Source organism: Pinus tabuliformis, chromosome 4_1, assembly GCF_031772625.1.
Source record: "Pinus tabuliformis cultivar Carrire ecotype Pingquan chromosome 4_1, CPIR1, whole genome shotgun sequence".
Classification (NCBI taxonomy): Eukaryota; Viridiplantae; Streptophyta; class Pinopsida; order Pinales; family Pinaceae; genus Pinus; species Pinus tabuliformis.
Genome location: NC_142303.1, coordinates 341,198,017 through 341,342,195, shown reverse-complemented (window position 1 = coordinate 341,342,195; position 144,179 = coordinate 341,198,017). Strand labels below are relative to the sequence as shown.

Sequence of the window (144,179 nt, the reverse complement as noted above, 5' to 3'; positions counted from 1 at the left end):
CTATATTATATTGTTATTGTATGTAGATGACATGCTTGTCGTAGGTTCTAACATGCAGGAAATAAATGTTCTCAAAAGGAAATTGGAAAACTCATTTGCAATGAAGGATTTGGGTGTTGCAAAACATATCCTTGGTATGAGAATAACTAGAGACAGGAAGAATCACAAATTAACATTGTCTCAAAGTGAGTACATAAAAAAGGTGTTGAAAAGGTTTAATATGTAGAATGAAAAACCAGTTAGTATACCTTTTGCTAGCCATTTCATATTAAGGAAGGAGGCGTGTCCCATGTCTAAAAAAGAAATGGCTCATATGTCTAAAGTTCCATATGCATCGGTAGTTGGAAGCTTAGTGTATGCAATGGTCTGCACAAGGCCTGATATTGCACATGCAGTGGGAGTTGTACGCAGGTTCATGAACAATCCAGGAAAAGAACATTGGATGGAAGTGAAGTGGATTCTCAGGTATTTGAGAGGTACCACAAATCAAGCAATATGTTTTGGTGGTTCAAACATTGCTCTATAGGGATATGTTGATGTACATATGGCAAGTGACAGAAATAATAGGAGGAGCACTACAAGATATGTGTTTACTGTAGGTGGAACAATTGTCAATTGGGTCTCAAAACTACAAAGTGTTGTTTCACTCTCAACAACAGAAGTAGAGTATGTTGCTGCTACATAGGCTAGTAAAGAAATGATTTGGTTACAAAGGTTTCTGGATGAATTGGGTACGAAGCAGGAGTTGGGCAGGTTATACAATGACAAGCAAAGTGTCATACATCTTGCAAAGAAGTCTACATTTCATTCCAAGACTATGCATATATAGTTCAAGTACCATTTTATACGATCAACATTGGAAGATGGATAGTTGAAGTTGGATAAGATACACACTAGCCAGAATCCTGTAAATATGTTAACAAAAGTTGTAACCATGGAGAAACTAAGAATCTGCTCAGTTTCAATTGGTCTTCAAGTATGATGAAGAAGATGAGAAACAACCAGGTCCAAAGTGGAGTCATTGTCTAGCAAATGAAGCAGTGGTGGAGTTGCTATAATTAGTCTCCAAGTGGGAGATTGTTGGGTGAGGAGCCTGATTATCTTCTGTATTCAAAAGTTTCAGCCATATGTATACCCCAGGAAGACTGTACACCCCTCCATGTGGGGGGGACTTGTCCGCCCATGGGGGTTAATCCCCCACAACTGGGGGGCCGAGGGGCCAGTGGTCCCCCAGCGGGGGTTTAGGTGCAGCACCCCCAAAGCTAAAAATAGATGTAAAATTGCCTTGTAAAAGTCTAGTAATTTCTAGTCAATCTGGGTCGTTCATTAGGGGAATGATCTTGTTATGCTCCTATACCAATAGGTGTCATATTTCGTGATTGACTTGATGAGCTCTGTAATATGTTCATACATTTTCTTGTTGCAAAGGTTTTCCATATTTTCTAAAAATCAATAAATTTTAAAAAATGTAAAGAGGGTATACCCTAAAAGAAAAATCAAAGGGTAAAAAGAATAAAATGGTCAAAAAATGAGAAAAATGAACCCCAAACAAAAATAGACTAGGAAAGTGTGCAAGTCTAAATGCCACTACTATTTTAGTTTCTGTAATAAGCAATTGTGTGCAACTTGTTACAGTTATGCCACAATTTATGAAGAGTGAAACTGTTTAAACTCGGCTCATTCATTTTTCAATTTCATGCTGTAGAAATAGAGAATAAATATCTAACCAAACAGTGTAATCTTGGCAGATAAGTAGAGAGGTAGAGTGAATAAAAGGAGCTCAACAATTTAATCTGAGCCCTTGGATGTAATAAGGTTAGATTTACATAGACTTCCATATGTAAAAGAAAAAGTGTGATAAGAGTTTTCCAGTCTAAGTGCACCCAAATAAAGAAGAAAAAATGCCAGGCTAAAGTAGGTAGGGTAGGTAGATGATGTTGCAGAATGATACTTGTGATGAAAAATGCTTCTAAATGTGTTTATATTTACTTTCCTCACCAGTGCAAGGCATACATTACACTTGATGCAGTTCAAGCAAGGCAAGGTTAAATAACTAACTTCCATTCACATTTTTCCCTAAATATTTCACTAATTCCCCCTAAAGTACTAAGGTCTTTGAAAGTCAAAGGGGCTCAGAGCATTTCTCTAACTTCTGGAGGGACTAGACCCTCAACCCAATGATCTAAAAGCCTAAGTACTCAAAAATCATCCATCCATCATTCAATTCATTTCATTAATTTTTCCTAAGTGAGAAACCTATTCTACTTGGGAAATACATAATATCATTTGAAAACCCCTTTAGCCCAAGTTTTAAATGTAAATTCTTAACATTTTAAGCTTGGCACTTATCATTTTATTTCATACTAACTTTAACTATTATTATATAACTCCCAATGAAATGTTAACCCTTCCCGTATTATGTAATAATAAGTAAAACCCCGACATTTTATATAATTCCCACCCCGATGGTATATAACCATTATATAGTTTAAACAAGTATTAATAAACTTATCCAGAGTTTACTAATAACCTACCCTACCACGCAATATGGGATTAATTAACCATTTGGGTTAATTAATAACCGCCCCCCAACCAATAGAATCGCCCCCGATACAACTAAATTATGTTTTATTGTGCGGGGCCCTGCTGCATAACTCCCTGCCATCTCCAAAGCCCATTAGCCATCCAATCATCGCATTCCCATCCGATGGTCAATGGCGATATCGTGACCACCCTTCCTGCCTCACTTTAACTCGTGATCACCTGGTAGTTTTCCACCCGTACCAAAGCCACACATCACCTGTTCCATATGCTCACTCGCCCTCCGTTCAAAATCGCCTAGCCCCAAAAGCGGTGCGACGCTTACCGCTTACCACCCTTCCACATAACGACAACACGTCCCATCACACTGACGTCATCTGCCTAATAAATGCCAAAAAGTCCCACCAAACTGAATTTCATTAAATAAACGATAAAACGTCATTTTCACCATTATCCTCTGCAAACTATGCTCCATGCAAACTAACATTCAGTTGACTGTCCGAGCATTTAGCCTGTCACCCGTCCAAGAAACTCCAACATCATGCTTTGCAGTCCATCATTCAACTTGCAATTACACAATTTACCTACTTAATTCAGGTATTTATCGATTTTGCCCTGCAAACCTGCAATTTCAGTTTTTCACTGAGAATTCTACCAGCAAAAGCCAAAATTCAAGTTAAAAACAGTCTGTGGCCACCATAAAAAGACCCTAAACCTACTGTTTAGTCCATTTTTCCTCAAAAAGCCCGAATTCCAGTTTGAATACACAAGAACCAAATATGGAAACTCCCATAGCCCTGAATGTCATGCCCATGAATGCACCCCATAAAGACTTAGATTATCTACCCCTGGCCGACAAAGATTTCCAAATAAAAGATTTATCTGGTGACAGGAACCATCTTCAGGCCTTCTGCCAAGTCAGAGATAGCTATCTAAACAAGTCTGATATTTTTGGACTGTGGGAATCTAATCTTCCCATGTATTTCCTCCCCTCAGTCCATGTTTTCCCATAAATAATTCATCATTGTTGTGCTAACTATGACCCTGTCCATAGAGCAGTTATGTCCCCATTCCAAATTGTTCTTTTTCCCATAACTACTAAGTCCATTAATGAAATGATACAGTTCCACTCCACTCAGCCCCTTGCTCCTCTTTCCATGGGTTATCTCCTTGAAAAAGCATCTCAATTGCCCACATCAGAGCTAACCTGTATTTCTCAGACCTTCATGCTACCAAAGCACCAGCCTAAAGGCCCACCTCCTTATCTGCAGAATTTTTTCACTGACACTGGTAGACTCATTGTTGAAATGATATCCTTGATCATGGGATTCAATTCAAGTGAATATGTTGATGACATCACCTTAGTTTTACTATCAATCTTTACTCCAGGATAACCCCCTGCTGTCAGATATAACTATGCCACTTTCATTTCCAACAAAATCCATGATCAATTCATAAATTTGGAGAGGGAAGGATTCTTCAAATATACATCTTTTATATACCATATTTTGTTGTATCATTAGCCAGACAACTTTCCTTTCCCCATCAGGAAATTAGACTCAAAAGGAAATCGAAGGTCTGTGATTTTTTGGAGTTCCATCTTTCATAATACCAGTGAGTCCCCTTCTACTTATAATCCATTCATTGACTGGTTTGTACATCCAACAACCACTTTATTGATAGGAGTTTCCCCTCCTAGGATCACTGGTGATATGAAGAAGGTTCTGCAGCTCTCTAAACAGTACAGGATAGGTGACTGGTACCTATATAAAAATCACACAGAAATCAGAATATATGGGTGTGAACTTTGGCCTTTTAAGTTACCTAAATATGTGCCCATGAGATTATTTGCACTAGAATATTTTAGAAAACTTATAAATGCAGACTTAGTCCATTTTTGTAGCACAAAGAAAAAAGCTCAGCTAAGAATCAAGAACCAGTTAGGCTCTTTTTTCATCAATTATAGGGATGCATGGCAAGAAGTTGAAAAGATTTTAGAAGACCACCTTAGATTGAAGAAAATTTTTTGGTGGGTGCCATATGACCCAAATAGTTTCATATGTGATAGAAGGACAAAAAACAGGCTATCAGTTTATATACATCATAGGATCCCAGAAATTGAATAGTTTGCAAATCAGGATGAATGGGTAGAAGGGACCCTAATATAAGAGATACTTGAGCAGGAAAAGATGGAAATTTCTATGAAATATCTTGAGAAATCCATTGACCTAGACTCTTTTGGACATGTATCATTCAAGCTGCCTCAACAATCAGAAATTGGTAGATCTTTTGCCAGAACTTCTCAACAGCCTGCACAAGAAACCAGCATACTAGTTACAGGAACTTCCAAAGGAAAAGAAGTAGAGACCATAGAGCAGCCTACAATGACTGATCAACCTGGAAAGACCAAAGAACATAGTCATGTATAGATTCCTCCCACCCAAACTAAAGCAGCAGAAATTCCATCATTGCAAACTCCTCTAAATGAGGAAAGAAACAAAAAGAGGGACAGAGAAACCGCCACACCTATCAGTGGACCTACAAAACAACTTGGAGCAAAGAGACAAAGATTGAATCCTCTTTCAGGAGAGGAAATCATTGAAGAAACCACAGAAATTCTAAGATCTGAAAGAGCAACTAACCAGTAAACTCCCCCATTGGGAGGAACCTCCCCTAGCTCACAAAGGCAAGAGCTAGAAAGACAGCACAGTGTAGAAGTATCATCCACCAGGCCACAAAGCAAACAAGCCTCAGACATTAAGAAGACATTTACAGAGATAAAAGCCAAGAATGATCCAGTAAGGCTTCAAATTTATAATCAGTATCTGAAGATGGCCCCCTCAAACCAGCAGAGATTGATGTCAGCTTATGATATTAAAGAAGGAAAAATGTTAATGAGTTATTTTAAGCCAAAGGTGCAACAACCTCAGTCAGCAGCAGATTACATCAGAACAAATTTGGAGGTCTTAGCCAAAGATATTCATCCTATGGACCAGATTGAACTTCACAAGCAAACTGGGGAAATGGTCTATTCCACACTGGCTGACAAAGCAATGATGGCCCACAAGCTACAAAATTCCTTGGATAATACAACTGCTCAACTTCACTTGGAAAAAGCCTCTTCCCTAGCCAAGGATAACAGAATCAAATCATTAGAAGAGATCATCATTGGATTGGGACATGATCCCAAAGATGTTAAAGGCATACAGGCTCTGATCAAGAAGAAAGAAGAGGACATTGCTGCCCTGAGGAAATAGTTGAAGCTACCTCCTTCAAGGCATCCTCAGATAGCAGAAGTTATACAACAGAAATCAGAAGAAGATATGATGGACCTGCTCCTAAAACTTAATGAAAGATTGAATTATACAGAGCAGGAACTAGAGAAAGCACTGAAGGAAAAGCAGGAAGAGTCAATCTCTCAACCTCCCAAGGTAATCCCCATAGTCTCAACTGCAGTCCCCTCCACACTTGGAACAACATTAGCTCCAAATGTCCCAGCAGCCACAGCAGAGGTAATCATAGGTACATCAACAGTAGGAACAACATCAGGCAGCAGTGCTAATTTAAGCACAGAAGAATTGATAAAGGCCATGGAAGAACTGAAATTACAAGTTACAGAATTAAAACAAGAAAAAGAACAATTGGCTAATATAGAAAAGAAGTATGATGCCTCAAAAATAAGTGTTGCAGAAAAAACCAAGGAGATTAAAACCTTAGAAAGGAAAGTTAAAACATTAGAACAAGAGCTCACTTTTGACAAGCCCCTGGCAGAGATCAAGAAAATCCTTTGGGCCAACATCATTCAATCTATAAATGATGTGTGGCCATCTATCCAAGTGATTTATGAATAGATTGATTTAGTAAAAGCAGCACATGGAGAAATTCAAAGGACCAGAGCTTTGTTAGGATAGATGCCTGAACAAGCCAACATGCTTATACATCTTTTAAATAACATAACTAAGGAACAATTGGAAGCACTTGGCATCCCAGACAGGATAGACACTATTTTGGAAATCAAAAGGGTGCTAACTAAAAGAACTTTGATGCAGAATCTAGAGAGAAGATGTCAAGATATGCAGGTGGAAATCAATTCTTTTATGGAGAAATTCATAGTTTTACAGAATAAAGGGCTACCAAGTCCTTTGGTCATCAATGACAGGTTAATGAAGCACATTGATTATATAGATAAATTGAATAAGTATGTTGGAGATCAAGCTAGTTAATCAACAAGTGCATCAAGAATAAAAACACTTCCCACAGGCCGAGTTCTCTATGATAGCTTGGAAAACTTATTCTATATTGAACATGAGGTAAAGCACTTGTTTCAACTCCAGCCTAATTTTTTCAGATATACAGAAACTGATGAGACTCTGAGGAAACTTCAGAAACACAGATTTCTAGAGAAAAAATGGTGGGAAAACATTTTGGAAATTTTGTAAATTTACTTCTGGTAAAATGTAAATGTTGGGATTTTACCATAGCAAGATGAACAAAGATGAAGAGGGGTCAAACAGGTCGAAGTGTATCAGAACAGGTGAAAAGTATTGGTCAAAACAAGGCAGCTAGCACAGAGTTACTAAAAAGGACAGTAGCAAGCCAAATAAAAGGGCCTGCCTCTAGCACATTCAGCGAGAAAAGGTACAGCACAACATCAATTCACCTTTCTCCTATCTTCAAGACTAAGTGTCTCTAGTTTTCTGTAGAAATAATTAGTCATCACTAGAATATATCTCACTCTATTATGAGATATTTTTGTAAATATTTATTGTATAAATACCCCCTCAATTGGAGTATTGAGGGTGGATTCTTAGACATTGCTGTAATATTGACTATTTTGGAATAAAGTGTTTTTTGTACGAACTTTGTGGCTTGCTGGATGAAGAATTGGAGCTAAGGAATTTTCTCAGAATTCTTGAATGAAACACTGGATCAATAAGTTCATCTATTCCTTGTGATTTAAAGTTTTCCTTGTTTAAAATATCATATATGTTTTACATCTGAATGATAAACAAAAAAGAATAACTCAGAATTTGCTTAATTGCACTCTGTTTTCAATCATTATTATTCTCAATGTTTTCTTCCAAACTAGTATAAACAGTGAATTCTTGATTGCTCCTTGTTATAGAAATTTTTGGGCACTGCAACCCCAATCAAACATGTCCATAAACCAAGGGCTCCTAAGTCCCTAAAAGTGTTGTTACATACCCTAAAATAACAAGGTCAGCTGATTACATCATCTCCCAGAAGTTCTCCATGAAAAACTGCTCAGAACTGGTCAAAACTGGACCATCTCACCTGCTCCATGGTCAAAGTGCGATGCATCCCACCTAATGCACATGAGAGGTGCAATGCATACTGAAAAGCCCTTCTATGGGGTGTGACAGGCGGGAGTGGACAAATGGCAGAGACAGTTTGCAAGGTGGATGATCATGGAATCTTCCAGAAACTTCTCCTGTGACACTTGCCTCTCTGAATTCGCCCAAGGATGAGTAAGAGATCATCAATCTCCAAGTGGAATCAAGAACTATCAGAGAGAGGACACTAATCAAAATCCCAGAAGCTGACTCACCCCCCTACAAGAGAGAGGACACTAGTCAAAATCCCAGAAGCTGACTCACCCCCGTGCAATCATCTATATACGGATCCCTCATCTCATAGATCTAGAGGCTGGAATTTTGTATCTTGTAAGGAAGTGTTGTTGGTTTCTTGTTGGAATATCACAGTGTTGGGTGCTCTAAGCTTTTCATGAGGTGAAAGAAGGGCATTCATGGTGGAGGATGACGTTGGTTCAGAACAATTGGTTGTAATCCTCTTTGCTATTCTTGATATTAATAAAGCTATTCAAGTTTTCCTCCACATTCTTGTATGTTTGATGATATATGCATTTGTGTGGTCAATATACATCTGGTCCTATATTGTTTATGATTGTAGATCTCTGTTCTTCGATAGTATTATGCTGCTTTGATTCCACAGGCGGTCTTTGAAGCTGGGTAGACGAAGGAGAAGTGGCAAGGATCTGTCAGAAGGGAGAGGAATCAAGCAAGGAACCAAGTGTAAGAATGAGGTTGGTGTCCTTCATTCCACTCTTATCTACTTTTCATAAAGGAAAACGAAAGTAGTCTTAGTTTGTTTGTTTCTAAGATAGCTACCAGTCTTAGTGGGACTAGCAGCTCCGAGTGTATACAAGATTTCCCAATAACAAAATGGTGACTCCGCTGGGGAGAAAATAGATTGTTTGTTTGTCTATATTTGTTTGTATTATAAACTTACAGATGGAGCCTGAAGTCAAGCCAGCTAGCCTTCGAACTGCATTTGCTATGTAAGTGCAAAGTAGATCAATGCTGCTTTAGTCGATCTCCTGGTTTTGTTTATGAACTGAACAATCGATTTGTAAACTTTCTAATTTCCCTAGTGGTGGCTCTGGTAACCTCATTAGATCAGCCTCCCTGATTTCTATTTACTGCACATCACTTGCCTGTCCTAAATCCTTGAACTAAGCTGCAAACTGTGACCCGGAACCCAGTTGAAGTCTCATCCCTGGACCATCACACCTTTTACTCTTGGGAATCTGGATGCATCACACTTCCCATGTGCAGAAGGTGCGCTACATCGCACTTTCCCTGTGTTACAGGTGCGCTGATCAGACAGGACCTTTTCTGCTCTCAGATTTTGGTTTCTGTGTTCATTCTCTTCAGCTCTATTCAGGAGTTTTACTGTCTGTGATCAGTATGCCACTGTGGAAACCCCCTTCCTTTCCATTATTCTGCCTCCGTTGTATGAAGAACTGTGAATTTTTTTATGTATTTTCCGCCATTTTCAGTTCTCTTTTACAAAGTAGTAGCATAGTCGAACTGTCGTCTTTTGATTTGAAAGTGTCGCAAGTGTCGTTTTCAGTCAAAGAAAGGAATTCTATTATTCTTTATGGTCAATTATATAGTTACTCTTGTATTTGATTTGAATTAGTAGTTTTTCAAGTGTCGAAAGCAGTTTTCAATTCAAATTAGTAAAGTGTCGTCATTATCTTCCTTTCGTTTTTGAAGAGAAATTTGTTAGTACTGTTGCTTTGAAAAGATAATTCATATTTGTACTTAGCATTCTTCTTGTCATTCACACATTAAGAAAGCTGAAAACAAATACATGCATGTGCATTTGCATTTAGACTGCTTGTTGGTTTGATTTAGGATAGTGCATCTAGTGTGTGCTCTCTACTCTATGTTGAAAGAATATCGTCTCTCTTTCTTTAGTAGCTAGGATTTTCATTGCAAAAAGAAGATTAAACGATTGTTTATCATCTTAGATTGAATTTTAGGAATTGTACATCTACATCACACGGTGAACCTGAAAGGAAAATTTCTTAAGAAAGATCAACTGTAAAATAAATTTAATGAACCTACAAATGCTTTGGAACCTAACGCACAACATCTAGAAGTCTAGGCTAGAGACATATTCCAGCGTCGTAAAGCCTCGTAACTGTTGCTTTCACTATTGGTTGGGTGATTCCTCCTCTTTGAGACGACAAGTGCCAGTACGAACTTGTGCTCCCACATACCATTGAGTATATATTGGAATACCACAATAGGCTATATCCTTTATCCATAGGAAGCTGTGTCTACCGCCCTATCGATCGCAATGCACTGAACACAGCATTCGGGAAGATTGACTGCCGTACCATAAAAAGTATTCTGCAGTTTTGTGATTGGTTTGGTAATCCCTCTGTCTAGATTTCCAGAGTAGTCTCTTTCATTCCTTTTCAAACTCCTTAAAGGAAAAGGTCCATCTGAGCACTTGTCACTTCAGGCTCATTAAAAATCCAAGGCAACTAGAGTCATCTTTTGTTTTTTATCGACTCTTAAAAATTGAAAAAACAAGTTGTGTCAAAGCGCCTAAAATTGATTTAATTCGAAAACATTTTCCCCTTTATTTTTAGTTGATCGAGTAATCCACAGTCGTGGAAGAAAGTCAATTGAAACCTCATCGTTCGTAGAGACTTATGAGTCAACCTTCTTTGTCCCCAGAATCAAAACTATTCCGGACAAATCGAACTCGTTTAACCGGCTCAAAGTCCCCTGGTGGGGTTGGAACAAGTGTTCCGACAGCCTCGGAGACTCCGGTTACTCCAAACATTTCTAGTACCCCTGCCTTTACAGAAGAAGTTCTGCAACCACAAGAGGACAGTAGAACTGATCCTAGTGTAAGGGTAAACACTTCTATACCTGAACTGGCTCCATCCATAGCTTATTCGGAAGGTGTTGTTCCCCAAACATCAGTTGCTGTAGAATCTATACCTTCGTCGGCACCAGAAATATTTTATGGACCTAACGGTCTACCTCTTCCACCTAGTTTGATTTCTATAGAAGAGATTGTGGAGGATCCACCATTTAGTACTCCATCGCAATTTGGAGTAGGGTTCACTCTATATCCTTCTTCGTCAGAAATTAGTCTACCGATATTGGAAGTTCTTGTAGAATCGCTAGGAAACATTTTGGATAGACTAGATATGTCTGAACAACCTTCGACATCTAGGACTGTGTCATCTGACACAGCAGTGTCAGAGCTTCCTGCTACTACTCCGACAATGTTCTTGAGCGTACCATCTGTCACAACTAGCTCTCAACCATTGGCTGTTTCAACAGTATGTTCTGTTCCCGTTTGTTCATCCAGAATAATATATGGAATCTCTTATGTTGAGTCTCAGCAAATTGATTCTTCGCAATGTCAATTTGGGCAGTCCGTTCCTCAAAAGCAAATAATTCCCTTAAGCACCGGATTACCACCGTATGGAGTGCAATATGCCCTTTCATTGTCCCCTCCAGGAGGTCAAACATACGAGCGTTCGCAACAGAATTCAGGTTATGTTGGAATTACATCCAGTGGTTGGATACCAATACTACCTCAACAACCAAGAGTTGTATACTCAATGCAACAAAGTATGCCTATGTCAAATATTCCCACTCCACCGGCTATTGTAATGGTGTCGCAAGTACAAGCGTTACATATTGTATACCAACCTCAAGTCTCTCAGGTCGCAATCCAACAGCCCCTTGTCCCTGCGACACCACCACAATCATTAGTTAGTGGCTCCTTAACTGGAGTGACCCATGCTCAAACGGGTACCATTACCCCTCATCTCGGTCAAATAGCCAGTATTGGGCAACAGCACACGGTCTCACAACCATGGCTGGTGCAATATCAACGACCACAATTCCAACACGTTTACCAAGGATTTGAGCACCAACTCTTTGCAAGTAATGGGAAGCCGTATATTCAAAATGAAAAACATCAACCATTTCATAATGGTTATGCCCATCAACCTTATCAGAGTTATCAGCATCAAATGCACTATACTGGTATGCAAAGACCCACTGCTTAGGCAATCTGATCTTATCCTGGGTATGCTTCACCAAACCTGAATCAATAGTTGCCCTTTGTGGCAACTTTAGAGTTACCAGATCTAAACCGGCTAACAAACGATCCAATCACTTACGCCCCTTGGTGGCCAACAATTCCTCATAAACTTCCGTCAAATATTCCTAAATCTAATGGAAATCTGGGTGAAGACCCATCAAATCATGTGATGACCTTTCACTTGTGGTGTTCATCTAACACTCTAAATGATGATTCGATGAGGCTTTAACTTTTTAAACGAACGTTAACTGGTCCAGCAGCAAAATGGTATATCGAATTGCCTAGAGCTTCGTTTGATAACTGTAGCACCCTAGCCACAACATTTTTAACCCATTTTCAGTTACCCATAAGGTACAAAACGGGAACAGAGCTTCTACCAATTTCAAGCAAACGATGGCCACTCACATATCCGATCATATTCATGAGTAGCAACATCGTTGTAGAATGGTAAAAACATATGTTTCTGATCAGCTATTGGCTGAATGGTTTATTAAGTCGTTGTTACCTTCTATTACGGAAATTGTGGCAAAGAGAGCAGTCGTCACTGAAGAGCAAGTAATTTCTTATGCGCAATATCTAGACTTGATCTATACTCAGTCTGGAACGCTCTACGATAAAATCCCTAATGCTCCTAGACCGGAATTTTCTGTTCCTCCCTCTCCTAAATCAAACAAAGACTCTCATGCCGGGGACAGTGTGATAGGAACGACCAGCACAAAAACCAGAAAGGCTAAGTCAAAAAAGGCCCGTACGGTTTCAGGTCAAAATGCAAATGAAGAACTTCTCACCTCGGAAGTAAATGTTGTATCGACTGACAAAGGCAAAGAAACCAAGCAACCAGGAGGCAAGAAGAAGAAACAGGAAGAGTCGTACCTTGAAAAATCTTCTGCAAACCCTTCTGGAGAGAGGAAACCAAATCATCCATGCCTAATATGTGATGAGGATAATTGGACAAGAGAGTGTCCATATAAAGCTAAGGTTAGAAAATTCTTCAAGAATTCAAAAACCTTGGCAGTATTGGCTGATCCATTTCCAAATCCAGGAACAAATCTGGTTGCTAGTGACAATGCTTCCCCGTCCCAAGTGCTAATGTTTTCGGTTTCAAAGCAGCAAAATGATCCTTTGATATCAACAAGGAATAAATTTTACGGGAATCCACAGCTGTCGGACAACAAGGCCAATGATCAACCCAGTAGTTTGACAACAACTTCGACCGAAGTTGTGCCACACATCATTCCTGAACTAATGATAAAGCTGCCAAAGGGAGTAGTACATAAATCGACATTTAATCCTCGTGCTAGAGCAGTACAACATTATAATATAGTGGAGGATCTGGCCCAATCGCCATCCGCTATGTCGACACTTGAGGTACTACAAAATTGCCCCTCCCAAAAGCAGGCTTTGTTATCAGCAATAGGTGGGATTGACCCAATGGATTCCAATCTTGTGTCCTTTAATCACAAAGGATATGACCCTCAGTTACCAGCTCAACTAGCTTTCCTCATTCAAGTGAAAGCCCTCAACAAAGCTGTTGATCGAACAATTATTGATGAGGGGTCATCTACATGTATTATGTCGATGAGTTGCTGGAAAAATTTAGGATCTCCACCCTTATCGCGATCTTTGACAACATTAAAAGCATTTGATGGATGAACATACACCCCATACGGGATTTTAAGTAACTTGCAAGTCCAACTGGGGAAAAACAATAGAAATAGATGTTGAAGTAATTGATGGAAACCTCGATTACAACATCCTACTGGGAAGGCCCTGGATATATGTTATGGCAGCCGTTGTGTCAACCTATTTCAGGAAGATTGCATTTCCCTTTCAAGGAGGAATTACGATCGTCGACCAATAAACCTTTCTCCCCAACAGTTCACAAGTTACGGGAAGCATTCCGATGATCCACAGAAGCTCTCAGTCACTTCAAAATATCGGAGTAGGCCTACTAAAAGACCCTACATTGATGGGTACTTTTGCCCTACTGCCTCCAAACAATCTAGCGGAAGTGGCAATGGTGGGAACCTGCAATATGATATCTTCTAGATTCAGAAGATTCATGAACATTTTGTTAGCATGGATCATCGCCCTAATAGAAATATTGTAGCAATCGATTTTCTTGGCCGAGGGGGAAAAATCAAGTCAACACTCATCGAGTGTTTGGATAGATAGGTCTAAGGAATACGGCGCCTCTTCAGATCCTTGGTCACATGTACATTCTACAAACGAAGGAATAATTTAGTCAAAGATGATAGGAGAGGCACCATGGGAAGATCACCACCATTGTTCCCATCTTTCAGATTACCATGAAGATTATTCCAGCAACCTTAATCATCCTTCAGTTTTTGATTTTCTATCAAATACTGTAAATACGGTGGATTTCGAGGACGGTTCCTATCTTGTGTCAACCTCATTAAAAAATGAAACAACTCCCTTTCCAAGTCGAATCTTTCAGAGATCTCGAAGGTAAACCTTCATTCCAACCACCGTGTTTAATGCAATGAAGCTTGGGGGGCATGCACCTCGATTTTCGTTATTATGCTGGGGTCATGCAAACTTATCACGAGAAGTTTTTATTCGAAGTTCAAGCTCGTTAAAAATTAAACCTTAGCAATGAGCAAATGTTTCCCACAGAGTTTAAGCTCATTAAAAAATGAACCAATTTCTGGTAAATAACCATTGTGAATTCATTATCATCAGCTTTTGAGCCCTGGTCATGTTCTCATCATCACCTCCACTCTATTTTAGCCGATCATTCACCTCCATTTGATTGTTTACTCCTTTTTTGGGGAACAGTTGCGAAGAGTGATCCTGTTAGCCATCCTTGTGACACTGCCGTGATTAGAAAATTCCAAACCTTACTTGGAATCAGCTACTACCTGATATTATCACTCGTTCCTCAAAAGACGAGTCTCCTTTAAGCTCTTTTCACTTGACTCATAAAATATGAAAAGATTGCCGACCAATTGGCCTCTCCAGCTCATTAAAGCTACCGGAAGTGCTATCCATCCTCTAGATTTTAATATTTTTGGACCTGAGGGATTATTACACAAAAAGATCAAGCGTTTGTTTTGTTCAGCTCATTAAAATTACCAAAAATTCATCCCTTTCATATTATTTTATACTTTTTCAGACTTAAGGGGTTATATGACGAAAAAAGATTATTGGAGTTTCCTTTACATCCCTTTCAGACTCTCTAAAATTGAAAAGGACTGAGTTATCTTTGTCGTTAAACTCGTTAAAACCAAATAGCGACAAACTTGTCCATTCAGACAAGAACAAGTTTCACTGTCGCTAGGCTCGTTAAAACATAGCGACAGGTTTGCCCGAAGGGAAAATTATAAAAAAAACATATGTTATCCTCCTCAAGCTTGAAAAAAATAAAGAGGTACTGGTCAGCAATGACTGGGAAAAATCGGGAAGAAAACTTGAAGAAACTTTATTGGTAGCAAGTCGCTCTTGAACATGACACTTTCACTTCGCATCCGAGTCGGGTTGGGTTGTTCCATTCACCGTTCATATCACCATTGGTCCATCACACCATCCATATTTGGGGTTAACGCTACCAATCCATGTCAGTGTTGCTGGTATGTTCAAGAGAAGTTGCTCAGAGAATTCACCTGTGTCTCATCCACTGCAATACATTCACACTCCATTCTTTCATGACCGCCACCCTGAACCCTGTATCATCAGATCGTTTTCACCTCCAAAATCATTTACTCCATTCTGTGTCGTAGATGTGGGATTCATTAAGGCCCTCCTATGGCGGGTCGCTTCTTGTCGACATAAGCTCATTATCCAAGAAGTCGACTTAGGAATAACCCTTTTAGTACTTTGAAGCTTGCATGCCTCAATGGCAAGTTTCTCACTTCCGGCAACAGGTTTACATCAATGGACTTCGACCGAAAGATTTTATGTGGAGTTCGATGCCAAGTCCCTTATTCACACCACGCGAATTGTATTGTAGTACCTTGAGGGTCATCATTATTATCAGTGATTTATCCCGCGCTTGTTAATAGCTTGCATCATTGGCTGGTAATCAGGTGATGTCTTTCCATGTTTGACTGCAGAACATCTTTCACATGGATTGACTTGTACTCCGAGTGAAGATTAAACGAGTTTGAAGACCCCAGATCTAGTTTCATCCATCTGGGCTGTGATATATTCAGGAGAATAAAGACATCAAATGTACATTGTTGCTGCACAAATGATCATCAAAATCAAAGGATGATGACTCCATTAGAATCATCAGTCTCCTGCACAGACGGTTGTTTGTCTTATGTACATGAAAATGAATTTATAAAGCTCAGCATGGGAATGTCTGCCTCAGCTAGATCATGAAAAATATTATGAAGATAATTTATTGTATTGTATCTTATTACAGGTCACCTTCCAGCTCGAAAAAACTTCGGATCCTCATGATAAATCATTTCACCCGACATCAAAAGATTAACGCCCTCATGCTTTAGGGGGCAACTGTTATAGACATTTTTGGGCACTGCAACCCCAATCGAACATGTCCATAAACCAAGGGCTCCTAAGTCCCTAAAAGTGTTGTTCCATACCCTAAAATAACAAGGTCGACTGATTACATCATCTCCCAGAAGTTCTCCATGAAAAACTGCTCAAAACTGGTCAAAACTGGACCATCTCACCTGCTCCATGGTCAAAGTGCGATGCATCACACTTAATACACATGAGAGGTGCGATGCATACTGAAAATCCCTTCTATGGGGTGCGATGGGCGAGAGTGGACAAATGGCAGAGACAGTTTGCAAGGTGGATGATCATGGAATCTTCCAGAAACTTCTCCTATGACACTTGCCTCTCTGAATTCGCCCAGGGATGAGTAAGAGATCATCAATCTCCAAGTGGAATCAAGAACTATCAGAGAGAGGACACTAATCAAAATCCTAGAAGCTAACTCACCCCCCTGCAATCATCTATATATGGATCCCTCATCCCAGAGATCCAGAGGCTGGAATTTTGTATCTTGTAAGGAAGTGTTGTTGGTTTCTTGTTGGAATATCATAGTGTCGGGTGATCTAAGCTTTTCATGAGGTGAAAGAATGGCTTTCATGATGGAGGATGATGCTAGGTCAGAACAATTAGTTGTAATCCTCTTTGCTATTCTTGATATTAATAAAGCTATTCAATTTTTCCTCCACATTCTTGTATGTTTGATGATATATGCATTTGTGTGGTCAATATACATCTGGTCCTATATTGTTTATGATTGTAGATCTCTGTTCTTCAATAGTATTATGTTGCTTTGATTCCACAGGTGCTCTTTGAAGCTTGGTAGACGAAGGAGAAGCGACATGGATATGTCAGAAGGGAGAGGAATCGAGCAAGGAACCAAGCGCAAGACTGAGGTTGGTGTCCTTCATTCCACTCTGATCTACTTTTCATAAAGGAAAACGAAAGTAGTCTTAGTTTGTTTGTTTCTAAGATAGCTAACAGTCTTAGTGGGACTAGCAGCTCGAAGTGGACACTAGATTTCCCGATAACAGTCATGTTTCCTAGTTTATTCATCTTAATCATTTAGTAAAGAATTCTTAATTGTTCTTTACTCATGGTTAGTCATATTCTACTCTTTTAAAGTATGTTAAAGGATTCTTATTTTCCCTTTAACCCTTTAAGCCCATACCATCTTTAAGTCTCTAATTGCTCCCTATTTTAATACCTTACTCTATTAAACCATCCTTTCTAAAGAAACCAAGTCCAGTTAAGCCATTTTCTTTGACTCCATCATCCCAATGGACAAAGCTACTCAGTCTAACTACAAGTCAGTTAAGTTCTGTAGGGGTAAATTTTGATGATGAAGTTAGGGCTCTCTTATTTCTGTGCTCATTGCCAGAAAGTTCGAATAGCTTAGTTATGGCCATTAGTAACTCTGTATCTTGATCTAGTACTTTAAAGTTCGATGATGTTGTCAGTGCAATCCTTAGTGAGGAAATAAGATGGAAAATCTCCAGTGAGACATCAAGTAATGGTTTGACTGCAGAGACTAGGGGAAGTAAAATGGAAAGAGGAAAGAGCCTAGGATATCACAGTAAGTCAAGAAAAGGTAGATCCAAGTCCAGATAGGGGATAGTGTGTTGGAAATGTGGGAAGAAAGGACACCTGAAGAAAGACTGTAAGTCTTGGAAGGGAAAAGAAGGAGACGCGCAGCAAGAAACTAATCATGAAGCGAATGTAACAAGTGATGTGTTGCAAGATGCTTTAATTCTTTCATTAGAAAATATTATTGATGCCTCGGTGGTAGATTTAGGGGCCTCATTCCATGCCACACCTGATAAGAAACATTTTCATGATTATGTTCAAGGAGATTTTGCATAGGTTCGATTGGGTGATGATAAACCCTATAAAATTGTTGGAATGGGTACAGTTCTCATAAAACAACAGAATGGAAATCAATGGCTATTGAAGGAGGTAAGGCATGTTCTAGATCTGAAGAAAAATTTGATTTCAACAGGGCAGTTGGGAGGTGAAGGTTGCATAAGTTCTTTCATAGATAAAACTTGGAAGGTCACTAAAGGATCCTTGGTAATAGGAAAAGGAGGAAAGGTTGGTACATTGTATTTATGCAATGGTATTTCTAATTATGTTAATGCTTTAACCTCTACCAGAGAAGATACAACATTGTGGCATCATAGGTTCGGGCATATGAGTTAGAAGGGTATGTAGATTATTCACTCAAGAAATTTGTTCCCAGGTTTGAAGCATGTTGAAATAAAATTCTAAGAAAATTGTGTTTATAGAAAACATAAGAGAGTTAGATTCCTTAGAGTTGGGAAAGAAAGAAGAGCAAAAAATTAGAGCTTGTGCATACAGATGTATGGGGACCTGCTCAGGTATCATCTCTTGGTGGCTCTCATTATTATGTTACTTTTACTGATGATGCAACCAGAAAAACCTGGATTTATTGTATTCGAAATAAATCTAATGTATTTTATACTTTCAAGAAATGCAAAGCTTTGGTTGAAAATGAGACAGGGAAAAGGTTGAAGTGTCTCAAATCAGATAATCGAGGTGAATATTGCAGCAAAGAGTTTGATAGGTATTTTTTAGGGAATGGAATTCGCAGAGAGAAGATAGTTCAAGGAACACCACAAGAAAATGGTGTGTCAGAAAGGATGAACAGGAGAATAATGGAGCGTGCAATGTGCATGAGATTGCATGCAACATTACCTTTACAATTTTGGGTAGATGTTGTCGATACTGTTGTTTATCTAATAAATATTGGGCCTTCAAGTTCCTTGGATGGTGGTATTCTAGAGGAGGCATGGATAGGTAAAAGGGTAAATTATCATTTTTAAAGACTTTTGGTTGTAAAGCCTTTGTCCACATTAACAAAGAAAATAGAACAAAGCTTGAGGCAAAATCAAAGAAATGTACCTTTATTGGATATGGTGTTATTGATTTTGGTTATCGCTTATATGATTATGAAACTCACAAAATCATTAGGAGAAAATATGTAATATTCAATGAAAAGGTCTTGTTTAAGAATCGATTGCGAAAAAGAAACAGGAAAAGGAAAACAAAGAATACACAGTGCTTGACGATATCACAGGAAAAGTGATGGTGCCTGAAACTCATAACGATCAATAGCCAGAACAATAACCAAAACAGCAACATGCACTTCAAACACCTGAAAGTGGTGTCAGAAGATCTAATAGGATAAGTAGACCGCCTGAGTGATACTCTCCTTCATTATATTATGTATTGTTGACTGATTCTGGTGAACCAGAATGTTATGAAGAAGCAGTGCAGGTAGAAACCAGGAAGAAGTGGGAGAAAGCCATGAAAGAAAAGATGGACTCCTTAGCACATAACCAAACTTGGGACTTAGTTAGGTTGCCTGCATGTAGAACCACATTGCAAAATAAATGGGTTTACAAGCTTAAGGAATAAGATGGAGGAAAAAAGAGGTACAAAGCTAGACTTGTGGTCAAGGGGTTTACATAGAAGAAAGGTATTGATTTTGATGAAATATTTTCTCCTGTTGTTAAAATGACTTCATTCAGAACTATTCTAAGTCTAGTAGCAGCCAAAGGTTTACATCTTGAGCAGTTAGATGTAAAGACAACCTTTCTCCATGGGTATTTGGAGGAAGAGATATATATGTAGCAGCCACAAGGATATGAGGTAAAACGGAAGGAGAAACTAGTGTGCAGGTTGAAGAGGAGGTTGTATGGCTTAAAACAGGCTCCAAGGCAGTGGTATCTAAAATTTGACAGATTTATGTTTGAACAAGGTTATACTAGATGTCCCTTTGACCATTGTGTTTATCTCAAAAGGAAAAATGATGGTAGCTATATTATATTGTTACTGTATGTAGATGACATGCTTGTTGCGGGTTCTAACATGCAGGAAATAAATGTGCTCGAAAGGAAATTGGAAAACTCATTTGCAATGAAGGATTTGGGTGCTGCAAAACAAATCCTTGGTATGAGAATAACTAGAGACAGGAAGAATCGTAAATTAACATTGTCTCAAAGTGAGTACATAGAAAAGGTGTTGAAAAGGTTTAATATGAAGAATGCAAAACCAGTAAGTATAGCTTTGGCCAGCCATTTCAAATTAAGTAAGGAGACATGTCCCAAGACTTAGGAAGAAATGGCTCATATGTCTAAAGTTCCAGATCCATCAGTAGTTGGAAGCTTAATGTATGCAATGGTTTGCACAAGGCCTGATATTGATGCAGATATGACAGGTGACAGAGATAACAGGAGGAGAACTATAGGATATTTGTTTACTGTAGGTGGAATAGCTGTCAGTTGGGTCTCAAAACTACAAAGCGTTGTTGCACTCTCAACAACAAAAGCAGAGTATGTTGCTGCTACAGAGGCTGGTAAAGAAATGATTTGGTTAGAAAGGTTTCTAGATGAATTGGGTAAGAAGCAGGAGTTGGGAAGGTTATATAGTGACAACTAGAGTGCCATACATCTTGCAAAGAACTCTACCTTTCATTCCAAGACCAAGCATATACAGCTCAAGTACCATTTCATACGGTCAGCATTTGAAGATGGACAACTGAAGCTGGAAAAGATACACGCAAGCCAGAATCCTGCAAATATGTTAACAAAAGTTGTAGCCAGGGAGAAACTAAGAATCTACTAAGTTTCAATTGGTCATCAAGTATGATGAAGAAGATGAGAAACAGTCAGGTCCTAAGAGGAGTCATTGTCTAGCAAATGAAGCAGCGGTGGAGTTGCTATAATCAGTCTCCAAGTGGGAGATTGTTGGGTGTGGAGCCTGATTATCTTAGGTATTCAAAGGTTTTAGCTGGATGTATACCCCAAGAAGACTGTACACCCCTCCACGTGGATCGGTGTGGGGGGGACATATCCCCCCCACGGGGGTCGAAGGGGGATAATCCCTCATTGCTGGATGATCTAACGGTAGAAGTTATGTTTAGTTTAGGGTTCTTTGCCCTAGAAGGCAACACCTCACTATATATGAGGGAATTGTGTTGCATCTATATATATTTTTATTCTGAGTGAGGAAGAGAGAGGAGATTGAGAGCGAATAGGATGTTACATCGGATCTGCTGTAGGTTGTATCTCTTCAATTTGCTTGATAATATAATAATAGAAGGACTAGTTGTTTCTCCGCGGATGTAGCACAAACTGGGTGAACCGCGTATATCTCTGTCTCTCTTGTTTTATGTGTTTATATTTCTACAATATTTAATGTGTTCCATTGCTTTGTAATATATAATTTTCTAACAATTGGTATCAGAGCCAAAGGTCTATTAGCCTGATAAACTCACAGGATAGAAGGGTTCCTGGTTCGAGTGGGAGCAATGGCGGAAGATGGTAGGTTTAGGGTCGAAAAATTCAATGGCCAAAACTACCAGCTGTGGAAGATGAAGATGGGAGATTATCTATATTGAAGAGATCTGTAACTACCATTGAGTGTAAAGACAGAGAAGTCGACGAGTATGACAAACACAAAATGGGATATTCTTGATAGAAAGGCAGTTGGAAAAATATGGCTGTGCCTAGCGACGTTGGTATTGTTTAATATTTCAAAGGAATCGACAACAGAGGGTTTAATGTTAAGATTGGCCAAACTATATGAAAACCCCTCGGCCTCAAATAAGGTATTTCTTATGAAGCATTTATTTAATATGAAGATGTCAGAATGTGGATCTGTTGCAGACCATTTAAATGATTTTAATACAGTTACAAGTCAATTAAGTTCTGTAGGGGTAAATTTTGATGATGAAGTTAGGGTTCTGTTATTTCTGTGTTGATTGCTAGAAAGTTGGAATGGCTTATTTATGGCCATTAGTAACTCTGTCTCTAGATCTAGTACTTTAATGTTTGATGATGTTGTCAGTGCAATCCTTAGCGAGGAAATGCAATGGAAAAGCTCCGGTGAGACATCAGGTATTGCTTTGACTGCAGAGACTAGGGGAAGAAAAATGGAAAGAGGAAAGAGCCCAGGATATCGCAGTAAGTCAAGAAAAGGAAAATCCAAGTCCAGATAGGGATAGTGTGTTGGAAATGCAGAAAGAAAGGACACCTAAAGAAAGACTGCAAGTCTCGGAAGGGAAAAGAAGGAGACGCGCAGCAAGAAACTAATCATGAAGCGAATGTAACACGTGATGTGTTGCAAGATACTTTGATTCTTTCATTAGAAAATATTATTGATGCCTGGGTGGTAGATTCAGCGGCCTAATTCCATGCCACACCTGATAAGAAACATTTTCATGATTATGTTCAAGGAGATTTTGGATAGGTTCGATTGGGTGATGATAAACCCTATAAAATTGTTGGAACGGGTACAGTTCTCATAAAACAACAGAATGAAAATCAATGGTTATTGAAGGAGGTAAGGCATGTTCCAGATCTGAAGAAAAATTTGATTTCAATAAGGCATTTGGGAGGTGAAGGTTGCGTAAGTTCTTTCATAGATAAAACTTGGAAGGTCACTAAAGGATCCTTGGTAATAGCGAAAGGAGGAAAGGTTGGTAAATTGTATTTATGCAATGGTATTTCTAATTCAGTTAATGCTTTAACCGCTACAAGAGAAGATACGACATTGTGGCATCATAGGTTCAGGCACATGAGTGACAAGGGGATGCAGATTATTCACTAAAGAATTTTTTTGCTAGATTTTAAGCATGTTGATTTAAATTTCTGTGAAAATTCTGTTTATGGAAAACAGAAGAGAGTCAGATTCCTTAGAGTTGGGAAAGAAAAGAAGAGCGAAAAATTAGAGCTTGTGCATACAGATGTATGGGGACCTGCTCAGGTATCATCTCTTGGTGGCTCTCGTTATTATGTTACTTTTATTGATGATGCAACCAGAAAAACCTAGATTTATTGTATTCGAAATAAATATGATGTATTTGATACTTTCAAGAAATGGAAAGCTTTGGTTGAAAATGAGATAGGGAAAAGGTTGAAGTGTCTCTGATTAGATAATGGAGGTGAATATTGCAGCAAAGAGTTTGATAGGTATTGTTCAGAGAAAGGAATTCGTAGAGATAAGATAGTTCCACGAACACCACAAGAAAATGGTGTGTCAGAAAGGATGAACAGGACAATCATGGAGCATGCAAGGTGCATGAGATTGCAGGCAGGATTGCCTTTACAATTTTGGGTAGATGCTATAGATATTGTTGTTTATCTAATAAACAGAGGGCCTTCAAGTTCTTTGGAGGGTGGTATTCTAGAGGAGGCATGGATAGGTAAAAAAGTAAACTACTCATTTTTAAATACTTTTGGTTGTGAAGCCTTTGTCCAGATTAACAAAGAAAATAGAACAATGCTTAAGGCAAAATCAAATAAATTAACCTTTATTGGATATGGTGTTAATGATTTTGGTTATCACTTATATGATTATGAAAATCAAAAAATCATTAGGAGTAGAGATGTAATATTCAATGAAAAGGTCTTGTATAAGAATCAGTTGCAGGAAAAGAAACAGGAAAAAGAAAACAAAGAATACATAGTTCTTGACAATATCATAGGAAAAGTGATGGTGCCTGAAAATCATAATGATCAATAGCCAAAACAACAACCACAACAGCAACAAGCACTTCAAACACCTGAAAGTGGTGTTAGAAAATCTACCAGGATAAGTAGATGCCCTGAATGATACTCTCCTCCATCATATTATGTATTGTTGACTGATTCTGGTGAACCAGAATGTTATGAAGAAGCAGTGCAGGTAGAAACCAGGAAGAAGTGGGAGAAAGCTATGAAAGAAGAGATGTACTCCTTAGCACATAACCAAACTTGGGACTTAGTCGGGTTGCCTGCAGGTAAAACCACATTGCGGAATAAATGGGTTTACAGGCTGAAGGAAGAAGATGGAGGAAAACAAAGGTACAAAGCTAGACTTGTGGTGAAGGGGTTTGCGCTAAAGAAAGGTATTGATTTTGATGAAATATTTTCACCTGTTGTTAAAATGTCTTCAATCAGAACTATTCTGAGTCTAGTAGCAACTGAAGATTTACATCTTGAGCAGTTAGATGTAAAGACAACCTTTCTCCATGAGGATTTGGAGGAAGAGATATATAAGAACCAACCACAAGGATATGAGGTAAAATGGAAGGAGAAACTAGTGTGTAGGTTGAAGAGGAGTTTGTATGGATTAAAACAGGCTCCAAGGCAATGGTCTCTAAAATTTGACAGGTTTATGTCTGAACAAGGTTGTACTATATGTTACTCTGACCATTGTGTTTATCTCAAAAGGAAAAATGATGGTAGCTATATTATATTGTTATTGTATGTAGATGACATGCTTGTTGTAAGTTCTAACATGCAGGAAATAAATGTGCTTAAAAGGAAATTGGAAAACTCATTTGCAATGAAGGATTTGGGTGCTGCAAAACAAATCCTTGGTATGAGAATAAATAGAGACAGGAAGAATCGCAAATTAACATTGTCTCAAAGTGAGTACATAGAAAAGGTGTTGAAAAGGTTTAATATGCAAAATGCAAAACCAGTTACTATACCTTTGGCCAGCCATTTCAAATTAAGTAAGGAGGCGTGTCCCAAGACTCAGGAAGAAATGGCTCATATGTCTAAAGTTCCATATGCATCCTCAGTTGGAAGCTTAATGTATGCAATGGTCTACACAAGGCCTGATAATGCACATGTAGTGGGAGTTGTAAGCAGGTACATGAACAATCCAGGAAAAGAACATTAGATGGTAGTGAAGTGGATTCTCAAGTATTTAAGAGGTACCACAAATCAAGCATTATGCTTTGGTGGTTCAAACATTGCTCTGCAGGGATATCTTGATGCAGATATGGCTGGTGACAGATATAACAGGAGGAGCACTATAGGATATGTGTTTACTATAGGTGGAACAACTGTCAGTTGGGTCTAAAAACGACAAAGTGTTGTTACAGTATCAACAACAGAAGCAGAGTATGTTGCTGCTACAGAGGCTAGTAAAGAAATGATTTGGTTACAAAGGTTTCTGGATGAATTGGGTAAGAAGTAGGAGTTGGGCAGGTTATTCAGTGACAACCATAGTGCCATACATCTTGCAAAGAACTCTGCATTTCATTCCAAGACTAAACATATACAGCTCAAGTACCATTTCATACAGTCAGCGTTGGAAGATGGATCGTTGAAGCTGGAAAAGATACACACTATCCAGAATCCTGCAAATATGTTAACAAAATTTGTAACCAGGGAGAAACTTAGAATCTACTCAGTTTCAATTGGTCCTCAAGTATGATGAAGATGATGATTAACAACCAAGTCCAAAGTGGAGTCATTATCTAGAAAATGAAGTAGCAGTGGAGTTGCTATAATCAGTCTCCAAGTGGGAGATTGTTGGGTGTGGAGCTTGATTATCTTTTGTATTCAAAGGTTTTAGCCGGAAGTATACCCTAGGAACATGGAAAATTTTAGGGGCTAATGTTCGCCCAGTGGGCTAATTTTCCATGATTTTTCCACAAAAAACATTCGCCAATTTCCAATTTTATAAAAGACGATTCGCCCAAATTTTAGAATATAAAATTATTTTACCTTAAAAATCGCCAACATTATAGAGAGACTATATATAAAATAATTATAAATTTGATTAATTTTACAAATATATCAATAAACATTTATAATTTGAATATTATGGATTAGTGAGATTCGCCAATGTTTTAAACTTCAAGAAAATTTTCCATCCTTAAAATTTTCCTTGCCTAGGAAGACTGTACACCCCTCCACGCAGGGGGTTCTGAGGGGACTTGCCCCCCCTGCGGGGGTCTGAGGGGGCTAATCCCCCCTAGCTATGGGGCCCAGGCACTAGCAGGGGTTCGGGAGCAGCGCCCCTGCAGCTAAAATAGATGTAAATTTGCCTTGTAAAAGTCTAGTAATTTCTAGTCAATCTGGGCCGTACATTAGGCGGACGATCTGATGGTAGAAGTTATGTTTAGTTTAGGGTTTTTTCCCCAGAAGCCAACCCCTCACTATATATTAGGGAATTGTATTGCGTCTATATATATCTGTATTCTTAGTGAGGAAGAGAGAGGAGATTGAGAGTAAAGAGGGTGATACAATGGATATGTTGTAGGTTGTATCTCTTTAGTTTGCTGGATAATATATTAAAAGAAGGACTGGCTGTTTCTCCATGGATGTAGCCCAAACTAGGTGAACCACGTATATTTGTGTGTCTCTTATTTTATGTATTTTCTTTGTTTATGTTTCTGGAATATTTATTGTGTTCCATTGCTCTGTAATATATAATTTTCTAACAAATAGTATCAGAGCCGAAGGTCTATTTGGCTGATAAAATCACAGGAGAGAAGGGTTCCTGGTTCGAGTGGGAGAAATGGCAGAGGATAGTAGGTTTAGGGTCGAAAAATTCAATGGCCAAAACTACCAGCTGTGGAAGACGCAGATGTAAGATTATCATTATCAGAGAGATCTGTAACTACCATTGAGTGGAAAGACAAAGAAGCTGACAAGTATGACAGACACAAAATGGGATATTCTCGATAGAAAGGCACTTGGAACAATACGGAAGTGCCTAGCGGCATCGGTAGCATTTAATATTTCAAAGGAAAAGACAATAGAGGGTTTAATGTCGGCATTGGCCAAACTATATGAAAAGCCCTCAGCCTCAAATTATTTAATCTCAAGATGTTAGAAGGTGGATCTGTTGTAGACCATTTAAATGATTTTAATATAGTTACAAGTGAGTTAAGTATTGTAGGGGTAAATTTTGATGATGAAGTTAGGGCTTTGTTATTTCTGTGCTCATTGCCAGAAAGTTGGAATGGCTTAGTTATGGCCATTAGTAACTCTGTCCCTGGATCTTATACTTTAAAGTTTGATAATGTTGTCGGTGCAATCCTTTGTGAGGAAATGCGACGAAAAAGCTCCAGTGAGACATCAGGTAATGCTTTGACTACAGAGACTAGGGGAAGAAAAATGGAAAGAGGAAAGAGCCCAGGATATCGCAGTGAGTCAAGAAAAGGTAGATCCAAGTCCAGATAGAGGATAGTGTGCTGGAAATGTGGGAAGAAAGGACACCTGAAGAAAGACTGCAAGTCTTGGAAGGGAAAAGAAGGAGACATGTAGCAGGAAACTAATCATGAACAAAATGTAATAGGTGATGTATTGGAAGATGGTTTGATTCTTTCATTAGAAAATATTATTGATGCTTGGGTGGTAGATTCAGGGGCCTCATTCCATGCCACACTTGATAAGAAACATTTTCACGATTATGTTGGAGGAGATTTTGGACAGGCTCGATTGGGTGATGATAAACCCTATAAAATCGTTGGAATGGGTACAGTTCTCATAAAACAACAGAATGGAAATCAATGGCTATTGAAGGAGGTAAGGCATGTTACAGATCTGAAGAGAAATCTGATTTCAACAGGGAAGTTGGGAGGTGAAGGTTGCGTAAGTTCTTTCATAGATAAGACCTGGAAGGTAACTAAACGATCCTTGGTAATAGTTGAAGGAGGAAAGGTTGTTACATTGTATTTATGCAATGGTATTTCTAATTATGTTAATGCTTTAACCTCTACAGGAGAAGATATGGCATTGTGGCATAATAGGCTCAGGCACATGAGTGAGAAGGGGATGTAGATTATTCACTCAAGAAATTTGTTGCTAGGTTTGAAGCATGTTGATTTAAAATTCTGGGAAAATTGTGTTTATGGAAAATAGAAGAGAGTCAGATTCCTTAGAGTTGGGAAAGAAAAGAAGAGCAAAAAATTAGAGCTTGTGCATACAGATGTATGGGGACCTACTCAGGTATCATCTCTTGGTGGATCTCGTTATTATGTTACTTTTATTGATGATGCAACCAGAAAAAACCGGATTTATTGTATTTGAAATAAACCTGATGTATTTGATACTTTCAAGGAATGGAAAGCTTTGGTTGAAAATGAGACAGGGAAAAGGTTGAAGTGTCTCAAATTAGATAATGGAGGTGAATATTGCAGCAAAGAGTTTGATAGGTATTGTTTAGAGAATGGAATTCGCAGAGACAAGAAAGTTCCAGGAACACCACAAGAAAATGGTGTGTCGGAAAGGATGAACATGACAACCATGGAGTGTGCAAGGTGCATGAGATTTCCTGAAGGATTGCCTTTAAAATCTTGGGCACATGTTGTAGATACTATTGTTTATCTAATAAATAGAGGGCCTTCAAGTTCCTTGGATGGTGTTATTCCAAAGGAGGCATTGATAGGTAAAAAGGTAAACTACTCATTTTTAAAGACTCCTAGTTGTGAAGCCTTTGTCCACATTAACAAAGCAAATAGAAAAATGCTTGAGGCAAAATCAAAGAAATCTACCTTTATTGGATATGGTGTTAATTATTTTGGTTATCGCTTATATGATTATGAAAATCACAAAATCATTAGGAGCAGAGATGTAATATTCAATGAAAAGGTGTTGTATAAGAATCAGTTGTAGGAAAAGAAACATGGAAAAGAAAACAAAGAATACACAATGCTTGACGATATCACAGGAAAAGTGATGGTGCCTGAAGATCATAATGATCATCAACCAAAACAACAACCATGACAGCAACAAGCACTTCAAACAATTGAAAGTGGTGTTAGAAGATCTACCAAGATAAGTAGACCCCTTGAACGATACTCTCCTTTATTATATTAAGTATTATTGACCGATTATGGTGAACCAGAATGTTATGAAGAAGCAGTACAAGTAGAAACTAGGAAGAAGTGGGTGAAAGCCATGAAGGAAGAGACGGACTCCTTAGCACATAACCAAACTTGGGACTTAGGTAGGTTTCCTGCAGGTAAAACCACATTGCAGAATAAATGGGTTTACAGGCTAAATGAAGAAGATGGAGGAAAACAGAGGTACAAAGCTAGACTTGTGGTGAAGGGGTTTGCACAGAAGAAAGATATTGATTTTGATGATATATTTTCTTCTGTTGTTAAAATGACTTCAATCAGAACTATTCTAAGTCTAGTAGCAGCTGAAGATTTACATCTTGAGAAGTTAGATGTAAAGACAACCTTTCTCCATGGGGATTTGGAGGAAGAGATATATATGCAGCAGCCACAAGTATATGAGGTAAAAGAGAAGGAGAAACTAGTGTGCATGGTGAAGAGGAGCTTGTATGGCTTAAAATAGGCTCCAAGATAGTGGTATCTAAAATTTGACAGGTTTATGTTTGAACAAGGTTATACTAGATGTCACTATGACCATTGTGTTTGTCTCAAAAGGAAAAATGGTTGTAGCTATATTATATTGTTATTGTATGTAGATGACATGCTTATTGCAGGTTCTAAAATGCAGTAAATAAATGTGCTCAAAATGAAATTGGCAAACTCATTTGCAATGAAGGATTTGGGTGTTGCAAAACAAATCCTTGGTATGAGAATAACTAAAGATTGGAAGAATCGCAAATTAACATTGTAGCAAAATGAGTACATGGAAAAGGTGTTGAAAAGGTTTAATATGCAGAGTGCAAACTAGTTAGTATACCTTTGGCCATCCATTCCAAATTAAGTAAGTAGGCGTGTCCCAAGACTCAGGAAGAAATGGCTCATATGTCTAAAGTTCCATATGCATCAGCAGTTGGAATCTTAATGTATGCAATGGTTTGCACAAGGCCTGATATTGCACATGCAGTGGGAGTTGTAAGCAGGTACATGAACAATCCAGGAAAAGAACATTGGATGGTAGTGAAGTGGATTCCCAAGTATTTGAGAAGTAGCACAAATCAAGCATTATGCTTTGGTGGTTCAAACATTGCTCTACAGGGATATGTTGATGCAGATATGGCAGGTGACAGAGATAACAAGAGGATCACTACAGGATATGTGTTTACTGTAGGTGGAACAACTATCAGTTGGTTCTCAAAACTACAAAGTGTTGTTGCACTCTCAACAACAAATGTAGAGTGTGTTGCTGCTATAGATTCTAGTAAAGAAATGATTTGGTTACAAAGGTTTCTGGATGAATTGGGTAAGAAGCAGTTGGTTGGCAATTTATACAGTGACAACCAGAGTGCCATACATCTTGCAAAGAGCACTGTATTTCATTATAAGACTAAGCATATACAGCTCAAGTACCATTTCATACGGTCAGTGTTGGAAGATGGACAGTTGAAGCTGGAAAAGATACACACTAGCCAGAATCCAGTAGATATGTTAACAAAAGTTGTAACTAGGGAGAAACTGAGAATCTGCTTAGTTTCAATTGGTCTTCAAGTATGATGAAGAAGATGAGAAACAACCAGGTATAAAGTGGAGTCATTGTCTAGCAAATGAAGTAGCAGTGGAGTTGCTATAATCAGTCTCCAAGTGGAAGATTGTTGAGTGTGGAGCCTAATTATCGTTTGTATTCAAAGGTTTCAGCCAGATGTATACCTCAGGATGACTATACACCACTCTATGCGGGGGGGACTTGTCCCCCACGTGGGGGTCTAGGGGGTGGGGTAATCCCCCACGGCTAGGGGGCCCGGTGGCCAACGGGGCTTCGGGGGCAGCGCCCTCGAAGCTAAAAATATATGCAAAATTGACTTGTAAAAGTCTATTAATTTCTAGTCAATCTGGGTTGTTCATTAGGTGGATGATCTAACGGTAGAAGTTATGTTTAATTTAGGGTTTTTTTCCCTAGAAGGCAACCACTCATTATATATGAGGGAATTGTATTGTGTCTGTATATATCTTTATTCTGAGTGAGGAAGAGAGAGGAGATTGAGAGCGAAGAGGGTGTTACAATAGATCTGTTGTAGGTTGTACCTCTTCATTTTGCTAGATAATATAATAAAAGAAGGACTGGCTGTTTCTCCGTGGATGTAGCCTAAACTGGGTGAACCATGTATATCTGTTTCTCTCTTGTTTTATGTGTTTTTTGTGTTTATATCTTTTCAATATTTAATGTGTTCCATTGCTCTGTAATATATAATTTTCTAACAAGCAGATGGTGCGGGACTGATATTATGTGTTGCTTCAAGGACAATTTCCTTGGCATACAAATCCTCTTAGTGACTTGCGGTCCATGGTTTTCTCTCACTGCTTGGGCATTTGGGGTTGTCTTTGGATTTCAAATTTATTTCCAATCTGGTGTTGGATGTATTTCCCCCCTAACGAAAGAAGAAAGTACCAAGTATAATACACAACATGACCTTTAAAACATTAACTCTCATTCAAGGGTTGAAAAAGAAATATCACAAACAAATGTATTTGGATTGTGTTAGAACATTCTCTAACCTTCCAAGCTCTAGTTTTTGTTGAATAAGTAACATGTCCTTCATTGAGGCAAATTAGAATCTAAAAGAACTATGGAGTAAAAGAGTTGGAATCTATTCATAGTTGAGAAAACTAATATCCTTTTGTCCTCAGTACTAAGTAAAAGACATTATATGATCACTAAAGCATACACTATATAATTTAGTGGTTGAACCATAAATACCACTAAAAATTGTACCTAGTCTTTGTTGGAATATTTATCATCTTCTCAACTCCATTTTTGGTTAAATGTGGAAGATATCCTCCATCAAGGGAAACTAGAAGTTGAAATAATTATGAAGTAAAATATTAGAGTCCATTCATAGTTGATAAAACTAAGTTCTTTTGATTATTTGACATCTCATTTGTTTAAATTTTGGTTGTATCCCACTTAACTTGAGATGAAATTTCAGTTTCTAATACTCTAATTATAATTGATATTTTTCATCATTGGGGTCTACTGGTACATTGGAACAATTTAAGGCAAAATTTTTCACATTTCTACTAGGTTTTTAAATTTATTTTCCACTACGATTACCAATTTGGCTTACACTATTTGTACTTTAACAAAATCATGTCAATTGGCAGCTAAATTTTTATCTTTACAATATTTAACAGCTGAGTAGGTGCATGGAAAACTTACATGTGCCTATAGCTATGCATGTTAAGGAAATATGAAATCATTTAGCATGTAAGAAAATGAGTTAATTACCTTATGTGGGGTTTCTTGGTAAGGAATTCTTATCATTATTGGACATTTCAAGGCAAAAGTTCACTGAAGAATTGGCAAACATAGGAATGTTAGTATGAATTTTGAATTAAAGTATCCCAACTTCTAACTAAAGAGGGTATATTAGGAACAAACTATAAATGTAATTTTCTTTTAGACATGTGTGCCAAGGTTGAAGTATTTTGGTTTTATTAGTCTATTTGGTTTATAAATACATTACTTGGTTCCAATTTTTTTTTTACTATTTTTTTGTGTGGCTTGCTGCTTGAGTTTTCCTCTAATAAAATATTTTCCTTGAAGCCATGCTTTGGAATGTATGATTTTGGAGGCCTTGTTAATGCTTCCATGCATCAGAGAGGGTATGTCACAACATTTATAATTGTTGTAATTGACAATTTTTCTGTATGAATTTATGAAGATTATCTATCGACTCAAGATTTGAGTTGCAATATTGTTTCATTCTTATCAAGAAATTGTTTGTCAAGCTGGTTATGGAATCATTGATGAAAAAAATGTCAAATAATGTTGTTATGTTGAAACTGGAAAAGGACATGTTTGTACAAAAATCCAAAGAGAATCGGGTCTCGAGGGTGTCAATTTTTCATCTCTCATTCTACTTGTGAAAATTCTTAAACTCTAAAGGAACCCCTACTACAACAAATCTAAATCTACTTCACCTACTTGATTTTTAACATACATTAACCAAGTTATTCTTGTGAACAGTGAAGCAAATTACTTATGCAACCTACACTAATTAAATATTTGATGTCATGACATAGAAAACAAAGAAAACAACAAGATACATAGGACACACTTATTTTTGGACACAATAGTCCCCGGAAAAACCCAATGCCAATAAACTAGTGCAAGAATTTGAGGGTTTACTATTATGCAGGAGAAACATCTGAATATAAATCTAGGATGCTCATCTAGAAATCCTTTACAAAGAAAATACTAGCGGAAAATCTGAGTGAGTTTTACCTCACTTCACCTGGCAGAATTTTGGTTGATCTGGCACAAGAATGGCTAACCTTAGCTATTTCTGCATTGGCTCGGTGTCAACCCTACATCAACTTCTTTTCCATCTACGTTAGCTCTCTTAGTTGTTCTGGTAGTTCTCGGTAGTTTCGAAAGTTCTCGAGATTTTCGGTTGTTCTGACAGTTCCAGATTCTGCATGACAAGCAACTTTTCTTCTTTGTGGTGGTGCTTCTTCCTCTGCGTCAAGACTGTGTGGGCCCAGACTAGCCTAGCGTCAACTCTCCCAGCTACTTTGCTTCCTCCAGAAGCTCTCTCCACCTCTCTGTCAGTATTATCTAGAAAGTCCTTCTCCTGGATTCTTTCTACCCCTCTGCTGAAAGATCTCCCTAACCTATTTTCCTCTTGAGAACTTCTCACCTCAGAAAATCGAGTTCTTCAATCTCTTTGTGTGTGTTCCCAAATGAACCCCAAGCCTCTGTTTTATACTTTTCCTGTTGAGTCTTCAATTGCTGAGATTAAGTATCTTAATTAACAGCTAAGATTAAAAAATCACTTGATCCGCCTTCTAGATCATTCTCACCCATTTTTTGATTAATACATATTAATATTTTAATTTCTCTAAGTTTGTACTTAGGAATCCCATTAAAAATATTAATTATTTTAATAAAATACAATCTGGGTAGAATTTCACCAAATGCTTTCTAGGTTCTTTATAACTCATGTGTCTTAGCCTCTCCAACAAAAACTAACGCTCCCTCTTAGCAAGAAAAGGGCTCTAGCAACAATGTACACCTGCATGCTTCTATGTTTCTAAAGAACCCCCTTTCTGCACTATCGCTACCACCAACACTATGATGATACCCGAGAGAGTCAGATTCCTTAGAGTTGGGAAAGAAAAGAAGAGCGAAAAATTAGAGCTTGTGCATACAGATGTATGGGGACCTGCTCGGGTATCATCTCTTGGTGGCTCTCATTATTATGTTACTTTTATTGATGATGCAACCAAAAAAACCTGGATTTATTCTATTCGAAATAAATATGATGTATTTGATACTTTCAAGAAATGGAAAGCTTTGGTTGAAAATGAGACAGGGAAAAGGTTGAAGTGTCTCATATCAGATAATGGAGTTGAATATTGCAGCAAATAGTTTTATAGGTACTGTTCAGAGAATGGAATTTGTAGAGAGAAGATAGTTCCAGGAACACCACAAGAAAATGGTGTGTCAGAAAGGATGAACAGGACAATCATGGAGCGTGCAAGGTGCATGAGGTTGCATGCAGGATTGCCTTTACTATTTTGGGTAGATGCTGTAGATACTACTATTTATCTAATAAACAGAGGGCCTTCAAATTCATTGGATGGTGGTATTCAAGAGGAGGCATGGATAGGTAAAAAGGTAAACTAATCATTTTTAAAGACTTTTGGTTGTGAAGCCTTTGTCTACATTAACAAAGGAAATAGAACAAAGCTTGAGACAAAATCAAAGAAATGTACTTTTATTGGATATGGTGTTAATGATTTTGGTTATCGCTTATATGATTATGAAAATCACAAAATCATTAGGAGCAGAGATGTAATATTCAATGAAAAGGTCTTGTATAAGAATCGGTTGCAGGAAAAGAAACAGGAAAGAGAAAACAAAGAATACATAGTGCTTGACGATATCACACGAAAAGTGATGGTGCCAGAAAATCATAATGATCAATAGCCAAAACAACAACCATAATAGCAACAAGCACTTCAAACACCTTAAGGTGGTGTTTGAAGATCTACTAGGATAAGTAGACCCCCTGAATGATAATCTCCTTCATTATATTATGTATTATTGACTGATTCTGGTGAAGCAAAATGTTATGAAGAAGCAGCGCAGGTAGAAATCAGGAAGAAGTGGGAGAAAGCTATGAAAGAAGAGATGGACTCCTTAGCACATAACCCAACTTGGGACTTAGTCAGGTTGCCTAGAGGTAAAAACACATTGCAGAATAAATGGGTTTACGGGCTTAAGGAATAAGATGGATGAAAACAGAGCTACAAAGCTAGACTTTTGGTGAAGGGGTTTGCACAGAGGAAAGGTATTGATTTTGATGAAATATTTTCTCCTATTTTTAAAATGACTTCATTCACAACTATTCTAAGTCTAGTAGTAGCTGAATATTTACATCTTGAGCAGTTAGATGTAAAGACAACCTCTCTACATGGGGATTTGGAGGAAGAGATATATATGCAACAGCCACAAGGATATGAGGTAAAAGGGATGGAGAAACTAGTGTGCAAGTTGGAGAGGAGCTTGTATCGCTTAAGATAGGCTCCAAGACAGTGGTATCTAAAATTTGACATATTTATGTCTGAACAAGGTTATACTAGATGTCACTTTGACCATTGTGTTTATCTCAAAAGGAAAAATGATGGCAGCTATATTATATTGTTATTGTATGTAGGTGACATGCTTGTTGCAGGTTCTAACATGTAGGAAATAAATGTGCTCAAAGGGAAATTGGCAAACTCATTTGCAATGAAGGATTTGGGTGCTGCAAAACAAATCCTTGGTATGAGAATAACTAGAGACAAGAAGAATCACAAATTAACATTGTCTCAATGTGACTACGTAGAAAAGGTGTTGAAAAGGTTTAATATGCAAAATGCAAAACCAGTTAGTATACCTTTTGCTAGCCATTTCAAATTAAGTAAGGAAGTGTGTCCCAAGACTCAGGAAGAAATGCTTCATATGTCTAAAGTTCCATATGCATTAGTAGTTGGAAGGTGAATGTATGCAATGGCCTGCACAAGGCCTGATATTGCACATGCAGTGGGAGTTGTAAGCAGGTACATGAAAAATCTAGGAAAAGAACATTGGATGGCAGTGAAGTGGATTCTCAGGTATTTGAGACGTACCACAAATCAAGCATTATGCTTTGATGGTTCAAAAATTGCTCTACATGGATATGTTGATGTAGATATGGTAGGTGACAGAGATAATAGGAGGATAACTACAGGATATGTGTATACTATAGGTGGAATAGCTGTCAGTTGGGTCTCAAAACTACAAAGTGTTGTTGCACTCTGAACAACAGAAGTAGAGTATGTTGCTGCTACAGAGGCTAGTAAAGGAATGATTTGATTACAAAGGTTTCTAGATGAATTGGGTAAGAAGCAGGAGTTGGGCAGGTTATACAGTGACAACCAAAGTGCCATATATCTTGCAAACAAAAAGTTGTAACTAGGGAGAAACTGAGAATTTGCTTAGTTTAAATTGGTCTTCAAGTATGATGAAGAAGATGAGAAACAGCCAGGTCCAAAGTGGAGACATTGTCTAGCAAATGAAGCAGCAGTGGAGTTGCTATAATGAGTCTCCAAGTGGGAGATTGTTGGGTGAGGAGCCTGATTATCTTTTGTATTCAAAAGCTTCAACTAGATGTATACCCCAGGAAGACTGTACACCCCTCCACATGACGGGGTGGGGGGGAACTTGTCGCCCCATGAAGGTCCGAGGGGTCTAATCCCCCACGGCTGGGGGGCTTGGGGACCAGTGGTCCCCCGGTGGGGGTTCGGGGGAAACACCCCCGAAGCTAAAAATAGATGTAAAATTTCCTTGTAAAAGTCTAGTAGTTTCTAGTCAATATGGGCCATTCATTAGGCGAATGATCTAACGGTAGAAGTTACATTTAGTTTAGGGTTATTTGCCCTAGAAGGCAACCCCTCGATATATATGAGGGAATTGTATTGCATCTATATATATATCTATATTCTGAGTGAGGAAGAGAGAGGAGATTAAGAGCGAATACGGTGTTACAGCGGATCTGCTGTAGGTTGTATCTCATTAGTTTGCTAGATAATATAATAAAAGAAGGACTGGCTATTTCTCCATGGATGTAGCCCAAACTGGGTGAACCACGTATATCTATGTCTCTTTTGTTTTATACGTTTTCTGTGCTTATATTTCTAAAATATTTAATGTTTTCCATTGCTCTATAATATATAATTTTCTAACAAATGGTATCAAAGCCGAAGGTCTATTTGGCTGATAAACGCGTAGGAGAGAAGGGTTCCTGGTTCGAGTGGGAGCAATGGCGGAAGATGGTAGGTTTAGGGTCGAAAAATTCAATGGCCAAAACTACCAGCTGTGGAAGATGCAGATGGAAGATTATCTATATCAGGGAGATCTGTAACTACCATTGAGTGGAAAAACAAAGAAGATGACGAGTATGACAGACACAAAATGGGATATTCTCAACAGAAAGACACCTAGGACAATAAGTCTATGCCTAGCAGCATCGGTAGCGTTTAATATTTCAAAGGAAACGACAACAGAGGGTTTAATGTTGGCATTGGCCAAACTATATGAAAAACCCTCAGCCTCAAATAAGGTATTTCTTATGAGGTGTTTATTTAATATGAAGATGTCAGAAGGTGGATCTGTTGCAGACCATTTAAATTATTTTTATACAGCTACAAGTCAGTTAAGTTCTGTAGGGGTAAATTTTGATGATGAAGTTAGGGCTCTGTTATTTCTGTGCTCATTGCCAGAAAGTTGGAATTGCTTAGTTATGGCCATTAGTAACTCTGTCTCTTGATCTAGTACTTTAAAGTTTGATGATGTTGTTAGTGCAATCCTTAGCAAGGAAATGCGATGGAAAAGCTCTGGTGAGACATCAGGTAATGCTTTGACTACAGAGACTAGGGGAAGAAAAATGGAAAGAGGAAAGAGCCTAGGATATCACAGTAAGTCAAGAAAAGGTATATCCAAGTCTAGATAGGGGATAGTGTGTTGGGAATGCTGGAAGAAAGGACACCTGAAGAAAGACTGTAAGTCTTGGAAGGGGAAAGAAGGAGACATGTAGCAAGAAACTAATCATGAAGCGAATGTAACAGGTGATGTGTTGCAAGATGCTTTGATTCTTTCATTAGAAAATATTATTGATGCCTGGGTGGTAGATTCAGGGGCCTCATTCCATGCTACATTTGATAATAAACATTTTCATGATTATGTTCAAGGAGATTTTGGACGGGTTCGATTGGGTGATTATAGAACCTGTAAAATCGTTGGAATGGGTACAGTTCTCATAAAACAATAGAATGGAAATCAATGGCTATTGAAGGAGGTAAGGCATGTTCCAAATATAAAGAAAAATTTGATTTCAACAGGGCAGTTGGGAGGTGAAGGTTGCGTAAGTTCTTTCACAGATAAAACCTGGAAGGTCACTAAAGGATCCTTGGTAATAGAAAAAGGAGGAAAGGTTGGTACATTGTATTTATGCAATGGTATTTCTAATTATGTTAATGTTTTAAACTCTACAGGAGAAGATATGGCATCATGGCATCATGGGCTCGTTCATATGAGTGAGAAGGGTATGCAGATTATTCACTCAAGAAATTTTCTGCCCAGGTTTGAAGCATGTTGAAATAAACCGAACTTCTTAGGTCTCTATTCTGGATGCAAAAACCAGCGGTGTGCCTCATCATGTGCTTCTTTCTTGCAATGAGTGCATGAAGGTTTATCCTTCTTTACAGTGTTTTCCTTCCTCTCCTTCCATTTCAGTTTCTTCTTTTCCTTGATTTTGCTTACAGAATACTTAGATGATCCCCCAACCTCTGGCTTTACATTCTTACCTCTAGCTTCTAGATGTGTTGCCTAAACTGATACATCATCTAAGCTAGTGGGATTAAACATGAGAATAGTATGCTTTAAATAGCTATGAACACCACCTATATACTTCAATAAAGTGTCAGGTGAATCTAATGATATACGTAGAGTTAAAGCTCTCTTTTTGAATTCCTGAGTATAACTTTGTACACTTTGACCCTTCAACTGACGAAGTGTTAGGGTCCAACCCTAACCCCCTTATTTATGTAATAGGATTGAATCATAGTTATAGTTAAGTAAAGAGTCAATAAAGCCTATATTAATAATTGTAAGTGGTTGACTCGCATTTAAAGAAGGAACAACAGTTAGTTGCAAATGGGCCATGGTAATAGATAGATGGTATTAATAAGAACCATGGTATTGACCCATGGTATTGCATGTATGAGTCCTATATAAATGATAGAGACTACCCTCGAGGAGCATCGTGTCTTATTTTTTAATTGAGCCTAGCTCTATTAGAGGTTGCCCCCTCGAAGAGGAAAGTGAACATTGCTTTCCTTTCTGAATAATAAAATACTTGCTGTTATTTCTTATTGTTTTGTGTTCTGGGTATATTTCTTTGCATATTTGGTATTTTGGTATCTTCTTTCAGGTCAATAGCATAACAAGTGGTATCAGAGAACTTTACAGGGCCGACGGGATCTCCATTTTTAGCAAAAAAAAAAAAATTCTAGAGACGTGTTTCAGCGTCTTTAAACCACGGGATCTGTCATTGAGTGCATAAACCTGTGGATTTGGGGAGGCATGCATGCAGGAAATACAAGATATGGTCACACTTGTTAGACTCCCTTGTAACCCCTGTGGGTACCCCTTCGAGTAGTAGCACATTAGACAAAACCGCGCACAGACTGTCTTCCAAGTACCCTTTTGGTATATTGGAAGCCCCTTATGCTCTCTTAAAACCTCACCATAGATAAACCGTCGGTCGTCTTACTGCTATAGTACACCAAGAATAGCACTCGGCGAGATTACTCGTGCATACGATAGGGTAGTCAGGTTGTATGGCTAAGGGTACGGTTGATCCTCCTTGGTTAGTGCCCTGAAAGATTGGGCCAAGTACTACTGTAAAACCCTTATGCATATTGCGATCTATAGCACCTCACACTCCTTGAGACCATAGTTCCCATGTCTCTCTCTGGATCATACATCATCTTTTCCAGATCTGATCTAGTAGGTGGGGTTCTGTCGCAGTAGCAACAATCAGATCTGTCATTCAGATCTATCATATCCGCCAATCACATCTATCAGATCGCTAATCAAATCTATCAAATCCGCCATCCAGATATAGCAGTTTGGGTTCTATAACAGTTGCAACAGTTAGATCCACCATTTAGATCTAGTAGCAGGAGTTCGATCATTGCCACATCCCTCTCATACTCTGCATTTGAGGGTTCGTCAGCAGATTTGACTATTTGTGTGGGCTCCTATACCTGGGTGTGTTTCTCGCAGGACATTGGGAAACATTGACTTTTCTGGGATTCGGCTACTATAGTATTCCTAAGCAAGGAGTAAAACTCATTTCGTAGTTGAAAAAAAAAAGTCTGAGACCCTCCCGGGACGCTTATAGGAGACTTAGCCCATCAGAATTAGGACGACGAGCTAAGAAAGGTGCTACCATTCAATTGTTAGCATCAAAAATTTTAGGTGATCCCAAATTTTAAGTGCACTGGATCGGTGCATGGTACAAACTAGAGCTCAAGCTATGGCCAATGAGAAGATCGACAGCCTTGAAACAAAGTTGGTCTTAGTATTGTCATCACTCAAGAACTTAGCTAACACACTCACAAAGGGCAAGTCGGAGGAACGAGTGGAGGCATATGTTTTCCATGAAAACATGGAGGGTGAGTCTAGCCATTCTATTCATCTCTTTGGCAACCACCAACAGTCCCAGACGCGACCACCCAAGCTGGACATGTATAAGTTTGATGGCTCTCATTCGGATACATGGCTAGCACAAATGGAGTAATATTTCACACTGAATCACATCAGAGATGATGCAACTCAGCTTAGTGTGGTTAGCATGTACTTAGACAATGAAAGATGGCAATGGTGGCAGTGGCATCAACATTGCTATGGAAGGCCCGTGACTTAGTAGTCATTCACAAAAGCTCTTACGGATCGCTTTGACCATGAATCTAACTTTTTGGGTCGTCTCACTAAGCTCCGACAAACAAGAACAATGAATGAATATATTACAACCTTTGAAGCCTTAGCTTTCCGCACAAGAGGTCTTCAAGATTAGTTCTACATGGAATTTTTTGTCAGTGGTCTTAAAGAAGCCATGCAAGCCCACGTCTGACTGCAACACCCTACCTCATGGCTGCATGCATGCACGACAGCTCATGAAGTAGAATGGGCATTAGTAGCCTAGTCCAATCGCCCAAATTTCATAGCCAAGGGTCACCCCACCCAGGCTCAAAGCACTACCCAAACACTCAAGGTTAAAAAGGTGTCACCAGCAGAAATGGCGGAAAGAAGAAAGCAAGGATTGTGTTACTAATGTGATGAGAAATACTCCCCCGGGCATAAAAGCAAGGAGCCCAAATTCTTTCAAATTGATGCTACTGATCACAGTTCATCGGAGGAAGCCCCACCACTTGAGGAACCAGAGAAGGAAGATGAGGACAACTAGCCGGACAATGTACCTAAAGAACCAGTTATCTCGCTTCATGCTTTGGCAGGGATTTCTTCTCCCCAAACTCTCAAAATCAGAAGATTTATTAAGCATCACCCGGTAGTAGTCTTGATTTATAGTGGCAGTACGCATAACTTTATCCATCAAAGAGTTGTGGAAGCAGTGCATTGTTTTGTCCGAGCAGTCTCTAACTTCCAGGTCCAAATTGCTGATGGGGGGACAATGAAATGTGAGGGCCACTGTGAAAATGTCGAACTTCAAATGGGGGATTATCAATTAAAGACCCACACGTTTTCCATACACATGGGAGGGTGTGACATTGTCTTGGGTGCTAAATGGCTTCGCACACTTGACCCAATCACAATGGATTTCCAAGAGTTCTATATGAGCTTTAAGCAGAACAACCACACACATACCCTCGATGGACTCCAGGTGGGTGATCCCTCTAACATCAACTCACATAGGATGGAAAAATTGTTAAAAAGGGTCACGATGGAGTTATAGCCCAATTTAATGCCATCCAGGCCTTCGAACCCACTTCTCTTCATATTCATCCTAAGATGCAACAGATCTTAAACAACCATCTGCCAGTCTTTGACAAGCCTCATGAGCTTCCATCCTCGGGAGGGGAACATGATCATAGCATTACTTTGGTCCCAGGGGCCAAACTACCAAATGTGCGCCCATATAGATATCTGTTCTCCCAAAAGAATGAAATTGAAGAAATCATCAAGGAACTCTTGGAAGCAGGCATCATTCGTCCTAGCATTAGTCCTTATTCATCGCCTGTGGTCATGGTGCTCAAAAAAGATGGAGAATGGCGTATGTGTCCAGACTTCAGGGCCCTCAACAAATTGACGGTCAAAGACAAATTTCCCATCCCAATTGTTGATGATTTGCTGGATGAACTAAATGGGGCTCAATTCTTTACTAAGCTCAACCTTCGCTTGGGCTATCCTCAAATTCGCATGAAAGAAGTAGACATTCCAAAGACTGCTTTCCGAACTCATGAAGGCCATTATGAGTTCCTGGTCATGCCATTTGGTCTTTGTAATGCCCCATCCACTTTTCAGAGCCTTATGAACCACCTGCTCAAACCATATCTCAGAAAATTTCTCCTTGCTTTCTTTGATGACATCCTCATCTATAGCTGCACCTGGGCCACACATCTTCAGCATGTACATCTGCTCTTGCAACTGCTTCGAAAGCATAAATTATTTTTCAAGATGTCCAAGTGCTCTTTTGGCATGGAAGAAGTTGAGTATCTAGGCCACATTGTGGGGCGTAACGGTGTCAGGGTGGACCCCAAAAAGATCTAGGCAATGCAAAATTAGCCTCAACCAAAGACCTTGAAGAGCTTGAGAGGATTTTTGGGTCTTTCGGGCTACTATCACAAATTTGTCTGCAATTATGGTCACATTGCTAGACCCCTCACTCACCTCCTCAAGAAAAATTCATTTCTCTGGAATGATGAAGCACAACAGGCATTTATATCTCTCAAACATGCCATGTGTTCCACCCCTGTATTACCACTACCTGACTTCACCAAATCTTTTGTGATTGAATGTGATGCTTCAGGTATGGGTATTGACGCGGTCTTAATGCAAGAAGGTCGACCCTTGGCCTTCACTAGCCAACAACTAAGTGGGACAAATCTGGGACAATCTACCTATGAGAAGGAGATGATGGCCATCTTACATGCAGTAGATACCTCGCGGCCATACTTATTGGGGCGGCGTTTCCAAAACCGCACATATCATCAAAGCCTTAAATATTTTTTGGAACAAGGCCTATCCTCGCCACAACAAAATAAATGGCTCGCCAAAATACTGGGATATGATTATAAGATCATTTACAAAAAAGGGCGCAAAAATGTAGTAGCAGATGCGTTATCACACCAATTTGAGGAGGAAAGCACCCTACTCGCAATCTCTCTTCCCATTCCAGAATGGATTGAAGAGGCTCGCAAGGAATGGTTTTCACATCCCTTGCTCTCCCAACTCATTAATCAATTGCAGGTGGATCCAAATTCCACAGCAGGCTACTCTTGGCAGGATGAGATTCTTCACTACAAGGACAGAGTCGTGATATCACCAACATCCACCCTCAAAAGCCGCATTTTGGCGGAGTTGCACTCATCTCCCACTGCAGGCCATTCAGGCTTTCAAAAGACTTATGCTCGCACTCGACATTCATTCTTTTTTATAGGCATGAAAAAGGACATTCTTACTTTTGTAGCTGAGTGTGACGTATGTCAGCACCACAAAGGAGAAACAGTCAAATCCCCTGGCACATTACAACCATTGCCCATCCTGGCCTCAATCTGGATGGAGGTTTCTATGGATTTCATTATGGGTCTTCCAAAGTCGGGAAACAAGTCAGTCATCATGGTGGCGTTGGATAGACTTTCTAAGTATGCTCATTTTTGTGCACTACCCCACCCTTTTACACCGACTTTGGTCACTCAATATTTCATGGACCAGATCTTCAAATTGCATGGCATGCCCACTTCCATTGTGTTTGATTGTGACCCGATCTTCACCAATAACTTTTGGCAAGAACTCTTCAGGCTATAAGGTACCCAACTACAACTGATTACTTCATATCATCCCCAAAGTAATGGTCAAACTGAAGCAGTCAACAAATGTTTGGAGACCTGCCTTAGGTGTTTCACTTCAGAAAAGCGAAATCTATGGGTACAGTGGTTATGTTAGGCCCCTATACTACTAGTGTAACCCCTTATTGTTATTAGTATAACCCACTTATTATATTGATGTACCCATGTAGTGCCCATATTGTTACTATTGTGCCCCATAGAAGCCCACTATTGTTATTATTGTGCCCTTACATTATTATTGTTATGTCGGCTCTGATTATGTTATGACCCCTTAGACTCCTATATATAGAAAGGAGGTCTTTTCATTTGTATCATCCAAGAATTGTTCATTTATGTAATGTAAAGGAGGTTTCCCCCTCGAAGAGGCTGAATTCTAAGGCGTTGATCTATCTTTTCTATCTTTTCTTTAGCTGGTTTCATAACATTTGGTATCAGAGCTTTGGATTCTAGGGTTTCGCTGCTCCAAACAGGTCATCGTGGAATTTTCACTATAGCATTTTTTCTGTGACGTTTCAAAAGTCGCAAAAAAAACCCATTTGATAAGAAATCGCGCTAAACCTTGGGTCCGAATTTCAATTCTTTTCATGCAATATTTGCGGAGATATGATCTGAGGAATTTGGTCTTTTTGCAGACTCCTGAATTACATTCCAAACAGGTGACCTGGGGAAAATCGTCATAACTTTCTTTCTGAGCATCGGATTGAAATTTCGCTAGAAGGTACAGAAATAGGACGGACTGTAGTTTCCTTTTATATATTTTTCAAAGTCAAAGCTTGAAACAGTGACACGTGGCACTTCATACAAGTTCGCTCTACGGAACTAGTCTACAATCAGGTCACTGCAGGAGATTGTGCATAAATCTTTCTTGGAGAATCCAATTTGGATCAGACTAGTGGCATTGGAAAGAGGACATGGAAGGCTAATACAAGTTGCAATTTCAGAACTTAAAGATCCAAAAGTACAGAGTTACAGTCGTTTCAAGGTCGAGCTCCTAAAATCAAGAAAAAGCAAGATGAGGAAGTTTGATGGCAAGGATCCGGTAAATTGGATACTTCAGATGGAGCAATATTTTGATCTACATGGTGTACAACTGTTACAAAAGGTATGCATTGCATCCTCATATTTAGAACCAGATCATTTTTTATGGTACAAAGGGCTTTGTTCTCATAAACAACTTGTTACGTGGTCAATTTTCACGGAGGAAATGATAGCACATTATGAGGATACAAAGAGCAACACCACAACAATTGGAAAGAGTAAAAGGGCCTTGTGACATAGTGGAAAGCAAAATTATGGAAACCAGGAAGTGTACCCCTCACAACTATAAATATGGAAGTGTTGTTTCTCCTAGCCTTCCACAACCTACAAGGGTTACACCACAACAATTGGAAGAAAAAAGAGAAAAAGGGATTTGTTACAATTGTGATAGCAAATGCACTAAAGGTCATAAGTGTGCTGAGAAGAAATTATTTTACATAGAATATGAAGAGGAGGAAGAAAAGGATCAAGAAACATCAAAAGAAGAAGATATATGCCAGGACCCCACCCCAGAGAAAGAAGAAATGAATCAGACTACATCTTGTAAAGCATTGCCAACAATTACCACTCCTCAAACTCTCAAGATAGAAGGACATATCAAGAAGAAAAAGGTGCAAGAAGTGAAAGATCACATTGAGAAAGAATAAATGAATCCAACCATATCTTGTAATTCATTGTTTGAAATTACCACTCCTCAAACTATCAAGATAGAAGGACGTATCAAGAAGAAAAATGTTCAAGAAGTGAAAGATCACATCGAGCATCAAGAAATGAATCCGACCATATCTTGTAAAGGATTGGAAGAAATTACCACTCCTCAAACTCTAGAGATAGAAGGACATATCAAGAAGAAAAAGGTTCAAGCAGTGAAAGATCACATCGAGCATCAACAACCAGTTCTCCAACTTTTAAAGGATAATGCCACTTCGGTGCAAAATCAAACGAAACAATAGGGAGATCAACATCGTAGTGAAAAATGTTTTGATGTAGGTGATTGGGTATTTTTACTACTACATCTCAAGCAAGCTATTTATGAGAAGGAAATGTTGGCAATACTACATGCACTTAAAAAATGGCGACCTTACCGAATGGGAAGACTCTTCAAGGATGAGGATGTGGAAGCATTGTTTTGTGCTATTTATATTATCCAACCAGATTGGATAAACGAAGCAAGGGATGAATGGAAGAAGGACGAAGAAGTATGGACACTTATTGAAAAGTTGCAAAAGATCCCAATTCAAACAATATTGCCAGAAATTGAAGAAGAAGGAAAAATCATATTGGAACCTGGAGCAGTCACAGAAACAAGAACCCGACAGCTACGAAATCGATCAATTTCAGAGTATCTCATCAAGTGGAAGAACTTACCCGCTGAATATTCCACATGGGAGGACAAGAATTTTATACAGAAGCATCAAGAACTACTCAATCATTGAGGACAACGCTTTTTGAAGGAGAGGGGCATGTTAGGCCCCTATAATACTAGTGTAACCCCTTATTGTTATTAGTATAACCCACTTATTATATTGATGTACCCATGTAGTGCCCATATTGTTACTATTGTGCCCCATAGAAGCCCACTATTGTTATTATTGTGCCCTTACATTATTATTGTTATGTCGGCTCTGATTATGTTATGACCCCTTAAACTCCTATATATAGAAAGAAGGTCTTTTCATTTGTATCATCCAAGAATTGTTCATTTATGTAATGTAAAGGAGGTTTCCCCCTCAAAGAGGCTGAATTCTAAGGCGTTGATCTATCTTTTCTATCTTTTCTTGAGCTGGTTTCATAACAGGTTACCTCTAGCTGAATGGTGGTATAACACCAACTATCATGCCACCACAAAAATGACTCCATATGAATCAGTTTATGGTCAATTCCCTCCTTCACCTAATTCTTATATCAAGGGATGCTCGAAGGTACAAGTAGTGGATCAACTCCTACAGAACCGAATAACCATGTTGACCCAACTCAGAGAGAATCTCCATCAAGCTCAAAACCGCATGAAGCAACAGGCAGATCAACATCGTATAGAATGCCAATTTCGAGAAGGGGATCAGGTATTTTTGAGGCTGCAACCATATAAGAAAACATCACTCAAAGACAAGGGTTGTTAGAAATTATCTCCGAAATTCTACGGACCGTATCAAGTACTTCAACACATTAGAGAAGTTGCCTACAAGATAGCTTTTCCACCCACTGCAAAAATCCATCCAGTATTCCATGTCTCATGCCTCAAGAAAGTGATTGGGAACCATTGCAGAATTCAAACCAGTCTACTTGAATTGGATGAAGAAGGGTCAATCTGGCTCCAATCTGAACAGGTTCTTGATACACGAGAATGTCACTTGTGCGACCGCACGATCAAGGAAGTCCTCGTCAAGTGGAAAGACACATCTCCGGAAGATGCGACCTGGGAACCAATGACTATCCTTCAGTAGTTTCCGCAGCTTCAGTCTTAAGGACAAGGCTATTCTTATAGGGGAGGGCATGTTAGGGTCCAACCCTAACCCCCTTATTTATGTAATAGGATCGAGTCATAGTTATAGTTAAGTAAGGAGTCAATAAAGCCCATATTAATAATTGTAAGTGGTTGACCCGCATTTAAAGAAGGGACCACAGTTAGTTGCAAATGGGCCATGGTATTAGATAGATCATATTAATAAGAACCATGGTATCGACCCATGGTATTGCATGTATGAATCCTATATAAAGGATAGAAACTCCCCTTGAGGAGCATCATGTCTTATTTTGTAATTAAGCATAGCTCTATTGGAGGTTGCCCCCTCGAACAGGCAAGTGAACACTACTTTCCTTTCTGAATAATAAAATACTTGCTGTTATTTCTTATTGTTCTGTGTTTTGGGTATATTTCTTCGCATATTTGGTATTCTGGTATTTTCTTGTAGGTCAAGAGAATAACATGAAGAGTTTGCCAACTTATCATTTCCTACTACATGTAAGCTAAAGGATAGAATTGCTTTTTGATAGCAGCAACAAATTCATTCTGGGTAGAAATGATTTTACCATGTTTTTGCATATCAGCTTATGTCTTGCCTTCCTACCATACTAGTGCAGTTCCTCCAAGTCGAAGGCTAGCCAGCTAAATCTTCTTCCTTTCTGAATCAACATTTTGTACCCTACAATATACATCAATTTGTCTTATCCAATTATCTAGCTTTTCTGCATTGAGTTCTCCATCATAAATTGGCAAATCAAACTTCACATCTAGTTTGATTAAGGAATTTTTCTTCTTCTTCTTAGAAGAGCTAGAAGATGATGAGGATGATGAAGGTGATGATGGAGGAGATGGTGGAGGAGTCATTCCTCCTTTTCCTTTGCCTTATGGAGAGGCAACTAGAAAAGGTTTCTCTGCTCCTTTGTCTGGTTTGGGTGTTGAAGTGCTTTCACCTCGACCCTACTTAAACTCCAGATACATCTCTTCCACCATAGCTCGGATTGTCATAAAACTTTCTATAAATTGATATTTTGATCCCAATGGATCTTCTTCTGTCATTATCCTCTAAGAATAGACTCTTAAAATCTTTGGATTAGCCTCAACAATTTCTCCTTCTCCTAGTCTGAGCTTTAAACTAGTTAGCATTCAAAATCTAGCACAAGCTTGTCTAACCTTAACAAAACCAAATTCTCTAATACCACTTGATCCGAAAATGAGATCTTAAATCAATATTAAGGTATTACAGACTCGTGTAGGAATGCCTATATTATTTAGTTCAACGGATCGAAAAGATTGCGAATAATAAAGATAATGAATAGTTATAAAACATAATAAACACACACACCAACACAGAAAAATAATCGAGTTCACCAGACTTCCTAGCTAGGTCTCCTGGTCCAGCTTTCAGTGTGGACCTCTCTATTATGTCTTTAAGAGTAGAATATTACAAGTGTGAGCTCGAATAGAGTCTCAACACAAAAGTGACAAAACAATAGGGATTCACTCGAAATCCTCGAATCTAAAAGAGTGCAGAGACTCTCCCTCTTGCTCTTTGTCTTTTGCTTTCTCTTGCTCTCTTCTCTGTCCCCTTTGTCTTCCATAGAGTTTCTTTTAAGCCTCTCATCTCTATCCGTTCATCTACATTCTTGGGCTTTTTGGTTCCCGACTGCTGTCTATTCAACTCCCTGTCGAGCGTTAAACAATCATTGTAAAATGCTTAAGGTATGGTGGCCACCTGTTTTCAAACGAAAAGACTGGCGCGGTGAAAAATCCCAAAGAATTGCTTCTTTGTTTACATAGAGAAATACACAGGAAAAACTCTAAACTGAGGAATCAAACGGTTGATATGCATCGTCCATTATTGGTCCTTTGGCATCCCACACCGTAGATCTATTCTCATCCGAAGGTTCACATCCATCCCGATCATCCAACCTGCTCGTGCATTTTTCACCGTTGATCTGTGACCATTTGATCTAACGGTCGATGTTCATTTCAGATGATTTACTTACACGTAGATCACCCACCCAAAAAAGCGGTTTTCTCTCTCCTTACTGCATGCTACGTGTCAGTTAGTGTATGGGATCGGGCAGAGCCCATCCAATACCACTTACCGCCTGAAGCCTGCCCGAAATATCATTTACCACGGAACCCAAATAACATAAAGTTGCATTCATAAATTCTGTCGGGTCCATGTTTTGTCACTGTAGCGCCATATGTCATGTCTCCTTTGTATTTCAGTTTTATAACGGAAATACACCAATACACAGAAAAAGCCTAACAAAACACTTTTATCTTGGAACTCAAATTTTATAGATCCACATTTATAAACCCTTTCAGGTCTGCCTTGATCACTATCGCAAATCGCATGGGCTATGGGTCTTCGCCCCTTTGTATTGTTGCGATGCAATATTATGATGCGATATATTGTAATCACATATCGCATGGTCTTCGGGCCTTTGGTAAGTCCTTCCCTTGGAAACCTGCAATGCGATGGTGTAATCGCAGCCGTTGATCTACGCGCTCGATCAACGGTTCACGTTATGTCACCAATCATTGTCGCATTTCCACTTTATCTATCCCTGATACACGCTTCCGATGTGATATTGCTGAACCCTCCGATGAGATCCGCCAATTTGATCTGGACCGTTGATCGGTCTGATCCAACAGCTCTAATTCAATGATACTTCAACCTTCGCTTTACTCTGTTTTCTGCCATTCTTCATGGTTTTTCTTCTGCGATAGTGTTTTCCGATAGTATTAAAGACTTAGACTTAGAGGTTTTAGGATCCATTTTGGATCATTAATAAACCCAAAAAATTAATATTATAAACCCAAGGGATCAATACTAAAAACCCAATCGATTATAATCCCAAGCGAATAATATACACAAGGTATTAATACTAAAAGCCAAGGGATTATAGACCTAAGGGATCAATTCTAACACCCCAAGGTATTATAAACCAATGGGAATACTATTCAACCAAAGATATTAATATTATAAATGCAAGGTATATAAACCCTAAGATAAATATTATAAACCGTAGGCAATTTTTTCGCCCCCACTCCAGCCAAAAAGCAAGCCTGGACATGAAAGGGAGGGGTATATCTAGATATCCGTCTTTGACTGGTTGTGATTCACTTTATCCCCTACTCGATGCCAACTTAGATCCTCGAGGTGCTGAGAGACAAGAAAGAGGACTTGCCGGGAGTCATTGACGAGATACCCAGATGCTCCTCTAGACTTCTTAGCTTAGATGGGGGTTGACTACTATTTCAGGGCTCTCCAGCCTCTACTAGCATGGTTGACCATGGTTCATTTTTATATTTACCACCGCTCAATAACCGTCTATATGACCATATAGACAAGTGATCTTCAAAATTATTAATGGTCCAGTGACAATATTTGATAAGATATCTATTTGGTTTCAAATTAAACAAGATTTTTGAAACCGAAGTCCAAAGGGGATATACGAAGAGATATAACAATGCTCACAATTTCCTCAATTTGATTTTGATAACAAGATACATATATAAACATAGATTTAATTTTGTTCATGTAAAATTTAGCATTTAATTTAGATAGTTAATTTACCATCTCATTTTTCTAAAGGTTTCATCTATTGACTTGAATAAGGAAACTTTTTCTCTTTTCTTACCAAAATTGTATTTCTTTCTTTTTAATCTACACTATTTACATTGTTTAGTCTTTGGTTTATTTACTTTGTTTTCCAGTACAAACAGCTTATAATTTCCACATCCATGTGGTATTCTTGAGGAAATGTGTTGCTTACGTCTTAACCTATAATTTTCATATTTGGATTATTTCTACACTCCTAATAGTCATATACATCATATTAGTAAGCTCTACAGATATGTTTAATTTCAATAGTGTACTTTTGTGTTTATGTTAGAAAAATCGAAAGAGATTGAGAGAACGATTACACATAAAACAAATCACATTTTATTTATTTATTTATAACATCAATTATATATATATATAAACTAGATCATGATTTTTATAAATAATGATTTTAATGAGTAACTTAGAAATTAGTAGTTTTGAGATTGATTTTTAAAACTTTTAAGAAATCACAATGACAACTCACAACAATACATAAAAGTATTACTTCCAACTATACACAGAATACCAGAGATACCATTCATATTTATGAATTTGAAAAATGTATTGGTTATCGTGAAAACTCACAACAACACATAAAAGCATTACTTCCAACTGTACACAGAAAATACCATTCATACTTATGACTTTGAAAAGTGTATTGGTTATCGTGCTGGCCTACTGTTCCTGTTATATTGACTCATGATCACGAAGTTGTCACATTCATGAAAACTGTTGTTGCAGACCTCAAAGCCTTAGCCATGATGTTAATTTTCTACAAGAATTGTCTTTGTGCTGAAATTTTTTGAATCCGTCTGGCCATGTGATGGCATCTATTATAGCATATGTATAGATTTATGGGCCACTGACAAGTCTGCTGAAGGGAAAGGAATAGTGATCGAACAAAATTAAATTATTTTATGTTTTGCTAAAAACTAATTTAATGTATTGAGTTGATTCATTCAATTTAATAGAGTATATCATAGAATTACTTAACGATCCCTACTCTTCAATGCAATGTCACTCACTTTGTTGCAGTTCGCAATCATTTTTGTGTTCCCAACACTTATTCAATGGCTATCATCTCGTTTTCTCCTCATGGAATTATATGTTCATTTTGATGCCTTCTTCCTTCCCTTCCTAGATACCTCTTCTTCCTTATCATTACTCTCGGCTTTGCCTCTCTATTTCCCTGCTCCTTAAGCTTTGACGCACAATATCAGTATTCTCAAAATACCACTAAATGTGTAAACATGAATACATGGTATCCTTTTGATGTAGGAAATCATAGATGCAGCGACCCTAGGTTCTAGATCAATTGCGTGATGAACGTAACCTTCGTTTTTCATGATTGATGACCGGAATTACACAATATTATGGATTTTCCCTCCTACTACATTAATTATTACCAGAGGTCAGGAATGTCATTTTTTGGAGAATCATAGCATTAATAATCCTTTCTTGTAGTGGCTTGTTTTGAGGCCAAATTGAGGAAAAAACCTCTAGGAAGCTAGAAAAGGACCCCTACTAGTCTCCCCAACCTTCTAACCATTCACCATCATCCCTAAGCCACCTGCCACATCACCAAAAGAGATTAGCTTTCACACTTTCACATAAAAAGAGACAAAAAGAAAAACAGATTTATTTTAGTCATTTACATGCACATCAATAGAATGTTTGATTCTTTCAATTGCATGCTTAGGAGAGTAGGATTGCATACATGTTAAATTAGCATTATTTTGAATCATAACCTCTTAGCAGTTAGTTAGAAATGGTGTGTTTTAGCATCTGATTTCAGTATTTTTCTTTACAGCAGTAGACAAGCTTTCTCTTAGAGTAGATTTCTCTTTCCCTCATTAGTAATCAAGCTTCTTCTGAATCCATAGAAGTCTGGCTTGAAAAACCCTAGTGGTCTATCGCCAGCTGAGCAGTGAAAAAGAGCAGACCCATCACATTTACTTGTGTATACATCACTGTCACCTCCAAGTTTGTATGAACCCCGGGTTGATAAAGTAAATTTGGTATCCCTAGGAGTTGTAGCATTCTTGCTGCAATACTGATCCTCATCACCTGGTGGGAGAAAATATTTTGGTTCAATGGTGCAGATATCGTGAGTTTGTGTGCTGCTAGGAATAAATGGTTTTTTGGGTAGAAAAAGTGAACGATGGTGCATGGCATCCCAAGAATTTTCATGTTCTATCATGGCTTCTATAATATCTTCATCTAAGTGAAAAATATTATCTAATGTTGACTTGGGTTGTGTCAAGTCTAGAGGGTGGAGTTCAGGCCTAGCTTCCCTTATCGACAAGTAAGAATATGATTCGGTGGTTGGTGTCGTAGAACCTAGCGAAGTTGAGAAAGTGAAGATGGGATGGGTCTTCACTGTTAGTGATGTTACCACTGTGAGGTGGATTTTGCAGTCTCAAGACCAAAAAATGATGAACATACAACTTTATCCAAGTCAAACACCATTAGGTGAGAATCGGCTTGGTTGATTGCGCCTAAAGTGGAAAGTGGGGATTTCCATTAGGTTGGGCATGTTTGCAGGACTTCTAATGCTAACATAGCTGATGACGATTGTGCTAACTCATCAAATATGTTGTAGCTATGTGTAGATTTCGAGTTATTTCCTGGGCACTGTAAAGGTCCTTTAACAATTTTAGGCATAGACTCTACAGAAGGTTGAGTGATGGTCAATCACCTTGTAGGTATTTCCATAGCTGAGGTGGACGAATTGGACTCTGGGGGAGATTCATAACTTTGATTCCTTGTTTGCAAGAGGATATATTCCTCTATCATGAAAATATCGTGATTAGGTGCATTATGGAGGTTCCCTCCAGATGGATGAGTTTGGGAAGTTTGTTGTTGGGTATTAACGACTCCTTGATGGGGGAAAGGATCCAACATCACTGTCACTTGTTGACCGCCTTTCCCCCTACTATCTTCTATCCTTTTTAAGTCATGAAGTTGAGGACAGTGGTGGTATAATGACCATACTCTCCACAGATAATGCATGTATGATTAATCTGCAGACTAGTGTTCTTGCACTGTTTCTATGCACTATTGATGTTTGTACCCTAGTTTTGGTTCTGGTTAGGGTTATCCCTTCTTGATGCCCTTCGGGGTTGTTGTTGATTACTGCCCCCCCCTCCACTCGAGTTATACCTCTAGATTTATTTTTTACTTTCTCTTAGAAATGTTGGAAGGATTAACTAAATTCATTTGTTCCTTCAGTTGTTGTTGTGAAGCGAGAGAAGGTTGCACCAGATTCACCGTGCATTATTCTTTGTTGGTGGGATGTTTTGTTGTTGTGGTGGGAAAGGAGAGTATTGGTTTCCTTGTCCCTGGTTAACGTACTGACTCAAGGGAGCAGACGACTTGCCCATACTCCAAGAGGAGTATTGGTTTCCCAGAGAGGGAATATACGAGCTTCCTTGTGTGGGCTAGCATTGGTTAACCATGTGGACTATATTCTGCATAGGTGCGGGTTGACAAGGGAAAATTTTAAGGATGGAAAATTATCTTAAATTTTAGAAACCTTGGCAAATATTACTAGTCACTAATATGCAAATGGTAAAATATTTTGAGATATATGAGTAAAAATATTCAAATTTTTAATGATTTTTATATAGTGTATAAAATTTTTGCAATCTTTAAGGTTAAAAAAATTTATAATCTAAAATTTGGGCGAATCATTTTTAGAAAGAATGGAAATTGGTGAATCTTTTTTTTTAAATATGGAAAATTAGCCCACCTACGAATATTAGCCCATAAAATTTTCCATGGGGTTGACCATTATAGTACCTTGAATGTTGTAATGGTTGTGTGTTATGGGTAGCATCATATGCTTGGCCATTGAATGAATACCCAAGGTTTTGGTAGTTTTTGCTGTGGTGATTTTGGGATAGGCACCCAATTAATCCATCAACACTACTATATGTGCCCGGAATCTCTTTATAAGTTTGCAGATGTGGCACATCTGGAATCACATGATAAATGTACCCAGACTGGGTATAGATAAGCGCCAATTTCTAGGCTTTACTAATGGCTTCTTCCTTACTTTTCGGGGATGAATTTTCCACTTCCTTATAAATTTATGAAATGAGGGATATCAGGAATATGTCCAGGAGGACTTTATCTTGAAACTATGTTTTTCACAGGCTACGACATTTTCGCCATTCATGGAGATGGTCCGAGATGTGAGTAGAGAGTGTTTGTTTGAAATTGGTGAGGAGTTTCAGACCCGAATCATGGAAAACTGGGAGATGGAATAAGGTGAGGAAAGTAGTAGCTAATGTGCTAAAGTTTCCATGCAATGTAGAGGGTTGGTCCATATACCATTTTGCAGTGGGCCCAATTAGGGTGTGTTGAAACAATTGTAATCTGATAGTATCTTTTGTGATACCATTAGATGAACACCACAGGTTAAATGTCATGACATGGTTTCCTGGATTCATCCTATTTTCCCTTGAACCTTGGAATGTCTGAAGGAAGCTTGGTGGGCATAGCTGGCCAATTTTTGCCATGGGCGATCAGGTCATTGGTTAGCTTTCTTAAATCTGGTAGATTTAATAGGCTAAGAATGGGATATTTGAATTACCTTCCATCGTAAAATGATTCTAGCCAAATATATAAAACAAAGTCCTTTGTGGGGATGTCACGGGAGAATTACCTCGATGGGTATCTCATGGATTGTTCAGAGGAGAGGTGTGTGCGTGATCCGGATTTAAACAGGAACGCAACAAATTACAGAGATAACCATATACACAAAGATGCAGCAGAAATAATACTTCATTTCATTAATGGAAAATACTGAAATATGCTTACAAATAGAAATGGAAATAAACTAGCTAGGGCGATGGTAGCTTATCTCTGAGAAGAGATGTGATGGCTACATGCCTCTGAACTGTGTTACAATGAGGCTCGAAGGCCTATTTATTGTTGAGAAACAATGGAAAAACCTTTAACATTCCAAAACCTAACCCTAGGAGATGAAACGCCAAACTGTGGGCCCCGTTTGGGGGTAAGTTGGTACATCAACTTCCCGGGGTCGTAACTTTGGCATATGATCTCCGTTTGATGCGTACAATAGCTCATTAGAAAGATCTATCCGAGCACTCTCATTGTTGGAACGGGCAACACCAGTCCATTCCATGGACTCGTGTTGCCCCCGGATTCCCCAAAAAACGTCGTTTAGGGCCTCAAAACGGCTCCGAAAGTTCAGGACCCGAAAAACTGCTAAAAATAGTAATTTGTGCTACAATTAAGGAAACTGAAAATGCTGAGAAAGACAATGGTGGGGGTCCAGGTGGACTTGGCAGGTGGCCACCAATATCCACCTGGATCATTCCTCCCCCCTTAGGAAGCAATGGTCCCCATTGCGTTGAGCTCCTCCATGAGATGAGGAAACTTCTGCTGAACTTGTTCCCTGGTGAGCCACTTGCCCTGCTGAAGGAGTTGGCCCGCTTTGACAACTCGATACAGTTGGATATTCTGTTGGCGAGTGTTCTTGATCTGTGTGTCCATGATCCGATCAGTTGCAGCTTGTTCCATGCAATCTGGATTTAATTCTGTGGGTTTGAGTTGTTCTGCAATGTCGGATGTGTCTAGCAATGGTGGAAAGTATGGCCGAAGGCGGTCCACATTGAATACTGGGTGCAGGCCAAGGAATGGGGGAATGCTGAGCTCAAATGCATTGTCTCCCATAGCCTTAGTAATGGTGTAAGGACCATATCGGAGTGGTCTCAATTTCCGATAGGCTCCAGTAAGGCGTTCCTTTTGCAAATGCAACCAGACTTTGTCGCCCACCTGAAACTTGTGTGGCACCCGATGTTGATCATGTCGCTGCTTGTACTTGGCATTTGATTTCTCAAGAATGTCATGGACCTGCTGGCGAATATGTTGGATGCGCTCAATGAAGCTGGTGGCCTTATCTGTTTTGGACTGGACATGAGCTGAATTCATGTGAGTAGCTGCAAGTGGCATGGCCACATCAATGGGGCATAGTGGCTGGAATCCCAAACCCACCTGAAAAGGGCTATGGCCAGTGGAGCTGTGAAGAGCTCGGTTTTAGCTGTGCTGAACGTAGGGGAGGCTCTCGTCCCATGTGCGTGGATGCTTTGAGTTATACATGCGCAGAATGTGCACAATCATCCTATTGACAACCTCTGTCTGGCCATCAGTTTGAGGATGGAAGGCTGTGGACTTCGTGAGTTTGGTGTCCAGCATTGACCAGAGACTGGACCAAAAGGTGCTGAGAAACCGACTGTCCCGATCTGAGATGATAGACTGTGGGATCCCAAAGTGCACCCACACTCGTTCAAAGAAGAGTTTAGCAGTGGCTTCTGCTGTGATATTCTTCTTGCAGGCCATCATAATGGCCATCTTTGAGAACCTGTCGACGACCACAAAAACACAGTCATTTCCATGCTTAGTGGAAGGAAGGCCTGACATGTAATCCATGGAGATGGATTCCCAAGGTCGACTAGGGGTAGGCAACGGGGTATAGAGGCCTTGCTTCTTAATGGTCGGTTTGGCAATGGCACAGGCAGTACATGATCGGATGTACTTCCCAACATCCTGTCGAAGATTCGGCCAATAGAAATAGTTTTGCAGTACTGCCACTGTTTTCTCGACCCCGAAATGCCCAGCAGCCCGACTGTAGTGTGCTTCCCAAATCATCTTGGCACGCTCGCTTGAAGGAACACAAAGGTGACCGAGGTGGCATAATAGGGCATCTTGGAGGTGAAAATCTGCAACCTGCCGACCCTCCAAGAGTGTCTGGTATGTGTGGCCGAATTCTGGGTCGCTTTTGTAGAGAAGTGGCCAATCAGAAGTCTCGTGCCCGCAAGAGTTGAGCACGGTGGTTAGCGCCATGATCGGTGGTCGACTGAGGCAATCTGCAACATTATTGGTGCTGCCCTTTTTATACTTGATATTCAAGTGAAACTGTTGCAGGTATGTAGACCACTTCTGATGGCGATCATTCTGCAATTTCCCTTGGGTCTGTATGAACTGCAGAGGTCGGTGGTCTGTGTGGATGACCGTTTCCTTTCCCAAAATGTAATGCTTCCATTGTCGGCAGGCCTGTACAATGGAATACATCTCTTTATCATAAGTGGGGTACTTCCGGACTGTGTCTGAAAGTGTTTCACTGTGATATGCCACTGGATGTCCATGTTGAGTAAGGACTGCCCCAATAGCATAGTCAGAGGCATCTGTCTCGACCTCAAATGGTTGTTGTAAATCTGGTAACGCGAGCACTGGTGCCGTGCAGAGGCGATCCTTCAACTCCCTGAATGCCTTCTGTTGAGATTCAGACCAAAAGAATTTTGCTTTCGCCCCGCCCTTGGTGACTTGACTCAAGGGCCAAGAAATATGAGAAAATCCCAACACAAACCTGCGGTAGAAGTTGGCAAGACCTAGAAAGCTGCGGAGCTCTGTTAGAGTGGTTGGAGAGGGCCAATCCCGAATGACTTGGACCTTGGCTGGATCGACATGCACCCCCTGTTCATCAATGATGTATCCCAGATACTGAACCTCGGTCATGCCAAAAGTGCATTTCTCCAAATTGGCACATAGCTTGTGTTGCCGCAGTGTTTGGAGAACCTGTCGGATGTGGTGGAGGTGCTCTTCCCAACTCTGGCTGAAGATCAGAATGTCATCCAAGTATACTACTACAAAGGAGTTGGTGAATGGCCGCAAGATGTCATCCATTAGCCTCATAAAGGTTGCAGGAGCATTCGTCAATCCGAAAGGCATGACCAACCATTCGAAGAGGCCCTCCTTGGATTTGAAGGCAGTCTTCCACACATCTGAGGGTTCAATTGGTACCTGGTGATATCCTGACTTCAGATCGATCTTGCTGAAATATTTCGCCCCCTTTAGTTGGTCTAGGAGGTCATCAATCCGCGGGATCGGGTACCTATTACGGACAGTGATCTTGTTCAGCGCCCGATAGTCAATACAGAGTCTCCACGTCCCATCCTTCTTCTGTACCAACACTATCGGGCTCCCACAGGGCGAAGAACTCGGACGGATGTGACCTTTCTGCAGGAGCTCCTGAATCTGCCTCTTGATTTCATTGTTCTCCAGAACGGAGCGCCGATAAATTGGTCCATTGGGTAGCGGCGCACCTGGGGTCAGATCGATGGAGTGCTTGACTTGACAGTGCAGAGGAACCCCTGCCGGGGAGGTGAAGATGTCTTCGTACTCCTCCACAATCTTGTCCATCTGTAGCTGCCGTGCAGAGGGACCCCGTTTGGAGGCCGCGGCCACTGTCTTCTTCTTCCCTTGAGGGCGTATCATCAGGAAAACAAATTTCCTGGTTTTGGAAATGATCTTACTGCATTGTTTTGCAGTAATCAAAGAGATGGCGGCAGGTGGTGCTACCTCTGGTATCCTGAACAACTTATTTCCCAATGTAATAATAACAGCACGGGGCCTTGATTCATACACAGCATGTCGCTTCCACAAGTATGGTTGTCCTAGTAATACATCACAAACTTCAAGGGGAGCAATGTCACACAATACCTCATCCGTGAAGGGCTTGATGTTGTATGGAAGGCGACACTGCTGGCTCACGCGAAGATCTCGCCCTTGGTGAAGCCACCCAATGGTGTATGGTTGTGGATGTGCTGTGGTCGGTAAGCCCAACCGCTTCACGACCTCTGCCGAAATGAGGTTCTTTTGACTCCCGCTATCAACAATGAACTGTATCGGGGAGCCCTTTACCCACATCTGGGAGTGGAAGAGACGCTCCTCCTCCTCTGGATCTTCGGGTTCATTTTTCTGGATCTTTGCGGTAGCAACAGTGGCGCTGGGATCCGCATCAATGATCTGCTTCCCTTTTTCATACCCCTTATCGGGTTCTGACTCAGAGTCGGAACATGCATCTGATTCTGAAACCTTTAGCTCAGCCACCAGTGACTGCTTGGCCCGACACTCACTTGTGTTGTGAGTGGAGCTCTTATGGAACTCGCACCATTTTCCAGTGTCCTTTCTCGGCTTCGCGGCGTTGCTCTTTGCTTGCAGCTTCGGCTGGTTGTCTTGGGTTGTCCCGCCTTGGCTTTGTCCTTTGTTCTGTGGTTTAGGGGCACCTTTCCCCTGCTTTGGATTCGCAGATCCAAAGTCTCGCTTCTTTTGTTTAAACTTCTGCTCGACCTTGACGGCATACCAGTATGCTGCACCGAGCGAGGGGATGTTTAGGAACTGTATTTCTTCCTGGATGTACTTGTGCAGGCAGCCACGGTATTTGAGTATCAAATGTTGCTCCGAATCCTTGATACCCAACTTTGTGCGAAGGGTATGGAAAAGATTGGTGAACTCCGACACATCTTGGTCCCTTCCCTGCCGCAGCGTGGTCCACTTTATGTATTCATCCTCATAGCTTCCGACAGGGTAGTACTGCTCCTTGATGGCATCCCGGAACGAATCCCAGGTGGGTGCGGCTGAAAATAGTGAGCCAGTACTTTCATCCTTCTGCTCGCAGTAGGTTTCCCACCAGTCCTTGACGTGGGGGGCTGCTTTGAGAAGAGAAAAAACAATCTTTTCCCGACTCCAAAATTCATGAACAGAAAAATAACCCTCTAGCAGATTTAACCATTTATCTATGGCATCGGCGTCTATCTGACCCTCGAATATGGGGATTTCAAAATTAACTTGTACCTTAAAGGGTGTGGCGTTTCCAGAGGAGCTGTTGGAAGCCGATGCGCCGCTTCTGGGTAGCCGCTGAAGGATCTGCGCAAAGCTGTCCATCATCGCGTTCCGTTGTCACTCGAGCGCTTCTTCGAGCAAGATTTTGATGGGATCTCCTGCCCCCTCGTCTTTCTTCTCGTCCGCCATGGGAGGCCGTCGGGATTTGCGAGGCTGGTCTTGCAAAGGTTCAACCAGTTCAAGCCCTAACTCCTTCTATCCCGACCTTGTTGGGGACATGCAAAGAAAAACAGAGAAAAAGCAGACCGCTCTGATACCACTGATCCAGATTTAAACAGGAACGCAACAAATTACAGAGATAACCATATACACAAAGATGCAGCGGAAATAATACTTCATTTCATTAATGGAAAATACTGAAATATGCTTACAAACAGAAATGGAAATAAACTAGCTAGGGCGATGGTAGCTTATCTCTGAGAAGAGATGTGATGGCTACATGCCTCTGAACTGTGTTACAATGAGGCTCGAAGGCCTATTTATTGTTGAGAAACAATGGAAAAACCTTTAACATTCCAAAACCTAACCCTAGGAGATGAAACGCCAAACTGTGGGCCCCGTTTGGGGGTAAGTTAGTACATCAACTTCCCGGGGTCGTAACTTTGGCATATGATCTCCGTTTGATTCCCCAAAAAACGTCGTTTAGGGCCTCAAAACGGCTCCGGAAGTTCAGGACCCGAAAAACTGCTAAAAATAGTAAGTTGTGCTACAATTAAGGAAACTGAAAATTCTGAGAAAGACAATGGTGGGGGTCCAGGTGGCCACCAATATCCACCTGGATCAGTGCGCTCCCAAAGGGGGTAGTGTGTGGGGATCCTTCTGGAGTGGTGAAGGGTGAACTTTTCCAAGGAAGAGTTCTAAGAAAATATGCACGAATAAAGGAAGACGCAATGATGGTGTTGAGTGACATCCTCTCCCCCTAAATGGTGGGACTCCTGACACACCTCTCAATAATGGAGGGAGGTTTAAAAAATGTCTAGATCGACGGGGAGCCATGGGGTCCCCTATCATGTCGATTTAGAGTGTGCACTACTCTTTTTTGGGTGATGGAAGGAGATAAATATCAATGCAATTGGATCACATACATAAAGCCAAGAGAAAATATAAATGGTTTAGTTTCGTTTAATTTAAACTATGTGATAAAGCAAACAAGAAAAAGGTTTTTGTTTGTTGCATATGATAAAGAGTCCTATGAACACCTAATGATCATGTCTGCTCTCAAAGTAACTGGGCCTTGAAAATATATCCTCTGATGGGTCCTGGGGCAACATCCTGAAGAACTAGCAATCCCTTCCAGCAGCTGAAGAATCAACCAAGGTAATGGTAATGAGGCTTGAGTGCTTCCTGCACCGTCACCTATAGGGAAAAGATGCCCATGTGAGAATTCAAGTCTTATCTTCTTGGTAGTGAGTTACCAGTACCAAGCACTAGATGGGTTAGGTAGCCCCAATAGTACCGCATGCATTGGACCTAAGCTGAACCCCCTCTAAATCGAGTCTCTTACATGCTCATGTATTCTTTTCTGTGGGATGATTAAAGGATTTTAAGCTCCCTAGAAAGTCAAAAGCTATGTTTCAATGGTATAACATAACCATGGCATCTTATGGGATGCCTACCACTAATGGTCCTAATCTAAGCTATCAATTTTGTGGTGGCACCTGTTTGGAAATTTAATTGGTTCAAGTTATGGTTGTTTTTAAGGAGTATTACTTCACTTATGTAATTTTGCAACCCAAAATAGACTAATTACCCAAAGCTCCACAAAATTGGACACTTTCTTGAGTACAAAGCGTTGAAGACTTAGTGGGTGATGCAATTGAACATACAGAGTGTGATAAGATGTGGATATGCGATGATCCTTTTCAATATCCTTCTAATTACGCTAAGTGTTGATTATTCCTTGTGTGGAAAAATAAATATGTTTGTGGATTATGGGCCACTTAATTTTTGCTATTAAACTGTGTGGTGTTTAATGAGGGAGATGGAAATTCAGATGTTTTCGAGAAGGTTTTGATATGCAATCCAAGGTTCATCTAAGAGACATAAGGGAAGAAAAGATTACTTACTTTCTCTAGAAACATTTTCTCCTAGTCACAAAACAAATGCTTTGGTTAGTAGAAAGATTTGTGGATAATGGGCCACTTACTTGCTTCACTAATTAAGCTATGTGATTTTCATAATTTTAAGAAAAATAGTTTAAAAACATATGTGGATTTTGGCCATTTACTTTTCTCCCTAATTAGGCTATGTGGGTATTTTGCAAATACATAAAAAAAATCTAATTGTTTGATGAATTATGGTTCATCAAGCAACCAGGAGTACTAAAATAGAAAATATTGAATACAGAGGTGAAGAAAATTCACTAAAGGTTTCCAATCACCTGAGAAAACTGAACAATACAAGGTTTTTCATGCTCAATGTTTGTTGCACGGTTTTTTCAGACACAAACGTGTGCTCATGGTTTTTGCAAAAAATGACACACTCTCGCATCTGTCAGAGGAAAATGCATGGGGGCGAGAAATAGAAAAAGTAATTTACTTCTGTGGGCTCAGAATAAATCCTCAGGGTTTTTTAAAAATCTAGGGAGGTGAAGAACACATCGTAGGATGGTTGTGTAGAGAGGAGGTCCTTCAAAAAAATATATAGATTAATGAAAAGAGATCAGTATGGTCGCCATTTAGTTTGTAGTGTTTTTGGGTCACAAGGGTACCAAAAGACACCCCCTTAGTACTAGATTGTTCCCTGCAAAGGATCACAATCAAAATTGGTGTTGTTAGTGGTCAAACTTAAATAAACAAAACATTGTAAGTAGTGGAAACAATGTATACATGAACATGAACTAAACAAAGAGGTACATAAACAAAACAATGCTCAAATGGAGAAAAGTGTCGAACAGTAAAAAGGGTCTTTTTCACCTCTATCTACCTCACATTAACTTATCAATCTAGGAACGATTTGTTATCTCAAAGAGTGTACTCAGTTTGAGGCGGTCATTTTTCAGAGTAATGCTAGTAGTATAGTGCTCAGAATACAAGAGTAAACGGATGATGAAAACATGATCTACTTATAGCAAAGAACTTTAAGACTTAAATCATGCATTCAGAAAACTAAGCAAATTATCAGTCAAGGGTACAGTAACAGTAACTCATCACTCTCTAAACCTATGTAACTAAAGATAATCAAGGAATAGATCATCAACCTGGGAACTAGAAAACAAATGTCAACGCTCACTATAGTTTCAGATCGTTCTGCACACCAAAGCAATAATAACGCAAATAACAAGAAATGGAATAGCAACTAGGAAACAAAATAGCAACTAGTTCTTATAAACAGAAAAACCTTAATCTACAGAAATTGGTGCAGCAATCGTATCCTACAGAAATCAAATAGCAATATTTACTCTAATAATAAATCAGACAGCAAACAGAAATAGAATGGCAACTGATTAGCAATGAAATATCGAACAACACTTAGAGCCAAATGTAAATGTAAAATGAACCAAAATAAATTAACACACACGACACACTTTAATGTTGAGAGAAACAGTAATTTGACTTCGATGCCACAAATATCAATCTCAGTTAAAAAGAATAACGATTGTAATTCGTAATGGAAGAGAAATGTCAATTGAACAACAATCGCGATTAAGTGTAAACCATAGATGAATACAGTAATACCAACTTAAGAATGTTACAACACGATTACTCTGTAATTGAACAACAACGCATTATGTAAGGAACATCAATGTTATATCAATGATTAAAGGAATAGCAATGCGTTACAAAGTCAGAATGAATAATACAACTTTCCTGTCAAAGAGAACAACATTACTCAATTGAACATAAATCAAATATAACAGAACGGTGATGTAAAATAACAAAACACATCAGATTACCGAAAAAAGCTGATAATGAAAACCACGCACGAATTAAAGATAATGGTATAGGAGCAAGTGTTCCACCAGGGTCGGGCCCTTAGCCTCCAGGGACACACCTCTTGAGATTATTCCAGGATCAAAGATGGAACAACAACCAGATTTATATTAAAGCATCAGAGCATAGTTACAATGGATCACTTCTCAACGAGAGTCAATGATCAAAGTTTCAAATACAAAGGAAAGTTACATAGAAATAACAGCAGATAGTCCCTCGGGCTAGCAGTGCTGCCCCTTCTTATAACAGCCAAGTGGAGATATCAATGATGCAAAAATAGTTAAGATAGTGATCCCTCAGGACCAAAGGATCCTGAGGGATTCGCCAAACTGTTAATTTCTAGTTATCTATTTATTCTCTTGCACTGATTCGATATCTCCTTTTCCCTTTCCTGGCTGATACGCTCCAATTTGGATCGTCTTGTTTGCATGTGGTTTCCTTCTAGAGGGACAGTAGTTAACTTTGCCCTGTCTTTTCCTTTGGGATGGCAATCTTTTATTTTTTCCTCTTCCTGCATAAGAAAATGGCAATTATTAGTAGTTTTGTGTTGCATATAAATCCCTTAGATTTTTTCATCATTTCTTATTATCTACCTAGTTCATGATGCAAAAAGGTTATGAGTTTTAAAGCAAAGATGACAAAATAAATGATAAAATCGTACCATTTTTTGTACTCCACACACCCCCCTGCATACCCTTTTTCATGCCCTCATGAAAACATTGTAGTTGACATGTAAGGCGGTGAGAGAGTAGGCCAGAGATGGAATCTCATGTGGTGGTCTACAGCCATGATGCCTAACTAGGTGTTCAAAAATATGGCCTGTCTGACCCTCAGGCATCTCATACAGGGCTTGGTATCCACATGCAGGGTGCCAAATAATCAGACTCCAAAACCTGTATCCTAACCAAGATGGCCCTGCCCTCAAGATAAGTTCACCATAGAGGCTCAAGTGATCAGCGGCTAATTTAAAGTTCTCATAATTAAATGGTTCCCTAAGTTGGATATTCGAATTAGAGGTCTGATATCAAAATTTAGTAGCTACAATGGCAAGGTCCTTGATGGTAAAGAAGTATTATATCCCTTTCTGATTGATTGTTGTATGAATGGGTCCTAATGCTTCAATCATGCCTGGAGTCCTCATGAGGTTCCTATGTTTATTCCACAACTGTAATGGATCTCTAGGCTCAGCTCTTACCCATAAGTCTAATCCGTTTTCTTGTCTTTGGAAGGCATTATAGGCTTTAAGCCATTTGATTTGATTAACTCCAAATGAAATAAATGCCTGCAGTTGGATGTCCCCAACGAAAGGGCCAGGGTTCTGCTCTGTCTCTTGATCTAGCACAAGGTTATGCAGATAGAATTCACACAATAATCTTTGGACCTTTATTCCATAGTGCTTACAACAATTTATGAAATCATCAATAGTATTAATTTGTATAGGGGCTCCTGCTTTGACAGCCTTAATTTTCAATTGCAAATATCGTTCCATTAAAAACAAGGCATAATTCTTAGCAGGGGCTCTACATGCTAGGACATCAGTGTACAAAGAGCATAAGGTATCCATCTATCTGATAACTACATCTAATCTATGAGTTACCTTGGTGACTCTTTCTTCTTCCTTTCGCCATCCTTCAAAAGCCTGGCTTTTAGATAAATTGACATTCCTTAGCTGTTGTTGTAATTCTTCATACTTCTCTTGAGAAATTGTTTGTTCTGTAAGTTTTTCTACTGCTTGTTGAGCTTGCATCAAACCCTCTTGTAGGGTTACTGTCCTTGGATCACTATCCCACATGGTAGTGGTAAGTGGAAGATTTACTTGAATCTTCTTATTGCATCGCCTCATGTTTATGGTTCGCATTTCTTCAGAGGGTTGTGCCTCTATTTGAACTTCCTTGTCGTGGGTCGATATATCATCTGTTTGCACTTCAACGTGGGTAATAGCTAAATGCTCTTCCTTTTGGTTTTGAATGGCAGTCTGGACTTGAGTCCTCCTTACCTTTTTCTTAAGGGGTCTCGCCAGAGTGGTTGCATGTCTTACCCCCAAGGTCCTTTTTGCTCTCTTTCCCATTTTCAAAACCTTCATTTGTTGTCAAAGTCATGCTATCACATTCAACAATCTTTGTTTTTCTTTTCGTAATCTTTTAATTTCTTTTGTTTTCTTAGAAGGAACAACTGTCTATTTACTTGGGCCTGGACTGTCATCTTGGCCAATTTCCTGGTTTTCTTCTTGGGGTGCCCCTTCTTTATTCTGACCGGGTTTCTCAGGAGTAAAAACCCTCGCTGGTTCTGTTATTTCCTAGGTGACTTCTTTTTCCACCCCCTCTTCTCCATGAAATTCTTTCGGTGTAGTCTAGCTGGGAACAGATTGTTCTACTTCTGTATCTTCATCACTTTTCTCTCCTATCATACTTTCAGCATGAACAGAATGATTCTCTTCTTTTTATTCCTCATCACATAATTCTTCGGGTGCATTTTTGTCCTGAGCAGAATGCTCTTTTGGTTCTTCTTCAATATGGAGGCCTAGTGGGTTGAGAGATTGGGCATATTCTCCCATATTGGCCAGAATTTGCACCAATTCGTTCTCTTGTAATGGATTTTGCAATGGGATTTCTTCGTGTTGCTCTTTCTCTTCCTCTGCCTGCCCAGGCTGCTCAGTCTCTTCCTCCGTTTCTCCTTCCTCATTTCCTTCCAATTCTTTCTCATTCTCTTCTCCTTCCAATTGCGGGGGTTGCTTATCCCCTGAATCATCTATCTCCACTGGTTGGCTGGTATTCCCTTGGGATTTTTCCAACCTCCCTCTAATCCATGCCAATCTAACTGATTTCCTCTGTTTCAATGGTCTATTCGGTGTACTGGTAGCATGTTTTCGTTTTGGGGCTAGCAGAGTCAGTCCCCCGTCTATCATGGCAATTAGCTCTTCCCAGCTGCTATGTTGCTGAGCAAGATTGTGGCTAACTATCAGTCGTATCAACCCCTGGTGACTTACTAACGATTCTACATGTTGTGATTTTTTCATGCTTCGAGCAACATCATGAAGTAATGAATTTAAAAATGCAGGTAAGTTCACAGAGCATTTCTGTTTTAATACGGCTAAAAGTTTAAGGTGTCGTGGTCTTACCATGTATTTCCTACCTTCACAGGTGATGTAGCTCTGGATGATCTTCGCCAATTCTGCCCACGGCTCCCCTAATGCTGATGGTAGAACTCCATTTCCTCTGACTATCAGGTTCTGGCCTTCATCTTGGAAGATTTTTATGATCTTTTGCAATCTCTCCTTCTTTAGAGTCCACATAGGTCCAGTGGCTGGCAGTCCCAAGACCTCTACAATTATGTCATCGGTGACCTCTATGTGTCTCCCACTTACCGTGGAATGATATTCTTGCAAGTTCAGCAGGAATTCTATTGCTACAGTCTCATTGGATTCTTGTAGCTGATTGAGATAGACTATCCATCCTGCCCTCGTTAAGATTTCCCGTGCAGCATCAGAAACTGTCAATATCTGTGGTTCTGTCCGAATTGATCTGCCTCCCATGGTTTAGCACACTTTAAAAATGCAGAGATGGCAATGGAATAGCAGGTTGTTCAAACTGTTAAAAATACAGAGAAAATAACGAAACAGCAAGCTTGTTGAAATCCTAAGTCACTTACTAATTGCTTCAGAGCATAATATGGAAATAGCTTAGGAACAACAGGTCATGCAAATTGAAAAATGATATACTATTAAGCCTTACTATTCCCAAGTAAAAGTTTCCCGAATAATAGTCTGACACATATATTAGCAAATTATGAGGTCACCTGCTTCCCCCCTGCAATGTGATAGGCCGTCCTCGGCCGTCAAATGAGAGAGCAGTGTGCCGAACTGCCATGGTACAGAGTCATAAAGGAACAGCGTATACCAAAATGCCATGTTTACTAAAGGAATATATTGCCGAAATCGAGGTGTATAATAGGATCACTTTTAACAAATAAGAGAATGTTGTGATATGATGCAAGGCTGGGAGGATAGGACAGCTGACGTGCACAAAACGTCTAATGCGGTCATGATCGACTTTTCCGTCATGATTGGTTATAATAGATTTTCATGTGTTTAATGGTTTGGGGAAGTGATATACATAATCTTATTTGATGTATTACAAAGGTATAAGACAAAGAAGGGTGTTGATGATTGCTATTGGTGTATAAGGAATGTGACTTCAATACCATTAACAGAGCTATGCTACCGACAGGTGTCCATAACATTGACAGAGTTGTTTGTTTCACCCATGGAACCATGATCCTTTGTGTATGCTTAGGAAGTGTTGTGCAATGTCAAAATGGAGGTCATTATGTTGGCTTGGTAACCAATTAAACCATAATTCCATTCACCAGGAAGGAGTGAAAGGTGGGCAGGCTGGCTTATGATGAGACCTCATGTTCCAAGGACTCTTTATTTTTCTGATATGCCTCTTGGATCATATCCCTAGTGTGGTGGCCATAGTGGGAATGCCACTTCACTTTCTTCCTTATGATCATGGTAGGCTGGCTCTTGATGAGACCCCCTATCCTGCATTTGACAAATCATATAAACAAGTCATATAAACATTTTTCTCTTTTTTTTCTTTTATAAAATACTTTCCTATTTATACACAAAGGGTGGTTCAGCACTCCTTAAGAGTAAGAATGGTGGAAGAAGTCTTAACATCTCAATAGAAAAATATACCCTTTGTTCTTATTCCTTAATAGTGATGAAAGAAGATTATGGGAATTCAAAAAAGAACCATCACGATAAAGATAACCAATCATATTAGTATTAGTAGAAAAATGATAGCAAAGTGATGAATAATTGTGTCCTTTCCTCTTTCCTCCTATCAATTCAAAGCAATTTCTTGTAAAAATAGCGATTTTATGTAATTTACTGATTTCAGTGTGTTCTAGTTTTGTATGCATTGCATAAGTGTATAGTTGTGCTCCCATAGACTCAAAACATTAGGAACAGTAGGTGTCTTAGAATTGGAAAGGCAAGGAGAACAAGCATGAATAAAAGGAATACAAGAATGTTGTCATTTCAAAAAGGAAGAGCAAAAAAATACAAGTGTTGTTCCTTTGGAAAAGGAACAACAGAAAATGCAAGTGTCGTTCCTTTGGAAAAGGAACAACAGAAACCAAAAGTGTTGTTCCTTTGGAAAAGGAACAGCAGAAAACGCAAGTGTCGTTCCTTTGGAAAAGGAACAGCAAAATGAAAGTGAAAAAGGAACGGCTAATACAAAAAGTGTTGTTCCTTCAGAAGAGGAACAACAAAATGAAAGTGTTGTTCCTTCGGAAAAGGAACAGCAAAAAACAAAAGTGCACACAAATTTTGTTCCTTCAGAAAAGGAACAGCAAAAATGACAGTGATGTTCCTTCTGAAAAAGGAACAGCAGAAAAATGCAAGTGCTGTTCTTTTGAAAAAAAGGAACAGCAAAATGGTGAAGGTGTTGTTCCTTCTAAAAGGAACAACAAAAACGATAGAATTGTTGATTCTTCGAAAAGGAACAGCAAAGTGCAAATACAAAAAAATATGTACAGAGAATAATTTATGCTAACAAAACAAAGGAATTATGTACAAAATGTAAGAACAGTTGAATCACTTTAATGAACCAGAGGTGAGGAAGATTTCTCTTCCTCCTCCAAAATTTGCATGTCGGAGTCTTCGCGGAGTTGCTAGTAGAAGGATTCCCGAGTAAGTGGTTTACGGTATAGTCGAACTCGGTGGCTGTTTGCCTTGAAGGTATGTCCAGATCTATCAATGGTGATTAGAGTAAGGGTGCCATTATCATGTACCTTCTGGATTTCATATGGCCCCAGCCAACGAGTCTGAAGCTTCCCGGGAAAATCCTGAAACCTGGAATCGTATAAGAGCGCCCAATCTCCTTCGTGGAAGATTTTATTTTTAATGAGAGCGTCATGCCATTTAGCTCGCTGCTGTTGGATTAATGCAGTGTTTGGAAGGGCAGAGAGCCTGTTTTCATCTAACTCATTGAGCTGATGTAATCTATTAATCTGTGCCTCATTCAGATCTAGACTGACTTCTTATGTTGTTCGCAGTGTTTGGATTTCGAATTCTATGGGAAATAAGGGTTCATTTCCAAACACCAATCGGTATGGTGAATAGCTGGTAGTGCTTCTCCATGTTGTTCTGTAGGCCCACAAGGCTTCTGGTAATCTTGCATCCCAATCACGTCTATGTGACGCAATGGTTTTTGTTAAGATTACTTCTATTATTTTGTTGCTGCGTTCTACTTGACCATTTGCCTGTGGGTGGTATGGAGTGGTAATTTCGTGCTGGATATGATAGTTTTTTAGTGTTGCAGCAATCTTGTTACCAGCAAACTGTGGTCCACCATCTATAATTATATCTCTTGGAATCCCATATCGCACAAATATATGGAACATGAATTGTATGATGGAATCCTCTGTAGCACTCGGCAATGCCTCTTCTTCAACCGATTTGGTGACATATTTTGTTGCTACCAAAATGTATGTTCTCTAGTGCGAGGATGGGTTAATTGGACCAACGAATCGAGGGCCCATCGCTCGAATGGTTCAATAACTAGCTGTGGATTCAAGGGCATTTCGTCGGACTGACCAGGGCATCCTGCTCTTTGGCAACTGTCACAAGCTTGAACGAACTTCTTTGCATATTTGAAGATCATGGGCCAATAATACCCTATTTGCAGCACCTTATGTCTAGTTCTCTGATCGGTGAAATTTCCACCACATGGTCCGTCGTGACAAGATTTCAAAATGTCAAAAATTTCATGCTCCCAGACGCATCTCCTGATGTGCATATCTGCCCCTGTATGGAACAGGTAGCCCCCAATCCAAGAAAATCGAGCATTTTGCTAAACAATCTATTTTCATTCATTGGGGTCAGATGTTTCGATAATTTGCCTACTACTAAGTAATTCGCAACATCAGCATACCGGGGTGTTTTAACAGTGACAGCAAACAAATGCTCATCTAGAAATTGATCTTCAACTGTTGCTGCATCCACTGGTTTTGGCACTCACGAGAGAAAGTCAGCTACAGGATTTTCTTTTCCAGGTCGGTCCTTGATTGTGATATCAAATTCCTGCAATAAAATCAGCCATCTAGTTATTCTACCATTTGTGATTGGTTTACTTGCTAAATATTTTATGGCAGAGTGAACTGTATACAAGATAACAGGATATCCAGTAATGTAATGCCTAAACTTATTAATAGCATGTATTACAACTAGAAATTCCTTTTCAGTAATAGTATAATTCAATTCAGTAGGAGATAAATTCTTGCTAATATAATAAATTGCATATGGTTTTTTATCTTCTTCCTACCCAAGGACTGCTCCAATAGTTGTATCTGAAGCATCTGATGAAATTTGAAATGCCAGATCCCAATTTGGACCTCGAAGGACTGGGGCTATTGACACAAGCTTCTTCAGATCCTGGAAAGCACGGTCACATTTTTCTGTCCAAAGAAAGTCAACATTACCTGTCAATGCATATAGAGGTGCAGCAATATGCGAAAAATGTTCTGTAAATCTTCTCTAGTAACCAGAAAATCCAAGAAAACTACGTACCTCTATTCAAGTGGTAGGAGTGGGAATTAGAAAAATTATTTGAATTTTGGTTGGGTCTACCTGTATGCCAGCTGCTGAGATATAATGGCCTAGAATAAGTCCTTCAGTCATCATCATATAGCATTGTTCATGGCTCAAACAAAGCCTGGTGGCAATGCAGCACTATAGGACTTTTTCCAGTGTGTCCAATGTTGGATTAAAATCGTCTCCATATGGTGTAAAATCATCCATGTATACTTTGACCCTTCATTTATTAAATCTAAAAAGATGCTGAGGATAGCCCTTTGAAATGTGGCAGGGGAATTGCATAAGCCAAAAGGTAGAACTCTGTAGGCAAATGTTCCCCAAGGACAAGTAAAAGTGGTTTTGTCTTGGTCTTCAGGGGCAATCTTAATTTGATTGTATCCGTAGAAGCCATCTAAGAAAGAAAAGAATTTCTTTCCTGCCAAAGTGTCTAATACTTGGTCAATGAATGGAAGGGGAAAGTGGTCTTTTGGTGTTGCTTTATTTAGCTCTCTATAATCTACACAAATCCTCCACTTTCCATTCTTCTTTGGTACCACAACAAGTGGAGAGACCCATTTACTATCGGAGATAGGTTAGATGAAGTTCACATCTAAAATTTTTTGAATTTCAGCTTTTACAATGTCTTTTAGATGAGGGTTAAGTCTCCTTTGTGGTTGGCGAATAGGTCTCACATCTTTTTCTATGTAAATGTGGTGTGCACATAACTAGCGATCAATTCCTTTCATATCAGGATAGTCCCATGCAAATGCTTCTTTGTATTTCCTCAGTAGTTGGATAAGATTCTTTTCTTGTTTAGAAGTCAGGTTGGCATTAATGTTTAAAGTTTTTCCTGGCTCAATTTATACAATTTTGCTATTTGAGACAGAGGTAGTAGGTATTATTTGATCATGTGTATCTTTAAGAGGATCTTCTTCTAATTCATTATCAAATGCTACTTTTATCATGTGACAATATATGTGGGATCTGGATTCAACTTGACTAATAAATTTGTTAATGGCATCATCTTCTCTTTGGTCTTTGAAATCAAGGGCCTCTTCTATGGTTAATGGAGATCTAATATTTTCGGTGAGGTATGATACAGGATGTTTGTTAGTTTTTATTATTGTGACGCTTGGCTATGCCGGAGGGTATAAAGCTAGATTCTTGATATTAGCCCCCCTAGTTATGGTCATACTGCCTTGTCGGCAGCCAATATAAGCATCGGCAGTTGCAAACCAAGGTCTACCTAAAATCAATGGATGTCCATCAAGTCGGTTTTTGGGGTTTATTATCAGAAAATCGGCCAAATACTCCCAGGAGTCAATGGATACCATGACATCATGTAGTGTGCCTTTTGGCCTAACCATAGATCAGTCAGCCAGTTCTAGTAAAGTGGAGGTCAGTTCTACTGATGTAATGCCAAGATTTTTGCAAGTGGTGATTGTTAAGATATTAATTGCAGCTCCTAGATCAACTAAGGCATTTGAGAAGGTTTGTCCATTGATTTGTACGGTTACTATTGGATTTCCTGGGTCTTCGTATTTAACGGGTGTTTCTTTTCTTGATAATAAGTCGGATAGAGTGCCAACTACTTGGACTTTTGGGTTATTTGTTATTTTCCTCCTTGGTTTCTTTATACATAGCTCTTTGATAGTCTTTGCATATATTGGGATGTCTTGAATGGCTTGGAGGAGTGGGATTTTTATGTACAGATTTTTTAGTTCTCCCAGAATGTCAAAATTAGGATATTGTATAGGTCGAGATATAATTAATCATTCTAGGAATGGGGGAGAGGATGTGGTTGTTGGATCATGAATTTGTTGTCTGGTCATGTCCTCTTCTTGTAGCGGTTGTTCTATAGGTAACTGATTTTCAACTTGAGCTGTTTTATCTCCCTCTGTTTCAATGATATGCCCAGATCTTAATTGAAGGTCATTACACTCCCTTAGATCGGTTCCTATCTCTGGTGTTTCAATTATTTGAATGGATTGGATCGGTTTGTTATTCGGATTGGGGTTGGGTTGGGTTGGGAGTTGCGGTCTTAAATTAGACTAGGGGTTTTGTTGTAATGCTGGTAGTGTAGGTTGAGGGAGTAGGATGGTTCCTACTGGCTGATTCAGCGGTCTTTGCCAGTTTGTCTGCTAGGCTTGACTCTGTGAAGTAGGAGGGGTCCATTGTGTTGGATATACATTGTTTTGCCAATATGGTGGGGTATAGGGAAAATTTGGCCAATTGGGTTGGCTTGCTTGATTCGGCCATGGAGATGATGAAGGAAATTATTGTTGTGACAAATTCGGGAAGGGAAGTTTATTTTGCAACATTGTATTATATTGTTGAGCATGATATTTTGGAGGTTGAAAAGAAGAAGCTGGGTCTGAGAACATACCTGATTGTCGCAGCTGCCATTGACAACACTGATTGAGTAGATACACCGATTCTGTCTCTTCTTCTGCTTCCTTGTATACTGCTTTCAATCCAGGAAGTGAGGGACAACTCTCTGTAGAGTGGTCTTTTGTAAAAATGGCGCAAACTTGGACTGCATCTAATGGAAACTCCTTATGGCTGTGTTTCTTTCTACATTTGGGATAGAAGATTGCCAAATTCTGTTCTGCCTCTGCTTGCTTTTGTTTAGCCTGCATAATATCAAGTTGTGTTGTCAGTGTCCCTAATATGTCAGTTTTAAAATTTTCTAATAAATTTCCAATTTCTGCACAAGTTACTCCTTCTGCCGAAATTCTATTATCTCTTGCAAACCGATCATGTTCTGCTGGTTTTAGTCTTGTGCTTCCTCTCGAGCTCTTGATACATAGATTAATAATGTCAGCAAAATTTTTCTGATAAATATCTCATTTTCCCATAATATTTAGTGTTTCAATCCATTGTTACTTCATTCCCCTAATTAATGATGTTTTTAATACATTATCAGGTAAGGGTAATGATGCATAAGGAGATCTTTGAAGATTATACTGGAAACGTTCAACGTACTCTTCTAATGTTTCATTTGGTCTAGCTACCATCTGAAATATTTCATCTTTTAACTCTCTAGACCTATAATAACCCTAATATTTTTTTAGAAAAGACTCTTTCATTTGGTCCCAGTTATTTATAACACCACCACCCAATTCCATAAACCATCTTAGAGCAGCCCCTTTTAATGTAGAGGGAAATAATTTCATTTTCTGGGGATCGGTGGTATAGTCATATCCTCTACACAGCACATTGAATTCTAATAAGAATGCATCTGGAATCTTCTGATGTAAGGCCATGGAATGTAGGGATATGCTGGAGAGGAATTGCTTTCATAGGTGCATTAGCTGCAGTATCCACAATGGGGTATTGCAGTGTAGAGGTTTGGGTGCTTGGCTGGTTCTGGGCCATTTGGTCAAATATATGCCAATAACCTTTTGGGATATCTAGGAGGGTATTCCTAGGTTGTCGAGTGGGAATGGCCTTAACAACACTTCCTTTATCTGGGATGATGAGAGTGCCTAATTTCTGGGGGGTTCAAGTTCTTGAGTTTCTTCAACTTCGTTATAAATGATTTTTGTGGCACTTCCCTTATATGGGCTGCTTTGTGGCTGAATTACCCCAAGTGGAGATCCTGGTTCTTTAGTCTCTCCTGTTTCTCCTCTTCCTTCACAGAGGTTGCTAAGGTTCCCTTCTTGCAATGATTTTGGGCTAGAATTTTCAATTTCTTGAAAATATTGCTCTTCGGTTTGACTATGCACCTTATCAAAGGCTACAGATGGTGATCCTGTGGCCTGAAGGGAACTAGTAGGATGTCTAGAAGTAACTTTTCTAGGTCCTACTGAAGGCTGATATTCTGCTTTCTTAAGGATTTCGTCTATAAAGGTCGATCGGCCAAGGGTCACTGGCCCCTTAGCTTTATCAGACTTGGGTAGAGGTTTGGGATTCCTTTCAGACTTTTTCTGCTTAGTCATGCACACAAATCAACTGCTAAGTTCTACCCAAAAAAAACAGCAACAAATCTGTAGGAAAGTGGGCAGGGGAGCAGGGCTATTACATACTCCACACGCAGGTTTTTACCTTCCGTTTTTAAAACCTAATTCTTTCCTAACATGTTATTACACCACTCTGGAAAAGAAACAAATGGCTACACTCTTCCCCGGCAACGACGTCAAAATGTCGAGCAGTAAAAAGGGTTTTTTTCACCTCTATCTACCTCACATTAACTTATCAATCCAGGAACAATTTGTTATATCAAAGAGTGTACTCAGTTTGAGGCGATCATTTTTTAGAGTAATGCTAGTAGCATAGTGCTCAGAATACAAGAGTAAAAGGATGCTGAAAACAAGATCTACTTACAGCAAAGCACTTTAAGACTTAAATCATGCATTCTGAAAACTAAGCAAATTATCAGTCAAGGGTACATTAACAGTAACTCATCCCATTGTAAACTGATGCAACTAAAGATAATCAAGGAACAGATCATCAACCTGCGAACTAGACAACAAATTTCATCGCTCACTACAGTTTTAGATCATTTTGCACACCAAAGCAATGATAATGTGAATAACAGGAAATGGAACAACAACTAGTTCTTATAAACAGAAAAACCTTAATCTACAGAAATAGGTGCGGGAATCATATCCTATAGAAATCAAATAGCAATCTTTACCCTAAGAATAAATTGGACAGCAAACGGAAATAGAATGGCAACTGATTAGCAATGAAATATCAAAGAGCACTTAGAGCCAAATGTAAATGTACAATGAACCAAAATAAATAACACACATGGCACGCTTTAATATTGAGAGAAACAGTAATCTGACTTCGATACCACAAATATCAATCTTAGTTACAAAGAATAACGATTGTAATTCATAATGGAACAGCAATGTCAGTTGAACAACAATCGCGATTAAGTGTAAACCATAGATGAATACAGTAATACCAACTTAAGAATGTTACAACACGGTTACTCTGTAATTGAATAGCAATGGCATTCTGTAAGGAACAACAATGTTATATCAATGATTAAAGGAATAGAAATGCGTTACAAAGTCAGAATGAACAATACAACTTTCCTGTCACAGAGAACAACATTACTCAATTGAACATAAATCAAATATAACAGAACCGTGATGTAAAATAACAAAACACATCAGATTACCGAACAAAGCTAATAATGAAAACCATGCACGAATTAAAGATAATGGTACAAGAGAAAGTTTTCCACCAAGGTCGGGCCCTTAGCCTCCAGGGACACATCGCTTGAGATTATTCCAGGATCAAAGATGGAACAACAACCAAATTTATATTAAAGCATCAAAGCAGAGTTACAGTGGATCACTTCTCAATGAGATTCGATGATCAAAGTTTCAAATACAAAGGAAAGTGACATAGAAAATATCAGCAGATCATCCCTCGGGCTAGCAGTGTTGCCCCTTCTTATAACAGTTGAGCGAAGATATCAATGATGCAAAAATAGTTAAGATAGTGATCCCTCGGGATCAAAGGGTCCTGAGGGATTTGCCAAACTGTTAATTTCCAGTTATCTATTTGTTCTCTTATGCTGATTCGATATCTCCTTTTCCCTTTCCTGGATGATATGCTACAATTTGGATCATCTTGTTTTCATGCGGTTTCCTGCTAGAGGGACAACAGTTAACTTTTCCCTGTATTTTCCTTTGGGACGGAAATCTTTCATTTTTTCCTCTTCCTGCATAAGAAAATGGAAATTATTAGTAGTTTTGTGTTGCATATAAATCCCTTAGATTTTTTCATCATTTCTTATTATCTGCCTAGTTCATGATGCAAAAAGGTTATGAGTTTTAAAGCAAAGATGACAAAATAAACGATAAAATCATACCTTTTTTTGTACTCCACACAAGCACATCAATAATATATGGAAAAATATCCTTTTATTGATTGTTGATGGTAGAGGTTGAATACAATTAAAATCTCAGACACTTGAAGAGAATTCTTTGAGCTATGGGGCTCAAAAATCCTCAGCAAAGGGGTTTCTTTCCTCAATCTCTTTACATGTTTCTCCTCTCTCTCAAATAAGTGTGAAGACTCTCCAAGGGTGGATTCCTCTTCTCTCACTAAGATGTTGGGATTCTTAGAACCAATTCGTCCAACATGCTAGTTCTCTTCACTTCCTTCACTTCAACAATGCAATGGTGGTTTGCTCAAATAACAATTTGGCCAACATAACAATGTCTCATGCTTTGGTTCTCCCATGGCCTATTTATATACAGTTTTTTAATCCTTCTTCCCTCTCATGGTACATGTATGATAAAGACACATGAGTAGGACAAGAGGATTCCATTGAGGGCTTCATATCTCCAAGGTGACTCAAATTCGGTTGTACTGGACCGATCTCATGTTAAAGAGTTGGCCCCAAGTGTGAAAATTTGTCCCGAATCGCTAAGTCATCCTCATTTGCTATTGCATGGCTTTTGGAGGTTATGTCGTGCACACGCATTTATCGAAGAAATATACGTGCAAACTTAATTATTTTTTCTTTATAAACTTTGGACCTTAAGAGAACTTTATTTTTTAAACTTCATAATGTATTTGGCTGGAAAAATGTCCACCTTTGCATTCTGCTAGACACTTTTAATGTATTCTAGATTGTACTAGCATGTGTACAATTTTTCGGTATTAAAAATTCCCAATCCTCAAATGAATCTATTTTTGAAAGTGAAAAAGGCAACAGTTCAAATGCTTCCCCTCCTAGTCATAATAATTTCAATGATTATAAATCAACTCTAATTTCTCAATCCTACAATGATAATGTACCTTCTTGGATTTTTAATCTTGACGATAATAATGATTTTAAATTTGTAATCATTTTTCAAAAGGAAATCCCTATAAACAAACTTCCAATATGTTGTAACATAGATGTATATTACAAATTACCTATCTCTCATTATTTTAAATTTCTTTCTTTCTTCAATTTTATTTTTTATTTTGTGCACATACTATGTTGGCATCTTGAGCAACAAAGTTCCACACTCTCACCAAATGCATTAATTAGTACATGCAATAACCAATTTCGAAATTTCAATCATCTATTTCAATTTCTTCTTAAGTTGAGGTTCTATCTTATGACTGGACACTTGATTTCAGATTTCCAAATGCATTTTACACAAATGATAACACTTGAGAGTACATCTATACATTTTGACCAACCATGCATTCTTTTCAGAAATATTCCTCATTGCTATCCAATCAATTCTTTTGAAAAGAAAATTTATGAATTTTATTTTTCTTTACATTAACAACCTTTCATTTGCAAGATTTAACATTTAATACTGGATTGTTGTTTCCTCTTTCTTTGAATTATTTTTAAACATCTAAATCGCATCCTTATTTTGATGATCCTATAGGCAAATATTTGGAAGAGTTTCAAGGGAAGTATTTTTTAAATATTTTTATTTTTATTTTTTCAATTATAAAAGTACATAGTGTGTTTCAATTTTTTTAATGTTTCAACTATAGTTTTATTTTTGCTGACATTTTTTGTTTGCATGCATGCAGAAATAAAGCTAAGGGTATGGTTACAGTGGAAGTTTGATTTCACCTAGTCTTAATTTACTTTTTAGATTAGGATTAGGGATATATTAGATTTTTTTTGTTAATGTTTTGTAGATTGAATAAAAATATGGTTTTAAACATTCTTAAGAAACACATGGAAGAAGATGAAGATAAACGAGGTAAACTTACTACCAAATCCTTCTAGGTATGCATCATCTAATTATTTTATTTCAGTTTATTCTTATTTTCCATTAGTTGTTTCTTCCTTATGTCTGTTTATCATCTTGAAGATTTCTTTTGGAATAATTTGGAAGATCAATAAAGCAGTTGTGAAAATTTTAATGAGGACAATTTCCAAAACGCATTCAGGGAGATTTTCTTTCTCATTTCCAAATCTTTCATTTATTATGAAAGATTGATATGAATACTTTATATTTTTTTGGAAGACAAACTTATAAAAGGAAATTAACCATGTTTGAATTTTTATAATCAATTTTCTTTCACAACTCCCCATTAGATTAGAAACTTATTTAATGAATCACTAAATTAGTAAGTAAGACAACATTAACATTCTTGGCATTCTTCTTAACAACAAACGTAATTTCTTATGTGAAGATCATTATTTTTACTTTATTAAGTTGAGTATTATTTATATTATGATTTTCTTTGTGTGGTTGATTGTTTTTAGGTTTTTCTAGTTTCTCTTGGCTCTTGACTTTGGGTTAAAATTAATAACATCTCACTTATACCCTTTGAAATCCCTAGAGTGCCAATTTGACCTTTGCCTCAGATTGATTAAGTAATATTATCAAGCCCTTTTAAAGCGTTTTTCTTAACACAACTTTCGCTAATGCTTAGGATCTTTTTACTTTTATCTAATGGAATCCATTAGTAAAAGGAAGAATAAAAGAAAGATCATTAAACTGTTATTTTTAGGCTCATATTGAAGTTCTAACATCATTATATTCTATTAGTATTTGAATTCTCTCTTACCTTAATACACATAAGAAAACTACTTTACAATAAGCCATATCCTAAAACGATACAAAGGTTACAAAATAAACACACTAGTTTAGTAATCTATAACTCTTCCATGTCATCCCCATCTCTTAAGGAGAGGAATTGTCTCCCCATATATTAGCACAAATTATGAGATTATAAATTAAAAGTTGTGTGAAAAACCTAAAAGATAGGGGGTCTCTATAATGAGCCATCCTACCATGATCATGGGCTTTGATTTTTATGACATTATCATATCTCGTCATCAATCCAGGATAATGTCTCACAACACTTCGCTATAAGACAAGAGGTCTCATCACAAGTTGTCTTTTTCATGACTATCAACACTTGTGAATGGAATTTTCATATCTGGTCACCAAGCCAGGAAAATGGTTTTCAGAGTTATTAATGAAATATGTCTTCTCTGAAATACTAAATAGTAGATGGGATACTAACATTCTTTTGGGTTTAAATTTTAACCCTATCGAGGCTATGTATGTCTGTTGGCAGCAGTGGCTCTACCTGTGACAATGAGATTTCATCTTTCTTACTAAACAAAATGCTAAACTTTTGTCCTTTAGTTTATGCTATCATTAATTAATGGTTATTAGAAACATGATCTTACTCTTATGATTTCTACAAGAGATGTTCAAAATTATTAAACTCTATTTTGAGGGATTTCATAGAGTCTAAATCTTAGCATTTTGATTTTATTCAGCCTTGCTCCTTTTCCTTTTAAGATTTCATTAAAAGTAAACCACAGAAAGTTGGTTCTTCCCAATGTGTCTGCATTGTTGTGGTAAAAACACAACCCCCCATTATTCACTTAATTCTCATTATGGTGACCCTTTGATTGAATCTTGGTCATGTAGTTTTATGATTTTCTGAGTTTGGATTGTTTCAATGAGTTTGATTTGTTTTTGTCTTCTTATCAAAACTAGTTTGACCTTATTTTGTTGTTTGGTTTGTAAATGGTGCCTAATTGAAGATTGGATAATTTTCACTGTCTTGGCCTATTAAAATGTATAAATTGTACATTATTTTTGCTTCATAAATTTATTTATTTGAAGATAATTAATTTTCAATTGTAAATATTTTGTAAATATTAATTTATATTTTGTACATAGCCCTCAAGACCAATATTGATATAATTTGCCTTTACGTTAGGCGTTAACCATTAAACAAGTGGTTATAATATATCGGAGATACAAGGACATTGACATCGGAAGAATCCTTTTGAGAATCCCCGATATCAAAGTCCGAACCATATTATGAAGAGGCTTAAAAAAACATTTATCCAAAGTTTTGAACCCATTTAATAAAGTGGTTATAATTCTTTCATTACACATATTGAAATCCATGGATATTGTAATATTAAATATTTCCGATATAAGCCCTTTTAATATGTAAACTTTGTTTCATAAAACCAAAATATCTGACATATCTTTTCACCCACATTCCACGTCATTGTTCTTCTCCTACATATTGGAGGTAATGCATATCGAAGATTCCATTTTGAGACACATTTAAAAAACGTTGATATGGCAGTCCATCGAAATTTTGATAGCAATATAACCTCCAATATCCAAACTTTGATACAACACTCGCTCCAATCTCCAATTGAAATATTCCAATCTGTTAATATTGTGATATTCATATCTGCCTACATCATCGATATTCCAATGCACCTCCCCGTATGACTTCTGATATTTGTCAGGATTCGATATCCGAACCCAATATACTTATTAACGATGGTCTAATTAGAACATCACATCCACCCCTTACATCAAAACTTTTAAATGGTAACAATTGTAAATTTTCGATATCTTAAACATCTAATTTCCGATATTACTCCAGGATCTGATGAGCATATAAACAATGGTTTAATGTTGATGTCGCATCTACTCCTCATCAAGATTTCTTTACAGTGCAAGTTTTATATTATTGCCATTGTTAAAATCTTTGATATCCATTTCTCCGATACCGGTTAACATTTGCCACTTGTCATCTCGAGGAGTCCATTGTTATATTAATTTAAAAGTCATTGATTTTTTATTAGTTTTGGGTGTTAATAGTAGTTGTTTGCATATTATTGTTTCCTCCATTTTATGGCTAACTCTAATTTTGTTATTTTGTTTTGACACAGGCTTTCCAATTAAGGCCAATATTAAAACAAATCTAGTCTATTTCCAATTAAAATTCTCAAGGGAGGCAAAGGGATATTATAATAAAATAAAACTATTGTTTCAGTTTTTCAATGACTACGAATTCTTTGAAATAGAATGGAGACAAGTGGTCTTATTCTTGTCATTGTGGAGGATAAATTGAGAAAAAATTCTTAACTGTACCATTGATATTTTGCTAGACCCCAATCTAAGCAATCCTTTTCTTTTATTGTCTTTGAAATTAACTCGACTGTGGAGATATTTGAGGTTTTGTTTTTCTAAATTATGTACAAATACCCATTTTTGGGCTAAGTAAATGTGTGTCAAATCCAAGAGAAAAGAGGCATAGTAATACTAGAGCTTACAACATGTTTGTATAGAAGTAGTTGAGACTCATTTGCACTATTATAGTGAGATCGGATCTATCCATACAGATAAGGAATCGATTTAGAGACAACAAAGGGCCTTCACTATTGTAATTCCCTGATGTTTTATGTAATTGATTCATTTTTTATTATAAGGTTTATTTATTTAATTAGATGTAGAGCACTATTGCTTGCTCTATTATTGAAAATAAATTCTTTAGATTTCAAATTCATTTCTGGAGTATGAGTATGTACATGGATTTTCAGCACTATTGTTGACTGTTTACTGAAATTCTCATTTAGAATCTAGTCAAGCTATCTTGTTGGGTTAATCAGAAATGAATTTTGTAACTAGAACTTGCATAAGGACAAACCTTTATCTCCATGAGCTACTAGCTATCTAACAGTTTAATCTTATAGATATCCATCTTTCAACATGTCATGTATTTGAACTATTTCAGTATTGTGACATGTTTTTTTTCTCTCATGCATATGTTTATTAGGAATTGGAGTTATTTACAGTTAAGTTTCTAGTAACTACTTATTACGCATTTAGTTGTTCAAAATTATTTTAACAAGGATTAGATCTTATGAACTATGTCCCTCGTCTATTTCCTTTATCTCATTTCAATTCTAGCATGATTCTTTTTTCATCCTTTTAGTTTTCTCTTGATTGACAGAAGGAATATTCCTTCCTTTAATTGAGATAGGTTTAGGATTAGATGCATCTTAGATTACACTTTGCATTTAGTTCTACTTTCTGCATTCTAGAAGTCCCCTCATATAGGGATAGTCTTTGGATTCATTTGGCTAGGCCATAAAGTCATCTTAAGGATCACTTCCTTGCCTGAACAGCAAAAAGAGTTGAATTAATGTCTCTTCTCTATTCGTAGGTGAAAGTCATATTTTAAGCTAGTCGAGATAGAGAGAGGGTAACTAGACCCAATTCAACTAGTCTGAATCACCATTTTAATGGAAAAGGAATTGTTTTAAGTTCCCGACCAGGTGGTCTCCCCTAAAATATTGAAAGTTCATTTTTACCGATCAACATTATGTTTGACTTAGGTATTCCTTTTTCATAAATAGTCTATCTCAGTATGGAAAAGGGTTAAACTTATATTGAGTATACGTCTTTTCATTTACTTTTACGAGTTTGAAAAGACAAGTGTTCATCAATCTTTTCATATTTTGGAAGTCTGAAAAGAGATAAAAGAGGACTCCTCCTAGAGGAACGAGTGGTATAAAAGGTAGAAACTATTTCAGGTGATGATGGAACTACTCAAAACACACAAAGGTCAAGAGGTTGGCTAATAAGACCACTCATCGCAGTGGTTCCTCATGAAAGGGTAAAAACAACCAAGTGAAAGTGTGTGATTGGCCAAGCAAATGGTGATGATGAATGAGAAAAACCAAGGGTCATTTGGCATAAACATTCTGATAAAAATGGAAATCACAAGGAATAAAATGAGAACGGTTTCATTTTTACAAAATCTTGAAACATGGGAAACTATGCTTGAAATTGGTTTCATTTTTATGCAATATTAAAACATGGGAAGCTATGCTTAAGATTGATTTCATTTTTACACAAGCTTAAAACAGAGGAAAAACTATGCTAGAAATAAGTTTGCATGCCCCCAACATAATGACTCAATTTGAGGTACATGCCCCCAAAGCTTCATTTCATGCACCTAAGTAGACTACTAGGTACTAACAGGTGGATGGAATGAAGGTTCAATTACAAGATCAAGTGAAACACTCAACTAGAAATTTACAAGATTTAATCAAAGACACTAATTAGAAGGGTATTTGTTTCATTTTTTAATGAGATTGACGCAGGAAAATAACTATGCTCACATGAACGTATTTCATTTTTTAACGAGGTTGACATAGTAAAATAACTATCCCCATAAGAGCTTGTTTCATTTTTTAACGAGCTTGACACAAGAAAAGGAACTTTTCTCCGACGCCCTGCTTCATTTTTTAAAAAGCTTGACACAAGAGAAGGAACTCTTCTCCAACACCTTGTTTCATTTTTTAAGGAGCTTGACACTAAAAAAGGAACTCTACTCCAATACCTTGTTTCATTTTTTAAGGATCTGGACACAAGAAAAGGAACTCTGCTCTGGCACCTTGTTTCATTTTTTAACGAGATTGACACAAGAAAATGAACCGCGCTCTGAAATTAGATCATTGATTCCAAGATACCATGGCTTCCAAGAGGTTCTCATTAGATGGAAGGACAACGCTCTAGAAGGGATACATATCAAAGGGTCTAAAAGAAATATCAGGCTCAAATGTCCCCAGTAAATGATTCACCATACCACCTACTGGATCTAGGTCAAAAGAAGTTGAGAAAAAAGTGAAAGGCTCATCTTCATCAGTAGGTACATGAATGGGACAAGTTGCCACATAATTAACCTATGGTGGGGGAGATACCACTGGCATATAAGGACCATTTAGGGAATTTGGTTGATTGGGAGTGAAATTAGGAGCAATGAACAAAAGTTGGTCAATAGTCACGATTCTTCCTTCATGCGGGAAACACATCTCATGAAAGAGTGAAGAGACAAGAGATCCGATGAAATAAACATACTCATGCCCAAGGAGGAAACTAAAATACAAAGGGCCTTGGACTACCATCACATAGATATAGAAAGTATTTCCTCCTAAAGTAATAGGAAACTTAGGAAGGATCCCTAACAGTTGATTGGTTCTTTTGTGAAAAGCCAATAGATTATGGGTAATGGGCACAAGCTACAGAGAACCTGAACCTTGATAAGTAGTTTTAGGATAGAATACTAGTAGATGCACCTTCATTTATATTTTCCTAGGTACGACCACATTATAATCCTTTACCATGATTTGGAATGGCATGTAATAAGGAAGATGATATCCTATTAGTCGACTCCCGTAAAAGGAAGTGACCATACTACGTAGAGAGAGTCACATGGGAACGGGAGAACCTCCCCCTAGTGCTATGGGAATGGAGTAACTGCTCTCCAGTGCTATGGCAATGGGAGGATTTCCCCCCTGTGACATGGGAATGGGAGAACTCTCCCCCAGTTTATTGGAACCTAAGGAAACGAGAAGAACCTAAGCGGTATGAAGTTCACTCTCTATGGGAAAGGTACGATCAACTGAAGGTGGAACTGAGTCAACCATTTCTCAACCAATGGTTGGTCGGTAACAGACTCGCGGGATTCATGTTCAAAGAGAGCGAGATTTATTAGATTCAGATTCTGATCAATCAGTTCATCAAGTAGTGGAGCATTAGGAGAAAGCTTCTAGTAACCAACTGGAAGTCGTGGCTAAGAAGTTGTAAGGTTTTCAAAAACTTTTGAGGCTTCATCCATATAAGGAAAAAGGTGAATAGGATGATTTCCTTCAAATAACTTTCAGGGAAATTTGACTTTACCCTTTTTCCCATGGACCTTACTATTGCTAGTTGAGGGTTTTTCACCAACATTATCTCCAAAAGCTAACAACAAATGTCAATGTGAGGTTGTGGAACACACTTCTAATACCTTGGGAATACCAAGAAAATCTCTAAGAAGGTGGTCACCCTTACATAACATTCAAGGTATTTTAACTTTACAGGGCTTATTGCAAGATTTCTACATACAAGTTGCGTTTGTAGAAATTGTTGCTTGGTTGCCCCCTTCTTATTTTAATTCTTATTCTTTGTCCTTTTCTTCTTTTTTCTTATCTTCCTGGTTACTAAAATCAAGACTTTCACTAGGCGAAGAGGAAGAAAGGGATGAAGAAACAATAGGTGAAGAAGGAAAAGGGTCAACTTTAGGATCAACATGAGGTTGATATTGTTTAGGCGGATGAGAACTCGATTGAGAAGCAATTTTGATATTCAGAACCATAGGGGTTGAAAATAACCAAACTGGAAACCCAATGGTAAATCCAAGAAGGGAGAATGTGGCCATATAAGGAGCACCAATATTTCCAAAAGAAGGAAAGGGCTAGGATTCCCGTTAGAGGGGTTTCCTTGATTGGTAGACTCACAAACTATTGCCATTAGTCTCAACCTAAGATCCATTAAGAATTTTTTTCATGGGGAGAATGTTGCTTCATGGTTAATTAGTTGATTTTAGAAATTAAGGACGCAAATAAAATAAAGGGGTAACTAGGCATAAAGTTTTACCAAGAAACTGTGAACTGTAATATACACCTTGGCGAATCAAGGAATTAATGTACGTGCAGGAAATCTCCATGAATGTTGTGTTTGGTGTATCACAGTATATAAGGCGGTTGATCCAGTTACCTATGGATGGATAGAAACCTATAAGGTACTCCCAAAATATACTTGATGGTACATGGGATTGTAGTCTTAGTGTTATCTAATGTGTAACCGTTTGATGAGAGCATTCACATATACTTTACGTGCGTTGAGCGCCACCAATATACCTAAAGGTACATGGAGAATGATCCTATAAACTCACATACATTGGAATGGGATTTCACACCTGAGATGCAACATTGGAAAACAATGATAGCTCCTACATTTAATGACACTAGAACATGTCTCTAGCATAGACCTCTACATGTTGTTATGTTTCAAATGCTCCTTAGGTTAATTGAGATGAATTTTAAAGTTAATCTTGAATTATGTCTCAGTTTCAAGGCTTAGAAATTTGTGTCGCCTAAACACGCCTATGATGCAACTAATATGACAAAAATAACTATTTTCATTTTCGATGAAAGTTATCTAGTGTAGGGAAGAGGTGTAAACAATCATGCAACAATAAAATATGCAACCAACAAGATATTCCTAAATAGATCTTTCGATTTTATTATTCCAATTCAATTCAAAGCATTAAAAGATGCCAAACAATGCAATGTAATCTATTCACGTTTCCCATTAAAACTATGCAAATGTAATCTATGCACAATTTCCTTTCCATCTGTGAAAATGAGAATTCTAACTATGCAAATGTGATCTACGCAAGAGAACTATTCAAAATAAACACAAGAGGATTCCAATGAAATAAAACGTAATGTAGGATTTCATAAACAGAGGACTCAAACTGAAATTGGGTGAAAATTACAAAAATCAAAAGAGATGTCACTCAAAGGAAATTAACACCCATACACAATTTAGTCCCCCCCCCAGCCCCATGATTGAGGGTGGAATTTTTTGCAAAAATGAAAGAAAAAATATGCAATTTCACACTAGGGAATTCAAATTTCACACCCTATATGAAAATGCAAAGATTTTTCTTTTCACCAAACTTAATTTTTGAAATGAAGAAAAATACGATGGAAATGCTCAATTACTGATTCACTTGCACTTTTCAAAATGAGGTCTAAAATAACAATTCATCCAATAGATCAGAAATCAAATGAAATCGGTTTGCAACCGAACAAATGATAAGAACAAAGAAAAATCAAAACCAATTCTTACCATAGGCAAAGAACGCAAATGAAAACCAAATGGAGGCTTCAGAGAGACCACAAGACACCCAAGACTCGGGGAAGTTTAGCTGGAAGTAGGATGACCAAACAAAGGCTCAAGAACCAAGGAAAAAATTCTTTAGGAAGAGGGACCAATGCTGATATAGAAGAGGCACCAGTGCTTTGAAATGTTGTTGCAGAGTGGGCCTAGGTGAGGTGCAACGCTCTGTCAAAGTCATTTGGGGAACATTGGGCCTTGGAAAGAGGATTCTGACACAAAAATTGCAAAAACATATCACTGAAATCACTTCCTGGGTTTGTTCTTGGTTGGATGTGTTAGGATTCCAAGAAACTCTCCTAGGTTGTAGCTTGGAGATGCCTGGTAACATATAAATTCAACTATTGTTGTAGGTTTAATGGAAGGAATGATGGTTTAGTTCAAGCCAAATAACCACTTCTAGTCTGTTTCACTCCAGACATGCGTGAACACACTCAGAATACAAGGCTTTAAACCACCAATTCTCACAATTTTAGATATTAGGTGAATATGGAGAATACTAACCACACCAGTAGATGCACAAGACCATGTGATGGTGGCTGCAACTAGTAAAGAAACCTGTAAATCTAATCTACTAATGCAAAGACAGGATGACATCTCTCCTACATTAGATAGAGAGAAACCTGAGAGACTTATTCAGTGATGCAATCAATACCTTAACATAGAGATAAGATGAAATTTATCTAGTGCTAAAGACCAGGAGCTCAAGAATACAACATATCAGGCACAAGCTTAGAATAAGAAGAAAATGGACAGTGAGTAGTTAACAGCAAAAGAAGCTTGTATTAGCTGAAAATGAAGACAAGACGCTGCAAGTGACAAAATATCTACAGTCTCCAGAAGTTGAACCTTACATCAAATGCCAACACTGATTACATCTTGTTTTTGAGTATTTATAGATTTACATTACAAGGGCACTTGGTCTTTTAGGTATGGAGGGGTCATAATTGACCACCAACCACATTTAACTACCTGATGGAGTCTCTGAACGTGTTTGCTTGCCTCAGTGAGTGAATCTGATCTGTTCAGGTGTTGTGTTGTCCTTTTAGGCAGTTGGAGTGCTCGTACCAGTGGAGTCCATGACTGATAAATTCAATTACAGAGTCGTGCTTGTCCTTTTCTCCCTTGGCCATGCTTTCTGTTTAGTATGGTGGTTGGGAGTCTGACTGTGATTGATGCTGGAAAGCTGGTCATCTCCCTCTTCGGGTAAATAGAATGATTGAGGATGTGGGATGCATGGGCGAGTGGATGATTTGGATGAGCGGGAAGAATGGCCATCGAATCAAGGAAACGGACAGAGGGGACGGCTCAATGGAGGCTATAGGTCGAGGTGAGAGTGAGGTGAGTTGGGGCCGTTAGATCTTTGGTGGGCAGATTAGACGGTCATCAGGTGACAAAGCTACACAGAAGTTTAACGGTCGGAATGGATTGGTCAGGCGATAAGTGGTTTTTATCGCATCGCTTTCAAACGTAAAGTGGTAAAAGCCTGGGACCGCGTGATTCCATTCAGTGATCAACACGTAGTGACAGATGAGAGAGAAAAACTGCTCTCATCGCACACTATTGTTTGATCATATTGATGGTGCGATGAAAGCGAAAACCATCAGATCTTGGCAGAGATGATCTGATGGCGGAGAGTGGCAGAGTGGGCTGCTTTATCAGATGCGACGGGAGCCGTTGGATCGGTTGGGGTGATTAACGGTGGGGATGAGGCGCGATGGGTTTATGAGCATGTGAGGTCATATGGGTGAGGTTATATGGTGGGTTTGGACTTTACACTTGGGGGGCAATCTGTCAGGTTTTAGCAGAAAAATGGAGGAAAGGAGGTGGCAGAGAGAAAGCGGGATAGAAGGAAACAGGAAAATGACCCATAGGGGTCCCCTTTGAAGACACCATCACACAGACCAGAACTCCTTCATGACCTTAGAAAGTCAGCGCTCCATAGCAGAGCTAACACTGGCTCCTTCTGGGGATGAAATCCTCCCTGTGAGGTTTCAAGAACCGTAGATCACTGCCTTTCATACAAAACAAGGTTAGCAAAAATTCCTAGTGTTCCATTGGGCATGGAGTCTAATTAAGCCTACACTAAAACTTGTGAAAAGAACATATTTACAATACTAAGACTTGAAGGCCTTAAACAATATAAATTTTCAAAAACCGCCCATTAACTGGGCCATCAAAAACTGTTTCTCCTTCCATACTTGCAACATGAAATTGGTGTTCCCCTGAACGTGAGCAATGACAAAAGGTCCAGTCCTTAGAGCATCAAACTTCCCATGATTTCCTTTCTTTTCCTTTAGTGCATCCCATTTGAGTACCAAGTCTCCAACTTGAAAATTGTCCATCTTTACCTTTCTGTCAAAGGCTTCCTTGATTCTCTTTTGATGTGTTGCAGACTTGTCAATTAGTTGATCCCTGATCTGATGTACTTCAGCCAAGTCATTAATCCTTCTTGCCATGTCATTTTCCTCATTCTGCTCTTCCTGCAAGAACTTGGCCATAGGGAGGGTCAACTGGATTGGGAATACAGCCTCAGTGCCATATACCAGCTTGAATGGAGAATTCCCTATGGACTTCTTAGTGGCCACCCTATCAGCCCACAATACAGACTTCAGTTTGGAATCCTAGTTCCTTTTGTTGTCTTCCAACAGCTTCTTGATTATCCTTATCAAGCTCTTATTGGATGATTCTGCTAGACCATTACCTTGAGGGTAATATGAGGTGGAATGCACTAGCTTAATGCCCATTGAGTCACACATGTCCACCAACTCTTTTGCCCTGAAGGCTACTGCATTGTCTGTAACCAATTTTTGTGAATAGCCAAACCTAGTGAAAATGTTTTCTGTCAAGAACTTCATGACAACTTGGTGGTCAGCCTTTCTATTAGGGATGGCCTCAATCCATTTAGTGAAGTAATAAGTGGCTACTAAGATCCACTTGTGTTGGCCACTGGAGTGTGGATTAATTTCCCCTATAAAATCCAAACCCCACTGCTAGAAAGGTCCACTAGCATGTATTGGCTTCAAGGGTAAAGACTTCAACTGTTGTTTTCCTTCAAACCTTTGGCACCAGTCACAAGATTTTACAAATGAAAAGACATCAGAAAACAAAGTGGGCCAATAATACCCAGCTATGAGGATTTTTTGGGCTGTGGTTTTCCAATATTGATGTCCTCCACAGATGTTGGAATGAAACTGATGCATGACCTCCAGATTGTTCTTTGTCCAAACATCTTAAAAGGATCCCAGATGGATCCATCCAATACAGCAAATTTTCATGAATACAGAACTTGGCTACCCTAAGCTTAACAGTCCTGGCTTGGCTTGAACTTAGGCCTGGAGGAACTTCTAACTTCAACAAAAATTGAGCTATTGTAGAATACCATTCACAAGAATCTAGATTTTTAGCCAATAGCTGGTCATGTCCTACTGCTGCTTCTTATGTCTGTTCGTCGTCTGAGCTTGTTCTTATCCAATTCATGTCCACCATCCTACAGTTTTCTTCAGCCATCAGCTTGGCAAGGCCCTAACTTCTGACAAGCTTAGTGGGCTTTAACTCTATGTTGAATTCAATAATCTTTGCAATCCATTTATCCCTTCTTCCATCAACATCTGGCTGCGTTAGGACATCCTTTACTGAAGCAGAGGACACATATGCAATTACCTTGAAATGCAGAATGTAGATTCTAAAAGCTTTTAAAGATTTGATAAGAGCATAAGCCTGTTTTTCAATGATATCATACCTTAGTTCAACATCCCTTAATGTTTTGTTGAAGAATTCCATTGGATGCTTTGAACCTTCATCATCTTTCTACAATAAGACCGCTGCAAGGGTGTCACCAGAAGCAAAGGAGAAGATATGAAACTCCTTGCTGTAATTTGGGCTGATCAAGGTGGGAGCTTCCATAATAGCTCTTTTGATGGCTTCAAAAGATATTCTAGCCGCCTCAGTCCATTTGATTTCTAATCCCTCTTTCAGCATGGAGGTGATGTGTTTTACCAATTCTGCAAAATTAGGAATAAACCTCCTTACAAAAATTATTTTTCCTAGAAAGGATTGGATGTCCTTTTTTGATCTTGGAACAGACAAGGTCTGAATTTCTTTCACTATTTCTGGGTCAATCTTGACCCCTGCAATGGAAACGATGTGTCCTAAGAGCTTACCCTCTTCTAAAGCAAACTGTGACTTCTTAGGATTCATTGATATCCCAAACCTTCTGCATTTCAGAAACACTTTCTTCAAATGCTGCAAATGATCTTGGTGGCTGCTGGAGTATACTATTATATCGTCTAGGTAGACATGGACAAACTTATCCTTCTCTCCTACAAATGCTATATCCATAGCTCTCTAAAAGGTATCTTTGGCATTCATAAGTCCAAAGGGAAACTTAGAGTGCATGAATGTGCCCCAAGGAGTGGTGAAGGCAGTCTTTTCTTGATCATCTGTATGTACAGAAACCTGGTTGTATCCTGAAAATCCATCCAGGAAAGACATAACTTTGGCTCCTAAGACTTTCTGTAGCAAATGCTCCATCCTGGGCGGAGGATAGTTGTCTTTCTTAGAGCATTTGTTAAGGTTCCTGAAATCAACGCACAGCTTGATTTCTCCACTTTTCTTCCTCACCCCTACCAAGTTGGCTACCCACTTTTAATATCTCAGAGGGACTATGATTTTGGCAGCCAACAATTTCTTGATTTCCTTTTCAATCAAATGGAGGAACAAAGGATTTATGGGTCTCAGATTCTGCTTGAAAGGGATGGTGTCTTTCTCCAATGGGATCTTATGCTGGATGATCTTTTTATCATAAGTTTTGAGGTCACTATATTCCCAGGCAAAGACATCAACAAATTGCTTCATTAAGGTGCAGTACTCAGAACTTTGGGCGGCAGACAAATGGGTGGACAGATTTATATACCTTGGATGATCTGGACTCCCTATGTTATGCCTATGGAATGCAAACTGATCTTCTTTTTTGGAAATCTTATGAGGCACATCATTATGGTCAAATAGCTTCTCTAGGGGCACTAGCCCTTTAGGTATATGATTGCTAAGCAACTGTACAATGCTATCTTGGCTAGTTCTATTCTTTAGCTGGGGCTGTGGATATTCCTCTAAGGCTTCATTGTCTTGATCAATTTTCATTTCAGAGAATTCATTAATGACTTGCAGAAACCTATTTACTTCATCATCATCTTCAAAGACTTTCCAGTGCTTGACATTATTAGGCAAGGATGGTCTATACTTTATTTGGACTTCATAAGCCAATCTAGGAGGCATGGGAGGGATGAATATGCTAGTAGACACAGCCAGGGAATCAGCAAGCTAATTTTTAACTCTAGGAATATATGAGATACAGAAGCTATCGAAAGATTCTTTGAGTCTCCATACCTCATCTCTGTATGCTTTCAACCTTGGGTGTCTTGCTTGGAATGTTTTGTTCACCTGCTGAATGATGAGATCGGCATCTCCAAAGACCTTTATGTCTCTGATTCCCATGTCTTTGGCAGTGTTTAAGCCCAATATCAAAGCCTCATACTCTGCTATATTGTTGGTGACTTGAAAAGTCATCTTGAAAGACAGATGTGTGCTTTCTTGTTTTGGAGACACTAGCACCACTCCTGCTTCTACAGTTTCCCTTAAATAGGCCCCATCAAAGAACGTATCCCAAACCTGTGTCCCTTCTTCTTCCATGACCTGGCATAATTTTTTCTTGAGCTACACCGAGGCCCTCTGGGATTCTTCAATTTGGAGAATACATGCTCCAAAATCAGTGTCCACAACGTAAATAAGATGATTAGTGGGATTGTTCTCATCACTGATGATGTAAGCCAGCTGGGCTTCCCTGTATAGTCTTATGTTTTCTCCTCTGAAAACTGGGACAGTGGCATAAGATAAGTCATTTTGTAATGTCCCACACAACCTCTTAATCCATCCTTTGGAAAGTAGCATACCAAAATTAGGGGGGGCATCTGCTACCACAATATCCATCATCATGCTTTTCATGGGCAGCTGAATTAGGGTGATAGCTAAGTCTTTGAATAGCCCCAGACATTTTACCTTCCTCGAATCAAAGGAGAACAAGTCATGATATGGTCTGGTAATATCAAGGCCTAACTCTTCCATGACAGCTTTAGGCATCAGATTATGGCTAGCACCTGTGCCCAATAGACAGTTGTGTAGGATTTTCTCATGAATGATCAAGGAGACATACAATGATGGGGAATTTTCATCAACAGGTTCAGTCATTGGGCTAAGCACAGCTGTAGGTTTATCATCTTGTAAATTCACATAGTCGTTGGAGGCTTGTGAGGCTTTTAGCTCAAGGGCATTAAGGATAGGCTTTCTAAAGGCCTCACTCTTTGCAAGTTCTATCAGAGGTATAGATATTTTTAACTTCTAGACTTTTGATTCAAAACTGAAAGGGGAAGGGGGCTTGTTAGGGCCTCTTACCTCTTGAGTCGGTGCTTTTAGGATGATGGGATTGGTTGCTAGTCTTTTCTGTTTGCTGACCTGCTGCTCTATGGGGGCAGCAGCTCTTTGAGCAGGATTCTCTTTGAAATTACTCATTCTTGACCTCAGGTTATATCTTTGCTGGTCTTCGGTCTATAGGACAGCTTCTCTGTCCCACTCTTGACTAGTCTGGTCCCTTAGTAATGACTCTTCATAGGCAACTAATGTCAAAAAGGCAACATTGCCCTTGTCTTGCATGTAGTGAATCTCATCCTCTTCATTCAACTGTTCCTCTTCCATGACTACATTCTAGAAAGGAGTCTTAACCCTTTGTTCCTCACTGGGCTCTTTTCCCCTTAGTATGATCTACAATTGTTCATTTACTTTTCTGAATGGATTTGGATTTCTAGGAGCAAATGTGTTAGGAAGCCTTTCTTTCCCAGAACTCTGCTCAACCTTCATTTTGGATATTGCTATAGCTAATGACTCTATCATCTTAGTCATTTTGTCTATTTTAGGTTCTGAAGACGAAGAAAAAGAGGAAGACTCACCTCTCTACCTCCTCCTATCAGCATGTCCTTTGAGTTTCTCTGCAACCATGATATTGTATTCCACCTCTAAGGCTGCATCTTGCATTTCAACTAGAGTAGCACATCTTCTCTCTCTTAATAGCAGGCAAAAAACAAAATCAAAGGCATTGGAATAGGTGAGTTTGGCAGAGGTGGGGGTAGGCTTCACTTCAGCTGGTACCTTGCTATACATACGATTGAATATTTTATTAAAGTCAGGCAATGACTCCCCATTTTCCCTTTGTAGGTTTCCAAATTCAGTATGGTAGTATAGCAGGTCTTTCTTATCTCCCCAATGCTTTAAAAAAACATCATCTAATGCTTCAATGTCTGCTATGGACCTAGGGGTCAGCTCTCTAAACCACTTTCTAGCCTCTCCATCAAGGCTTTGGACAAATACTCTCATCCACACATCATCTTCGTTGATATCTAGGTTATCAGCATAACTATAAAAAGACTCAAGGTGCTCTTCAACTGTTACTCCCTCGGTACCAGTGAACTTAGGCATGTATTTCTGATATTCTCCTACAGGCATGGCATTCAAAGGAATATGCAGGACCAGGGGTCCATACCTAGTAGCTATGATTATCTCTATTTTTGTAGGTGCTTGTGGGCCTACCATGACTGGGCTAGATGGAAGAGTATTGGTAGTTTGAAAGGTAGCGAGTTGAGAAATGACTGACAGGGCTAAAGGAATATGATGGACTGGAATTGAGGCTTTCTTTGGACTGAGATCCAAAGGGGAACTTATTGAACAAGGAGATTTATGAATCCTGAGAGTATTTCTTCACTGATAATACTAGGCTCTATATTCTCAACATGTGCGTGCTCAACTGCAAGCCTTTCTTTTAGAGATACATAAGATTGTTTAGGCTTACCTGATCCCGATGCTCCTTTCTGTGATTTTTTTCTCTGCTTGACTATCTTCTCAGGGTCAGGCACTGGGTCAGCTGGTGATTTCTGAGGATTTAGCCAAGTATGCCTCACAAACTGAGCCAGAACTGTAATGTGGAGTTGCCAACAGGTTGGTCCTCCAATACAGTCACCAGATAGATGATTACAACCAATAATGTGTCCAGACTTTGTTTATCATCAAAGTTGGATCTGTGTCGTTCTCCCAGGGAAGCTGAGCTTCAATCTCCTCTCCCCAACAATGACGCCAATAATGTTAGGATTCCAAGAAACTCTCTTAGGTTGTAGCTTGGAGATGCCTAGTAACATATAAATTCAACTACTGTTGCAGGTTTAATGGAAGGAATGATGGTTTAGTTCAAGCCAGATAACCACTTCTACTCTGTTTCACTCCAGACATGCGTGAACACCCTCAGACTACAAGGCTTTAGACCACCAATGCTCACAATTTTAGATATTAGGTGAATATGGAGAATACTAACCACACAAGCAGATGCACAAGACCATGTGATGTGCAACTAATAAAGAAACTTGTAAATCTAATCTACTAATGCAAAGACAGGATGATAGCTCTCCTGCATTAGATAGAGAGAAACCTGAGCGACTTATTCAGTGATGCAATCAATACCTTAACAGAAAGATAAGATGACAGTTATCTAGTGCTAAAGACCAGGAGCTCAAGAATACAACATATCAGGCACAAGCTTAGAATAAGAAGAAAATGGACAATGAGAAGTTAACAGCAAAAGAAGCTTGTATTGGTTGAAAATGAAGACAAGACGCTGCAAGTGACAAAATATCTACAGTCTCCAGAGGTTGAACCTTACTTCAAATTACAACCCTGATTACATCTTGTTTCTGAGTATTTATAGATTTACGTTACAAAGACACTTGGCCTTTTAGGTATGGAGGGGTCATAATTGACCACCAACCACATTTAACTGCCTGATGGAGTCTCTGAACGTGTTTGCTTGCCTCAGTGAGTGAATCTGATCTGTTTAGTTGTTGCGTTGTCCTTTTAGGTGGTTGGAGTGCTCGTACCAGTGGAGTCCATGACTGATAAATTCAGTTACAGAGTCGTGCTTGTCCTTTTCTCCCTTGGCCATGCTTTTTGTTAAATATGGTGGTTGGGAGTCTGACTGTGACTAATGCTGGCAAGCTGGTCATCTCCCTCTTCAGGAAAATGAAATGATTGAGGACGTGCGATGCATGGGCGAGTGGATGATTTGGATGAGTGGGAAGAATGGCCATCTGATCGAGGAAAGGGACAGCGGAGATGGCTTGACGGAGGCTATAGGCTGAGGTGAGAGCGGGGTGAGTTGGGGCTGTTAGATCTTTGGTGGGCAGATCAGACAGTCATCGAGCAATGGAGCTGCACAGAAGTTTAACGGGCGGAACGGATTGGTCAAGCGGTAAATGGTTTTTATCGCACCACTTTTGGATGTAAAGTGGTAAAAGCCTGAGACCGCGCGATTCCATTCAGCGATCGACACGTAGCGATGGATGAGAGAGAAAAACCGCTCTCATCGCATGCTATCATTCGATCATATTGATGGCACGAAGAAAGTGAAAACCGTCAGACCTTAGCAGATATGATCTGATAGTAGAGAGTGGTAGAGTGGGTCGCTTTATCAGATGCGATGGGAGTCGTTGGATCAGCTGGGGTGATCAACGGTGGGGATGAGGCACGATGGGTTTATGAGCGTGGGAGGTCATATGGGTGAGGTTCTATGGTGGGTTTGGGCTTCGCACTTGGGGCTAAGGCCAAAGGGCAGAAATCTGACGGGTTTTAGCAGAAAAATGGAGGAAAGGAGTTGGCGGAGAGAAAGCGGGATAGAAGGAAAAGGGAAAATGACCCATGGGGGGGCCCTTTGAAGACACCATCACACAGACCGAAACTCCTTCATGACCTTAGAAAGTCAGCGCTGCATAGCAACGCTAACAGGATGATACAACAAAGGTTTTTCAAGGAGGCAATCAAACATAATGGATAATGAAACCACCAAGGAAATACTTTGATCCCTAGTATGGTCGCCAATTTTTTATATAGGATTTACGATTGTGGACAAAAGTATCTCCCCTAGGTTGGTGGCTAACCTAGAGAAACAGAGAGAAAATGAACTCAATTCTTTTCCTTAATGTAAAGAAATAACGGAGTGATGCCTACCTATAATCCTTCGCACACTTCACTCCTTCTTTAGCATGGAAACTCCAATTTCATCTCCTAATGCCAAAAATAGAACTTGCACATTCAGGTAACACAAGCCAAGAAACTACGAGATCTATGAAGTATCATCTAAGTACTTCATTCAATAGATCAACATGGTATTGAAATAAATGAAATAACAACATCACATATAAGAAAACAATGAATTATTTTCATTAATATAAATGGAAGGAGATTACAATCATAAGTAGGAGTTGATATTGTAGAAGAGATCCTCCAAGTTATTGACTTGTCCTTTCCTTGTCACAATATGCACCTCCAATCACCCTAAATGCATGATATAATAACCACCCACTACAGCAGCATAAGGGCAGAATCGCTCTCTTGAAAATCCAACCCCCAACCACATAGAAGGCTAGGAACATATAGAGAAGTAGGGTAAGTTCGCAGTTCTTATCCAATTACCAATCTAGGATTTGAGATCAACCTTTGATGGAGGGATAGGATCAAAGGGTAATTGGTCAAACTCCAAAGTAGGGTATGATAGGATCTGAATGTTTTATCAAAGGTAAGTAGTTAAAACAACTTCTGAAAACTCCTATAAGGCGAAGCTTTCGGAATCCCGACCATTCTCCCAGATTTCTAGAACCAACACAAGTGAAAAGGGGATAAACCTACAACTGACCAAGATAGGCCACAGTGGAGCAACCTTTAGTTCATCGCACCCCAATAGGCATACAGAGACCGTGGTCCTAAAACTGGCTCACATGATGCAATTTAGTGCTAAAATTATGGGGGATGAAGGGAACATGCTTAGGGCTTTGCGCAAGATGGTGACAAAGGGGAATAGGATGTATTTTTATCCCATTAGGAGGCTCATTGATCAGATGTGACAAAATAGCATATAACACCCCCAACACTCATTAGGGGAATTTTCACGTCTAAAATGGGTATCCTAAGGAAAATAATAAAATATAAGGTTTATGAATTTTTAAAGAAAAGGAAAGAAAACTACTTGTTTAATTGTATTTTCAACTTATCTCCTTATAGGTTTACTCAAATGTCAAGTGTATACACATGTTGGATGAAAAATTCAATTCCACATCCAACAAGCACCCACTCTACATACTTCTCAGTAGACCCACATTGAAAAAAATAGAAAATACATGAAAAAAGTATGTCTTAACACACTTTAGAATCACCAAGCCCAAGCACTCGTGCAAAAGAAAAATCATATAAAGGTCATGAACATAAGTTGAATAATAATTGAACACCATTACAAAGTCAAAGTAGTAGGTTTATTTACCTCAATTAAAGTTAGATATTTTTTATGGACCTCAAAACTAGACCTATGAACCACCTCCCAAATCCTAAACAAAATTTGTTGAAAAGCATGATCTAGATGTGGGAAAAGAAAGAAATGGAGTTTCTCTAGTGGGAAGATGGAATGGCATGCTATTTCAATTGAAACTAGAATAAATTTTCAACTTCTTAACTAAGTATATGTGCCATATCACCAATCCTTCAAATGTCTACAAATCTTACACTAAATAAATAAAAAATTCGATGAAAATCACATCATGAGAGCTATATCGATGTGTTTTGAACCATCGAGTGCGATTCATCGTTAGGAAAAGAGAGAGTATCATATCATGGCACTAGATTAAATAGAGATATCAATGTAGAGACCCTTAAAATTTATAACGGATAAAATAAACAGCTAGTTTTGAAAAAGGATTTTAGAATATTAAAAAAGGACTTAATTCAAATAATTAGATTACGTCAAATATTTATATTCTTAATATTTATTATTATTTCTAATTTTAGATTAAAGTATATACTAAATTAATAAAAATATTTATAAATTAATATTTTCTTAATATATATACACTCTCAAGGGATCATTAAGCCGAAACCCATGGAGAGAAGATGAATATTAGAAATACAATGGAACCATAGAAGTGAAAATCATATCACATCTCTAAATTAGCAACAGTTGGAAAGAAGTTTCCACACTAGTAGACACAAGTGCATTGAAGGATGGGCAATAAGAAATAAAAGGATATTAATCCACTTCATTTATTTATTGTGATCAAGCGACGAATTAAGGTGATAACTCAAACGAAATACTTTCCGAGACAAATCCAAATTTAATATCAAGCAACCCACCACTTGATGACATGTAATAAACTACCCCACCTATCCACTTTAACTCATAAACAATGTCATCTCACCACCAAACCCTCATATCACATGTCAAATTTTAAGTTGAAGTGAATTATAGTTTTTTTAGTATGTGGTATTGATAAACTATTATATTGGCCTATGGTATTGTAGAAAATCCCACTAATATGTTAAGAATTTTCATTGTATAATAAGAGTGAATCTCATAATGTCATCTCACCACCTAACTCTCCTATCACATGTCAAGTTTCAAGTTGAAATAAATTGTGGTTTTTTAAGTATATGGTATCAATAAACCATGATATTGGCCCATGGTATTGTAAGAAATCCTATGAACATGTTAAGAGTTTTCATGACAAAATAATAATGAATCTCTATATTTAAGAACTAGAGTACTCATATAAATCAAATGCCATGTAAATGTCGGCATCAATCCATAATAAACATCACAACACTTACCCCGTGATACATCTCACATTTCCCACATTAAAAAAATAATTTTAAAAATAACTAAATCATAACTTTATTTTAAATTGTTATTATCAATTATAAAAATAATTAATATGAGTTAAACAAAATTCTTAATCATGGATATTCACCCCAAATTTATTATGGAAATTATTAACTTGTAAATAGTTTTTGTTACAATATCATGGCTTATCAATGCCACATACCCAATATGACATGTGTTGATATGACTTTTTCTTGAGATAAATTAATTAAAAGGGCATAACTAACATGGAGATAAATATTAACCCTTGATTGTGAATACTACTATGAATATTTTAAAATATTTATAGAGGTTTGTTACAGGTCATTTTGCCACATCTGCTCAAAGGCCTGGAAATCGAATCAATCAACGTGCTTGAACATTTCTTCATCGTCCCTTCACAATTCCCTAAAAAACACCTGCCCAAAAATTCTGAGTTTCTTGGACAATTTACTCAAAACCAATTTTTTTAGCCCCAATGCACCTTACATGATTATTCACCTGCATTGGGTGCAGATTTCATACCTAAGTATTGATATTAATGAACGCATGTTGCTCCCTTATGCAGGTGTGTTGATTCTAGAAATTCAGGAAAAATAAAAAATAATTCTAAAGCTTCCTCTTCTAGAAGCTTCCAATGTGGTTTTAACTATTCACCATAAATAAATGTCTCAAATTCCTAAATGATCCTAGTCTACTGGTCTTATCTCTTATCCCTTGAGCTCATCCTCCTATCATATGTGGGTCTCAAGCCTAGATTGGTAAATTCTAAACTACCACTCTTACCCTATATATTCACTGCTTCCCTAACATCAAGGTTGGATTTTAGATATCTCTAGGGCCCTCATTTTTCTTCTTTGAGACTAAGGAGTCATCATATTCATGCATTAGGGTTGATTTTGAGGTGTGATTTGTGGCAAGGAAGGACAAGTCAATTTGGGAAGACATCTACAAAGTCAAACTTCTATATATGGTTGTAACTCTCTCCTTTATCTATTAATACAAAAAACATAATGTTTTCCTATACTTGTGTCGTGATATATGCTCATGTATTTCAATGCCATTTGACTCATTGATTAGAGATATTAGATTATTCTATGTGGATGTCCTGGTTCCTTTGCTTGTTTTAGTCGTTTGCAACAGGTTATAATTATAACACTTTGAGCTCACAAGAAAGGGGTAGAGAAAGGATTACTACAGATTCCAAGTAGGCCTCTTCCCCATACTCTAATTTATCTAAGGAAAACTTTTATATTTTTTCCCATGTTTTTTCTAGACTAGGCCATTATATCTACGGAGCTCATTTTGATCCGCAGAAGTGAAATTTCCTCATAAAAAGGTTAAATCTCTACCATCCATGGTGTCGAGCGATAAAAAGGGTCTTTTTCACCTCTAATTATCTTCACATTAATTGTCAACTCAGGGACGACATTTATTTCAAGAGTGTACTCAGTCTGAGGCGGCTATTTATTCAAGAGTAATGTTTTGCAGTATAGTGCTTAAAATCCAAAAGTAAATGAATGCTTGAAATAAAATCTAATTAGAACAGCAAGAAACTCAAATTCTCTATAATTAAATCATTCACTCAAACAACCATCAATCGAAGATACAGTAGCAATAACTCATTCCTCTAGAGATTGATGCAATTGAAATCAAACTGGAACAAGACAATCAATATGGGAACGAGGAAGCAATAACTAATGTTCTTTACAGTTGAGAGTCTTGATTTAAAGCAATTAAAAAGAAATAGAAATTGAACTAAAGTTGTTATTGAAAGTAAACTAGGAAAACTCTTTAAAAGCGAACTCTTGCAATTAACCAGAAATGAACAGCAAAGTAAATGGACAACAAACTGTAATTAAAGGAATTAAACAACGAATCCTATTTAATAAATTTGAACAACAAATTCTAATTAATGGAAATGAATAACAGAAAGCTAAATTAACAGCAATCTGTAATGAACAACAAAGTTATATAGCTATAATGAATAGAAAATTGTTAAATCACTGGAGTGATCAGTGCAACTCTGTAGATGAAATGAACAACACAACAACATGCTTGCCAAAAGAAGTGATCTTTGTTAAGAAATAAATGAACAGCAACGCAATTTAAATACAGTATATAAAATAGATTAATTCATTAAATCTAGCAATACGAAACAGTAAAGTAATATGATTATGATAAATACAAATAAATCAAACCATCACATGGTAAAGATCATGAAATAATGGTACAGGAACAGCAAGTGAATCCACCGGGGTTGGGACCTTAACCACCAGTGATCACTACCGATAGTGCTTCAGAAGATGCGAAGGAATAATAACTCTACTTATATATTAATCACCAAGTCGAACAACATTACAGTGAGTTGTGTCTTCTCAGCAACGAGAGTCTGCAAATAAAATTACAGTTCAGAATAATACTCGTTCCATCTCCCTCTCTCCCTATCCTATCCTATTCCATCATGAGTAATCCATCATCACTCTTAAATCTCTAATTCTGAGTCCTCAATTCCCCATCATTTTTTCATCCCCAACTTTGATCTCTGTTTTCATTTAAATAGAGAGAGATCAGAGAAAAGTTACAACAAAGATAATTACAACATGATTTCTATTACAAAATTGGATTGTTTCCAACCAATTGATCAACAATAAAATATAGCTCCATCTATCTTTCAACAAGAGCAAGGCGAATTTGGCTTTGCAGCTGAGATTTGGAAAACGGTCACACAACAAATCTTAGAAAATCTTGCTCAAAGAACCCTTTGTTTCTCTCAATACAAGTCGAATTTTGGCAAACCATTCTGTTCGAAAGTTAATTTGGTCCATTCTGGACAAAACCCATGTTCCGGATCTTCCAGATCCTTCTTCATTTTCTCAAAATCTCAACCGCAAAACTATCACTTCTTATTCCAGCGAATTTCTAAGTTGGCACTTTTAATGATCAAATCTTCAATCTGAAAATTATCTTGGAGGCTAAAAATGGTGAATAATGTTACAACCAATTTATTAAAACTATCATTGATAAAATCATGCATAATCATCAGTTTATTAGAAATAAAGGAGAATAAATAATATTCATTCATAAGAGCATATATCATTATAAATTGGATTTATATAATAAATTATAATAAATAACATGATAAAGAAGAGTAAAAATGGATAAAATAAGTGTTTAAAAAGTGGTTGTATTCACGGCCCAACACACCCCCACACCGAATATATTGCATGTCCTCATGCAACAAAAAACTGAATATATTGCATGCCCTCATGCAACCCAAAAACAAAACCCATGTGTTAACCAAGCAATAAAAAAAAATTGTTCATCTCAGCTCATGAAATGGTTAGAACAAATGAATTCTTCCTTAAATAATGAATATTCACTTTTAGCAATCTTGATGAAGGCATAACAATGAAGTTGCAGCAAAATATGATATAAGTGACAGCAACCTTCATTAACCATTTTCCAAAAAACTACAAACCAACTTTTGTTGAAATATTGCAAGTAAATTTGTAATATATGAATGTCTCTATGATCCAAAAATCAGACCGTTTTGATGCACGAATCATGAGATATAAACAAAATGGTTGTAGGTGATAGTGCATGATTTCTAAATTACGAAGTAATTTAACTTGAAATTATCTGGGTAGGTGTACTTTAATGATGCATCTATGTTATCCATAAATCACAGAAATTGAGTTCATAATTTTAAAAATATGTGGAAATCAATTTCTACACTGAAATTGTATGCCTTGAGAAAGAAAGTAGAAAACATCCATCATGCGTAGCAATTCCTCCCCCTCATTGAAGAATTAGCATGCCCTCATGCAATGCTAGAAAACAAATTGAGGTGGTGGCTACCAGCTGTGGAATGTTATGCTTGGTGTAAAACAACATGGAATAAGGGAGGTGTTGAGAATGAATAAGAATAGCAATGGATGATAAAGAATATGAATGACATGGTCATAAGAAAGAAATGAATGAAAGCAACACTCCCCCAAACTGAAAGATGATATGTCGCTAAAAAAATGGGAAGTGGTACAGATGTGGACTGAAGGGTGATAAATAATGCTCAAAATGGATTTTTATGAAATTCTCCTAAATTTGTAATAAATCAAAAAATTATGCTATTTTACCTCAAGTTTTACCTCCAAAAAGAAAAATGTGGAATGACATATATGTACTGGCATTTGTTGAAACTAATGTAGGCAGAGTTGCTCGAGCCTCTTCTGTTAGTTGCAATAGTGTGGTCATGCTGTGAATAGAATTCTGCCCATACTTGTTGTTCTCCTGTAAACAAATTACTATTTTGCATACAATGTTCTTGAATCCACAGTTTTAATTTTGAATAGCAACAGATAAGATGCATGCAAAAATTTGAATCATAAAAACTTTTGTATACATGCAATACTAATATTTTGTCAAATCAACAAGTTATGGCAGAGTGCAGTAATCATATCGAATGCTATCCCATAACGCATACATTCCACCTCCAATTGGAAAAGGGATTCCATGACCATAAAGCCTATGAAAGGTGTTATGCTGACGCAAGGCACGGGAATGAACAATACAACAGTAAATGAAGTAGAGTACACATATCAATCATAGGACGGCGAGAGTTATGGTTATAATGAGAGCGGAGTGTGTAAAGATAGTTATGAATAAAAGATAGGATGCTTTGGATTGATGATAAGTTATGCGAAAAAAAAAAGGACAACAATATGTTAAAAAGATGCTTTGCTGACGGTATTCTCGCTGAAAAATGATACGATTGATCATAAAATAATTTCTCATGCATAAAGGTTCAAAACAAGGAAAAGATTAAGGAAATAACTTCTCTGATAAAAAGAAAGAATAATAAAAGGGTATTATAGTAATAATTGACGATAATATATAACTTCAATACCATAAGCAGAGCCTCTGCTGCTAGCAGGCGTCCATAGCCTCGGCAAGGTTGCTTTTTAACCCATATGAGCCAGGATCCTCAATTTAGAAATGGAGAGTTCCAGTGTTGTTCTACAGAAGAGATCAGTGTGCTGGCATGGTAATCAGATAACCACACTGCCATTCACTAGGATGTAGCAAAAGTGATCAGGTCGGCTTGTGATGAGACCTCCTATTCCAAGGATAATTTGGCTATCCAATGGATCATAACCCTGGTGTGGTGGCCATAATGGGAATGTCACTTTGTTACAGTCTTATGAACATGGTAGGCTGGCTCATAATGAGACCCCCTATCCTCCATCTGTGAAAAAAATTTTGTTGTTATTACACATTTTTATGATAAAAAGAGGGAGGCTCAGTACTCTTTAAGAGCAAGGATGGTGGAAGAAGTTGAACATGTCAATAGAAAAAAATATACCCATAATCTCATTTATTACAGACAGAGAATATTATAACCAGGAAGGGTGGAACCAGCATGGTATTAAGATGATCAATAAATATCATGTTCAACAGAAAACAATGCAGTAAAGTAATATATAAATAATTGTGTCCCTTTTGAAAATAAGCTATCATCAAGGAGTTGTCCTATTAAATATCATAACGTGAATCATATTAACTCACTTCAATAGAATCCATAATTCTTGTCTTCATAAAAGTAGTGTACTTCATGCATGAAAGGGAATCAGTAAAATGTGGTTGAGATGAACTATTAATAATCCCACAAGAGAAAGGAAGGGTTACTCTCAAAAATACTCCCAAAGTGTTGTTTCTTTGAAGGAACAGCAAAAACACTCAAAAAAAGTGTTGTTCTTTGTAGGGAACAGCAAAGGAAATGCACACCAAAAAGCAAAATACACACAAAAAAGGTGTTCTTCCCTGTGGGGAACAACGAAAAAATGCATGTGAAAAAGTGTTGTTCCTTAAGAGGAACAAAAAAATGCGAAAATGTTGTTCCTTTGAAAAGGAATAGCAAAAATGTGAAAGTGTTGTTCCTTCGGAAAGGAACAGCAAAAATGTGAAAGTGCAGAAGTGTTGTTCCATTCAGAAAAGAACAGCAAAACGTGAAAGTGCAGAAGTGTTGCTCCATTCGGAAAGGAACAACAAAACGTGAAAGTGCAGAAGTGTTGTTCTTTTGAAAAGGAACAACAAAACGTGAAAATGTAGAAGTGTTGTTCCATTCGGAAAGAAACAGCAAAACGTAAAAGTGCAGAAGTGTTGTTCCTTTTAAAAATGAACAACAAAAACGTGAAAGTGCAAAAGTGTTGTTCCTTTCGGAAATAAACAGCAAAAACGTGAAAGTGCAGAAGTGTTGTTCCATTCAGAAAGGAACAACAAAACGTGAAAGTGCAAAAGTGTTGTTCCTTTCGGAAAAGAACAACAAAAACGTAAAAATGCATAAGTGTTGTTCCTTTAAAAAGGAACAGCAATGTGAAAGTGTAAAAATGTTGTTCATTTAAAAAAGAACAGCAACGTGAAAGTGCAGAAGTGTTGTTCTTTTGAAAAGGAACAGCAAAATGCACAATCATAAAATGCAAGCACGCAAAGAATGAATTAGCTGTTCACTACATTGATGTTGAGGATGGGTTACAATTTGAATGAAGCAACACCTGAAACACAAAATATAAGAGAAATTAGAAAAGAAACAACATTCTATTTGAAAACAAATGTAAATAAATAAATTAAGTTACAACAACGATGATGTAAAAAAAATGATCTCTTTGAAAAACGTTTTGGTAGCAATGACAAGGCATGGGTCTTCAAATGGAAATCAATTCTTCATTTCTTCTGTTATGAATCCGTTGGATAATGAGTTGCATGAAATTCCTTTGTTTCATAAAATTTCTTTCAAAAATCACTCGTCCATAAATTGACCTTTTTTATTTTCCCAAGACCTGCAAAAAATGAGTGTCTACCTGCAATAAAACATTACATCATGGAGAAAGAGAGGTGATCAGGCTTTCCTAATCCAATAATTATGCAAAAAACAACAATTAGTTACTCTGTATAACAAATCCACTGAGAAAATCACAAAGTAAAAGTTATTTGTCATCTGCGGGAGAGCAGTGGTCGACCATACTAACCAGCAGTGTTTTAATCACAACTTCTTTGTTTTTTGTCGAAATTGAATGATTCCAAAGCCAAATGAGAGCTAATTTAAAGTTTTATCTCCAGTAAAAACAGATTTTAAATATTCAATGATATGATATGCCAATTTTAGTTAGAACAACCTGTGTAACAAAGTCATTTTCGATTACCCCACTTAGAACAACAATGAATGTTTTAAACATAGATTCTTCGTTTGATGTCGGATTCAAATGATTCAAATTGGAAATGAAAGTATATTAATTTATTTATTTCCAATAGAAACATGTTTTGAATACAAAAAGAATTGATAGGTCAAATACTTTAAGGAACAGCCGGAAAGACAGAGTTTTAAGAGTGTTGATTTACAATAGACAGTCAATATTTTGATCATAACTTCCCCATATGATATCGAAAATGAGTGATTATAATTGCATTGTAAACTATATTCATAGGGGAATCTACCATAGAAATAGGTTTTAAAATTCATTTATTTAGGTCTCCAAAAACTGACTATCCGAACTCTGTTCCTGAGCTGCTCTCTAGACACCATGTCAATGTTTTAGTTTTAACCTTTTCGTTTCAAATCCAAATTGAGTGATTCAAATTGGTTGAAAAGTAGACATCAAGGGATACTTAGGATAGAAATAGTTTTTAAAAATATTCCCTTTTGGTCCCTTAAAACATGACTGTCCCGACTGTGTTTTCAAAAATTTTATCAAGTCCACAAGCAAAAAAAAAATATGATATTCAAGGATTTTTTCAAATTGGTGATAAAAATGAATATGAGTGTTTATAGAACTATTATTTCCATTCTAGATCATCTACATACACAAATGAAAAAAAAAATTATCACCGATGTTGATTTCCATAGCACGTTGCAACAAAAAACAACTAGTTTTATATTAAAACAAAATGTATTTATTTATGTCTTTATTTATTTTATTTTCTACACTAACATATTATAATTTGAAAAATGAATATGACTCGTATAAGAGTACTTCTAGTGGAACCATTTTCAAAATAAGGCTTCAAGTATGCACATACCCAAATTTGAAAAATGCATGTTAATGAATATTAGGGTATGAGAAGCCAACTTCCCTTGAAAGGATGGTGCCAAAAATTGTTGAAGTATGGAGTGATGTTGCAAACAAATGATGGAGTGAAACCAATCTTCAATATATCATTTACTTTCTTGATTTCCCATAGCCTTCATACCATGAAGTTCTTGAGCTTTTAAAATTGCTTGTTGATGCAAACTAAAAGAAACCTCATTTTTTCCATAACTTCTACAATTTTTGAATTTGAAACATTCTAAATCTCATTGTAAGTTTTCTCTAATGGAACATGTGAGATAGAATGGGTGGGAAGGGTCGGTAAATTTTGTAGTTCAACACTGTAAGCATGTTGTACTATTTTATTATGGTGAGGGTGTGGAATGAGTTGAGCAGGAAATTGTGTACAAAATGGAGCATTTTGATGATGCGGTTGATGGGAAAGCAAGATGTTGTGGAAGAGCTGGTGGAGAATATGGAGAATGTTTTTGTGCTACAAGATGAGGGAGAGTATTCATGCAATCATAAGGTGAACAGTGCCAAACTTGTAAAGAAGATTGGTGGTGGTTATATTATGATTGGCATGGTTGCCCTAACATATTAGTATTCCATAATGGATTATGCAAGTAAGAAAGTGGAGAGGAATTGTTTTGAACCATACCTATATGCCATGATTTCCATGCTTTTGACCTTGTTGCAGCTTCCTCATCTCTTTGATATAATACTTCCATCCTAGATAAGGAAGAACAACTATCTATGGGATGCTCCTTTCGGTCAGGAGGGCAAAACACTTCATCAAATTCTTGATTTTTATGAACCTGCAAAACATCCAATTTTGAACTTAGAGAGCTAGAATAATCAACTATAAAATTTTCAAATAAAACATTGATTTTAGCTCTTATGTCTCCTGTTCTTGTAGCAGATTTGGAAAACAAAGAACAAACATCTCTAAGATTCTTACCAGCCTTGGAGATTCCTCTTGAATACCTTATGCACAATTCACAAACATCATGATATAATAACTGAAAAACATCACCTTTTCCTATTAGATTTAAGAGTTCTAAAAATTCATCTTTCATTCCTTTAAGCAGGAGTGTTTTTAAGATCTCTTTTTCCAAATGCTTATATTTTGATTTTTGAAGGTTGTAATGAAATCGATCTACATAGTCCTCCAAACTTTCATCTTTCCCTTGTATCATATTGAAAATATCTTCATCGGCCTTGCAATAGTCTTGGTACTTTTTCAAGAATATGTTCTTCATGTCCTCCCATGTTCGGATGCAGTTCCCACCTAGGCTCATCAACCATCGAAGAGATGCTCCTTTTAAAGAAAGAGGAAACACTTTCAACCTTTGATCATTAGTACAATAATCATATCCTCTACAAAGTATTTCAAACTGAAATAAAAATGTATCTGGATCTTCATTTGTCAAGCCATGAAAATTTGGTAGAGAAGATGGGGGAATTATGTGCATTTGTGTCACTCCTCTTAGGTCCTTGATAGGAAATTTAAAAGTAGAAATGTGAGTCATTTCTTACCATAATAGAAGATGTTCTTCGTGTGTTTATTTGAGGCTCCTTATTCAAATGTTCCTGTCAATTGGTTAGTGAAATGGGTGGTGCTTACATCCACTTGAGTGAAATCATGAGATTTGTTTTTCAAAATTTCTATTTTTTTTTAATCATTCACACAGAAATTCAAACATTTATTTCTACTCGAAGTTCTTTAATAGATTTGTTGGAAAGCGGGCAGGGGAGCAGGGCTTTTACATGCTCTTGTATGTAGGTTCTTACCTTCTATTTTTAATACCCAATTCTTTCTTAAAAGGCACTCATCAGATGCACACTACTCTTTAGAAATGGCTACACTCTCCCCGGCAATAGCGCCAAAATGTCGAGCGATAAAAAGGGTCTTTTTCACCTCTAATTATCTTCACATTAATTGTCAACCCAGGGACGACTTTTTATTTCAAGAGTGTACTCAACCTAAGGCGGCTATTTATTCAAGAGTAATGTTTTGCAATATAGTGCTTAAAATCCAAAAGTAAATGAATGCTTGAAATAAAATCTAATTAGAACAGCAAGAAACTCAAATTCTCTATAATTAAATCATTCACTCAAACAACAATCAATCGAAGATACAGTAGCAATAACTCATTCCTCTAGAGATTGATGCAATTCAAATTGAACTAGAACAAAAAAATCAATCTGGGAACGAGGAAGAAATAACCAATGTTCTTTACAGTTGAGAGTCTTGCTTTAAAGCAATTAAAAGGAAATAGAAATTGAACTAAAGCTGCTATTGAAAGTAAACTAGAAAAACTATTTAAAAGCAAACTCTTGCAATTAACCATAAATGAACAGCAAAGTAAATGGACAGCAAACCGTAATTAAAGGAATTAAACAACGAATCCTATTTAATAAATCTGAACATCAAATTCTAATTAATGGAAATGAACAACAGCACAGCTAAATTAACAACAATCTGTAATGAACAGCGAATTTATATAGCTATAATGAATAGAAAACTGTTAAATTACTGGAGTGATCAGTGCAGCTCTGTAGATGAAATGAACAGCACAACAACATGCTTGCGAAAATCAGTGATCTCTGTTAAGAAATAAATGAACAGCAACGCAATTTAAATACAGTATATAAAACAGATCAATTCATTAAATCTAGCAATACGAAACAGTGAAGTAATATGATTACAATAAATACAAATAAAAATAAACCATCACACGGTAAATATCATGAAATAATGGTACAGGAACGGCAAGTGAATCCACCGGGGTTGGGCCCTTAACCACCAGTGATCACTGCTGATAATGCTTCAGAAGATGCGAAGGAATAATAACTCTACTTATATATTAATCACCAAGTCGAACAACATTACAGTGAGTTGTGTCTTCTCAGCAGCGAGAGTCTGCAAATAAAATTATAGTTCAGAATAATACTCGTTCCATCTCCCTCTCCCCCTATCCTATCCTATTCCATCATGAGTAATCCATCATCACTCTTGAATCTCTAATTCTGAGTCCTCAATTCCCCATCATTTTTTCATCCCCGTCTCTAATCTTTGTTTTCATTTAAATAGAGAGAGATCAGAGAGAAGTTACAACAAAGATAATTACAACATGATTTCTATTACAAAATTGGATTGTTTCCAACCAATTGATCAACAATAAAATATAGTTCCATCTATCTTTCAATAAAAGCATGGCGAATTTGGCTTTGCAGCTGAGATTTGGAAAACGGCCACACAACAAATCTGAGAAAATCATGCTCAAAGAACCCTGTGTTTCTCTCAATACAAGTCGAATTTTGGCAAACCTTTTTTTCTCAAAATTAATTTAGTCCGTTCTAGACAAAACCCATTTTCCGGATTTTCCAGATTCTTCTTCATTTTCTCAGAATCTCAACCACAAAACTGTCACTTCTTATTCCAACCAATTTCTGAGTTGACACTTTTAATGATCAAATCTTCAATCTGGAAATTATCTTGGAGGCTAAAAATGATGAATAATGTTACAACCAATTTATTAAAACTATCATTGATAAAATCATGCATAATCATCAATTTATTAGAAATAAAGGAGAATAAATAATATTCATTCATAAGAGCATAAATCATTATAAATTGGATTTATATAATAAATTATAATAAATGACATGATAAAGAAGAGTAAAAATGGATAAAATAAGTGTTTAAAAAGTGGTCGTATTCATGGCCCCACACATGGTCCACCTAATAATTACTGATAGTTAAAGTAAAATTTTGGAACACCTATTCTGAAATAAACATGTCTATCCACATAATCAATAATAATAATGATGATACTTAAAATAAAGTTATAATTTAATTAATTTTTATGTTTTTTTTTGGCAATGTAAAATATCATAAAATAATTGTTTTATCATGGATTAATATCTATCTAAATTTATCAAAGATGATATTTCACTTAAAATATTAGTTCAAGTGAATGGATGGAACTCTGCAATGCCTCTCTATTGTGATGACTAGAGTTCGGCCCTAGCTGGCCACTTTCATTCTTTCGTCCTCCTAGGTTGGCTTCCTTCATCAATGGCAGCATCCTCTCCTTCTGCAAGGTCATATATTTAAGCTGTTTTTGATTCCAAGTTTGGATCTTCAATAGATCCCATAGCAATAGGCAATTAGAAAGCGTCCTTTACTTTGAGTAAAGGTATTCTCTCCTTTAAATATGTAGTCAACACTGAATCTTGGTCTCTTCCTCTTGTTCAGGTAGTAGATGAATCCTCTATGATCACAATTTCATTGGGGGCTAAAGCCATCACTGAAGAAATGTGTTTTTTGAAAATAGGTTTAGTTTGCATATTCAATTGCCACTGGCCTTGTTTAATTTATCTTCATCAATGGATCTCATAGAATTGGAAAACCCTTCTTTTTTATGATCTTAATATTTACACTTTAGCTTGTGATTTTTTGTGGTGATTTTTGAAGAGTTGGAAGATAGGGACACTATCTTTAATAGTGGTCCATGGTTTTGGGGAGGTATGGGGATTTTTATGCAGTCATGGTTACCCTCCTTCAATCCTCTTACAACCGCAATTTCTTCTACTATAGCCTGGTTCATTCTCCCAAATATGCCCCTACATCTTTGGAATATCTCTTCGCTTAAGGAAATTGAGAACACAATTGGAGTCATTCATTGTTGAAGCCTAGAAATAAAATATTATCTCAACCCCCCATATGCTTAGATATTTGTAGAGATGGATTTCATTAAGGGTGTTCTAGGAGAAGTGAAATTTACTAGCATAGATTACTTGAGCTTTCAAAACATCAACTACAAGAATATCTCCATTTAGTTTCGATTATGTTATTAGAGAGGGAATATAGTCAACCACTGCCCTAGATCCATGAAAAATGGAAATACACAGACAAACCATAAAAGATGTTAGAGACCCAAATGGTGGGTAGGTGCGTAGAGAGAACACTATACAATTTATAAGGAAGAATATCTCTGAGATAAGGCAAAGGATACATAAGAGACAAAACATGGGCAAGAAGATGCATAAGTCATAAAAATTCCACTGGTCCTAGCTTTGAAAGAGGAACCTACTCAACAGATCTATGGAAATAATGCCTTATCATGTGTTTCCTAGAAAGTAAGACTAAACAAGTAACTTCTTGGGTTGACTAGACGGTGAGGAAGAGTCATTAATGAGGCAAAAGGATGAAGTTGCTAGTAAAATTCTAACCAGACAAGCAACCTGCTAGATTCATTGGAAAACAAGAGATGGAAAAAGTTGGAATAAAGGCAATAAATATCTCAGCAACGAAAAGAGTAATCCAGTCAAAGTCAAAATGACAAATAGTTAAGAATGGGATGCAAATGTATTTGAATCTTCAGAGCATTTTGGACAAGATTTAGGTAGAATGGGAACAAAAAAATTTTATTGTGAATTTCTCCATTGACGATTTGGGCTGCACCTGTACGCTCAATCTCAAATCCTCAAAAAAATTTAGCAACTCTTTTTTAAAATAATTGTCACAATTTTGGGCTAGATCCCAGTTCTTTTAATGTAAACTAAAAAAAATTGTTTCTATTAAAAAAATATCTATCTAAATTTATTAACCATTTTATTTATATAACTAATCTACCCTCTCTTTTTTCCAAAGGTTTCATCTATAGACTTGAATAAGGAAACCTTTTCTCCTATTTTACCAAAATGTTATTTCTTTCCTTCTAATTTACATTGTTTTCACTGTTTACTATTTGGTTTATTTACTTTGTTTTTCAGTACAAACGGCAGCAGATTATTTCTACATCCATGTGGTATGCAACTAGTTTTCAACATTTTGATTATTCACTTGAGGAAACATGCGTATTACGTTTTAACTGAAGACTTTTTATATTCATATTCTACTTATTTCTAACCTTCCAATAGTCATATACATTGCATTAACAAGTTGTATCGATATTTGTAATTTGAATATCCACGTGTGGATGAAATTTCCAGAAATACCATTCTCAAATCCATATTTCTAACTTGAAGGGTGGATTGGTTATTGTGGCAACCTACCATCTCTATTATATTCACTCGAGACTCTCATGATCCTAAAGTTGCCACATTCACGAAAAATGTTGTTGTCAACCTCAAATACTTCTCCATGAATTCATATCTATGACTTGAAGGGTGGATTGGTTATCATGTCATCCTACCATCTCTATTATATTCACTTGTGACTCCATGATCATGAAGTTCCCACATTCACGGAAACAAATATTATCTACACTTCACGTGATATTAATTTTCAATAAGTATTATTAATAACAATTGTCTTTGTGGCGGAAAATTACAAATTCGTCATGTCATGTGATGGCATATCTTACCCTTCCTTTATGGCATCAAATGTTGATTTATGGGCCACGGACATGCCCACGAAACACAAATACTTTGGGGTGTTGTTGACGTGGAAGAGAAATGGCAAGCGATGGAAATAAATTAAATTACTTGATGTTTATGCTAAAAAATAATTTAGAGTATTAACTTTATTCTTTCAATTTAGTAGACGTTCCTAAATTATTTAACAATTAAGCTACGCTTCAATGTCGCTCATTCTATTATAGTTCGGGGATCATTTTTTTCTTCCCAATGCTTATTCGATGCCTATCATCTCGTTTTCTCCTCATGGAATTGTTGGTTCATTTCATCGCCTTCTTCCTTCCCTGCCTCAACACCTCTTCTTCCTCATCGTTACTGTCAGTCATGCTTCTCTATTCCCCTAATCCTTAAGCTCTGATGCCCAATATCAGTACCGCCAAAATAACACTAAAAGTGGAACTATGGAGATACAATATCATTTCGGTGGAGGAAATCATAGACACGCCTCCATAGCTGGAAATCATAGACACGCCTCCATAGCTTCAGATCAGCTATGTATAGAAATCAAGCTTAGTTAACACTATTCGTGGCCATAATTACACAATACTAGCACATATCCCTCCTAAGACATTAGTTATTACCAGAGGTCAGAATTTGTAATTTTTAAATAAGCTCTAATAATCGATACAGTCTTCAAAATTTGTAGGCACCGTTTTCACATTTAAGGCTACAAAGACCTTGACTCTATATGTGTACAAATGTAAGGAACAATGTCACATAGACCTTCTGAAATGTAATGCTACTGTCTATTACTCTTTTTATGAGAATGCTAGTGTCTATTACTCGTGGGAGAGGGAGAATTTTACTTCGGCGTCTCCCATGGGACAAGTACCAGTTTATGGGGCATTAATACAACTACTTGCAGTTCTAAAAAATAAAAGTTGCAGGTCATGTGAAGCAATTCATGGGAGATGTGGTTACAACACTTCAGTTTCAATTGTGGTTGCATTGTTCGTTTGTTATTGAAAGGATGGACCCATACTGACAAATGCCCCTGCCCCCGCCATGGTATTCTTTATTTTAAATTTACCAAAAAAAGTATATTTAAGATGAATTTATCTTTGCAACCCAATAAATGGGGTTGTTATAGGTAATGCTATATGACCCATCTTCTTCCCGGTTATTAGAATATTCAAAAATTAATATCAATAGGTGTACATTTATGAGGAGGAAAGACATATTCACGCAGTTCACAACAATTGGAACAATTAAAAATGGTATGAAGTCTGTCAAGGATAATATTGATAGACATCAACTCAAGGGATTTTATAAAATGAATTGTTCTTGTGGCGAGAGTTACATTGGAGAAACAGGTTGTTCCCTGCAAAAGAGACTAAAAGAATATAGAGAAGATACTAAGAATGGAAGGTCTCACACCTCGGCCCTTGAAGAACATTCCTCAAAAACTAAGCACCATGTTTGTTTAGTGAGCGTATCAATTATCACAAGGGAAGAGAAATATCAAAGGAGGAAGATTAGGGAGTCTCTTGAGAATATAAAGCATCCGCAGAATCTCAATAGTGACAATGGGATCGAGATAAGTCAAAGTTGGCTACCTTTAATAAGGTAGATCAGGACCGCCAATTCTTCTCATGTATAACATCTCAGGTAACTGTTTTCCTCTCCTATCCTTGTAGAACAATTTTTTTTTCAAATAACCATCTAATCTTATATAATAAATAAATTAAATAATTATTATTATTATTCTTAATAATTATTTATTATTATTATTATTATTATTATTATTATTAATTTTTAATATAGTAGCACAATCTCAATTGATTTTTGTTATTCACTTATAAGGGGTTTGCCGATAATTGCATTGATAGATCAATCTCTTCATTCCATGATAGGTTGCTTCATCGGAGGAGTTGAGCTTATAGCGGGAATGTCCTTAGTCTATTATTTGAAGAGTAGAAAGCCTCCTCCTAATCGCCTTCTTCCTAGAAATTTGAGTGAGCTCGAAACGGGAAATTTACCAAGATTTTCTTACGAAGAACTTCGTCAGACTACAAATTGCTTCCACAAGGAAAATGAACTTTGTGTTGGAGGGTTCAGGTCGGTTTATCTCGGTAAACTTTGTGGCAGAAGACTTGTGGCCGTAAAGAGACTTTATAACTCTCTGAGACTCGAGTAGTTAATCCACAAGGTGACTATATTTTTGACCTTAAACCATCCACACGTTGTTCGTCTTTATGGCTACACTCCTCTAGATAGTCCAGAGCTCCTGCTCGTATACAAATTTATTCCAAATGGCACCCTATTTGATCATCTTCATGACAATCACAAAAAACCCAAGGGATTTCAATGGAATAATCGCTTGAAGTTTGCTACTCAAACTGTTGAGACCTTGGCTTTCCTTCACGCCCTTGATCCACCTATATTACAAAGAGATGTAAGAACCTCGAATATTCTCTTGGACGAGAATTCAGATATCAAATTGTGTGATTTTGGGCTTTGTAAGATTGTGCCTATAGATGACTCACATGTCACTACGATCCCATAATGCACACTAGGGTATGTTGACCCAGAGTACTATCAGTGCTATAAGCTGACAGAGAAATCCGATGTCTACAGTTTCGAGGTTGTTTTGTTGGATATTATCTCCGTCAAACAAGTGATGGACATAAATCACAACAAAGGGAAAATAAACCATGCTAACTTGGCAATAAATAAGATTCAAGACGTGGGCCTTGCATGACCTAGTCATTCCGTAGCTTGAAATTGAAGTAAATCAAGAGGTGAAAACAATGGTGAGCACAGTTTGCAGAAGTGGCCTTCAGATACATGGTGTCAAATAGGGATGACTGATCGTATATTGAGGAAGTTGTTGCTCAGCTTGAGGAAATCAGGCATTCTTGTGGTACTTAACTCATCAACATTGATTGGAATCCTTTTCAAACATGAAAGAGCCAAACACATAACCATTGCTTCCCATGTTTGTGCAAGAAACGTTAGTGAGGACATGCTCCACTCGTAGCATCAATGAAAAAATTTCTTAGTAGAGTTTAATCTAAATTCAAGCATACGGATATAACTCTTGGATTTAATACTGTTAAGAAATGTAAACTATGGAGCAGAGGATTTGATAAAAAATGAAGAATGAGGAGCAGAGAATTGTACTTCTTAATTATATGAATCAGTTAAATAAGATTACATTGGAAACATCAGTAATAAGTGACTGGAGTGATACTCAACTTAACTGGACTAACTAAAATTGAATTAGGACACTTCGATGGATGGTTTTGATACCTAGCAGGTGGTTGGAATTAGATTCTCCAACGCTCCCCCTTAATTACAACCACATAAAAATTTAATTAAGATGCATGTTGGTTTGTCTTAGCTAGGCTTACAATTTAAAAAATTGACAACTACATTTACTTTTTCTTCTCTTTTTCGAGATCCTATAGCTTCTAATTTTCTTCTGGTTGTATCTTTCAAACCTTAGTTTCTTCATTTTTGGTGCAGGTTTTCTATTGTTCTAGGTTGTTTAAGCATGTCCTAGACTTCTTCAAAAAATGACTTGTATGTGGGTTGTTGCCACATATTATCTTTTGATCATCAATCTGTTGCAACATAAGGTAAGAATAAAATTTATCTCTTCAAAACTCCAATACTTGAAAATTTCATTGATGTGTTCATCATACATGCTGCCTTCAACATTCATTTCTGCAACTTCTATGCAAACTTCATTAAGACATCGTGTTGCAAGCCACGTTTCAAGGAAACTTAATTCTTCTCCATAGTCATTATGTTTACCTGCACATTGAAAATTAATGGTAAGTGTAAAAACATGCGCATAACCACATTGTTTATATTCCTTCTACTCTGCAATGATTGCTTTCTCTTGTTGCGCTTCCTTCTATGCCTTTGCTTATGTCTTTGTTTCTTCAACTTATTTACTAACGTGTGATACTGCAAACAAGTTGTCTTCCACTTGGTTTTCATAAGAAAGTGGGTTTCCTTCACTAAATATCATCATGTCAATATCATGTTTATGTTGCACCATGTGCAACCATTGATCATTAGTCAACAAGTCTTCATCAAATTTTACATCAGCAATATTAATTGTTGGATTCACCATAGCATTGACTGCTCCAATGGTTGTTTCACTGTCATCAACAAGCTCTCTTGCTGGATTTACCAAATTGTCATCAACAAACTCTATTGTTGGATTCACCAAATTGTCATCAGCAAGCTCTATTGTTGGAATCACAAAATTTCCATCCACTTGTGGTTGTGCACAATGGGGTTCACAAGCATCTATGTGCTCCTTCTTTGCTTCTTCTGCAAATTCTTCACTCATCATCCACTTGTGGCTGAGCACAGTGGGATTCACCAAATTCTTCATTTTCAACTAGATTACTCCCCCTTACACAAAAACTCCTCTTAAGGGTATCCTAAGCTTCCTTAGCTATCTTTGCTTCATACATTCAAGTTGTTGTTTCGACTTTCTTAGCCTCTTAGATTTTCCCATTTGTTGAGTGTTGACTCCCTACAACTCAACAATCAAAACAAAATGTAGACATCGCAACTAACTGCAATAAAAATGTCATTATTGACTTTCACAAAAATTAACACAATGCCCAAAAACAATTGAAACAATGCAACATCCTCTTCTTTAAAAAGAAAACTTAAATAAACCTTTATTTCCGTCACAAACTCCTTCTCTTAAAAATATTACATTTTAACACCAACCATTTATGTTTCTTTAAAAAACAAATCCTTATATTCCTTTGTACCTCTCGAAAACATCATGAATGAAGACTTTTTTTAAAAAACAATTATATGAACATTTTTAAACAATATGATGCTCTTTTAAAGAATTACATCCACTTCCTTTATATAAAAATAAAAATAAAATGGCCCTTCACAATTACATAAGCCCTCTTTAAAAAACTATTTTTTTCAAACTCACTCATATCTCATATGCACTTCAAAAAAAACTATTAAATAATAATTTGCACTCTTTAAAATGTCTCTTTATGAAACGTACAAAGTCCAATTCGTTTAAGCCTTTTTAACAAGACACTCCCTTCAAAAAAAAATGAAAAGAACTTTTTTAAATTACATTCGGGACTCCTAGAATTAAAAAAAAATACGATGAACCTTTGTTTTTTTTAACCGAAACTATTTTTTTAAAGTAACTCATATCTCATATGCACTTCAAAGAAACTATTAAATAATAATTGGGACTCTTTAAAACGTTTCCTTATGAAAGGTACAAACTCCAATTCGTCTAAGCCTTTTTAGCAAGGTGCTCCTCCCTCAAAAAAAAACAAACCAATTTTAAATTACATTCGGGACTCAAAATCAAACAAATACGATGAACCGAACCTTGGTTGTTTGACCGAGGCTTCGTCGTTTGTGCAGCTCCGATGAGTTTTTATGTGCAATTTTGCGCATTCTTTCCATTGACGGGGGCGTCAATCTTAAAAATTTGACATTGTGTTTCTTGTGTAGTCCTTTTTGGCTGAGATATGAAAGTGACACATTTATCTTTTTTTTTTTTTTCAAAAGGTGGAAAAACCTATCAAACTCAGTTTGTCAAACCAACAGTGAGGACAGCCATCTCTGGCTGCTATCCGCGAATGTTAGTTGACACATCACTGTTATCAAGGAAAACCACGCCACCTGAAATAACCCGCTGGTGGTCCGTAAGGGAGCAGGCTTTCACTCCTGCCAGATGCCTCTGGGTCTTGGGCCGTTAACCTGTTTCCTTACGTCCGAGGAAGACGAGCTCTTAGCCAAGCAGAAGCAGTTTTAGGGCATACTTATCTCTCTAGAGAGATGTGTAATTAAAGTATTTCTGTTTTTTTATTCGAAATTCAAAATTTAAGTTTTTTTTCGCATTCTCTCCGGTTTCTCATGACCTAATTTTCCTTTTTTGAGAGCCAAAAAAAATTGAAGTGTTTCTCTTTTTAGAGTTTTATTTGACCCACTGCTCTCATACCATGTCAAAGAATGAGAAATGTGGACTAGAGATTTTGCACTTCTCAATATTACGAATCACTTAAGTAAGATTACATTGGAAACATCGTTAATAAATGACTTAAGTGAAACTCAATTTAAATTGGACTAACTGAAACTAAACTAGGACACTTGAATGCATGGTTTTGACACCTAGCAAGTCGTTGGAATTAGATTCTCCAACAAATACTCCATTTAATTATGACTCGTTTTGTATTTGTAATGTTTTATCACATTTAGATTTTCTTTGAAATGTTTTCATTAAAACAATGAAAAATGAAATAGCTTAACTTTTTCAAGAGAGTTTTTTATACTTGCACAAGGCATGATATACAGTTTTTTATTTTGCTCAAAAAAATCTTTGACTTTCAATTATTTTTGAAATTTTTAAATAGATTCTCAAAAGCTTATAAAAATTTTAAGAAAAATAAATTTAAATTGAATATTTTGAACATTAAAAATATTAATAATAATAATTTTTTAAAATATAGTTTGTTTTTTTAATTGGTTGGTGGCTAGTTTTATATGGTTTTAAATTGAATCATGAAATATGAAAATTATATTAAAATATAAAAAAATCTAAAAAATGTTTTTATTGGCTAAGTGTCATAAGTTTCCAAAACATAATGCCATGTGATAGTTCCCACCATAATCACAAGTTTTTTTTGTTTGCTTTTTCTATTTTATTTTATTTTCTTCTCATTTTAAATTTGAATTCATTTCTTTTCACCATATTTCAAAATAGGTTAAAAGTCTCATATATTAAAATACTAAAATTATAAGCTTCTATAGAACTATGCAAATATTTAAATAGACAAGCCGCTATACTTTAGCAGTAACTATATAGATAACTTATACTATCAATAATTTAAGTTGTCAATTATTTTTATCTTTTTACACAAGAAGTAAATACTAAATAACAATAATACATATTAGATTTTTTTAATATTTTAGTTATTTTAACATTACTATACCATAAACTAAATATATTACAATAAACCACTAAAATATATGGTAATAAACCACTAATATGTACGTTAGGTGAATTTTGTTTTATTTTTACTTATGTATATAATTTTATTTAATATTTTTTTAAATATAATTTTTCATTTACAAAATTTTAAGATAATAAAAAAATACTTAATAATTTGAAATTGCCCCTAATTGTCACTTTCAACAAAGTTATGTTAAATATATGAACCGTTGACCCATTACATAGGACTTTGATGACAGCTCCGGCCGTGTACTTCTCAAATTTGAGAGACAAATTGGTTCAGAGGAATCCATTTACTCATCTCATACGTGTAAAACCAATACAGAACTTAAATTCATGGTTAACAGTTAAAAATAAAATAAATAAATAAATCAAAAATCAAAATATTTTTAAAAATTAACAATTAAAAATACGAAATACTTAAATTAATCGAAAAAGTAATGGAAAACATTTAGATTAAATAGATTAGGGATAAAGCTGGAGAAATCAAAATTCCTGACAAAACATAAAATTGCCTAATTTGTTTTAAAAAATGAGAATGTACTTTATATTTTTCGAAACACATAGGTCATTGTTTTCAACATTATCTTTGCATGTATTAGAAATCATAAAGGTTAAATAGAAAATATCTAATATATGAGTAAAAGTAGGATTTTTCAAGATTAATAGGCTCTCTAATTATTTTATATTTTAAATTAAAATTTATCAAAAACAATTGTTTGTTTTTTATTTTTATTTAATTAATATAAAATTAAGCAAGCAGCTAAAACAAAATTTCACAAATATTGCTTTCTAGACTTGCCTTTGCCTTAAAATTCTTTAGATTTAAGATATTTGTTATTGAAATCAAAAGAATTAAACAAGCAATCAATGAATTTATGGATCTTGATGTTGTAGAGGGTGAGGAATTTTATTCCTCGAAGATCATCATTATATAAAGCTTATGGAAGGAATCCAAGGAGGATGGAAAAATATGCATAACGAATGGGATTGAAACTAGTATTTATAGCAAATGAAAAAGAAATTAATGCTTTAAAAGTGTTTGATGATTTTTAAGGATGTCATTAAATGAATAGAAGATGAAAAAAATGTCACAATAATTTTTTAATTTTTTCCTTGTCAGAGATTAAAGTTTTTAGAGTATTTTTCAATGTAACATTGAGAAAAATATGAAATATGAAAGCCAATAATTTATCTAAAGCTAAAATTGTGTTGCAACAAATTAAGTGGATGATAACAGAAAAAAAGGAATAGGAACATTTTGGAATATTATAACCCTTATTTAATTGAAGTAAAGTGGATGATAACAGAAAAAAAGGAATAGGAACATTTTGGAATATTATAACCCTTGTTTAATTGAAGTAATAGTTAGAGAAAAAAAATGCTTTTATATAATGTTTCTCTCATTTCTAATTAATTTTTACTCTTAAGCAATTTTGATCATGTTATTCATTTTATTTTTAGATATTAAGATCATATATTCAATATGAAAAATATATCTATTTATAAATGTATAAGGTCTAATATTAGCACAACCACATTAATAAATGTGGTTGATATACATCGATAGGTGTATATTAACAATATTAATAATAATAATAATATTGTTTATAATAATAATAAACATAGACTATAAAGTTATAATGTGATTTCTACCAAAAAAGAAAATCAATATACAAAATAATAATAATAATAATACGCCTAGCACAACCACATTAGTAAATGTGGTTGAAATACATCGAAGACATATATCCATCACATGCACAACCACAATAATGAATGTGGATGATATAGGCGGAAGGCCTATAATCATGATTATTATGATTAATATTATTAATTAATATTAGTATTGTTATTAATTAAATATATTATTTAATAAATAACTAATAGTGCTATTAATATTTTTAGTATTGTTTATAATTATTAATTAATATTGTTATTTATATTAATATTATTAATAATAATTAATAATGCTATTAAATTTAATTAATAAATTTAATAGCATTATTAATTAATAAATATTAATAATAATTCATTCATTCATTTTATTCCCTTCGTTATTAATTAATTCATGGTTGAATATTAATTCAATTAATTATTAATTAAATTGAGTTAAATTAATTATTAAATGAAATGAAATTATTTGTTTATTTATTATTAATTCATTACTCATTATTTATAATTCATTATTAATTATTTATAATTCATGATTAATTATTAATATAAATATTGTTAATATTATTAGTATTATTGTTATTGTTAATATTGAAACTTATGATTAATATTAAACGCTCAGGATTTATACTAAACACAAGGGATTTATATTAAACTATAGGATTAAACCCAATAGACAAATATTATAAATCCTCAAATAAACATGGTTTACCACAGTGAATTTTTAGATTGACACAATCTATGTCACATTGCAACATTGGTCTATGGTTGCCCGTGATTGATTTTCATAATGAGACAACATCTGTCACAATGCGATGTTGGACAATGGTTTGCCATGGTTGACCATGGTCAATTTTCATATTGACACAATCATTGTCACAATGTGACATTAGACCATGGTTGACCATGGATGACCATGGTTGTCACAATGTGACATGGGAACAAGAGACAATCTTTGTCAAAATGTGACAATGGTTGACCATGATTGATTTTTAGATTGAAAAAATCTTTGTCACAATAAGATGTGGGAACATGGTTGACCATGGTCAATTTTCATATTGACACAATCATTGTCACAATGTGACATTAGACCATGGTTGACCATGGATGACCATGGTTGTCATAATGTGACATTTGAACAAGAGACAATCTTTGTCATAATGTGACCATGGTTGAACATGATTGATTTCCAAATTGAGAAAATCTTTGTCACATGTGATGTTGGAACATGGTTGACCATGGTTCATTTTCATATTGAGACAATCATTGCCACAATGTGATATTGGTTGATTTTCATATTGAGAAAATCTTTGTCATAATGTGACATCGGACCATGGTTGGCCATGATTATAAACCCAATGGATTTATATTAAAACCAAACATTAATATTATAAACCCTAGGAATAATATTATGCCCTAGGAATATTAACCCTTAGATTAATAAACCTAGGGGATTAATACTAAAAACCCAATGGATTAATACTAAAAACTCAAGGGAATAATTTTAAACCCTAGGGATAAATATTATAGAACTAAGAAATAAAAACACTATGATAAATATTATAAACCCAAAAAAAAACATGATTGACCATGGTTTACCATCGTGGATTTTCATGCTAAGACAATCTTTGTCATAACTCGATGTTGGACCATGGTTGATTTTCATATTGAGAAAGTATTTAGCACAATGTGACAATGGACCATTGTTGGAGATGGTTGACCATGATTGTAAACCCAAGGGATTTATATTAAACCCTAGGATTAATATTACAAACCAAATGAATAATATTATACCCTAGGAATATGAAACCTTAGATCAATAAACCCAAGGGATCAATCTTATAACCCCGAGGTATTATAAATCAAAGATAATAATATTAAACCCAAGGGATCAATATTATAAGTGCAAGGTATATAAACCCTAAGAAAAATATTATAAACCTAAAATAAAAATGGTTGATCGTGGTTGACCATGGTTCATTTTCATATTGTCACAAAGAGAAATTGGACCATGGTTGACCATGGTTGGACATGATTTATTTTCATATCGAGACAATATTTGTCACAACGCCACATTGGACCATGGTTGATTTCCATATTGAGAAAATCTTTATCACAATGTGACGTTAGACCATAGTTGACCATGATTATAAACCCAAAGGATTTATACTAAACCCAAGAATTTATATTTCAAACCCTATTGTTGAAAATAGCAATGAGAAATGCTAAAAATAGCATTGCTATAAATAGCATTTCAGGATATACTCCAACTCTGATGGAAATAGCAAAAACTAGAAATGCTCAAAATAACATTGCTATAAATAACATTTCGGGATAGATTCCAATTTTAATTAGTCCTTGAATTAAAATTCGAATTTGGTCTCACCAACTGTTTGAAAAATAATTAATTAATTCATCTTGAGTTAATTAGTTGGAGAAATTCAAACATGAAGTCTTTGTGAAGACGTGCAACAATTATCCCTTTGATTGAGGAAGTTATCCCTTAATTAAGGAGATAAGGATGAGTTGTATTTGAGTTTTAATTAGTTAGCTCAGTTAACTGAGTTAAGTCTAGTTAAATTAGTTCCAAACAGTTGGAGGAACTAATTGTGAGTTCAGTCAGTTAATGCATGCATGCATGCAACTAGTGTTCTCCAAATAACTAAATATTCTCTCATAAATAACTCATGCATGTCAGTTCAGATAGAGACCCAGTTTAGATTAAAGGAAGGGACAATGTACTATCAGTTGGAGGAATTTTCCTATAAAGGAAACTCATCCATGCAGAAGGAATTATCTCCTTCGGGATTGTGCAGTTATTTCTGAGTTTGGTGAGTTGTGTGAGAGGTGAATTCACACAGGTGGCACCCAGAGGACCCAGGAGAAACTGCACAAGGAAATAGGAGGCTTGTAGGACTGAATGAAAGCACGGGTGTTGTATATTCTGTCTATGAGAAGCAGTGAGGGATTGTACTGAGAGCTGGATAGCTTGAGAGCTAAAGCTTTGTGTAATCCTAAGATATTTCCACTTATATGATAATACATAGATCGGGGTTTTTAGCTGAGGCTTTCCCCAAAGTATTCTTCTGTGTTTCATGTGTATGATTTCTTATTCTCTGTTATATGTGTTCTATTTGATCTTGCTCAAAATCAATTAAGCTTCCGCAAGTTTGTTTGTAGAAGTAGATTAAGTATACTGCTTTAGTTACATTACATTATCAGTTTAATCTACAGGAAAATTTCTACATGGTATCAAAGCTAGCTAATTTACAGTGAAATTTCTACATGGTATGCGAGGTTTTGTAGAAGAAGTTCTACAAGTTTCTCGGAGCAGTGAACAATATACGAAGAAGAGAATTCGAAGTTAAAAAAAAAAAAAATGGGCCATGAGTTTTCAGAGCAGATCTAAAAATTTTTGTGCAAAATTTTTAGAAACAAATAGCAGATTCGGATTTCTTGCGGAAGAATACCCAAATGCAAAAAAAAAATCAGCTGAATCAAAGTTCGGATGAGAGAGATATTGCTGATTTAAAATCAACTCTTTTTCCAAAAAAATTCGTGACAACGCGAAAGATGAAACAGATTGGTGTGCTAGCCAAGAACCTGTATGCACTTGAGGTACAAGATGCATGCTAAGCCTTGAGGAGCAAGACAAAGGTTAGATACTTGGTGGTTGAGAGGGAGAGTAAATTACATCTCAACATGCAACGCCAGAAGAAGTCTCAAACAATTATGGAGGAGCCACAATTGGTGAAGCAGCTTCACGAGGTTGTGGAGCAGCCACAACTAGAGAAGCTGAGAGGAGTCTGAGTGGAGTCATCCACTCATGAAGAGACCTCCAATAGGGGGGAATTTAGAGCCATGTGGGCAGAGAGATCACATGCAGCCATACCTCCAGGTGTGAGGTGGGGTGATGTGAAGTGATAGTCCCAAGAAGGTTGAAATAGGGGCGGGATCCTTGAGGTACCCAGCCTCTTTGATTAGACCTTGCTACGGGAGCCCCAACGAGGAGTAGCAGGACTGGCTAAGTGGGTAGAGATAGATGTGGATGGAGCGGAAGAGGAAGCTTTAACATCAGAGGGTGATTCTAGCCCAACAGGGAGGTCAGTTGAGAGATCAATTACTTACTTCTCAGTAACTGAGTTGCATTATAGCAGTGGGAAGAACGATGCAACATGATGAGAGGAGGTGCAATGCAGATGCAGTGCTGGGAGATAGGACCAGCAGCAACACATATGTAGCAGGAGGAATCAATGTGATTGATGCAGTCAGAGATCAAAGTGATAGAGGCTAGAGCAGTCAGATACTGAAGGGCACAGAGGTGCAGAGTTTTCAGTCGACAGAGGCAATAGCAGTCAGAGACTTTGATGACATAGGCATCATTCTGATTCAGGTTGGCTATTTTTTGTGTTCCTAGAGTTGCTAGAGCAACAACACTTGAGAGAAGTGTTGCACGCAGAACATTCCAAAGGTTCAGGATCAGGTTCAAGTTGAATGCCTTTCATGCTAAGAGGGAGCGTTGAAAATATCAACAAGAAATTATAAGAATAGAAATGCTAAAAATAGAATTGCTATAAATAGCATTTCAGGATATACTCCAACTTTGTTGGAAATAACAAAAATAGAAATGCTGAAAATAAAATTGCTATAAATAGAATTTCAGGATAGATTCCAATTTTAATTAGTCCCTGAATTAAAATTGAGAATTAAAATTCGAATTTGGTCTCAGCATCTGTTTGAAAAAAAATTAATTAATTCATCTTGAGTTAATTAGTTGGAAAAATTCAAACATGAAGCCTTTGTGAAGACATGCAATAGTTATCACTTTGATTGAGGAAGTTATCCCTTAATTAAGGAGATAAGGATGAGTTGTATTTGAGTTGTAATTAGTTAGCTCAATTAACTTAGTTAAGTCCAGTTAAATTAGTTCCAAACAGTTGGAGGAACTAATTGTGAGTTTAGTCGGTTAATGCATGCATGCATGCAACTAGTGTTCTCTAGATAACTGAATATTCTCTCATAAATAACTCATGCATGTCAGTTCAGACAAAGACCTAATTGAGATTAAAGGAAGGGACAGTGTACTATCAGTTGGAGGAATTTTCCTATAAAGGAAACTCATCCGTGTCGAAGGAATTATCTCCTTCAGGATTACACAATTATTTCTAAGTTTGGTGAGTTGTGTGAGAGGTGAATTCACACAGGTGGCAACAAGAGGACCCAGGAGAAACTGCGCAAGGAAATAGGAGGCTTGGAGGACTGAAGGAAGGCACAGGTGTTGTCTATTATGTCTATGAGCAGCAATGAGGGATTGTACTGAGAGCTGGATAGCTTGAAAGCTAAAGCTTTGTGTAATCCTAAGACATTTCTACTTGTATGATAATACAGAGATCAGGGTTTTTAGCTGAGGCTTTCCCCAGAGTATTCTTATGTGTTTCATGCAAATGGTTTCTTCTTCTTTGTTATATGTGTTCTATTTGATCTTGCTCAAAATTGATTAAGCTTCCGCAAGTTTGTTTGTAGAAGTAGATTAAGTATATTGCTTTAGTTACATTCCATTATCAGTTTAATCTATAGGAGAATTTCTACATGGTATCAGAGCTAGTTGATCTACGGTGAAATTTCTACACCTATAAATAATATTACACCCTAGGAAAATAAACTCTTAAATTAATAAACCCAATGGATAAATATTATAAATCCAAGGTAATAATAAACCCAAGGGGTCAATACTAAAATTCCAAATCGGTTATAAACCCCAAGGGATTAATACTAAAAACCCAAATATTATAGACCCAAGGGAATAATAAACCTAAGGGATCAACTCTAAAACCCTCAGGTGCTATAAACCAAAGGGAATAATATTAAACCCAAGAGATTAATATTATAAATGCAAGGTATATAAACCCTAAGATAAATATTATAAACTCTAAAATAAACATGATTGATCATGGTTGACCATGGTTCATTTTCAAATTGAGACAATATTTGTCACAAAGCGACGTTGGACCATGGTTGAGCATGATTTATTTTCATAAGGGGATAATATTTGACACATCGCGACGTTGAACCATGGTTGATTTTCATATTGAGAAAATATTTATCACAATGTGACATTAGATCATGGTTGACCATGATTATAAACCCAAGAAATTTATATTAAACCTAAGGATTCATATTTAAAACCCTATGAATAATATTACACCATAGGAGAATGAACTCTTAAATTCATAAACCCAACGGAATAATATTACAAACCCAAGGGATTATAAACCCAAGGGAGTAATATTAAACCCAAGGGAGTAATATTAAACCCAAGGGATTAATATTATAAACCCTATGTATATAAACCCTAATATAAATAATATAAACCCTAAAGTAAACATGGTTGGTCATGCTTTACCATGGTTTATTTTCATATTGACACAATCTTTGTCACAATGCAACATTGAACTATGGTTGACGATGATTTATTTTCACAACGAGACAACATTTGTGATAATGTGATGTTGGACCATGGTTATCACAATGTGGCATTGGACCAAGAGACAATCTTTGTTAGAATGTGACCATAGTTATTGACCATGGTTGACCATGATTGAACATGGTTGATTTCCATATTGAGACAATATTTGTCACAATGCAACATTGGAAGATGGTTGATCATGGTTGATTTTCATATTGACAGAATCATTGTCACAATGCGACATTGGTTGATTTTCATATTGAGAAAACCTTTGTCACAATGTGATGTCGGACCATGGTTGACCATGATTATAAACTCTGTGGATTTATATTAAACCCAAACATTAATATTATGAACCCTATGAATAATATTATACCCTAGGAATATGAATCCTTAGATTAATAAACACAAGGGAACAATAACCAAGGGATTAATAATAAAAACCAAAGGGATTATAAACCTAGGGGAATAATATTAAACCCAAGGGATAAATATTATAAAGCCAAGGTATAAAAACCATATGATAAATATTATAAAACCTAAAATAAACATGGTTTACCATGTTTTACCATCGTTTGTTTTCATATTGAGACAATATTTGTCATAATGCGACATTGGACCATGGTTGCCCATGGTTGATTTTCATATTGAGACAATCTTTGGCACAATCTGACATTGGACCATCGTTGGCAATGGTTGACCATGATTGTAAAACCAAGGAAATTATATTAGACTGTAGGATTAATATTATAAACCCTACGAATAATATTTTACCCTAGGAATATGAAACTTTAGATTAATAAACCCAAGGGATCAATTCTATAACCCCAAGGTATTATAAACCAAATGGAATAATATTAAACCTAAGAGATTAATATTATAAGCACAAGGTATATAAACCTTAAGATAAATATTATAAACCCTAAAATAAACATGATTAACTGTGGTTGACCATGGTTCATTTTCATATTGAGACAATATTTGTCACAGAATGACATTGGACCATGGTTGAGCATGGTTGATTTTCATATCGAGACAATCTTTGTCACATCGCGATGTTGTACCATAGTCGATTTCCAAATTGAGAAAATCATTGTCACAATGTGACAGAGGACCATGGTTGACCATGATTATAAAACCAAAGGATTTATATTAAACCCAAGGATTCATATTTTAAACCCCATAAATAATATTACACCCTAGGAAAATGAACCCTTAAATTAATAAACCCAACAGATTAATATTATAAACATAAGGGAACAACAAACCCAAGAGATCAATACTAAAAGCCCAAGAAATTATAAACCCAATGGAAAAATAAACATAAGGGATTAATACTAAAAACCAAAAGGATCAATTCTAAAACCCCGAGGTATTGTAAACAAAGGGAATAATATTAAACCCAAGAGATTAATATTATAAATGCAAGGTATATAAACCCTAAGATAAATATTATAAACCCTAAAATAAACATGGTTGATCATGGTTGACCATGGTTCATTTTCATATTGACCATTGCTCAATAACCATCTATATAACTATGTAGACAACCAATCTTCAAATTTATTAATGATCCAATGACAATCTTTAATAATATATCTATTTGGTTTCAAATTAAAACCAAGATATTTGAAACCTAAGCCCAAAGGGGATATACGAGAAATATACCTATGCTAGCAAATTCCTCAGTATGATTTTGATAACAAGATACATATAAACATAGATTTGATTTTGTTAATGTATAACTTAGCATTTAATTTAGATAGCTAATCTATCATCTCATTTTTCTAAAGGTTTCATCTGGTGACTTGAATAAGGAAGGCTTTTCTCCCTTTTTACACAAAATCTTATTTCTTTCTTTTTAATCTGCATTATTTATGTTGTTTAGTCTTTGGTTTATTAACATTGTTTTTCAGTACAAACACCATAAAATGTCCTCATCCATGTGATGTGATCGAGGAAATGTGTTGCTTACGTATTAACTAAGAATTTTCGTATTTGGCTTATTTCTACACTCCCAATAATCATATACATCGTATTAGTAAGCTCTATGGATTTTTATAATTTGAATAGTGTACTTTTGTGTGCATGTTAAAAAAATTGGAAGAGATTGGGAGAGCGATTACACACATAACAAATCACACTTGTCTATTTATTGATCACATAAGGTAACAAATCACACTTGTCTATTTATTGATCACATAAGGTAATTACTTATATAAGAATTAGATCACTTCTTTCCACAAATTATGTCTCAGACATGATCTGACTCTAACTCATAACTTAGGAATCAACAATTTTTACACTGATGCTTTGGAACTCACAACAACACATCGAAGCATTACTTCCAACACCCTCCCTTAATGTTTACACAGAAAACATTGAAAACACATATTATAACAAGAAGGATAATCTTTGTCTAAGTAGTCTTCATGAGCACTCACATCCACTCTTGAATCTCGCAAATATCGCTCTTTTCACCACCACATCTTCGAGTTGTCACTTGACCTCCATTTAAAATGTAACTGCCTCTGACCATAGTTGATGAGCTTTGCAAGATCAGCGATATTGACACCTCGGCTTGTCAGGGATTCGGTGATAAGAATTGTCAAGTAATGAAACATCTTATAGACCAACCACCCACTGTCAGATATTTCTCTTTCGGCTATCGATACTGAATGTTTCAAAAATTGGTCAAACAACTTGACTTTACCAACTATTTTTATAACCAATAAAATCACGCAATAATTGATGTTTTAAACATCACAGCGTCAACTTTAAAAACCCCAACCATTTTTATAACCAGCACAAACACCAACATGATCTCTCACTTTTTTTAAATAATAAAATAAATCTCAAACCAACATTAAAATAACCTTTAAATTATAAAGTTAAAAATAAATAATTTGGCTGATTTACAACTCATGTTGTGCTCCCTTCTCCTTGAATTCCTCTCACACTAATTCCAAGGGGCATTCTAACTCAGTGGGGTCTCAAAACGCTGACTATTTGTTGGCATGTGATACCCTCCAACTGTGCACGCCTCCTTCACCATGTGCAGAAGGATCAGAGGGGCTACAAGATAAAGACGAAGACATTGATCACATGTTGGTCGATTTCCGGTTGCAAGGAGGATGTCATAATACTCTGGATAGCAACGTTTCAACATGTCTTTCAGGCCCTCTGTGTTGTTTATCCACGCTAGCCCCTTCTCCGTATACACTTCTTTCTTGAAATCATTGGTGAAAAAGCGATCTGTCTCCAATTGACGTGATGCCATGAGCGAAAAAATAAAAAAGGTTGTCTCGTTGATTCCAAAACCTTTACTTTTCTTCGTTGTCATCTCTTGCAGATTTTAGATCGGAAATTTGGTTCTTCTCCCAAGCTACGACAACTTGACTCAACTAGTAGGACTCCTTAATTTCATTCAAACGTCGATTTAACTCACAACCTGTCCATCTCCGCATATCAATGGTGGATCTTAGACAGGCTTGGATATGTGCAGTCACCAGATAACCAATTCAGATAACCAATTAATCCAAGACAAATTGTTTTCCTTTGCCACAGCTGCGGCACCAGCGAATTGATACTATGGCATGCCATGATGGATATCTAGAGAGAGATTTTTCGGCGAAAATCACATGGAAAATCATTTATTGACCCGTTTCGAACCAACAAAATAGATATCCTCAACCAATTCCATGACTCACTCCTCAAGCAAAGCTAATTTACCCAAACTTTTTCAAACGACAAAAATGGAAAGTTGTCTCTCACGCGCTCACCACCGGCTAACAGCCACATGTAGACCTAATTGCAGATCTTAATTAAAGCAACGTTGGCTGTGAAGATTCCAGCGGCAGCATCATGCCGTTTCTCATAAAACATGATCCGTGCACCCCACAACGACTTTAAAACAAACAATTCTCACAAAACAAGATTGCAGGAACTTTAACAATCTAGATACCATGTTAGAAAAATGGGAAGAGATAGAGAGATTATACACCCAACAAATCACATTCTTTTTCTTTTATTTACTGATAACATAAGACATTACATATATGAGAATATTAGATCATGATTTGATAAATTATGATTCTAACTAATAATTTAGAAATCAATATTTTCTAAATTGATATTTAGAAATTTATAATAACAACTCACAATAACACATAGAAACATTACTTCCAACCGTACATAAAATACCACATGAAAACATTACTTAACCATATGAAAACATTACTTCCAGACCATACCTAAAATGACAGAGAAACCATCCATACTTATGACTCGTAGGGTGTATTGGTTATCGTGTCAGCCTAGTATTGCTGTTATGTTGACTCCATGATCACGAAGTTGTCACATTCACGGAAACTGCTGTTGCAGACCTCAAAGCAACATCAGGCTTCAAAGCCTAAGCCGTGATGTTAATTTTTTACAAATATTATCAACCAGAATTGTCTTCGCGCTAAAATTTTCCGAATCCGTCCGCCCGTGTGATGCCATCCCTTACGGCATATGTATTGATTTATGGACCACTGACAAGTCCGCTAAAGGGAAAGGAACAGCGATCGAACAAAATTAAATTATTTGATGTTTTGCCAAAAAATAATTTAAAGTATTGACTTGAGAAGTTCAATTTAATAGAGTATATCATTGAATTATTTAACGATGCACTCTTCAATGTCACTCACTCTGTTGCAGTTCGCGATCATTTTTTTCGACCCAACGCTTATTCGATGCCTATCGTCTCGTTTTCTCCTCATGGAATTATCTCTTCATTTCGACGCCTTCTTCCTTCCCTGCCTCAATACCTCTTCTTCCTTACTCTCGGCTCTGCCTCTCTATTACCCTGTTCCTTAACCTTTGACGCGCAATATCAGTATTGTCAAAATAACACTAAATGTGGACCTATGGAGATACAGTATCCTTTCGGTGTAGGAAATCGTGGATGCGGCGACCCTAGCTTCCAGATCAACTGTGTGCAGAACTCAACTTCTGTTATCCCGATTCGTGGCCGGAATTACACAGTACTAACAGCGCTTCTCCCTGCTACTACACTAGTTATTACCAGAGGTCAGGATTGTCAGTTTTTGGAGAATCATGGGATTAATAATTCTATAGAGTCTTCAGAATTTGCAGACTCAGTCTTCACATTAGAGGGTGCAGCGAACCTGACTCTATACGTCTACAAATGTAAGGAACAGGATCAACTACATCTCCCGAAATGCAATGCTACTGTCTATTACTCTTTGTACGAAAAGAGCAATTTGACTTCGAGGTGTCCTGTGGAACCTCTACCAGTTTATGTGGTATTAATACAAACAGCTTCAAATCCCAAAGATGTTAAGAGGTGTAGCTCCTGTGAAGCAAGTGATGGAATATGCGGTTACAACCCTTCGGTTTCAACTGCGCCTCCTCCGTTCGTTTGCTATCGCAAGGATGGACCCCGTACCGACAAATGCCCCGGCCATGGTATGTTTTATCTTAAATTTCAGCGAAACCACTTGGAACCGCTAGTTTAGTTAAGGTGTTATGAATTTAATGTTTGGGACCAAAGAAATAGGGTTGTTATAGGTAACAATATATGGCTCATCTTCATTCCCGTCATTTTGAAGATTTCAACGTTAAAATCAATAGGTATACATTCTGAACTCAAAGCAATCTTATTAGATGTAGATTTGAATCCTTCCCTTTATTCCTGATACACGTTACGGTTGCATTACAGGTACTCGAAACAAAGTCATTATAATAATAGGTGAATCTAGTATTTCTTCCACTTCTGTTTCTCCGTTCTATGTTTCCTCTTCCGTTTCTCCGGTTTCTGTTATTCTCTTCGGTGTTTGCCGTATTAATAGATCAATCTCTGCATTCAACCGCAGGTTGCTTCATAGGAGTTGCGCTTACAGCGGGACTGTTTTTGGCGTATTATCTGAAGAATAGGAAACCTCCTCCTGACGGCGTTCTTCCTACACATTTGAGTGAGCTCGAAATGGAAAATTTACAAATATTCTCTTACGAAGAGCTTCGTCAGACTACAAATTGCTTCCACAAGGAGAACGAACTTGGCGTTGGAGGGTTCGGGGCAGTCTATCTGGGTAAACTTTGGGGCGGAAGACTTGTGGCCGTAAAGAGACTTTATCTGGACAACTCTAGGAGACTGGAGCAGTTCATCCACGAGGTGAAGATATTTTCGACCTTGAACCATCCACATGTTGTTCGTCTTTATGGCTGCACTCCTCTAGACAGTCCAGAGCTGCTGCTCGTATACGAATTTATCCCAAATGGCACCCTGGCCGATCATCTTCATGGCGATCGCAGAAATCCCGAGGGATTGCCATGGAATACTCGCTTGAAGATTGCTACTCAGACTGCCGAGACGTTGGCTTTCCTTCACGCCCTTGATCCGCCTATATTACACAGAGATGTAAAAACCTCTAATATTCTCTTGGACGAGAATTCAGATATCAAATTGTGTGATTTTGGGCTTTGCAGGGTTGTGCCTGTAGATGCCTCACATGTCACTACGATCCCACAAGGCACACCAGGGTATGTTGACCCAGAGTACTATCAGTGCTATCAGCTGACCGAGAAATCCGATGTCTACAGCTTCGGGGTCGTTTTGCTGGAGATTATCTCTGCCAAACAAGCCATGGACATAAATCGGAACAGAGGGGAAATCAACCTTGCTAACTTGGCGATAACGAAGATTCAAGAGGGAGCCTTGCATGAACTAGTCGATCCGCAGCTGGATATTGAAGTAAATCAAGAGGTGAAAATAATGGTAAGCGCGGTTGCAGAACTGGCCTTCAGATGCGTGGCGTCAGAGAGGGATGACCGGCCGGATATGGAGGAAGTTGTTGCTCAGCTTGAGAAAATCAGGCATTCTTGTGGTAATTAACTCGTCAACATCGGTTGGAATCCTTTTCGAACAATGAAAGAGCCAAACACAGCGCCATCGCTTCCCATCTCTGTCCAAGGCTGCACAAGTTACCGAGGACAAGCTCCACTCCAAACAGCAGTGCGATAATTTCTCAGTAAAGTTTAATCTGCAATTTTCTCTTCGCATAAAATTTAAGCATATGGATATAACTGCCAGAGTTAATACTCCATTTTATTATGACTCGTTTTGTATTTCGTAAATGTTTTATGGTTTTTCGTTATGTCAAATTGAAAGAAAAAAACATGAATTTAGATTTTCTTTGAAATGTTTTCTTTTAAACAACGAAAAATTAAATAGCTTTTTATAAGTGTTTTTTTTGTCACTGCGCTCGCGCAGTGACATACAGTATCCATGCCGAGCTATTAGTCACTGACGTACATAAAATTTAACAATTTTTTTACAGGTTTATAAGGTTGTTAAAAATATTTAGATGGGTTTGTTTAGTTTAGTATTTTTAAGATTTGGTATGAATTTATTGAAATTACAAATTTGATTAGTATTTTTATATAAAAATGCTTTAGGGAGTTAGTTTTCAGGATGTTGAATCCATATATACAGTCAAAAAAATCTCACCAAAAACAATTCTATAAATTTTTGGTGTTCCAATGTGATGACTTATGTTGCGGCCCCACATAAGGCTCCATTATGTGAAATAAATATCTTCAAATACTTGTGCTGCCATAAAATTGAAACAATAACAAACCACCATACTATTCATCAATAAATAAATAAAATATACTTGTTTCGATTCAACTGTAAACATATACTACCCAGCATATTTATAAATCAATAATATTATAAATAAACTTCCCAAAAATAATATAAAAATATTTTCCATTCAATCATAACATAATAAATAGAAAAATAAATAAAAATATTTACCATTCAATCATAACATAATAAATAGAAAAATAAATAATGTATACATGATTATAAATCAATACTACCCATATGCATCAACATCACCCGGTATATATCTTCAATTTTCTTTCCACCTGGTCTCCTTAGTTTTCTTTATAGTGAATGACATTAAGGCTATAATGAACCATATATTCTCCTTAGTTTTCTTTATAGTGATTGACATTAAGGCTATAATGAATAACCAACATTGTGATAGAAAATTTTAATGGTACTTATGTTTATTTTTATTTTTTAATTACATTGTTGGTACTCATTCTACCTTTATTTTGTTCTTCCCAAAAAACTATTTTGATAATTCAATCTTGGAATATTTTAAGGTTATCTACAACGAAAATTTTTAAAAATTATAAAGACTATTCACAATATTTTTTTAAAGATAATATTGAATTAATTGGGAATGTATTTAAGGAAATTTGAAGTCTAATTTTGTTGATTATTTTCTATTTTTATATTCTCCAACTTATTATAATTATCAGATATCTATTTGTTTAGAAATTACAAGTCATTATTATAATTATGGGAATCATTGTTATTTTTTTTATCTAGATTTAAATTCAAATTAGTAACATAATAGATTATAATGCCTTGATAAATATTGTTGCAATAACTTCATGTTTATGAATATTGTTGTGTTGTCTTAGAGCCTCATATACATTTAAATAAATATACCTATTTATTGGCATGGTATCAACAACTTTACTCTTGCTTTCATATACATTTAAAAAAATAGACTTGTGCATTGGCTTAGTATCAACAACCTCACACTTACCTCTCACGATTTAGAAAGAATTTTATTTCTTTCTTGGAAAAATAAATAAATTATAATAAATATATATGTGTGTGTTTTTTAAAAATATTAATATAAAATTTTAGGCATGGTCACAAAATCAAATATTTTCATGAACATCTCTATCCAAAAAATATAATTTATGGATACATCTAAGGCATACCCAATCTTACTTAAATACATAAATCATATTTATAGAGTATATCCCTAGATTTATGAAATTATATATTTTGTAATACTAAGCTAAAGTTACAGATCTAAGCTAAAGTATATAAAAGGATTTAAAATTTTGTAATCTATTAATAATAATAATTAAATATATAAAAATTTGTGGTGATTATTGTAAATAATTTTAAATGTTTTTAATTGAATCTAAGTTAAAAAAAAAATAACAAAAAAAAAATAAAAATAAAATTCTTAAAGATGTAAATTTCAAAACAAGAGCGAAAAGAAGTGGCATTGCCACCCTGACAAAAATATATCATTTTTTACTTAGAAAAAGAATGGCCTTGAAAAAGAAAATATTTAATTACATATTTTTAAAATTTAAAAATAATTTTTTATTTTTTAAAATATATATATTTTTAAGTGGCTGATGCCTATTTTATGTGATTTTAAATTGAATTATGAGATATTAAAAAAAAAAAAAAAATGTGATAACTTTGCGATTTAATACCATGTGATAGATCCTTGCCATTTTTTGCAAAATTAGCATTTTCAAGTAAGAAAAAATTACAATGTAATATCATGTGATAGATCCCTGCCTTTTTTCGAAAAATTAACAATTTCAAGTAAGAAAAAACAATTAAAGATTTTCATTATTCATAAATCTTTTTGATTATTTTTTCTATTCTTCTCATTTTAAATTTTTTAATTTAAAAAAAAAAAAAAAAATCTTAATTACCAGGTGCAAGCCTCGGAAGTGATGATTGAGGCTATGTGATTCATTTCACTAGTTTCAATCCCACTTCTTCACCCCTGTGAGCATCACCTGATGCAATGAATGCTAAGTGAACTATTCAAAATCATGAGAAATTAGTCGGTTACAACTAACTCTCATGGAAATGGTCATATGTGAATGACTTACTTAACGCAGTTGAATCCCAAAATAATATCTAATATAATGCACTGTGTAAACCCCCTAATACTTAAATTCAAAAAGAGTGAAGGGATCTCTACTTAAATGGTTCATGAGGCAAAATACTTGCTAAGGTTTTGCAAATGGGGTAGCAAGCTAAGTGGGCTTGATTGTGGGGAAAACTCCACAGTTAAGCGCGCTTGAGCCAAAGGCAATCTGGGATAGGTGACCTCCCGGGAAGTCCTGGTTACCAGGTGCAAGCCCCGGAAGTGAGGATTGAGGCTATGTGATTCATTTCACTAGTTTCAATCCCACTTCTTCGCTCCTGTGAGCATCACCCAATGCAATGAGTGCTAAGTGAACTATTCAAAAATCATGAGAAATTAGTCAGTTACGACTACCTCTCATGGAAATGGTCATACATGAATGACTTACTTAATGCATTTGAATACCAAAATGATATCTAATATAATGCACCTCGTAAACCCCCTAATACTTAAATTGAAAAAGAGTGAAGGGATCTCTACTTGAATGGTTCATGAGGCACAATACTTGCTAAGGTTTTGCAAATGGGGTAGCAAGCTAAGTGGGCTAGATTGTGGGGAAAACTACACACTTAAGCGCGCTTGAGTTAGAGGTGATCTGGGATGGGTGACCTCTCGAGAAGTACTAGATACTGGGTGTAAGCCCCGGAAGTGGTCCTGGTTACCGGGTGCAAGCCCAGAAGTGATGATTGAGGTTATGTGATTCATTTCACTAGTTTCAATCCCACTTCTTCACCCTTGTGAGCATCACCCAACACAATGAGTGCTAAGTGAACTATTCAAAAATCATGAGAAATTAGTCAATTACGACTACCTCTCATGGAAATGATCATACCCGATGCAATGAGTGCTAAGTGAAATATTCAAAAATCATGAGAAATTAATCAGTTACGACTACCTCTCATGAAAATAGTCATACGTGAATGACTTACTTAACGCAATTGAATCCCAAAATAATATCTAATATAATACACTCTGTAAACCCCTAATACTTAAAATCTTAATTACATTTTTTTTCACCATATATTCTTTCATATTAAAATGTTAATAATTATAAATTTTTTATATTTCTATAATTTTAATAAAATCAATTTCTTTCCTTTATTAATTTAAAATATATATATATATATAGACCGACAAGCCCAACTAATATGAAACTTTTTTATTATTAATTAATTTCTACATTATTATTAAACCACTGTTTTGTTTTCCGTCTGATGTAAATTTTATAACTTCTAGCATTGTTATCGAATAGAGAGGATATATGGTAATAAACCACTCTTCTATGTGAATTTTGTTTTATTTTGAATTATCAGTATAATTTTATAACATTTTTTTAAATATAATTTTTTTTTCAAAATTTAAAGATAATAAAAAAATACTTAATAATTTAAAATTACCCGTCATAATCAATTTCGACCATTTGGAATTTATTTACGCATCTAATACGTGTAAAACCCATTCAGAACTTAAATTACATAATTAAGGGTCAAAATTTAAATTTAATTTAAAAAAATATCATCAAAATATTTTACAAATACAAATAAAATATTTAAAATATTTAAATTAAATATAAATAAATAAATACAAAACATTTAGATTAAATAGATTATGAATAAAGCTAGAAAAATTAAAATTACTAAGAAAACATAAAGTTACCTCGTTTGTTTTGAAAAATGAGAGTGCACTTCATTAGAAAGTATGAAGTTTGTATATGCCATATGTAATATATAAGTAAGAGAAATTATGAAGTTTGGATAGGGAATAATGGGAGTGCACTCCATTAGCAATTATGAAGTTTGAATAGGCCATATGTAATGTATAAGTAAGAGAAATTACGATGTTTGAATAGGCAATATGTAATATATAAGTAAGAGTAGGATTTTTTAGGATTTATATAATGTGGTTGTTTAATTATTTTTTTTAGAATTTTTTCTTTAAAATTTACAAAACAATTTTAATTGTTTTTTAAATTAATAAAAGATTAAACAATCCGCCCACGGGGCTTTGGATTGACGGTGAATGGGTGCGCTGTTAAGGCACTCCTTGCGATAGGTCACTGGTTCAAATCCCCCGTGGGTGCGTAGGTTAGTCTTAACAAAAAAAAGAAAAAAAAAGAAAGATTAAACAATCCATTAAAACCAAATTTCACAAATATCACTTTACGCACTTGCTTTTTCCTTAAAAAAAATTTTAACATATCTGTTAACGAAATCAAAAGCATTATACAATCATTGAATTTATGGATCTCCTTTCCATTGTTTCTATTTTCAGAAACATCTTTGAATTAAGCAAGGACATATTGTAAAGTAAAGCATGATTATGAACATTTTTAATGATGGGTTTGTTGACATAAGATATGGGTGTTATTTTTTTTAAGGAGGTTCAAAGATGTTAGGTTTATTAATATTTTTGGATTTTTAATTTTTATTTCAGGAAGAGAATTGAATTTCCTTAGGTTTTATAATTCAACTATATTTTATATAGTCTAGAAAGTTTACTGGACAATTTCATTTATAAATTAGTTGTAGAAAGTTTATTAGACAGCTTCATTTATAAATTAGTTGAAGGTGTGTTCATTTATATAGAGTCTTTTTAATTAAAACTAGAACGAAGAAATTTGTGGGTTGTAAACCAATCTTTATTATTTGAGTGAATGTTATAAGATTCTATGGCATTTCCACAATGAGTTAGTTTTGGGGGTAAATTTGATCGTTTTCTTGATACTTTGAAGGCGGTTCCTATAAGGAATAACGTTAATGCAAAATTGATAAAGAAGTAGGAGTTTATCAATTTGGTTAAGAGCCTTTGGAGACCATATGACAATATGGTGGTGGAATGGTCTTCTCTACTTTATAGTGTCAAGGGAATTTGAAAAAAATTAAAAGGGAAATTAATAGTTGGGATTATGCAAAAACAAAAAAGATGAG

The 144,179-nt window shown here is 36.9% G+C and overlaps 1 protein-coding gene across 1 annotated transcript in view; it reads left to right on the top strand.

The window, feature by feature from the left end:
* The first annotated feature begins 136,389 nt into the window (after positions 1-136,389).
* LOC149175669 (LEAF RUST 10 DISEASE-RESISTANCE LOCUS RECEPTOR-LIKE PROTEIN KINASE-like 1.1) overlaps positions 136,390-144,179 on the top strand; it is a 13,741-nt gene continuing 5,951 nt past the window's right edge. Inside the window, exons 1-2 of the mRNA XM_089421199.1 lie at positions 136,390-136,951; positions 137,335-138,369. Coding sequence (XP_089277325.1) covers positions 136,390-136,951; positions 137,335-138,369 — 1,597 coding nt within the window. The remainder of the gene's footprint in view (positions 136,952-137,334; positions 138,370-144,179) is intronic.